This window comes from Periplaneta americana, chromosome 6 (genome assembly GCF_040183065.1).
Source record: "Periplaneta americana isolate PAMFEO1 chromosome 6, P.americana_PAMFEO1_priV1, whole genome shotgun sequence".
NCBI classification, from domain to species: Eukaryota; Metazoa; Arthropoda; class Insecta; order Blattodea; family Blattidae; genus Periplaneta; species Periplaneta americana.
The window spans coordinates 90,457,398-90,586,954 of record NC_091122.1 but is presented as its reverse complement, the minus strand read 5'-3'; the positions used below and the strand labels follow the sequence as shown (position 1 = coordinate 90,586,954).

Here is a 129,557-nt window from a genome sequence, read left to right as displayed (position 1 = left end):
CAATGGGACACACACATTCCATGAAAATATTACAATGGAACTCAAGAGGTTTCAGCCCTGACAAGAAAATTCAACTTGGAAGACTGCTATACAGAAAAAGTATAGACGTGTTTGACATAATCGAACAGTGGCGGCTCGAGTTAAGGGGCACATGGGCACGTGCCCTCCCATTCGTTTTATTTTCCCACAAAAAAATAAAGCAATTTTTGCTTAAAATTATCGGCTCAAAACTTAACGATTTAAGAGCTTCCATTCAAGTATAAACATATTATGAAATGTGAATGCTTTCAGCTACATCGAGCGAGTGAAATCATGTTAACATCTGGCTCAGGCACCGTAGTTATAGTGCCCATCCTTTGCACATGTGCACAGACAACTCAGAGTTTCAAGTGCAAGAAGAGCGGTGTGAGGTGATGGATGTGGGGTCGAGAAGATGAGAGGGGAAGCGTCGGCCAGGGTTCAATCATTCACATGGTCATCCTGTGCACATGGTTTTAAAATGTAGGACGCAATGAGGAAGGCATTAAGTATAGAAGTATGATGGTAACACTGTCATGGCCCAAAGAACCAACTGAGTTGCCAGCTTAGCTATTCTGTAGCTAGATCTAGTTTTTTTAGATGAGTTACTATAATTGCTATATTTCATATCAGAGGTAATGCTTTACTATGTTTTCCAATTAATTAAAATTAAATTAAATTAAATTACATTATTAAAATTATTATTAAAATTAAAACATTGAACACTGTTAATATAGAAGTTTAGCTATATCCAAAATTATGGTAGGCTACTTTTTTATTAAGAGTGTTGGCAACATTAACAACCATACGAAATACACGTTATTGGTTCCTGCGTTTGTATTTGTAGCGGCAATAATAAAATTCTGAGTGTTATTAATAATTTTCTTCCTTTCTATTTTAAGTGTGAAGTTGGTTACATTAGTGTTCGTTGTGTGCTTGTGTACTTGTTGATTTCAATATGAATAAAATTAGTGAACTAATTGGAAGGCAATTAGATTTCGACAGCAGAGTTCGCACCAAGAAAGACTGACAGCATTAGCAATGCTTTCAATTGAGAGTAAAATGGTACTTTTGATTCCTAACTTCAACCGGCGAGTTATCGAAGTAACTTATTTGTTCGAACTACGGACCAAAGAATGGACTTCATCTATAAATAGAAAGGTTAGTGTATAGCCTATGTTCCTGTAGTGAGGAACCTATGAGTTCAATGAATCCAATATTAGTGTTTTAATTTGTGCCCTGCCAAATAATTTGGTCATAAGCCGCCACTGTAATAGAAGCCAACATATCAGAAGATTAAAAGATATATTACAACATGAAAGATATATAACATCTACTGCCCAAAAGAAAACAAACATTAAGTGGAATTTTAATTGGAGTCAAAACAAATATAATGTCAACATTCAAAATTTAAAAATCAATTAATCAAACAGAAAAGATAGAAGTGGCAAAATTACAACTATGGAAGAAAGAACATTTCACAATATATTGCATATACAACCCTCCAAATAATGTATCCAACTTTGATTTCTTGGAAATTACAAATAAAACTATATTAATTGGAGACTATAACGGACATTTGAAATTATGGGATTATGTAGATACTAATCACACAGGCAAAATCATAGAAGACTTTCTAAATACCAACTAATTTAGAATTAATATACCAAAAAGACCAAGATTCTACCTATATGCACCACACAGACACCACTAGTAATCCAAATCTACTTATGGTGTCTTATAACTTAATAGAAAAGACAAAACAGAGAATCCTTGAAAGCTTGGGTTCTGATCACAGAGCTGTATTAGCTGAAATTCAACTAAACAAATAAACAAGAAACAAATTAAAAATTCTTGGAATTTTAAAAAAGGAAACTTGGAAGGATATAAACTGGAATTAGAACAAACATATCCAAATGAGATTGAAGGATATTTAAAAATCAGCAGATGAAAGCAACAATAAAATTTGCAAAATCTTTATTGAAACTGCAAAGAAATATATCCCATGAGGAAGAGTCAGAACATATAAACCATTTTGGTGAAAGAGCTAAATCATTAAAAATTGAATGAGAGATGTCTCGAAAAAATGCTGAAAATAAAAAAGATAAAACTAGTATATTAGAATGGAAACAAAAAGAAAAATGTAATTTCTGTGAAAGGAACAACTTCCAACACATTTGCTGAAAAATTAGATTACAGATTATATTTAGGAGTTCTCCAAGGTGCAGTGTTAAGCACAACATTGTTTAACATAAATATATTAACGATCTATCAAATAAACTAGAAAGTTTAGGGATTAAAACTGCTATCTTTACTGATGAACTAGTCATCTGGCACTCGCAACCATCACACAAAATAAAAAATTTGGAAGCAACTGCCCAGGCAGCATTGGAAAAACTTCATTCATAATGCAAATGTAATTAATGACGGTAAACACTGAAAGAACTACCTTCCAACTCTTCTCCTTGGGAAAGAAAACAACTGAGATTAATTTACACTATGGTGATATAAAATTGCAAAGAACAGAAAATGCAAAATATCTGGGTGTAGTCATTGATAAACAATTATCTTGGAAAAATCATATAGAACACATAACTGAGAAAGCAACAAAAAGATTTACACGGTTGAAGAGATGGGCAGGAACAGAATGGGAAAGCTCCAGAACAACACTAAACACAATGTACAATACATACATAAAACCTGTTGTTGTTAAGTAATGATAACAGCCTCCAAAACCAACAAAGAGTGCCTCAACACAAAATCAAGCTATGCAGTTAATAACTGGAGCAATTAAAACCACCCAGTTGATGCTCTACAAATAATTACATCCAACAAACTACTATTGTTCGAACTTGAAAAACAAGCACTGCTAACTTATGAAAAGTTAATAAGACTCCAGAACTCTAATAACAAACCAGTTGACAGCAATACAATTAATCATAACCTACATTTAAACGAAATCATTAACAAGAAAAAAGCATCTCCTGATGTAGCGACATCTATTGCATTAGAAACCCTTCACACCAAATATCTGCTTAAATGACTGGTATACAAATGGATCTCTCTTAGATAATGAAGTGATGCTGGAAAAACTTGCTAATTCTTCTCATTTTATAAAAAGTGTGGGAAGAAACACTACTAACTTTGATGGAGAGGTTGAAGCCATTTACATACTTCTCTCCAAAACATATTCTTCTGGTTACATCACTGCAAAAATATTGTCGTATTATCAGATTCTAAAGTTGCAATTCAGGCAATAGCATCCATCACTTATCCCAAAATGAAGAAAATTAAAGAAATACATTCTATTATTGAGCAAATTCAAAAGCCTGGAATATAATTAGTTATGCAATGGATTCCAGCACACTGTAATATATAAGGAAATGAAAAAGTCGATATGTTAGCTAAAGAAGGTTCCAAAACAAAAAAAAAAACATTTGCATTCCCTTATAAATCAATAAAACCAATAATAAAGACGAAAATGAATGAAAATTATCATAAGTTGACGACAGAAAATAGTGAACATAAGGAACTTTTGGAGAACCCTAATCAAATTCCTGAACTGCCTCGTAAAACTGTTGTTGCCATGTTTCGATTCTTTACTATGTTTGTCTAAGCAAACATCTCCATAGAATTGGCATATTTCCAACAACACATTGCCTTTATGCCCTAAACATGAAGAAATGGACATGAAACATCTGAAGCATTGCCCAGCAGTCCAGAATTTTCAAGATACCTCCTCCAAATATTGGAAAGCAAGAAAGAGAATAACTTCACTGTTATCTCTTCAGCATTAGATACATATATACTTCTTCTTTTCTATTCAGCATGTTTTAACATATTAAATTAATAGAACTGATTAAATAAATTGTGACAGAGTGAAGTAAATAAGAGACTTACCTCTGGGTGGAACTGAACGCCATACAGGCGGAGTTTGTCATTAGCTATGCCAGCAGGAAAAGAACTTGATGCTGCTACCACACGAAAGCTATCTGCCACTTTTTCTATACTGTCGCCATGCGTGAGCAGAACTCTTTGTACTTTGTCCAGGCCCCTGTGACAGAAAACACATGCATGCAGCTACCAGCACTACTAGCACTAACCACTAACATTTTGAGCAAATATCACTCACTTGAAAAGCAGACACTTGCAGTCCACTTCAATGCTGAATTGTCCGTCTTCTCTACCCTCCTTCCTGATCACCTGACCTCCAAATTCCTTGTTCATCATCTGCATGCCATAACAAATTCCTAAGAAATACAACAAACTGTTGTAGGTTATTCATTATCCAGACTCTAATCAAAATATGGAATTTTCTCATTTTCATCTCTTTCAATGTGCAGAGAGAAAGTCTATTTGCAGATGATGAGGTGGTAAGGTGTATGACTGGCTTTGAACATGAACAAAAACTTTTTTCATACCAAATGTGAAAAACTTGTATACTATTATGCAAAGTGTATGAAGAAGAAGGAAGATTGTGCTGACAAATAATGCATTTGCAATTAAGTGAAGTAAATAATTTGTGAAAAATAAAGTGCATAAACTTTTCAAATACATTAATACATTTTCATGATAATAAAATCATTATTTACGTAAAAATATGTACATATTTCCCAAATCCTTTTCTATTCCTCTGGTTGAGATTCTGTCTGATATGTACGTCTATTATCAGGCAGTACATCTCACTTAGCAATATGTGTCAGAGGAAAAACAATTATTTGTATACAACCTAAGTCTGATTAGTGTAATATTGGCGACTGAACAACTGATCAATATGTTCTTAATAAATTGATAAATGTCACAATTACATATAGATAGATAATCAACAACATCAGCATTAATAATTCGCCTCATAGATTGAACTATGGTTTGTTGATGCTGTGAGTAAATTAACATGACACTTCTTGATCAACCACCTGCATTAATTTGAAGCAAGTACAGTAATACCTCATTTGACACTACCCTGAATAGTGCTGATTCGTTATAAGGCTGTTTCATTATTACTATTTTTTTATTTTTATGTTATTATTTATAATGACAATGTCCAAAATGTCACAGTAACACAATTTCAAAATATAAAATATATGCATTAGCAATATCACTTTACAACAGTCGATTTTTATGTACAGAAATATCGAATTTCAATATAATCAACAGATACTCAATCATTTATATCGAACATGATCGTTATCGAATGCATAGACTTGTATATAAATTCCTGTTTATATTTTAGCACGATCGTTCTTTTTCTTGTGTAGCTTTAGTACATTTAAATAAAGAAATTACTGTGAAGATGTGAAAGAGGTCTGCAAGTAGTACTGATGGTATAAATATCGGAAAAGCATATCAATGAAAACAAAAATTAACATCATTATAAATGTAGGTAAGCAACAATCATTTAAAAACAGTGTGATAACACCATGTTAATTAAGTGTAAATCTGCATTAAAGATACAATGTTGCATACGATTACGGAATTTCTTTATTATTCAGTGTGTCTGCACTTAAATTCTTTGGTGAAATGAATGTTTTCTTACTTGACTAGGCAATTTTTAATTAATTGCGAAAAATTGTTTCTTATAAAACAGGTGAGCGACAGAGTGTTGTGACTCATAGTTTTGAATTGGCTGGTTCCACAATAAGAATAATCCTAGCAAATGCAAACATACACCTATAACTGCCACAAAAGTGGCAAAAGTGGAGCGGTCAACAAGAAGTGTTGTAATGGAGAAGGTGGAAAAATTGCTTGGTCTGTGGATTGAAGACCATAACCAGAAAAACATGCCACTCAGTCAAACAGTCATCCTTGGGGGGGGGGGGGGGGGACATTCCAGGAACTCGGGGACATTCAGGACCCAGAGTCAACAGATTCATTCAATGTTAGCCAAGGATGATTTGACAGATTCAAGTGACTGTGTTAGTATCTGTGGAGAATCTGCCAGAGCTGATAAAGAGTCTGCAGTCCAACTTAAGAATACACTGGCAGCAATGATCGAATATAAGGGTTACCGACCAGAACTTGTTTTTAATGTTGATGAGACAGGACTTTACTGGAAAAGAATGCCTTCCAAAACTTTTATATCAAGGGGAGAAAAACATACATCAGTGTTCAAGGCTGCCAAGGACTGCCTCACTATCCTATTGGGTTGTAATGCTACTGGTGATTTCGAGTTAAAACCTCTTGTTATCTACCATTCAGAGAATCCCAGAGCCTTCAAAGGATATTCAAAGAATCTACTGCCTGTGATTTGGAAGTCAAACAGAAGGGGCTGGATGGCTCTGGATATTTTCCAGCAATGGTTTAACAATAATTTTTGCTCAGCAGTGAAAAAATATTGTGATAAGGGCTTTGAACCCAGGGCACTGCTTCTCATCAATAATGCACCTGGGCACCCTCATGATCTGGAGAGAATGAAGTCATCAATCCCTATGGACCTTCTGTTTCTTCCACTCAACACCACTTCCTTGATCCAGACCATGAGCCAGGGAGTATTACTGCATTTAAGGCATACCACCTTCAATGCACTTTCAAGTAGTTGTTTCTTGCTGTTGATGAAAAGAGCAAAATGATGGATTTCTGGGAAAGCTACAACATAAAGGACACTATGGACAGCGTTGCATGCAACATCATGGAATGAAGTTACCATTTCCTGCATGAAAGAGGCCTGGAAAAAAGTGTGGTCTGATATCTCTGAAGAGTTCCATGGCTTCGACTTGGTGGAACCCGTCGTCATGGAGGAGATTGTATCCATAGCAAACAAATTTAGTTTGGAAGAAGTTCCAAGATGTAGAAGATCTGTTCAAATCCCATAGTAAAACTCTGTCTGTAGATGATCAAACCCAGATTCAAGAGGAAGATGGCAGTTCCGATGATGACCCTCCTGTCCAGAGAATCCTGACAAGAAAAATTCTGTCAGAAAATCTGGACAAAATCTCGGAGGCATTGGAAGCTCTCCAAGAAAATGACCCTCATTGGGAACGTAGCTCTGCAGTGAAAAGAAACGTTCTGAATTCCCTTTCTTGTTACAGTGACATTTTCAAAGAGAAAAAATCCCAGAAGCAGATGACAATTGATTCATTTTTTAAATATTACTGTAATTGTTTGTTTCTGAATTGGGTAATTCCATGAAAAACAGTATGACGAAAAACATTCATATCTCCAAATTTGTTAAAAATTGTACATTCAACTCTTTTATGTCGTATATATTAATTATGTACGAAATTATGTTTGCGACAGCTACCGTTTAAATGTAATAGGCAGTTAAAATATTTTTATTTGAGCACATAGCTCTATTTTAAATTTTTTTTTTTCTGACCATAAGAAGAGTTACAAAATTTTTTACACAGTCACTTTTCACTAAAATCATATTGGCCCTGTCAGTTGTAGTTCATTCCTTGTACTAAATTTCTACTAAATTTCTCTGTAACAATGACGTCAATATTTCTGATAGATACATTTATAGTTCCTTACGTTCAGGGGCATATGCTTCTTCACTTGTTGAATTTCCCGCTTCTATTTGTAAACATTGAAGCTTCTCGCTTGTTGATTTGTCGACCTTACTTTCAGTCCCAGCAACTTCACTAATTATTTCGATTTTTGAAATCTTATGGCAAAAGCGTTCTCAAATAGCATCACCTACCATTAGGTAGATTTCAACTAGTTTCGGTACTTCTGATGAAGCAGAATAGGATTTTATTGCTAACTTTCCATTAACTGGAACCACACAGTGAACACTTCATGTTCCGGGAACAGTCTTGAGGCCGGCAAGTCTTTGAGGATTTAGATTTTGTAACCACTTCATGTTTTTCAATGGATGTGAATGACACAATAATTCCCTGTATATTGCATTTTGACCAATCATACAGTCTTTTAGGAGTTGAAATTAGAGTTCCTGGCTTTTGCAGTGAGTCGCTTGATTGTACTGCTTACACTGTCACTGGGCCCTTTACCGTGACTAGTTCCAAAGAAATGCCACTCCGCAGGTATTTGAAAATAGTGTTCATGATTGAGTAGATTAACGGAATTTTTTCGTTCTTGTATTCGCTAGCTGCTCCATCACTGAAATCATATATTTTAGATATTTCGGTATGTGTTTGTTTCAGATGTTCTATCACTTTCCTTTAAAAAACATGAACTGTTGCAATGTCGTGAACTAAGCATTCCGAAATTACTGAAAAAGCAAAGATTCTCTAAATTACCACCAACTGAATTTCTGTAATATACTGTGAATGGGTGTATTGTTGCTTGAGAAGTACTCCAGTGATGACCTTGTGTAGCATCCTGAATAATGAAACTGTAATTCTCTGAAAAATCACCAATAATAATGAACTCACCAGGCTTTATTTCATTTTTCAGCTACTTTAAATAATTTGCTTGGGACTTTGAAATGAAGTTGTGTACAGTATCTTGAATATTTTAAGCCAACCAATGAAGTTATTAATGAAATTTACAGTCACTTTTCACTAAAATCATATTGGCCCTGCCAGTTGTCGTTCATTCCTTGTACTAAATTTCTACTAAATTTCTCTGTAACAATGACGTCAATATTTCTGATAGATACATTTATAGTTCCTTACATTCAGGGGCATATGCTTCTTCACTTGTTGAATTTTCCGCCTCTATTTGTAAACATTCTTCTTCGCTTGTTGATTTGTCGACCTTACTTTCAGTCCCAGCAACTTCACTAATTATTTCGATTTTTTAAATCTTATGGCAAAAGCGTTCTCAAATAGCATCACCTACCACTAAATGCGGGACCTTTTTACACATGCTACTTCTCACTTTTCTTTTACAGACTTGTGACGAATGTTTTTAAAGTCCGAAAGTGTTGCAACACCACAGATGACTCCAACTTTTCGTCTTTAATTTAGGCATATTGAACACTTACAACTTACAATGACAGAACAGATCAAAATCGCTGTCTAAACTGAATGGGAAAAGTTACAGTGACAGAACAGAACAAAATCACCCTCTAAACCGAAGGGAAAAAGTTGCGCTGAGATAACAGGAAAAAAACAAACTCTCGCGTGAAATCTATTAGCGTACCATTGAGCGGATGTCGTAACATCTGGCATTTGTCATATCGATCGCTAAGCACACGTGTGGGTGTCTGGTATTAGCGGTGACGTAATACACTGCACGTGACTTTGATCCTTAATGGCAACATTTGCAATTCTGGTTTATTTAATATTTCCCAAAGTATTAGAGATCTCATCATAAAATTCGATTTGAAAATATTAACATTTCTTTATTTTACTGTAAGTTTTAATACACTGTCGAAGTAAAAATCCATAATAACTCAGAAGTAGCCTAAGTTTAAGTATATAGAATAGTCATTGTATTGGCACAATTTTTACGTTGATATAATGAAGCATGTCATTTTAATAATATTTTTAACAATAGTCTACATATCAACTCCCTGAATATTTCACCCTTCATTACTTTTCAACCATTGGTGAGATGAAGTTCATATTAGGCCATTTAACTATTTATTATTATGACATTCATTTACTAGAATATTGAAAAAATCCAAAATTTGATGTTACAAATTTTAAAATTTTGTATGGAATGACCCAATTTAAAATGTGGTGAGTAAGTGCATTTACATCTGCGTTATCAGTGCTATTATTTCTTACATATTTCTTTACTGAATAGTAAGTTTTTCCTGAATACATGACCTACATCAGTGGAATTCAATCTTTTTTTGCTAGCGTACCCCCAAACTGCATTGTAATTATGTAAGAATTAACAAAAGACTATGTACGATTGATGTTGTACTAAAAATAAATTATTATTGCTATTATTATTATTATTATTATTATTATTATTATCATACAGTAGTTATTGATGCAATAATAATAATAATAATAATAATAATAATAATAATAATAATAATAATAATAATAACGATTTAATACGTAAAACGGTATTCAAGCAAGGAAAAACAAGAGCTGATATTGCAAAAGAAACTATAATGTAATGCAATAATTATCAACAAGTATAATGAAATAAATATGTCAGCATTTTTTACATATGTAATCTGTGGGATGCGTATCCCTTGAGACAACCCCGCATACCATAGATTGAATACCACTGACCTACGTCATTCCATTTGCCACCATTTCTTATGGAAGTAGGAATAGAGAAATAACAATCATACAAAATTTTGAAGCGACCATATTTTGATATCTTTGACAAGATATTATTTCAAATAAAGTAATATCTTTCTTCAACGACCAGGAGTATATGTCAGTTTCTGGGTTACCAAAATTGGGAGAAAATTATAACATTTCCTCCAGAGGGAGGCAAATGCTCATATTAATGAAAAATATCAATAATTGTTGTTGTTATGACATTTCCTTTCCATCTGTGCATATGCGCTCAATAAAACAGTTCCAGCAAACTTCAATAATAAAAATTTCAGAAACAAAATGCAACAATTTACTTCCAGTCGTGGGAAAAAATAGTATATATACAATCTCGGTACATTTGTGGCCCTCGAGGTAAATCCCTTAGGCTAGAATCATGTAACATCGGAAAAAATTATACATTTCTCTCCCTTAATGTATAATATATTTTTTTAAATTAATGGTGGGTACTTGTCTGTATAATGTACTATTATGTAAAAAAAAAAAAAAAAAAAATCCTCCGCACTTTTAATTTACGTTAATTTTGTACTTCATATGAACAAATTTGTGTCAGTTTGTGGGAGAAGGAAAAGATTGTACTTATGAGAGAAAGGAGACACACCAAATCTAATAAACCTCACAGTCAGTATCAAGAATGCTGAAAGCATGTCATGTCCATCAAGATCTCAATGCAGATGCTTTGTACCACCACAATGTTTTCTCTATATATATATTATATAACAAGAAAAAAATAATGTATTACTTTGTAATTAAAGTGCTTGTTTTAGTAAATTTGAATGTTTGTTAATAATATCGGTACAGTAAATGATCTATTCATTACCAAGAACAGGAATTCCTATCCGAAAGATATCTGCATCATATCGCGGGGCATCTTCAGCATATACAGAATTCGGTCCTCCAGAAATAATGATGGCTCTGGAAACAAACAAAATACAAACTGGTAAGACTCAAGAATCGCACCTATGAGGAGCAAGAATAATTCTATGTGAAGCTTCTTATTCTGTACTTAGCTAAAATACCATACAAAGGGTCAGACTGAAGTTCCATGCAACCTTGCAGATCAAAAACTCAACAGCAACAATGTGCAAGGGCTAAAAGAGGACAAAGATAGCAATCATACACGTGGTATCCGATTACAACTGCTATACTTTCTGCACTCTATGGAAATACCTCAGCCACAGTGAATAGTTTCATTAATCACTTTACTCAAATTAAAATGTAATACTTTTAGAACCTCTACTTAACGTTTTTCTGATAAATGGGTCTGACGCTAAACAGGGTTTGCTACTTTTGTTTAAAATGTTTGAATTTTGAATACTTTTGTAAAAATGTAGTTGATTTGCAAACAAGTTACAATATATAAATTATGGACAATACTGTACAAAAAATTGAAAACATGCAGGGAAGCTGAGTGCCAATCACGTCTTCTTATCCCCATCTCGGATATCTTAACATTTGGATTTCATTTTGCGAATTAAATTAACTTTTTCCATGAGAGAAAGTGTTTTCCTTTTCACGGCCATTGTTTTCTATGATATGTATAATAACTGTGAAATATTTCCCTCTTCATTGTAGTAACGCTGACACCACACATCTCAGCAAGCACAACAAAGTCAAGAATTTATCATGACATTTATTTTTTATTTCTGTGGGTTATTTTACGATGCTGTATCAACATCTCAGGTTAGTTAGCATCTGAATGAAATGGTAATAATGCCGGTGAAATGAGTCTGGGGTCCAGCACAGATGGTTACCCAGCATTTGCTCATATTAGGTTGAGAGAAAACCCCGGAAAAAACCTCAACCAGGTAACTTATCCCGATCGGGATTCGAATACGGGCCACCTGGTTTTGCAGCCAGACGTGCTAACCATTACTCCACAGGACTCTTACCAGGAATAGCTGCTACATCCATCATTGAATGTGATTGGTTCTCACAAAGGACGAGAATTAGCAGACTGTGTTCTGTTCTGTTTATTCTGCTTGTGATTGGTTCTCACAAAGGGTGGGAATTAGCAGACTCATAGGAACGCAGCTTCATGTAGATATGGTAAGGGAGAGGGAATTATGAGGTGGCGAGGCAGCAGCACTGCAAGTCATTGAGTCTTAAAAAAAATGCATTTTACGCTTTTAATTGAAATTTTATTATTGCATTAGTCCAGATTTAAAAAAAAAACATGATTTAATAACATTTTCCAAGAGAATAACGTTAAATCGAATATAAAATACATTAATCATATGTAATAATTATTGGGACTGTGAAATTGCAATATTAAATATAGAAAAACGTTAAACAGAGGTAGCCTAAAATCGGGGTTCTACTGCGGTTCTAACGAAAGATTGTCAATTAGATTTGTTATCTGAGGTTAATAAACATTTGCCCCATATATTGTCGACAGGGAATTTCTGTCCTAATGAATGCTTACTGCACTCAATATTTGACTTTTAAATGTACTCAGATTAACAAAAAAAAAATATATATATATATATATAGCAAAGAACATAGACGATACACAATACACTGTAATTACTGGAACGGTGTAAATCCTATTGTAATGAACATAGTACATACAACTGGCAGAGGGATGTTAAAGCATGTCAACATAAAGAAGTAATGGTGGAAAAAAATTTAACTTCATTGAAAATCAATTAATTTAAGTCTGCTCAAAAATGACATTCACTGTTCGAAAACTATTCTTGAACTCTACTAACGTGGAACATTTTAAAACATATATCAAAAGCAAAACTGTAACTCATCCTGATGGTAAGGAATAAAAATAATTATTAATATAGCAATTCATCTAATCAATTATGTGAAACGAAAATGAAATGAAAGTTGCATTTTTTCACCCATCAGGACCTTTTCATTCTTTTAATTAGCCTTCAATATCTGATGTGCTCTGGATACTTATTTCTACTGATGTAATTTGCAAAGTGAATCCTTCCACATCAACATGTTGCACTTACATTCTACCTGATGATGAAAAGAAGATGATTGCTGAGGTCATTAAACACTTCCTGTACTAAACAGAAGACTGATACACTTGAGTTAGCAGCAGTTTCCAACTCCAGCATATCAGACGAATAATACTATGTTAATGTTCTGGGATAAGCTGACAAAAGATAGATTTTCTTCTTGTAAATTAAAATATTTTTTTATTTAACATACACTAAAAATAGCATTTATATTAACCAATAATCATATTCTTTAGAACTGTTGGTAATAAGTTAACTAGATCTGTCTAACGCTAACTAGATATATCAGATATATGGCTACTTTTCCTTACATGTGAAACATACTCCTTGTATCACCTGATCCCATTATGATTCTAAAATAAAACTTTGCGAGGTATAAGATGATAGTATGAAATAGTTTTGTAAAGGCAAAGGGGTAGGCACTTGGGGGAACAGAGGTGAAGCCCCATACTTTCTTGACTTCGGCACTAGAATGAGGTGGTGTGATCAGCACCACTCTCAGACTTTCTTTTACCTCCAAAAAAGATCCAGTACTCAATTTGATAGGAACCTGAGTGAACCTCGGGGCTGTTCTGGAAGTTTTGCAATAGGAAAGTCCATCTGAAGTAATTGTGATTTTTTTTATTTAAAAAAAATACCATTTTCTGAGACATTTGAATTTTAAAATTTTGTTAAAGTTTTAAGAAAAATTTTTACATTGTAACCATTGTCTTGTTACACATCAAATTAAAGCTCATCAAAAGAGCTTTAAAATGAGGCATTGCCCAGGTTTGTATTTCATCTGAAGGAAATGGTAATGAACTACTTTAGGACACAGCAATTTTGTATAAAAATATAAAAATGAATAGTTAACAACTTTTGAACATAGGACAAAAAAAATTTCTTACGATTTCCATTCATAACTATGTAAGGTCACTGATTCACCAGTGACCTTTGCTATATAGCAAATTTCATCAAAATCTCAGAACACCAGTCAGAATCCGTGTGTTGATTTGACATGGAATGACTAACATGATTTAACTGAAAAAATATTATGTATGCCAAATAAGTGATACTGTTTAAAAATGTTGTTGTTCTCCAATGACACTGGGGATTACTTGATCTGCATCATTTTCCCCCTAGCTTCCCAATATAATGAAGTCAGGCCATTGCCCGTCAGTTCTTTACAATTTGTTTAAAAATGTTAATCCCTAATTATTGTATACAATTTAGCCATGTATTAAGCAATATTAAATCCTTGTTACATTTATTCAGTACCTTGAAAATCTGCTAACTCATCAGTTTGGGTGAGATACTATGATCTTTCAGAAAGTAACACATTTCTGGGCCTAGTCAATTCACTGCCACAGCTAGTTACTGTATCACACATCTCCAGGTTTTCATATCTTTGCGAAAAACTGCTTCAGTAAATATCACTTTTTTAATGCAATAGACACTGTGACACTTTTAACAAAGCAATTCATTCGGGGGGGGGGGGGGGCGAGACAGACGGAGATAAACATTAAGACGCGATTGAGATTTGTGATGATATAAAATAGGCAATTGTTTGCACGTGTTCTAAAAAAAAGAACAGAGAGAGACCATATTTTTTAAACAGACCTACCAAATGTCTTAGTACTTCACAATTCAGTTACGAAGATAACTTGTCCTGCCAAAGAGCTACTGTATAGTTTTCTGCTTACATTTTAATATGTTCGTAAGTTCATGAAATCTGAAAACAAAACTCAAATGTAAAATATGCCACAGAATTAATGTCATGGTTGTGAAACAAACTCACTTGTAGCCCTTTTCCTTGAGTGTGAAGGCTGGTGTGTCCAGAGGCAGTATCTCACTCTCCACGCACAGCTCTCGTACTTTTCTATCAATCACTTTGCCATACTGTGCACCAGCATCCAGTATCGCAACCCGCTCCTGATTGTGGGCACCATTGGCACGGTATTGCCCCTCTGGACTTGTATTGTGCATCTCACTGGAGCCCCAGCAACACTAAAACAATATAAAGGATTAAGCATTTGCACAAACCCCAATTAAGCTGAAATAGAAAAAACAGCACTAAAAGAAACTGGACTGCAGGAAGTCAAACCACCCACCCTAATTGTTAAGAGTAAATTAAAAAAAAAACAAACAAACAAAACCTTTTTGCACAGAAATATTACTCATGATAAATGATCAGCAATTTAAGTTTAAAAAAACTTGTTGTGTATGTATCATTTTTATGCCCACTGCGGTAAACCTAGATTTCGTGTCATTTTCACTTTTATATTTTTCAAGCTAAAATTTTAGCCACATTCAATGGTTCTCCCTTCTTACATAAATAGGTGGTGCTGGTTACATCCGGTAGTCATTTCTCCGCTCTGTAAAACTAGAGTTAGGATGCAGTGGCCAGCCACGCTGTCCCTGTTGAATTTCAGCACTTTGCAGTACCGAGTGGTATTGCTTCTACAAGTCAAAGGGCATCATAGTCCTCTCCCGTGTCACGAACCGGGTTGAAGTCACTAGTCATGTGACAGAGCAGAGCCTGGGCTCGAGAATAAAAGAGCGCACGAAAGCCAGGGAAGTCAGTGTGTTTCACTGTCTGGAGGCACTCACAAATCCTTCCCGATGTTAGCCCTCTACTCCCTACCTTTCATCTCCCGTAGAACAATCCTGACTTCGATTTCTCCATGTTCATCCAGGCTTGCTCGACCCATGTCCCTCCTTCGAACCCCTCTGCTGTCGAAAAGTCGCGAAGTCAGTATCGTTAATCCCTCGACAGAAGAGTTGCCCATTTCCCCGCTCATGGTGTCGAAAAGTCGCGAAGCTACGCTCGTTGGATCCATCGACACTCATGGAGCTTGTTCTCACTATCGAAAAGTCGCCAAGCTAGGCTGGTTGATCCCTCGATTTCGAGAACTAACCTCGAACCCAGTTCCATTTCTCTGTTTTCCTACCTCTACACCGTACCTCTTCGAATAAGCCTAACACTCCTACTCAGGCACTCCCATTACCCATCTCCTTTACACCCAAATTCTGCTCATTATAGTAATTCTTCACGACTCTCCCGTTTCCCCCACCCTAGAACCAGGGAAAAACATCTAATATTTTCTTCTTTTTTCAATAAACAAATATTGTTAAAACAGTCTTCTTTTCTTCACTATAATACATCATTCCTCTTGCCTCGGCACTCCCATTTACCCTCTTTCCACTCGACAAGTCAGAGAGGGACGTCAATGGAAATCAGCGCACAATTGGCGCCTAACAACGTTGCATCATCACCCCCTCACAAGCTACTGTCAATCTTGTCCCTTCCCTCCCATTACCCCCACTCTCTCCCTCGACGACACGTCAGAGAGCGACGTCAACGGAGACTGGTGCTAGACAAACTTATTGCAACTTACATTGTACAGTAGAGGAGGAAAGACCTGTCCTGTGACCTTATCATGTGCCGTGGGTATCACCAATGGGTATAGAGCGGGAAGGTAGGTTTTGGTCTGAGATGACCTTCCGTGTCGATAAATTCGTATAATATTAACCATCATGAAACAAACTTACTTTTTGACGGCTCATCCTTTCCCATCTCGCACAGCTCACATACCAGGTCTTGCCTCCTCATCTATATTATTTCTAAACAAAATTTATTTCCATCTATCATTCTCCCGAATTTTCTCTTTCAGTTGCTGCAAAAGATTTGAATATTCTGTCATTGTCTCATCTTTGCTAGATAGCTGGTCATAATTATCCCCTTAAAATTCCAAAACACGAACGCCATGACTTTCCCAGCCAATTGAAAAATTTTCGCTTTCTTTGGAGGTGGAGAATCACTGTGCTTCCATTGTTTCTACTGCCGTTTTGTCTACAGTACGTAGTAGTGGATCCAGGTTTCATCAGCGATCACAAACCACCTAAAAAAAATTGGGAGTATTTTTCTCGAATCGAAACAGACAATCCCTCAGAATTTGACATCAGACGTGCTTTTCTTCTGGTGATAAATGCGGAACCCATCTTGCGGAGACCTTGGACATCCCAAGACATTGACTATGATGTGGCACAACCATTCAGTTTAGATACACATAACCTTGCTAATTTCCCGCATTTTCAGTTGACAATCATTCAACACCATATCGTGGATCTTTTCTACGATTTTTTTACTTGTTGCTGTTACTGGACGTCCACTATGAGCGTCATCTTTCACACACTCTCGACGATGTTTAAATAGTGCCACCCATTTTCAGAGTCGAAAATGAGCAGATTCCCCTAGTGTAGCAGCCATGTCTGCTTTATTTCAGTTGGACTCATTCCCTTTTTTTAAGAAATATTTAATAACAATAACGAAAATCGATATTTTCCAGTTTTGCCAATTTGTTTCACATACTAACTTCAAAACTGAACTACATAAAATGTAATCAACAGAAAATTATGATTTTTCGTGCTTGAACTAATGTAAAATGGCCACTAACAATGGCAGCATTGTTGACACATTTTCAATCCCATTTATGTGTAGCCCACGAACTTTTCAAACACACCTCGTAGTTACCTGCTGGATGTGGTTTCATATCATCGATTTTATGAAACCTCCTATATGTGACAGTACAGAAAATAATTTTTCCAGGAAAAAGAACAAATTAATTGAATATCAATAGGCCTACACTGATTCTCGATGATATCATTTACGTTCACGACATTCATCAACGTTTTCTACCAACTAATTCCTATTCATATGTAAGCCCATTGGTTTTTAATTAATTTTTATCTTCTTCCTGAAAAATTACGTTTCACATGGGAGGCTTCATAAAATCAATTACGATATGTTACTTGTATTATACTAACACTTTCGTTTCAGCAACTTCTTTCTCTCATCTGTCAGAAAATGAAATACTGTAGAACCCAGATTATCAGTCATCCTATTAACCAATTGGCGGATTATCCGACTGTCTTTCTCTCGCTCCGTTTTTTTGCTACAGAAATATATAGTGCGACTGTACGTTATATTAGTATTACTTTTTTTCTCTAGAGAATGTTATTACAAGGCTTTACCCTCACACAGTATAGTCTACTGTTCGAGTTTCCATACTGTACGACTTCTATATAAAAAGCATTCCATGAGTGTCAAAAGAAAACGTGTTGTGCCAAGTACTGAAAAAAGTGCAAATAATTCAATGGTTGGGAGAAAGAGAAACCATGACTCATTTCGCACCAGAATACGAGATTGGTGTTACAACTGCGCGCGATTTAATACAATTCCAGGATAAAGTGAATAATGTAAATATACAACATGAGACCTCTACTATTTCTGTCTTTTCGCTGACAGCCATTGCCCCTTAAAAATCCGTTGTTGACAATCAGACGTAAATGAATGAACTCTGATTCACGACCTAGCGTGTTAAACACAAGACCACAGAGGAAATTGTTATTGTTCACTTAATTTACGAAAATATTTCATGGTACGGATTATCCGATTTTTTCGATTAACCATTCAGTCCACCCCCTTCATTACTACGAATGACAGAGGTTCCACTGTAGTTCAGTAACAACACATCTGTTATTACTGAAGGAGAGAGAATCACTACATTTAAACACTAACAGAAAGATTGTCCTAATTCCAAGTGACACTGCAGTGATTAGGTTTCACTAAAAAGTAAGTTGAATTTGACCTAAAACGAGGCTGCATCACCTCATGTACAGGTATTTTTACTTTTGTATTCCCCAACATGCTTCATATTTAGAGATGGTAGATTTTCATATTTAATGCGAAAAGTGTCCAAATGCTACGTAATCACTAGAGTCCAAAATTTTATGTAATTACATATTTTTTCCTTTGTATGTATCTGTCTGAAAACTCAAAATGTTGGCGAATTTGGTTACTAAGACCAATATATTTAATTTTAATACTACATATTTTTACATATTCCGCACAATACATATTTTAAGGTAATTACATATTGTTACATAAAAATAACATCCATGCCAAATGTCGTTTAATTAAATGCCTTGTAAAGATAATTATCAATATTCCAGCATAAACTAAAACGAAATTATAAAAATATTAATATAATTTTAAACTCAAAGTAGTCAGTATTTAATGTGATACATAATTTCAGAATTCAGGACTGAGATATAACCTGGTATTTTCCTCTTAATCCTGTCATCTTGCACTTAGTTCTTAAAAAAAATTCTAGGTGATTAATACATGGGTTGTAAATAAAGTAGTGGCAACACTGCCAGGAATGGATCATGCGCATTCGCACACGATACAAGACAACTGATGATTGTAGTTGGAGTTACTGTCGATGTTCTGAATGATAAAACCGGTTGCTATGACAACACATGTTGTTATTGTGTGTGGCTAAATTTAGAGCACTATTTTTAACTGCTCTAAAGCATATTTACTAAACTTAGCAGCGATCGTGGATAAAAATCACGAGAGCCTGTGGTAGAAATGCATGTCAATGTCATCAAGGGTTATTCATAGCGTGTGGCAACGATGCACTACCATATCAGATGGTTGCAAGATGGGTCTCTGCATTTCGTACGGGTCGGAATGAGACGGCACATGTGGCTCACACAGGTCGCCTGTCCATTTATGACAAACAAGTGGAATTGCAAGGTCTCCTTGCTGTTGAGACCATTGCTGCACTGTACGAGAATTATCCATCGAGGTAGGACTTAGTCATCAAACTATGTGGCACATCCTGACGAAAAACTTCCACGTGAGATATTGCATCAGTGCTTCATGCAGTAGAACAGTCCATCAGAGAGATCAACAGAAACAACTCACTAACGTCATTCAACGGTTACCATGGATTTGACAGAAGATACAGGAACATGCTGGTGATTATTTTGAAGGGATGTAAATGTATTTTCTATGTACGTTCAATAATATCTTCGTACTGTCTATGTTGCCACTACTTTATCTAAACCCTCGTAGGTCTCATTACACACTGACCTCATGTCACTTCACTGCCTAAGATAGATCGTCAGTGGAGAAACACGGAATCCTCCAGAAAAGATTGTTATCAGCTATATCCATTTCTTTAAATATGCACCAATAACTTCTTGCAATGTCGAGAGATCGTTTTCGAAGTACAAGAACATAATGTCCAATTGTCCATGGAACTTAACTCCTGTGGCACATTGTGCTTTATGCCTTTATTAATTTAGAATAGCAGCAAAAACTATATCCTGACATATGTTGTTTAGTCAACTGTCCGAAGACAGGTCTGAACCTCACAAGTGATACCAAGAAGGCACCACTTATGAGGCAAGTAGGCCAAGAAATAACGGTTTAGGGTGGCCAGTTCCTTTCCCCCTCCATTGCATACATCACCGACTAGCTACATATTACTTTAGTCTATCGTGACATATCATGTGTAATTTGTATAAAATTAATATTATTTACCTTTCTTTAAAATACAATTTTTTTTAAATATAACTTTTAATGCCTTGTGCAAATTTGATATTACATATTTAGTATATATATTTTAAGGTTTTTAATTACATATTTATGTACATAATTTAGGCTCAATATTACATAAAAATCCGGACTCTAGTAATCACGTAATTGTGCCTTAGAGAGGGAATTTCATACCTCATAGTGAATCTGCAAAAAAAAAAAAAAAAAAAGCGAAATCTAGGAGTTTCTGCGAATAAGTAAGAAATAACAATTTTATGATTTTTTTTTTTTTTTTTTTTTTAATTTTACATGCACTTTGACATCCTTTGTTTCCGTTCACTCTTTATACAATAAAATGTCTCTCATCATTGCCAAAGAAATTTAAATTGAACTCTATGTATTTAAAAGTAATCGTTGACTTGTTAGTTTCTGTGTCCTGTTCCATTTTTGCAAGTTGTACACGAACTGCATGAAGATGGGCCGAGACAAAATCACTATTGAACAACAAGCGGAAAGCTATAAAAGTGAGCAGTTTTATGTAAGCGATTCAAATATTTCTATGTACAAATTGTGAGAGAAAAACACAAAATCCAATCAACATATGCAAAGGAAAACTTCCTTTAAAAAAATGAAGAACAACATGGAGTTAAATAACATGCAACAATTTCAGAGCTCGAAAGCAAAGCAAAGAATGCTCGTGAAGAAAAAAAATGTATTTGTCGAAGACATGATGAAGATGTGTTTATGGGCCAACATTCCAATGAATAAACTGAATCATCCCGCCTTGCAAGAATATTTGAAAAAATAAATAAATAAGTACTGCATTAAAATAAAAATAAAATTCAGGATTTGAAAATATTTTAAACTGTTAAAATTTCACTATTTTGTTTAATATTTCTATATTTAAGCCAAGGATTTTTTTTTTACATATTTTACAGCCTTGTTTGTTTTATAGATATCAGGCCTACAAAAAATGTGTGGTATTACTATACTTCTAAATAAAACTAATTCGATTATTTCTATCTACTTCTAAATAAAACTAATCCGATTATTTCTGTCTTTCAAGGTATGTGCCAGGCTCGGGTGATCTACCTACATGTTCAAGACTGAGAAATGAGTATATGCCTGGATATAGAATGGCAATACACAACAGCTTTGGAAGGCAAACCGATCGTCACTGTCGCAGATGAGACTTCAAATAAGGAAGGCAGATGTGTCTTCACTGTACTCTTCAGAATGATGGTACCAGGTAAAAACCAGGAGGTGCATCTGGTAAATATCTGTTTTCTTGATGTGGCAAATGGTACAATCTGTAGCAGAGCTATTATCAGTGCCTTGAAAGATTACAAATTGAGTTCAATAACATCCTGGGTTTGGTTTCAGATTCAGCTAAATATATGACGTGTTTTTGGGCCTTAAGAACAATAATTGTTCTTATTATTATTAATAATTATTATTGGAGACCATTTGTTACATTTTCAATGTTTTGTGCACAAAGTAAACTTGATAGCAGTTGTCATTTTGAAAGCCATGTCAGAATTGAATACCTTTATGTCCAAGCTTAAACTTGCCTTTTTGCACTCTAGAAAAATGAAAAGTATATATTTAAATTATCTTTGGGAAAAGTGGCCAGGTCTAGCTCCTGTTCTCTTTCCTAGCCCAGTTATAACATCTGAAATTTATGACTTCAAAGCATAGTATATTTAGATAAATACTTCTTGGCTTTTAAAGATTTCTTCCTATAACTTGAGAAAAAAATGTTAAATAGTAGTTCCTCCTACATTGTAGATACTTTGAAATTCGTTCTATGACAGTAGAGATTCAATGTAAATTTGTCAATGAAGTGTCAGAGCAAATTAGTCAGTTAATAACACAACTTGAAGGATGTAACTACCCTTTTGCCCATAAATTTTGCGATGAACTTTTCATTAAATTTAGCGTTGCAGTCGGAGGCAGCAATTTTGGCAGGTGACCTCGATGACATTTCCAGTAGGTGAGCAAATATTGTTTGTGTAAGCTGCGTGAAAGAGATGTGATAACATTCTGAGTCGTTTATATTTTCATACCAGCAGCTCATATCATTATCATTATTATGAAACACACCAGGGTACAGCTTAAATACACGTAAATGACTTTCATTCCCAATGATTTTATAATATGTCTCCTACATTTTCTAAATGCATTGCGCATATATATATATATATATATATATATATATATATATATATATATATATATATATATATATATATATATATGTTGTTTTCTAATGCCAGGCATTTGACAAAGTCATTTGACCTCTTGCACTCCAATATTTTTCAAAGATATTATCATGACCAGCCAATGATGCACAGATTTTGAGGTGTTCCGAATCCATTTCTTGGTTTGAGTTGCACAATGGGCAGTTAGGGGACTGACATATTCCAATTCTATGCAGGTGTTTAGCCAAACAATCATGGCCTGTTGCCAATCTAAATGCAGCTACAGACGATTTTCGTGGTAAATCGGGAATTAACTGTGGATTTTGATGCAGAGAGTTCCATTTTTTCCCTTGGGATTGTGTTATCAAATTTTGTTTGTTGAAGTCTAAGTATGTAGATTTAATAAATCTCTTCACAGAGTAATACGTAGATTTAGTAACAGGTCTGTAAGTAGCAGTACAGGGTGATTCAAAAGTCGCGCGACATAGGGCATCTCCGTTATTAGTGTAAGTACAAAAAATAGTTTCAAATAAATGTTTTAGATATTGGTAGTGTAGTTCATGTGAAAAATTTAAACAAAATCGTAAGAGCCATTTTTGAGAAAATTGCAACAAACATGTTGGCGTTTCAAGTAAAGTGCCAGTTTGGTTAGGAAAAACGCATCCAAAACTGAGGTGTCACATCTCTGGAGCGTACGAAACGTAAATTAGAAATGTGGTTTGGGTCACGTGCCATAATTAATAAATTGTGTTTTTTGTGTAGACAGGTGAGTAAGTGCTAGTTTCACCAGTGAACTGGGTAGTAACAGACAATGTACACAATTCCTGAAATGGTTCTCATCCATGCGGGAGGCCTGAGTTTACGGGAAGCAGCAGAAGAATATCAGAGACGGCATCCAGATCAACCTACCCCACATCATGGAAGCATTGGTCATTTACTGGAATAGTTCAAGACAGCAGCCAGTAGCCACAATAAAAAACGTTCAGGGCGGTCTCGTACAGCAACAGGGGATGCAAATGCAGCTAGTGTATTAGCTAAGCTGGTGGTCAGTCCATCACGGTCAACCAGGGAAGTGGCGCAAGAATGTGGCACCAGTCAAGCGTCCGTGTCCAGGATACTATCCGTCAATCATTTCCAAATCCTATCGTATGCACTTTGTACAGGAACTGCATGGGGATGACACAGATATGCGAATGCAGTTCTGTGAGTGGTTTCTTGAATGACGAACGCACCAGCCAAACCTTGAAGCTGATATTTGTTGGAGCGATGAGGTCTGTTTCCATTTGAACGGAACAGTGAATCGACATAGCGCTGTGTACTGGGCAACCGAGAACCCCCACATAGTTGTAGAGGCTCATAATCAGTTTGACCTAAGATTAAATGTGTGGTGTGGCATACACGGGGATGTTGTCATCGGTCCCGTGTTTCTGAATAACAAGCTCACTGCTGCACTGTACAGATGGCATCTCGAAGTTACACTGCTGCCCTACTTGGATGATTTGCCCCTAGAAAGAAGACGTGGGTTTTTCTTTCAGCAGGATGGAACACTACCTCATTTCAGATTGACAGTCCGAGAATTGCTGAATGAAGTTATCCATGGGTGTTGGATCGGTAGCAGGGATCCAGTGGAATGGCCGCCTAAGTCGCCAGATTTAACGCCACTTGACTTTTTTCTCTGGGGACATTTCAAGTCTGTAGTTTACAGCAACAGGCCCCGAAAACTGGATGAACTGCAGGAAAATATCAGGAGAGAATATGCACAAATAACACCTGCAGTGTTACGTAATGTGTGGAGCAGTTACCTCAACCATGTATGGATGCGCCGTCAACCAAATGGCCACCAATTTGAACACTTACTCCATTAGTGTGCATGTGGAACAATTACACAGGTCGTGAAAGTTCAAGTGCTAAAATGTTTCAGTTTGCCATTGTGACTCTCAACTTACCTGACAACACAAAAAAACACAATTTATTAATTACAGTGCACGACCCAAACCACATTTCTAATTTAAGTTTCCTACGCTCCAGAGATGTGGCACCTAAGTTTTGGATGCATTTTCCCTTACCAAACTGTTACTTTACTTGAAACGCGAACGTTTGTTGCAATTTTCTAAAAAATGGCTCTTACGATTTTCTTAAAATTTTGCACATGAACTACACGTATTAATATCTAAAACATTTATTTGAAACTATTTTTTGTACTTACACTAATAACAGAGATGTCCTATGTCGCGCGACTTTTGAATCACCCTGTGTGTGTGTGTGTGTGTGTGTGTGTGTGTGTGTGTGTGTGTGTGTGTGTGTGTGTGTGTGTGTGTGTGTGTGTGTGTGTATAAATATCCTACCCTTACCAGATCAATATACAAGATTTGTCCAGTAATCTAGGGATCTTCTACTGGTCATGCGACAATTCAAGTTAGTAAAATTACGGTTCTTCTTATTAATCAAAATATAATTTGGTTAATTGGGTAAAATTGCATGCTGCAGAAGTTAGATTTATAGAAAGGTATAATAAATAGGACTGCAATGGACATTACAAGGGCAATAATTTCTTAACACGCACATTGTGAATAAAACAGTGAAGAAAGCATTTTAAAATATTCGAAATCATACAAAATATCGGAGAAACCAATTTTCCCTGCACAAATTGAAAAAAAAATAATTACCATTCACAATGTATATTATGGATTCTAGGAAGTTGTTTGTTAATCTAGAGGTATTGACTGGTGACTATTCTAAATTCCAGCACAAAATTCATTCAGAATATGTAGAAATTATATTTTTGGATTTTATTAAATGTATAGGCCTACTATCGAAATGTGTTACATACCCCCTTAAATACTGCACATTTGTTACCTGTGTTTATGTATATTTGCGGGATCTGATGTTTTATTTTTTTCAATTATAATTCATAGTACTGAAACTGCCATATTGAATTCGCACAAATTGTATTATTCGTAATTTTCGTCTCGAAAACCCCTAAGATATCTAATTTAATTTCTCACCCATTTTTGTCCCACTCCACCACTTTAGGGTCAAAGTCGGACAAAATAATACCTTATTCGTATTCTGTGATCGCAAAGATCCCCAGATACCGACTTTCATCGAAATCGGATGACAAGAGATTTCTCACTCCCTTCTGCCTTTTCATCAGTACCTTAAGAGATGGTATTTAAAAAATCTAAGAATGTTTAACCAATATTGCAGAGAGTAACCTACGTCTCTAGTTAAATATATTTTAGTGAATTTTTAAAATCGTCAACTCTTTTCTCTCTCCTCTCTGTTGGGAAGTAAAAAGAAAACCTGAAAAGTTATTTGAAGGGAGTACATGAAATTGAATTTTTTACATTCCTTATACATTTTAGAAACAATTCTGAGAGATGAGATGAATAGTGTAACCCAATTCTATGAGTGAATCTTTGTTTTAAATTTAAAGGCTGCACGTCTGCTGGTTAAAAAAATAAATCGGTATAATTATTTTGATCATTACTCCCTCCCATTTTCCATCTCTTAATGTTCGTTTTTCGTAAAACTCAGTCTTAACTATTGACTAATGATTAACAGAAACCTACATAGACTATAGGAAATTTAAGTTGACGAATCAGTCTATCTGTTCATTATATAATAGTTTTTTTTATTATACAGATTGTCTTTATAGTTTATAGTAACGAGGGAAAGATTATGCAGTGGCAACTGGAATTATCTCGAAAAATGTGTGCCAGGAACTGGTCCCTTTTCATATACTGTATGTACATGCACACATGATAGATTACTGTAATTCTATAGTTTAGCCATATGTGTATAGTTTTGGAAGTGACTGTCCATCTAAGTCCACTCGGATCTCGAGGCTGTATGTTTACCCTTATATCCTACCCATTCCAGCTTAAGTTTGCTTGCTGCAGAGATGTCAGGCTACCTTGCATCAGTGAGTAACTTGCTCTGGAGTTCCGATTAACAAAATTCGTCTACCAAAATCGCTGGCTCCTACTATAGGTACATATGCTACTGGGTAGTTGCTATGTGACACGAAATCTTAAAGTGTGTGCCAAGAAAACAATTACAGAAAAGTTTATTGTATGAAAAGATGTCAAGTAAAACTGTCTAATCATATGGACATGGTAGAAAATAAAACAGAAATATGCTTTTTCCAAGCTTTCAATGAGCCCTTCAATCCAGGGGTGGCTAGTTAGAGTTGTGATGTAAATCCTCAGAAAGTGCTAACTTACAAGTCAAAGATTTCTTATTTTAATAAGTTAGATGCAGATAATTTTTTATGTACTTATGAATATTTTCACAAAAACCTTAAGAGTAACTATTGAAGATAAAGGTAATTCAAAAGTAGACTGCTTTCAAATGTTATTAGCATTGAAACTGAAATTTCCACACTTCACTGAACCAGCTGTTCAGTTCATCTGGTCCCCCACAAATAGCATGGATGCAAAACGATTTTTAGCAAGTATAATTTAACTGTCACAGACAGATGAAACAGATTAAAGGACAGCAATATTTTGATTTGTTCTATGTTAAAACTTCCAGTGATTTCAGGTTAATTGCAATAGGGGATATTCAATACAAGTATGGAATATTGTTAATAACTTCTTAAATCTTAATTTAAAAAAAAAAAAGTGTTATACAAAAACTGTTGGAGATAAACCATACAATATTATGCCAGTGTTATACAAAAACTGTTGGAGATAAACCATACAATATTATGCAAGTGTTCGAAAACAGTTATTCAGACATACAGTGTGTGACAGTAAATTAATTTTTTTGTAAATGGCATCCTGTATTAAAATTTACATATTCCAAATCTCCATTAAATTTTACGTACGAATGCATAACAATTTCACCCATTCATCCACTTCATGTCTTTTAACAATTTATTAAACTTGTTTCGTGGACTTAAAACTTGACACAAATAAGTATGTAAAATCATGTTGAGTAAGCCATAAAATTAAAACAAAACACTATAACCAAACTTTAACACAGATGCTTAAAATTAGAACCATTCACAGCCAAAAAATATCCCAGTCTATCACGAAAATAGCTCATTGTCTTCCTCACAGTTATAGGACTGCTCTGTTCCATCTCATATCTGCAATGGACTGTTTTCGTGTTAGATTAGGATACTGTTTGGCTGTGAATGGTTCTCATTTTGAGTATCTGTGATAAAGTTCAATTAGTCATAGTGTTTTGTTTAGTTTTATGGCCTACTCAATCCTCCCTAAAAGGGTCCCCCTCCTCCTAGAGACAGGCAAAATGTCTATCAGGCTTGCCCATGACTGTTTACATCCGTGAGCGGGCTTACGCTTCGTATCGTTCACCCGCCTGCAACCTTCCCTCACAAGCAGGCAGGCAGGCAGTGTGGTTGCACGTGACTCCCAAACAGTCCTAAGAGTGACCCGAAAGGACTGTTGGGTTCCGCCGAGTCTTGTCTGATTTGCTGGTCCCTACCTACCCCCCCTCCCCCACATGACAAGTGACCACTGGAAAGAAGCACATTATGAACTATACAATTTATACATCTGAGTGGTTATTTATGGATTCATTTTCATACCAGCAAACAATATGTCTATCGCAACATTACTGGAACAATATCAGCATACAAGTTGTGGACAATACCACATAAGGTATCATTATTGTATATTATATTGTATTTAATAAATCTTTATGGACAGGCAATTTCAATTGTCACTTGCAACCATACAAAAACAGTCTACTCAGTTCATTCACATATCAAAGTAGTTAAAAATACAATAACATTTGTGTGTGTCATAGCTTACGGAGTTTGATATCCTATGCCAAAATGACCATCTTTGTAAAGTAATTACATGCCAATTGAATAGGTGTATCTTTATGAAACCAAAATAAATATGAAGCTGAACAAAAAATGAACAGTTTCTTCCACCTTCAAATTACATCGCCATGAACCAATGCAACTGTTATCTCTGGGTTAGATAATTATTATGAAAGCTCATTTGCTATTTTATGCAATCTGTCTAAACCATTCGATTGTATATTACATGGAACATTAATTTCAAAGCTCTATTATTACGACATTAAAGGAAAAGAGCTATATTTGTTTAGATCGTATTTATCTAATTGTACAAGTTTCAATTTAGTCAATGTTGAATGTGGAGTTCCTCAAGGTTCTGTTTTGGGACCACTTCTATTCTTGATTATGGTGAATGACCTTCCAAAAAATGTTAGTTGTGAATCTGTTATTATTTGCAGATGATACAACTCTTTATTCATCACATACTGATATAAAAGTTTTGAATTCAATAATGAAAAAATCATATAAAACTGCAGTAAATTGGTTTCGGGTGAATGATTTCAGTCTAAATTTAAATAAAACCCAAAAGATGTTTTCATTAAAAAGTACATCGAACACTGAAGCTCAGTCACAGGTAAAATTGTTAGGACATATTGGATTCTAAACTAATAAGGAATGAATATATTAATTTGTTAAGTATTAAACTATCAAGAGTAATTCACTTATTAAGACATTTAAAACCTTTAATACCAAAATTCTATCTCATAAATTCTTATTACGCCCTTTCCACAGTATATTATCATATGGTATTTATATTTGGGAAAATAGCATTAGCATATTCAAGATTATCAGTTTACAAAAAAAAAAAAAAAAAAAAAAAAAGCTTTACTGGTACGCATTTTAACAGACTCTGCATATGACACTCACTGTAGATCATTATTTATTCAAGAAAATTATATATATTCCAATGTCTAAAAAAATTAAGATCTACTGCACTACCTCTCAAACTAGGCGCATTTCCAAATCCACACCAGCTGACTACACTGTTTTGTTCAGTTTCGAGATCAGAAGAAGCTGACAGATTATCATAATCATATAGAAAACAATGACTAATCAATTTACTAGTGATAAAGTTGTACATTTTTTAGTTTCTAAATACAGTAGCATTAAATTGGGTTTCAGTTTAAATGCTTTTTTTAGGTCCCACATTCAATTTTTTCATTGTCGAGGTGACCTGGCATCTGGGATGTCTGGTGCTGCCTTAAACCTCCATACTAAACTATCATATACAGCAACAAATAACTGATGGAAAATCTGTATTTCCAAAGTACACAGTATCATAATAGAAACAGTTTTTTTTCTCCCCATCCCCAGGGAAAAGTGTAGGTATTCGTAGACAATATAAGCAGTAGTTCACCACCTAATGCACAATTAAGTCAAAACTGACCAATAACATTGCTGATGGAAGTGAGTACTTAGATTAGTGCAATTTGTTAACAAACCATTCCTATAAAAACATTATCAATGTTACTAATGAAATATCAAGCAAATTTAGAGTTGCACAATAACTGGAGTTAGGAAACACATTTTATTTTCAAAAATGTTGACAGCAAATCACTGAGGACACTAGCGAACTGCAGTTACTTTCTGAAAATGTATGACGAACTGCAAACATAAGGAAATAAGAGTTATTTTGAACACACACTAATGATGAGTTTATCATTTAACATATGAATTAGTTACTAATGTTGGAAATTTTTTTGTAAGAGAAACATGAGTGAGCTACACATACTTGTTCCTACATATGAGATGTTTGCTGGAAATTAATATGCAAGCACTTATTTAAGAGAAGACGAACAGTACTTACACTGGAAGCATACTCATAACAACAATGCTGCCACAACTTCAAGTGACAATGTATAAAACTTCGCTGCTAATAAAAATTATAGTCAATAAATGTTGTCAAACCCAACAAAACAGTAGATATGAAATCAGATGGTATTGTTTCTAGCAACTTAAACTTCCATTTATTATCATCATCACTTCACGATTTCTCACATACTACATATCCATATTGCTCATCATTAATAAATACAGTATGCTTCTATTAGGCTATGCATATAAAAAAAATCTGCAAATTTTAGCCAAAAAAAAAAAAAAAGTCGGCCACAATACTAAACAGTCACTGCATATTTACAGAGGATAAACACATTAATTTACTTTTCAGAATGCTCAAGAAGATTCCATTTGTAGACTGTGTAAACATGCAAAACATTACTACTTGAAATGTGGGTTCTTAGAACACTCCAACTCTATGGAATCCTATCATGACCCTAACATACATAGAAGTGAAAGTATGAAACTTCTCAAGAATACACAGCTAGAATTCATACATTGGGTTAAGAAATAGCACAAAGAGCTCAAGAGGCTGACGTGCAAGAGGCAAAGATTTCTCAAAATCCCCTATTTCACTACCACTGCTACTTCCAGAATGCTCACTCTGAGGTATCTGTAATGGGTGTGAAACACTGTTTAGCTACAATGTAGAAACATAAAAGTTAACACAGAACTTGATCATGCTATTATAAAGGAAAAAGGCACAGTCAAGAATTGTCATTTGAGCACTTTCAACCCTACCAGCCAACAATCCGATGACAAAATATCATAAAAAAAGTAATATTTTAAAGTTCAGCGAAAGGTTCAGTTTCAATTCTTTAATATATGCACAATGTGGTTGACATGACAATTTTTTTTCCCTTACTCCAATACTGTATCTTATTACTTTCGTCTCAAAATCCAGTGAATTGAAAAACAGAGGCCCTCAAAAGAACACAGCAAAAAAAAAGGTCCAAGAATCAATGTCAGGGAGACTCTAAGAGAATGGACTGGAGAAATCCTATTTGTGCATACACAATTGAAGAGTGTAATCCCAGAACTAGCTCAGTCCATTTGGCCATTTTTATGATTTATACATATAAATATGATTATGTTTAAGACCTCTATCATATTTTACGCTTTTCTTCCAAAACAATACTAATCCTCGTCTAAAAGTTTGTGTTACTGTGCGTGTTGCTTGAAAACTCTTACAGTCCGTAGATTGTTGGATAAAAAAAACCAGCCCAGTCCTTTCATAAAAATGGACTTAAAGCATTTTGGGATCATACTCTTCAATTATATATGCATAGAAACTTTACTTATTAAAAATATAATTCAGCAATGGTTTTAATTATGGCATAAAAGATAAGACTAGCTGTTTGACTATTTTGTCAAGAAAGGTTCAAGCTAAGAACAGGATCCCATACAAGAGGTGGAATTGTTTCTTAATGTATGGTAAAATGCCATGAATTTACATTATATTGCTACATTGCAATCTTCAACAGTGATAATACACAACACGCACTAGATAGCAACTAGAAATATACAGATCCCAAGTAATGTAAATCAATGCCAGATCCTATATTTTAAGTAAAACAAAGTTAAACTGGATTATTTCACAATTAAAATGAATTACCTTCCTATTCTCTTGTCACTCTTGTAAGGGCATTCATTATTAGGTTCACTTATGGGAGCTGTAGTCACAAACTACTGCTTTACCTATCTGTATCTTTCTGGAGTTAAGACGACAATGAAAGAAACCCCAATATCATAGCTAGATTTCGAACTTGATAATTGGTTTTACTGTACTAGCACAAAAATGTTCCCTTAAACAATTTCCATAAATCTAAAAATGTGAGAAAAACGACCTTTAATTTGTTACAATAAAAACTGATGTCATATTTTTATATAGACTATGTGTTTAAATATCACAATAATTGGGAGACACCATCGAAATCACCAAAAAATCTGACAGGTCACAAAAAGTAGGCTACATTTCACAATTTTGCTGCTACAAAAAAAAAATTCATAGAAAATTCCAATAATATAATATATGGCTTCCTCATACAAATTTCAGTGTGCTGCAAAATTGACTGACCTGCAGTAGCACAGTGATCACATGACTGTCAGCCATTCGTACCATGAACACAACATTTAAGCCCTCATACAGGACGCATCTATCTAATGCAAACTGTAATGAACTTTCTTTTTGTGTCCCTCACCTGCATCACGGCCTCCTGGCTCACTGCATGACAGTCACATCACTGAGGTCTAAAATTAACTGCATGGCAACTGACATAGTTAGACAGAGAAGCCGTGCTATTTATAACACTAGTCCACACGCCAAAATCAGCTGTTGAAATGCAATTCATTCTGTTGTCACAATCAACAGAAATAAAGTAAAATCATGTTGATAAGCTTTGGTTCATGGACACATTCTCTAGTACTGCACCACTCGTGAAGAGAGGTAGTTCTTCAACAACATACAAACTGCAAAGGCTATTCATGTAATTAGATGATGATGGGAATTGAGTCAGTTGAAATGCTGAAGTTCTTGGGGAAAACAAACTTAACAGCTGCACTATCCGCCAAAGAATTTTCCAGAGATTGAATCTCAATTCTTTCAATAATAAGCTGTCCTATAAAATGTCATCTTTGTTGTAGTGGAAAATACACTAATAAGAAAAAGTACTCAACTACAATACCCAAGAAATTACCAGCAAGTTTCCTTAAAAGTGAAGCCTTCATCATTAATGTTTATAATTGATCTGCAGCCTATATAGGTATAGCTTATAAGTAGCCTAATTGTAATTTTTTTCTTCTTATTCTTGCAGTATGTATGTCTAATGCAGTGCTGTTCACAAATAGGAACTGACACATCGCATTCAAAGCAATATTGCTGGAAAACCAGCTGTGATATAGTAACCAAATTCATATATGTATATATTACAAATGTTTAGAACATGTTTTTAATAAATTTAGTAATATATCATTAATGGTTTCTTAGTAAACTACAATTTACAAACGTGGGGTAGTAACTCTGGTATAATTAGAGCTTGACAACTAATCTTAATTTTTCGTACCTTATCATGTCACATACATTATGGACTGACAAAGGACAAATAGATATCCTAAGTGTTTTCTATCCCTGATTTCAATGAGTAATATTTCAAATTTACAATATAAATCTTATCAACAACTGACATTTTTTTATGTTGTTATGTAATTAAACTTTTGGTAATTATTTACTTCTCTGCCAAATTGATAGAATTGATTTTGTTCTTCAAAATTGCCAATTTTAGGGGTTTTACAACATGTTAAAGAAAAGAAAATCGGAAAACACGAAACATTAAGGTAATTATTTTTATCTCTTCCAAATTTATATAGGAATGGCCAAGGTATGTGATAAGGTTAGTGGGTTAGTTGGGGGTTCCTTGTCACATTAGTAGGCTAGTTACTTATACTGTTTAAAACAATATCTGTTGATTAAAACGTTTTAAACACAATGTTTAAAACTATAATAATGATCTTAATTTTAAGCCAACAGAATTCTCTGTTATGTTTATTATTTATTTCTCTGTTAATAATAAACAGTGTTCAAAACTATATAGCCTAATCAAACCATATCACTTTTTTTTTTCTTGATACAAGGTATTTCTCTCGTTTTCAGGTTGTTTTATTTTATCCTAGTTGTTTACAATATAAAATCATCAGGCCTTTATAAAATGTAGTTATGAATTTACAGTGGTGCTCTTAACTTTATAGAGCAAACTTTAACTTTTTTCCAAATAAACATTATTAATAAGGAATTTTTGTAGGATATACAGTGAATGCTGATATCTGCATATAGGTCTACCATCTGAAGCAGGTTTTGTTATAAGAAATCCACTGAAAAGGATTTTAAGATATTTAAATTATAGAATATTCTACTTCGTCTTTATTTTTCTACAAACTTAGATTAAAATTTCAAAATGAAAAACTGAGCTATAAAATAAAATTTTGAAAGTACACCACAAGGTATCAATTTTTTCTGTTGTACCACTGAGTCATTAAACCCCCAAACATCACTTCTCCTTCATGAAATGTTTTGATTGTTGAGTGCACAGAGAAGACATGCAAGTTTGGCAGCCTTCTCTGTAGCACAAAGTAATTTTTAAATCCTGATCACTTGCTCACTAATCGGTACTAAACAGTGGCACATAAGAAAGTAGAAATCCAGATATTCAGTTTGATTGGAAATGTTTTTGTGTTTCTGTTGTGTAGTCTAAGTATAAATGGTATCCAAAAAAAGTATGCTGTCTAAATATTTAGAGAAGCGAAATTCTGATGATTATTTAAAAAAATGTTTAGGCATATTTAAAGAGGTGGAAAGATGTGTACAATTGGCTTGTGCCTACGTGAAATAATCCCTCTTAGGCTCACAATGAACCACAAATTGTCAAACAGCAGGAACAGATGCCCCACTGTTTTAGAAATCAGAATTATAACTTTATATCAATTCAAAACTGGACTGCCAAGCTTTTCTTTTATAGTGTTGTAAAAATGATTTCTCACTGTTAATAGAAGATAGATCTTCAGAGAAATATAAGCAATCAAACTGGGGTAAATTTGAAAATATTATTTTTTATGAAATTCACAATTAAGTTTCATAAAATGTATTTTTTTTTTGTTAGTAGGATATTAATTTTATGAATGAATAACGTTATTTAATTGAATAAACAGCGAGATAAACTTAAAATGACTAAAATGCTAGCTTCCCGAAATTTTCTTAAAAATCTGGAATTTCGCTAATTTTTACAATACCCATCTGGCAACCCTAAGCATAAAACATGTTTCATATTTTAAAAAATGTTAACTTTATCATTTTCAACAGTTAAAAGATTAATCAACTCAAAATATCATATCATTGAAAATGGGAGAATCTCAATGTATAAAATATAATTCTTAAGTATCCAAGGAAAAGTGCAGTTGCATCCTTTTGATTACTCACAGGATATGACTATTTGTCAAAACACTTGAACAAAATTGGAATTTTTTCTTCACCATTTTGTCCATTGTGCAGTCTTCATAAAGAAATGAATCAGAATCGTATGTCCAGCTCTTTCCTCTAAACCACACTGTGTGTGAGAAATGTAGGACGAGTTAATGGCTTTATTGCCAAGAACTCAGCACTAGTTAACAATGACATCGTCAACACATTTTAAAAATGCACTATTTCACGGCACTGTTTGAAACAGCATAAAAAACAGTTTAAAACAAAAAAAAATCATGTCGATTTTTTAAAATAAAACTGTTTTTTTTTTTCCAACTCTGTAACTCACTAACCTTGTCACATACCTCGGCCACTTGGCCATTCCTATATCTATTTGGCAGAGAAGTAAACCAAACTTTACTACCTAACCTGTACATTGTATCCAAGACTACATATACTAACTTATGGTTGGGGTACTGTAACCTGAGTTTGTAAGAATTTTAAATCGTGTTTTACTTCAATAATATGCATTATACCCAAATTCCCCTTATAATTTGATATAGTTAAACTTAGGATTATTATTATTATTATTATTATTATTATTATTATTATTATTATTATTATTATAACAAGAAAAGGCCAACTTGGAAATGCAATAGAACCATTCTAGAAGGTCACAATGCTAACATAGGCTATAAAAAAAACTCACTAGAAAATTTTATATTGGTAACAAGCTGTTTCCAAAATAAAAAAGGCTGTTTTTATACCAAATTACCCGGATCCACTCTAATTAAACACAAGTCATTGTAAGCAGGTGAATGGGTGGGGAAAGTACAAGAAGCTAGTTAGAAGACAGATGTGTTTGTGCCCATATGTTCACATGTACATGTTTGCGTATGCATACATACAGGTATGCATACATACAGGTATGTATGTTTATAGTCTATGTACTTTATATCAGCAAAGAGAAAAACACTATGAGGGGATCATGGTCCTTAATAGTAGGTGACACACTGCAGTATAGAGCCCAGAAGGTTCAAATAAAAAATATACAATTTCAGCAATGCTTGAGAATCTTCCAACGCAGAATACATTAAGTCTAAGAGTATAGCTTTATTTTCTGACTCTGACCTTGCTTGTAGGTACAGTGTAAGATAAGTAATTATACCCGAGTCTCCACCTCATGTCACACTATAGGTAACTTAATTAGCCTATCATTTCTTGTTGGATTTTTCTCCTGACTGGCATACTGTATGTATGGACATATGTTTATATCTGGGTAAAGAAAGTGAATCCTGAAACATCATGTAGCTTCCAAGGAGTTGGGCCACAGATTGGCCCATTCCGGTCTAAGAGGTCGAGAAGTCTCTTCAGTGGTCTTCCAGGTCCTGAATTATAGATGCTTATATTTTTTAAATTCCAACGTTTTTATTGGACTTACAGAACTTTTGGGTGATGAGCAACCTCAAGCCTCACTACTGTAGCTACTACTTTGCTACACCAGATCATATATTTTCATAGCTCTATATAAAATTTGCTTAAATGAACCATACAAAAATAGCATCTTTTCATATAAATAGTTTCATCATATTTCTGTAGCCCTAATTCAAGGAACATAGAAATACTGCCCCTTACTGAAAAAATATAAATCCAACCACATAACTTAAATTCTTTTGTAATGAATATATTTCAAATTAGCTTTGGTACACAAAATTTTAAATAACTTAATACCACCACATATTTCGCTGACCTGGAGGTAATTAGTGCATTAACATTGTGCCCATAGACTTGACTCGTTTAATGAAATATACTTAATACATTTAGTTTGTTTCCTAAATATTAAATAGATCTAGATGTTATTTCACTCTCGAATACTGAATTTGGAAAAAATATAGGTGTAGGCCTATTAATATTGCAATGATTATGATAATAAATTTTAAGAGATCTAGGAGCTTCAATGCAATTAAGTTCCTAATTAGAAACATTTGTGTTAACTGAGATGAGTTATCACAACAAGTTTTCGTCACACAAATATGAAAAATAGTTCAGACGTGTTTAAGAACACTTTCAGCAGCATGTTTTTACATAAGTGGTTATTTCGTCTATAGCAAGTTTTTATTCATTCACAATTCCAAACTTCGTTCTTGCAATGCTGCAGGTCACACAGGTCAGCGACCTACATATCAGTTACATAACAAGCACTTGTCACTTACTTCATGAAGGACGAACAAATTGATTCTAATTGGAAACTGACAATGTTATGGGGAAGCAGTTTTCTTTCATTTATTTCCATGCCTGTAGAATTACTTAAAAACGCATGACATTTTGAAGAATGGTTACATCTTCTTCTTCTTCTTCTTCTTCTTCTTCTTCTTCTTCTTCTTCTTCTTCTTCTGGTGAGGAGAAATCTATTCGTTAGGACTGTTAAGTATGATTATTCTAATTCACTGATCATTCGATGACGAACACGTTATTCTTATTTTATTTACAACAATGACAGTAATAATTCTAAGTATGCCCCTTTGTTTAAAAACCACTACACCTAATATGTCCAATATTCCTATGAAAGCTTCATTTTCCTTGACAATCACTGATAACAGTTCCAAATGTTTTTATATGTGGCTAGGCCTATATTGTCTACAGTAGCCTTCACTGACTCCTCCTAATTTCGAGTGTAACTTCATATCACGTAATTCGTCCTAGTCTGCAGAATGAAGACATTAGAAGTAATGTAATGGTTTATATAACACACGTTTTATAGCCTAATCCACACTCAAATAATTAGAAATATCGACGAATTTAGAATTATGCTCGAAAAGCCTACATATTGTGATACCAACATTATCAGATCAAAGTTCCCGAGTAGCTCAGTGGTAGAGCGTTGGTACGTTAAACCAAAGGTCCCGGGTTCGATACCCGGCTCTGGAACAATTTTTCCCTCGAAATTATTCAAATCAACTTTACAGGGAGTTATACCTGAAATCTTGATTTGCATAATACACGTCACTGTTCGTTAACAGAAAACCACGATTTAAGTCACACAGAGTTAGTGTGCACTCGAAGTTGGTTGCTTGACGGTTGTCAGCCTACTTTGAGGTCTGTGGATATAGAGGGAAAAATTGGATCGGTGTCGGTTAGAGTTCCCGAGTAGCTCAGTGGTAGAGCGTTGGTACGTTAAACCAAAGGTCCCGGGTTCGATACCCGGCTCCGGAACAATTTTTCCCTCGAAATTATTCATTATCAGATCAGTTTAGAAAATTATTCACATGTTCATGTTTCAATTTTAACGTACGTTGTGACCATTAATGAAGTAAAGCAGCACTTGAAACACTTCCGACAGTATCTGAAGTTCTTCAGGATCTTAAAAATTAGGTCTACTGAACAATCCAAGTGATTTGACGAAGTTAATTTATTACTGAAATATGAGTCCAGTTATGACAATAATGTAGCTTGATTCCTGGAGACAGCAGTTCTTGACTTATAGCAGCTCTTAGCACACAACAGTGATTAATGGAAGGAAATCAGGGTTGGTATCATGGTATGAAGGTCTGCTATGCCAGAGGCCTACTTCAAACTAGCGTCAAAGAGAAAATAATGTGAATCAAGTAGCACTCTTACCAACAACAGACCAATACAAGTCAATGCTGCCCTAAGACTTTACGACATTTAGGCCTAAGGTTTCTTTTAACATAACATTATGGCAGCTCATTTATATTTATTCATTTTGTTTCTGTAAAATTTTCAAATGCGATGAACAAGAGCAGCAATAAAAAAAATTCATCTCATACTTATGTTACATTAGCTAATATTCTGAAGCTGTTCTCAAGCAGGAAATGCTACGAATGACGATGTTTTATTCTACGAATACGTGCATCATTTCATATATCACGACTCTAACAGTTGACGAGTTCTCAACAAGATTAAAAATCCATGGCAAACCCGTGGAGGTTTGTAGAGGGCAAAACTGCAGATTTCCTTTGAGTACTTTGGATTCTCTTACCACTCTCATTTCACCATTACTCCATTATCTCTATGTCAGCATCATCTCTTAATAATCACAGTATAGTTTGAAAGGAACGTTAAATCGAGTATTACCACTCATAACCTCACAACTGTCAATATTGATAACAATGTCACCTGCCCAAGTCACTGCCAAAAAATCGATACTTTGACAATACGTCTTAAAGGTTAGTACAAGATGTGAACAATTGAAACGTATCTCAATAGTCTTAATAAAGTTTTATTACTTTACTAATCCATCACAACAGTAGGCTAAGCCTACCTTATAATTTCCTGCACTAGTAATAAATATGAATAATTTCAAGCTTACGTAAGTTTTATCGAGCTTTGTGTGTTGTAACGACGTAACACAATTTAAAACTTTAACTAATAATGATGCACACAATTTGTCAATAAAATTAATATTAAAATGGCAGTCACTTTTAATAGAAGAAACAGATCATAATTTCGAACTTGCAGAAAATGCAATGAATCGTGGAACATAATTAAAAGTGACTAGCATTATGAATTTGAAATATTTCTACAATGACACAACTTAATATTAATGATACTAATTATTGGGCTTCCATGATAGAATTGATAATTCTTTTAAAAATTATCTAGGGCTATATAAATTGTTAAATAAAACTGTATTTAAATCGATTATAGATAGCGCCGACTTACAACCAAATAACTTATTCGAATATCGTACTATTAGGTCTACCATTAATAAGTAAACTCAATAATTATTAATGGGTTTGCCAAATTTATCTTAAAATATCTTAAGCTTTTTTATGTTCAACTACTGCAGTACTCTCCTGCCTTTAAAATGTATTTCTGCAAGTACTATGTATATCCTAAAACTCTTCCAGTTATAAAATCAATAAGTAATAATACACTATTTTAATTATTCTAGTAATAAATGTGTCTGTACACGTTCCTTGCTTAATGACCATTGGTAGTTAACATTTGGGCCAAACCGCTTTCTGACAGAATGACTCATACAACTGCCCAAGTAATATAAAAAAACCATACACCCTTCTTGTAAAAACTGTTTTCCAACATACTTACTTACCGAATGTAAAAAGATCTTATAATAAATACACAAAACTCCCTTAGACTGAAAGCAATCAACGGCACCAACACAAAATTTGCACCGAACGACATGTACCCAAAGATGGCAGTACAATCGCGCGCCGGAGCGTGTTCAACTGCTTATTCAACAAAATTTGTCATATTTACTTTCGCTTAGAGTAAGCGGTTTATAGCAGTGACGGAGTAAAGAGTAATATAAATATAGCAATATTAAGAAACCAAGAAAACTATTGTAATTCTGATTAGAATACAGTTAATATTTAACCAAAATTCAATAACAAGTATGATGATATTACCTTTTCTCTATAAAATGCATATTTAAGCGTTGAAATGCGGATGGCAAGGCTGCAGCAGGGAGGAAGTGAGAATTTAATTGCATTTTGTCAGGGCTCTGATTTTGTTTTTAAAGAAAATACGTATAAAGCAGCCATGGGCATAATTTTATTTTGTTACGTGAGGCACTGTATTACTAGAAGGGCAGAGTAGGATAGAAAATACAAACTGTGACCTGTGTCATCTTATCGTAATTGCTAGGGCGGTCAGTGATAAATTGTTAGGAGAATGCCTGGATAATGAAGACTCTCGAAAACTTTTATCTAATTTGAACAAATTAATTCGGCAGCTTTAATCATTGGCGCAAGGGACCCGCGATGCGAGGAGGCATGGGTTCAGAGGAGTCAGAACCGTTGTGTATTATACCTGAAAACATTACCGGTACCTATTTCGATTTGGAATACATTCTTATTTCATTCATCCATTCCAAAGGTACATTATTTATAGCAATCTTGCAATAGTTGTGTTTCTTTCAACAGTCACTTCTCAGTTGCAATTTTTTTTCTTTCCGATGTCGCAGTTAATCCCCACCCCGCTTCTCCAGCACGTGTTCAACTCTTTCTATCCTCGTCTCGCACGAACACTGCGCGGAACATAATTTAAATTTAGTACTGAATGAATCCGTTCGTGACATTTCAGAAATTAGGGACTTTTACGCAACTGCATAGCAACTTTTTGTTAAATTTCACTGCTTGTGTACTTTGTGACCTGGTTGAGTGTAAGAGAAGCCCTATGGCCTTAACTCTGCCAGTATAAATAAATTATTACCGGTAGTATTATTCTTATTATTACTTACTTACAAATGGCTTTTAAGGAACCCGGAGGTTCATTGCCGCTCTCACATAAGCCCGCCATTGGTTCCTATCCTAGTATCCTGTGCAAGATTAATCAGTCTCTATCATCATATCCCACCTCCCTCAAATCCATTTTAATATTATCCTCCCATCTACGTCTCGGTCTCCCCAAAGGTCTTTTTCCCTTCAACATCCCAACACTCTACAAGCATTTATGGATTCATCCATACGTGCCACACGCCCTGCCCTGCCCATCTCAAACTTCTGGATTTAATGTTCCTAATTATGTCAGGTGAAGAATACAATGCGTGCAGTTCTGCATTGTGTAACTTCTCCATTCTCCTGAACTTCATACCTCTTAGCCCCCAGATATTTTCCTAAGAACCTTATTCTCAAACACCCTTAATCTCTGTTCCTCTCTCAAAGTGAGAGTCCAAGTTTCACAACCATATAGAACACGAGTAATATAACTATTTTATAAATTCCAACTTTCAGTTCTTTTGACAGCAGACTGGATGAAAAAAGTTTCTCAACCGAATAATAACAGACATTTCCCATACAGTATTTATTCTGCGTTTAATTTCCTCTCGAGTGCCATTTATATTTGTTACTGTTGCCCCAAGATATCTGAATTTCTTCACCTCTTCAAAGGATAAATCTCCAATTTTTATATTTCGATTTCGTACAATATTCTGGCCACAAGACATAATCATATACTTTGTCTTTTCGGGATTTACTTCCAAACCTATTGCTTTATTTGCTTCAAATAAAATTTCCGTGTTTTCCCTAATCGCTTGTGGATTTTCTCCTAACATATTCATGTCATCTGCATAGACAAGAAGCTGATGTAACCCGTTCAATTCCAAACCCTCTGTGTTATCCTGAACTTCCCTAATGGCATATTCTAAAGTGAAGTTAAAAAGTAAAGGTGATAATGCATCTCCTTGCTTTAGCCCACAGATGATGATGATGATGATGATGATGACGAGTATATTATTATTATTATTATTATTATTATTATTATTATTATTATTACCAGTATACCAAGTTTGTGTGTCTTTATTTAAAGTTTACCGCGATGGCAGAAATTAAATATTGCCTTGGTAGATAGGATAACCAACACATACTAAAATTCTGTCCTATGAGATGGTCTTCGCGATTTGAGAGCTTATTCGCGTTGAAAAGTGATATGCCTTGAGAATATAATTCTGTTCTCTAACAAATTTTCCGGAAAAAATACGGCTCTTTCATTGAAAAAGGAACTGTATTTCTTTGACTTTGTAGTTCTGCTTGTGTTCCAGTGTAAATATTACAGTGCATTAATATTGTTTCAAAATATATACTGGTACAAGAAAAGTCCATTGATCTATTGACGGCCACATCAGTGTTAAAACAAACCCGAAATAACATGATGGAGTTGAGGCAGCAATTTTCGAGCATTTGTTTTAAAGGAAGCAAAGGAAATCTCAAATTCCTGGAAAATAGACCCTGTTTTCAAAACAAGAAGCTTTTCAATGAATTGGCAGTTGACGAACGATTACAGAATGCAGAAGAAAGGTTCCAAGCCTAGGCGGAGTTATGGGGGGGCACGGCCCCGCCCCTCAAACTTGTTTCAACTCTTTTTTTTTTTTCTATTAACGTTAGAAAATATTGAATTCAAAAGATCTTTTTTGCTTTTGTTTATGATTAAGTTTCTGTACTTAAATTGACGGATTAATGTCTTCAGATCATGTGTCTGGACTGTAATGAGACAAGGGCTTAGGGAAACGATGACCTTGGGTGTCTGGAGCCTTCCACAGTGCTTAATATGTAATAATATTAATACTGAACTTAAAACTTCATATTTTTCTAAGTGATACTAGGCCTGCATCTAAACACAAATTCTATTAACGGTTTTGTATCACATAAATACAATTATACAAGTAGACCTATGCTTACTTTAGGCGTTTACTAAAATTATCATTAAAATCAATTGACGTAATAAAAATAAAGTCGGAAACTCATATAAAAATTTTGGATAAATTTCAAAACACAGGTACCTTCTTTTTCCTCTTACTCCAGAATTCCAACCTTTTGTAAGCATAATGATGCACATTCGACTAACACAGACAAAGCTGCTCTTTTAGTATTCTAAGATAATTGTTCAGTGAGATATCCGTATACTGAAATTTTCCCAAAATTTCAACAAGTTCAAACATATTTACGAAGAAATATATGCTTCCTGTAACAGCTAAGAGATTATAGAAAATTATGGTTCGAATTAATGACAGTATGGTGGTAACTTCCTGCTTGTAAAATAGTAGTTTCTTCCAATCCATGGAAATGTTAAACGAACACTGACCTACTGTTTTAGTAAGTTCAGTATTGCCAGAAAGTAACTTTCCCACATATAAAAAGGCTCATTCGAAGGTAATAAATCGTGCGCTTTATTTAAAAAAAGAATCCTCTCCTCCCCCAAAAAAGAAATGCTAAGTAAAATACTGCAAACAGATAAATTTACCCCATACTTTTGGAAATATTAAGTTATAATTCAATGTGTTTTACGAGATATTGTATTCTGATCCTTTCCACTTCTTGTTGCTGCAATATCATGGATGACAGCTATGTTACACTTAAAATGACAAGAAATTAGCTTAATTAAGATCTTAATAGGAAAAACTTACACCACTGTGAATATATAATTAATATTGTTATGTTTAGGAAACCAAGTTTTATATATCCTACAAAAAATCTTGTTTAGAAAACATTAAATGTAATGTATTTTAATTCGAGTACCGTATTTCTTACTTCCAATATATCTTAAATAAAAAAATCATATAGTTAATATTCACTTACATACATTGTAATTACTTCTAAGATTTCAAATTAAAAGTTATAATTCACTCTGCATACTTAGCACACCTAATAAATGGCAGTTACTTGCTGCGCTCTAGTGTCGAAATTGGACAAAAATGCTCCACGTGAAACTCAATGTTAAGAAAGAGGAATGAGCAGGCAGTTACGCAGCCATAAGATGCGATCCAGCAGGCAGTGGCTTGACCACTCCTGTTCTGTGAATGAGTAAGTAGCCAAACGGCCATGCTTTTGTACAAGTACAGCATGCCGCACTGTGAACTTAAACCAAGCTATCTTATGGATGATGATGATGATGATATGTGAATTAATGATGGCGAAATAAGCCTGAGGTCCAACGCCGAAAGTTGCTCAGCAATTCTGCTTCAATTGGTTGAGGGAAAACCCCAACCAAGTAACCTATCCTAATCAGGATTTGAACCCGGGACCGCTCGTTTCACGATCAGACGTGCTAACCGTCCAGTTGTGGACTAATAAAGACTTACCTGAGCAGTACTATGTCGCAGATGAAACTCAGTTCATTATCTGTAACTTACTAGTCATCATTGAAAGTGAAGAAAGCAGGAATACTGACGTCAAGAAAGTCACTAGTGAGTTTATGGCATGTATAGTTGAGAAAGATACACTGCAATACAAAAAAAAAAAAAAAAAAAAAAAAGAACAACTTTGTACGTGAGTGGATACGAGAAGGAAGCCCAATAGATTTATTTTTTTTTTGCAGTGAGCCCATTCTTTCTTAGTTATGCTACTGGCTTTAATCTAAACCTCTCTATTGTTTCTCCTTCACTAAACTGATTTAAATTACAGGCGACTTCCAAAGAAATTGCACAACTAACCAACAATATTCCATCATGTTGTATGCATTTATTCTCTTGAATATTCTGGTGCTTCTTAAGGTCACTTAATGGATGTGCACATTCTGGACCTGAAAATGATGTTTTAAAATCTTGTTTAGTACGCCTTTTCTACACAAATGTTAAAAAATTTCCTTGAAAATTAATAAGTACAAACAACATTTCATTTCTCGTACCTTTTAATCCAGTGTTCCTGTTAAACTTATTAATGTGTATTAGGCAGAGTTGGAAGTTACGCGTAAAAGATTAATTTCTATTGCATAAACTGCCATAAATGTATTGGCATACAAGCGAAACTCACTAAGTTCAATTTTGATGATTTTGAGTTATTTATATCACTATACAGTATTTTTCTGCTCTATCGATTTCTTTTTTTCACCATAAGTCACAAATAACAAAATGTTTGACAGGAGAAATCCATAGTCTCCACATATGATCCATATAATATCTTAATGTCGCCTATCATCTGATATCTTCTTCTGCCCCGACCCCTTCTCCTGTTCACCATTCTTTCCAGTGCATCCTTCAGAAGGCAGTTTCTTCTCAGTCAGTAGTTCAACCAATTCCTTTTTCTCTTCCTGATCAGTTTCAGCATCATTCTTTCTTCACCCACTCTTTCCAACACAGCTTCAGTTCTTGTTCTGTCTGTTCACTTCACACGTTCCATTCTTCTCCATATCCACATTTCAAATGCTTCTATTTACTTCTCTTCACGTTGTCGTAATGTCCATGTTTCTGCCCCATACAATGCCACACTCCATACAAAGCACTTACTAGTCTCTTCCTTAGTTATTTTTCCAGAGGTCCACAGAAGATGTTCCTTTTTCTATTAAAAGCTTTCTTGGCCTTTTGACTTCCTGACAGGAGTTCATGTTACTGTTTACAGTACACTCCAAGTATATGAAACTGTCCACTTGCTCTACTGCCTCATTTCGAATTAGCAAGTTCACCTTTTTCATTTTTCTTGCTATGAGCATGGTCTTCGTTTTTTTGCATTTATCTTCATCCCATACTGCTCACAGCTGTCATTTAGCTCCAATAGCATATCCCTTAGTATCGTCTCCTCTTCTACTAACAACGTCATATCATCAGCAAATCTTATGCACTTTATTCTTCTTCCTCCTACTATCACTCCTCCCATGTTCTGAAAACAGTTCTTACTAAATCCTCCAAGTTTAGAGACTGTAGCCCTTTCATTTATTCATACTGTTCTATTCTTCTTCCTCCTACTATCACTCCTCCCATGTTCTGAAAACAGTTCTTACTAAATCCTCCAAGTTTAGAGACTGTAGCCCTTTCATTCATTCATACTGTTCTGACCAAGGGCAGGTATTTCACTGCAAACCCAGCATTCTCCAGTCTTTCCTATTTTCTGCCTTCCTCTTTGTCTCCGCATATGATCCATATATCTTAATGTTGTCTATCATCTGATATCTTCTTCTGCCATGAACACTTCTCCCATTCATCATTCGTTCCAGTGCATCCTTCAGTAGGCAGTTTCTTCTTAACCAGTGACCCAGCCAATTCCTTTTCCTCTTTCTGATGAATTTCAGCATCATTCTTTCTTCATCTACTCTTTCGTTTCTTACTCTGTCTGTCCATTTCACACACTCTATCCTTCTCCATATCCACATTTCAAATGCTTCTCTTCATTTCATCGTATTGTCCATGTTTCTGCCCCATACAATGCTGCACTCCACACAAACCACTTCACTAGTCTCTTCCTTAGTTCTTTCTCCAGAGGTTGCCAGAAGATGCTCCTTTTTCTATTAAAAGCTTCCTTTGCTATTGCTATTCTCCTTTTGACTTCTTGGCAGCAGTTCATGTTACTGCATAGTATACCCCAAGTATTTGAAGCTGTCCACTAGCTCTACTGCTTCATTTGAAATTCGCAAGTTTACCTTCTTTACTTTTCTTCCTATGACCATGGTTTTCGTCTTGTTGGCATTTATCTTCATTCCATACTGCTCACAGCTGTCATTTAGCTCCTGAACATATCCTTTAGTATAATCTCCTTTTCTGCTAATATCGCCATATCATCAGCAAATCTTACATCCTTTAATCTTCTTCCCCCTACTATCACCCCTCCCATGTTCTGAAAACAGTTCTTCACTGAATCTTCCAAGTAGATGTTGAACAGGGTAGGTGATAAAGGACATCCTTGTCATACTCCACTGTAGCTCTAATGTTTAAAAATCCTGTAACAGCATGTCTGACAGTGAAACGAGTGGACCAGGGTTCAAATCTTGATTAGACAAGTTACCTGGATGAGATTTCTTTTATGATGTTTTCCCTCAACCATTTGAAGTAGAATTGTTGGGTAATTTTCGGCGTTGGAACTCGGACTCATTTCACCATGATTAATTCAAATATCATTGTCATCCTTACCATAGCCCGGGTTAAGTTCATGGTGAAGCATGCTGTATTTGTACAAGAGCACAGCCTGCTATTCGGTGATAAAATCATTCAGTGGTAAGCATAATAAGCCTCAGGCTATAGTGCAAGCTTTCAGATTCGTCCTCTATAAAGAAAAAAAAGAGTTAACCAAAGTTTCTTTCAAACATTACTGATTATGGTACCAATACGTTACCAGCTCTACACTTGACTCGCACTACCATCAATTTTTTCAGCCACAGCCACAAAATTGACTCTACTTCTCTTCAAACCAAGACAAACACTGACATTTCTAATTAAAAAATCTAATTGTGTAGAAAATAGGCTCACCTCTATTTGTGTATTATGATTAGAGATCGGATTTTTATGTAATATCAAGGTGTGAAATATGTACATATTTATATAAGAAAAATAAGCTGAATATGAACCATGAAAATATCTAATATCAATATCTGGCAGGTATAGGATAGGGAAGACTCTCCAGTTGTGATTTCATAGCGCACCCGACTTTTTTTACCGCACACTTGACACAGTACTATTTTTCCATCGCAATCCATGATTTTATTTTTGTCGTTAGGGTTGAAGATACAGGAGCCATTTTAGTTAATTAAAAGCAATAGATAAACTCACTTGCACTTTCTACTGTAAGTACTGAAATCAGAGAACTGAGTAAAACGAATAACACAACAGTACTGCAAGCACTGTTTCGCTTTACTGGATTAGGAGAAAATAAGAGGAGATGTGGGACACATGCATTTTAGCTGTTCCCTGTAAAAAACAAAGTACTGTACCTACTAAAACCTCAAACTATAGGCATTTACAAACTCTTGTTTGAAAAGTGATATTCCTGTCTCATTCAGAAGGATAGAATTATTCCAGTCAAGAACCATACTTTCTAATTTCTCGGAAAATCCCATTTCCGTATAGGTCTACTAAATTTAAAGTAAAGAGATCATGCAATAATCTGAAAAGCTATTTATTTTAATCTTTGAACATCTTTCCAGTTTGTTCCTTTACTCCAGCTTCATTTCAAAAGTCGGTTACTTTATTACGGCTCATGTCAAACTTGACACGGGTTTTTCCTGGAAGGATTAGGAAGAGGGTGGGTAAGGTTGCAAATTGCATGGGAATGGCTTGTTAAGACGTGTGCAGAACAATTATAGTTCGAGACAAATCATGTCATCCTCGTCCCACTCCACAGCAAGAAGCAACGCTACTTTCTGAGTGTATGAGAAAGGTTGTCTTTTGTACACTCATATTTATAGTGGGCGGTATGGAGTGAGTGTCTCTATTACTTCCTGGAACTAAGGACGTTATGTTTCATCCCGAAATATATTCTTTCTTGGGTACCGGTAGGTAAAAAGACTTTTTAAATCTGTGTATTTCAAATTGTAAACTTCCCCAGCAGAAGCTTTTTTTCTTCCTTTTAGCGAAGTAAAAATGAATAAAACCCTTAAATATGTAGATTTATGTAATATCAAGCCATAATATGTAATATGAATAAATGTGTAAAAATATGTAGTGTCAAATTTTAATATATTATAATAGTAATTACAAGATTCACAAAGATTTGTTATTTATATACGGTTAGGTTGAAAGGAATATAATATGTAATTACATAAAAATCCGGTCCCTAATTATGATAATGAAAACATGACACAAGGTAAGACTTGAGTCTTGTAGTCACAATGTCTTCAGATCTTCACCTAAGACAACATTTACTGTAACATTACATTGACAATGGACAAATAAAATTACTCTGACAGGATTCGAAGTCACACGAATTTTAAGCTGAATGTCATGAATACGTGTCTGGTATTGACTTGCAGTATTTCATGTCAGAGCAGAAAATGTGTAGCAAGTATATTTACGATCAGTCTAAAAAGCTTAACGACCTTAGGCAAACCCAAATACTCTGTCACTTAGTATACAGAACATACCTCTTTGCTCATGGCTTGGTGGACCATTTAACAGAGATCATCCAACACACAACAAGAAATATACGTTCTCTCTATTTTATTTCAACACCATCTTTCAGAAAAGTAAAGAAATGCCGTAATTTATATTATACATTCATTTCCCTCAGCTGCAGAATTTTTTGAATATGTTATACAAGGCAAATGTTCAATGAAATTGAATTATCTTCTCGACTTGCATGGGTAAAGCTAGTTACTCACCATTTAACATTTCAAAGGTCTAATGCATAAACTCGAATGTTTTAAATTCAATGTTCTGGAAAACTTCCCAAGTATCTGGAAGCTAGAAATATGCTAATAGAATGTAGAAAAATGCATTGTCTGCACATAATGTATATTCATTAATAGAGTTCCACAAGAGGATAGACTGAACAGACTTCAACTCCCTTTGTCTTGCTGACGTTTCTTCATAAGACAACTCTATCTCTTTTACCTTATTACAACTTCACATGAATGTATTATTTACCATATAAGAAAAAAAAATCACAATGTAGCCTATGCATTAGAAGAAAACTTTAGGAATAAATTTAATTTTTAAGAATACTACTATATTTTAATGAAGTTCTTGAAGCAGTAAAATGATAGACTTCATATATTGGTCCACATACAAACATGATGAAATCATTCGAAACTATAACTTACTTACCTACTTATGGCTTTTAAGGTACCCGGAGGTTCATTGCCGCCCTTGCATAAGCCCGCCATTGGTCCATATCCTGAGCAATATTAATAGTCTCTACCATCATATCCCACCTCCCTCAATCCATTTTTATATTATCCTCCCATCTACATCTTGGCTTCCCCAAAGGTCTTTTCCCCTTTGGCCTCCCAACTAACACTCTGTAGGCATTTCTGGATTGGCCCATACATGCTACATGCCCTGCCCACTTCAAACGTCTGGATTTAATGTTCCTAATTATGTCAGATGAAGAATACAATGTGTGCAGTTCTGCGTTGTGTAACTTTCTCCATTCTCCTGTAACTTCATCACTCTTAGCCCTAAATATTTTCCTAAACACCTTATTCTCAAATATCCTTAACCTATGTTCCTCTCTCAAAGTGAGAGTCCAAGTTTCACAATCATATAGAACGAGTAATATATTGTTTTATAAATTCTAACTTTCAGGTTTTTTGAGATCAGACTGGATGACAAAAGCTTCTCAACCGAATAATAACACGCATTTCCCATATTTATTCTGTGTTTAATTTCCTCCTGAGCGTCATTTATATTTGTTACTGTTGCTCCAAGATATTTGCATTTTTTCACCTCTTCAAAGGATAAACTTCCAATTTTTATATTTCCATTTCGTACTATGTTCTGGTCACGAGACATAATCATATACTTTGTCTTTTCGGGATTTACTTCCAAACTTATCTCTTTACTTGCTTCGAGTAAAACTCCCGTGTTTTCCCTAATAGTTTGTGGATTTTCTCCTAACATATTCACGTCATCCACATAGACAAGCAGCTGATGTAACCTGTTCAATTCCAAACTCTCTCTGTTATCCTGGACTTTCCTAATGGCATATTCTAGAGCAAAGTTAAAAAGTAAAGGTGATAGTGCATCTCTTTGCTTTAGCCCGCAGTGAATTGGAAAAGCATCCTACAGAAACTGGCCTATATGGACTCTGTTTTATGTTTCACTGAGACACATTTTAATTACTCGAACTAGTTTCTTGGGAGTACCAAATTCAATAAGAATATCATATAAAACTTCTCTCTTAACCGAGTCATATGCTTTTTTGAAATCTATGGATAACTGATGTACTGTGTCCTTATACTCCCATTTTTTTCTTCAATATCTGTCGAATAAAAAAAATCTGATAAATAATCGATCTATTATGCTGAAAACCACACTAATGATCCCCAATAGTTTCATCTACATATGGAGTTAATCTTCTTAAAAAATATTGGACAACATTTTGTAAGATGTCAACAAAAGTAACATTCCTAGAAAATTACTACAGTTAGTCTTTTCCCCCCTTCTTAAAGATAGGTACAATTATGGACTCCTTCCATTGTTCTGGTACAATTTCCTGTTCCCAAATAGAAAATATAAACTTATAAATTTTGCTAGATAATGCGCTTCCACCCTCTTGTATTAATTCTGCTGGAATCTGATCGATACCTGGAGACATAATTTTTCAGATGGCTGCAAAAGGGTATCTGTCAGATACAGGGGGGAGAGCCATTAATCCTTTCCATTGAAGGCTTTAAGGAACCAACCTGGACAAATACCCAACGTCCCAGCCCTACCTTCCCGTGGTGCAGCTGTTAGTTAGTAAGCATAATTTTACAAGCTGAACTAAAGGGAGGGGCTACTCATCAATTAGCACTGGTCATCTTGATGAGTTAATGAATTTGGTATAATTTTCCTCTATTCAATACCTAATTCCCTCTTTACCCTTTCCTATCCAGTCCTCTGACTGAACTCTTACTTTCTTCGACCCCGACGGCATTAGAGCATTCGAGGCCTAGGGGTTCATTTCCCTTTCCTTCCTCCTCTTTCTACTTTTCTGTTCCTAGTGCTGACCTGCTATGGCACTAAAATCGTCCTCCAGTGGCTTAAGGAGGGAAAGCTGGTGATCAACAAGATCTCCCAGCTTGGTCTAATGGACCCGTCGACCAACAGCAGGTGTGGTCCTCCAGACATTCTGGGAGTTGTGTGTGAATGAAGTAGCCACCAAAACGTTAAAATATGGTGTTCACTTAAATTGGCTACAACTTGCCATTTAACAATCTGTGCTTTAGTGGCTGGCCATGATAATATCTTTGAAAAATATTGGAGTGCAAGAGGTCAAATGACTTTACTGTCAAACGCCTGGCATTAGAAAACAACAACAACATAATTTTTCAGATTTTCTATCGCAATTCGATTTCAGAAAGTGTGGGTTCAGGTATAAATGGTTCAGCAGTTTGTATTTGATTTTCGTCCCGATCATTTCTATTTGACCTATGTACATTTAGTAATTGCCCAAAATAGTTTTTCCATCTATTCAGGATGGAATGAGAGTCTACAAGCAAGCCACCATTCTCATTCTTTATCACATTTACCCTTCCCTGATATCTGTTAAATTCCTTTATGCCCTTATATGAATTTCTCATGTTTTTATTCTTGCTATTTGTTTCTACCTCATTCAGTTTTTCCTTCACCTTAACTGGATCCTGTAGGAATTTCAATTTTGCCTGTTTCCCTCTTTCTACTAGCATGGAACAATCTTCATCAAACCACGGTTTCTTTTTCTTAGTTTCATAATAATATATGCTCTGCTCGGCTGCAATTTTTTATATTATCTCTGATATTTTCCCACACGCTATTAACATCTCATTCTCCCTCAACTTTGTCGGAACTTCCTTAAGCGGTAAACCTATTTGAAAATTCGACCTGATAATGCTGCTTAGTTTCCTCGTCCTTTAATTTCGGAATATTGAATCTCCTAATATTAACTTGTTGTTCTACTCGCTTGGCTACTGATAGTCTTTCTCTTAGTTGTCCAATTACCAAATAATGGTCAGAATTACAGTCTGCCCCCCCCCCCCCCCCGAAGTTTCAAATGTCTACTATATTAGTATGTCTTCATTTATCTATCAAGATGTGATTTATTTGGTTGTGTGTCAATCCATCTGGATAAGTCCAAGTATATTTTTATGTATATTCTTATGGGGAACTGTTGTACTTTTGCAATTAAATTTTTTGACGTAGCAATGTTGACTAACCTAACTCCATTATCATAACTAGTTACATGTAGGCTCTTTTTCCAATAGTAGGTTTAAAAATATCCTCCTATCATACTTTAACATTGAAATCCCTAATAAAATTTGTATATGATATCTAGATAACTGATCAAAAGTGTGTTCCAATTCCTCATAGAAGCTAACCTTTACATGGTCGTCTTTCTTTTCTGTAGGGTGTGAGCATTTTATAACTATGATATCGCACCATCTACCCTTAAGTACTAAATTCGGTAACTTATCACTGATAAATTCTACCTTTCTCACTGATGATTTTATTCTTTTATGAATAAAGAATTCTGTTCCTAATTAGTGATTATTTCCTTCCCTATAATACAACAAGTTATCTCCTATTTGTGATATGCCATTCCCATCTAACCTAACCTCCTGTACTCCCACAAAGTCTATTCTATATCTTGCTACTGGGTAGTTCTTTTGTTACTAATGTTACCCCCTCCTGTTCTATATAGACTTGTAACATTCCAGGTACCAAATCTCATAACCTTATTCCTTTAACTTAAAATATGGGAACATTGCTTTTAAGTAGTAACAAAACACTTCACAAAAGAAGGTTACAGAACAAATATGTAGGGCCTAATATACGAGTAGGCCTACAGTATGTGGACAAGAACAGTAATGCAAGTCCCTATGTTGCTCACAGCTGCAGGCATTTCAGGTATATAATGCAAGTTGACTTGTTTTCATTAGTGTAGTAAATGAAAAGGCACAGGTTCATCAGTGACACCAGGTTCAATTTTGTAGTGGACAGGTGGTAATTGAGTATGTGTTCTGCGATATTTTCGTTTTCCCTGCCTTTTTTGTACCATGACTAAAACAAACTATTGCAGCATATTGTATACCAAGGGATTTCTAGGTAAAATATATCCCCATGGAAAAGTATCCAATGGCAATTTTTCTTATGCTTGTGGCTATGAGTAAGTCCAGGCAGGCAAATGAAGTCGATTAAAAATTCTCTATTTGTGTTCATGAACTTATTTCATAAAATCTATTATTTAAATCACATCCAGAAGTTTACTAAACATATCACTGCAAATTGTAAATTGCATGGTTCACAGAAGGTAATAACGATACAAAGATACATAGTGCAAGCAATATATTACTAATAACAGTAATAACATTTGATTTATTACCTATATACTTTTTACAAAATACAAAATATTATGGCATATAAAATAGCTATAATAAAAAAAGGTAACACAGAAGAATATTCACATAAATTTACAAATCTTTGGTTTCATAGTAACATACACTTCGAGAGTATAATTATACACAAGTCTGCAAACATTGATAAAGTGAAACAATTACTTAATTTCAATCTTCACATTAGAAGCTGAGACTTCAAAGTACAATAAAACCCGATGTAACTGAAACATGGTTTAACGGAAACAGTGGAGTAAAAATACATATCATATTTTTTTGGACAACACACACTTTTTTCTAAAGAATACTGTCTAAATTATAACTGTGCCATATGTTTCGAAAGTCTGTCTATGCATCTCAGTGAGACAGCTCCAGTCTTGTTCTTACTCCACTACAAATAAGGGTGAATTCCTTCAAGGAATGCAGTATGAAGAGAAATCTGCTTTCCACATCCTCAATTCTATTGTTTCGTGTTCACTCAATAGTAGCCAGCTGGTGTAGACTGGTTCTGTCAAGTGAAAGATATCACTGGTCAACAATGATTTTGTTAAATGTTCAATTTCTGCTGTTTATGTAATGTCATCTGCTGATTCCAAAAATGAAGTCAGAATTTTTCTACCACCCACTATTTTTTTGTAACTTTAGAAAAATTTATTTATTTTTATTGCTATATAGGCTACAGCCCGTAACATACTAATGGAAAAAAAAAATTTCATTTTATTACTTTAACAATTATTGATCTCCAACTTTAGACCATTGTTGCCTGTGTAGTCAGAATTAAAAAAAATGAATTTTATTCCTCATAAGACTGTGAGAGTTAGTATTAATTCTCAACGGAATATGTATGATAAGACTTTCTTGTGTTAAATTCTAACATATCCTGTTTACATGTTTCGACCTATTTATGGGTCATCCTCAGAACTGGTCGTTGTTGGTCTTGGCACCTCTTGTTCTGTTTCCTGTGAGGGTGCGTTCGTGTGGTATAGTATAGCGTCAAAGAGTGTTTGTGTTTTGAAATTGAGTTGTGTGTTGAGAATTTCGTTGGGGTGTGTTTTCATGTGTCTGTATATTTCATATTGTTATGTGTTTAGTTTCTGGCTTTTTGGTTGGATGTGTAGTATTTCCACGTCTGTGTTGATGTCTCTGTGGGTGTGGTTAGCATTTGTGATGTGTTCTGCATATGTGAAGGTGTTTTGTAATTTTGTTATGGCTGTAATGTGTTCTTAGTAACGTGTTTGAAATGATCTGCCTGTCTGTCCTATGTAGAAGTTGTTGCAGGTGTTACATTTGAATTTGTATAAGCCTGTGTGGTTGTATTTGTTTGTTTGTGTGTTGAGATGTTTTTTTTTGTGTTATTTGTTCTGTATGCGATGTTGTAATTTAATTTCTTGAATGAGGTTGCAATTTTGTGTGTGTTTTTGTTTTCGTATGTTAGTGTGATGTACACACTCTACACTATACCACACGAACGCACCCTCACAGGAAACAGAACAAGAGGCGCCAAGACCAACAACGACCAGTTCTGAGGATTACCCATAAATAGGTCGAAACATGTAAACAAGGTACGTTAGAATTTAACACAAGAAAGTCTTATCATACATATTCCGAAGTGATACAGTGTTAAAAGTTGTGTAATCAAGATGTATTAATTCTCAGTTGAGTTAGAACTTACAATCATGAAACAAGTTTCATAACCCGTGTTTTCTTTGAACTAATTTTAAGTATGGTAAAAGTATCTTATAAAGTGAAACATACCTCGAAATAATGTGTAAATCACAAACAATTTTTGTTACAGGGTACGTTTGTGGTTAATTAACTTTGAATACTAACTTTGAAACACAGGTGAATTTTACTACACTAGTTAAAAGAGCTTACGAGTGTTCTTTTGATTGCAAAATAGATGAGGACAGGAACTGGCCTCTGAAATCTGTTGTGCTCCACGTAATGCTATTAATCTAACTGGTTGGCTAAAAGGATTCCGTCATATGCCTTTGCCAGTTCCAATGATATGCCAGGAACCTAAGGATCATTCAACAGACTGTTACTTTCTAGGAACCACAGATCAGAAGATTACAGAGAACTAGTTAGTAAGCTGATTCAGAACTATAACGTGAGGGGGTGTCAGTCATCTCTCAAAATAACTTCTTGGATTATCTAATTTTTTTTCTTCAAAACCTTCGGGTAGTGAGCAATGAAAGTGGGAAGCAATTTCATCAGGATTTTTCTGAAATGGAAAGATGCTACCAGGAAAAATGGAGCCCAAATATTCGTCAGACTACTGCTGGACACTCAAAAGAGATGTTTCCCAAGCAAAGTATAGCCTAAAATTTATTTCACACACATTTTAGGTAAATAAATATAATTCTAAGTAAAATGTTACATGGTATCAATACTAGAAAAGTCTTACTCAAAAACTCTGGTTGATAGAAAAATTTTGAAAACAGATCTGAAATAAGCGCGAAAAATGCTATAAAAATCACTCATTCTTTATCTTTTAACAAAAAATATTTTTAATTTTGTGACCAGTGATTCTTTATGTACCTTTTGTTCCAGTTACCCACTCTCTCAAGAATTGTGGAACCAATTGCGGCTAAATGATAGATGACAACTGATTCCGCATGTATTCACCTCTGTGATGCTGTAGGTTTTAATCAGTTGTTAGAACACTATCGAAAATATTACTCATGGCTCCATTACCTTTAGCTTGGATAAACAATGTTCTACCGTATTTTAAAATTTTAAGTGATGTAAATATATATTTAATTTGCTTGGGATTTAAAACACCGAGATCTTTAAGTACCTGCTTTAATCATCATCAGACTATATCACATTGTTTTGTGTTTTAACTCAGTAAATATAAAGATGATTTGCGAACTTAATACAAAATATTAGGTCTCACTAAAACAAAATGGGAAACATTAATCCAACACTTTAACATCTGCAGAAAACTGCTTCAAGTCGATGATGCTCACCTGCACGCTGTAAGAGAACTTACAACAGAACAGAAACCAGTACTCCAAAAATTAGACTTTCCAATGATAACACTCAATGGACGGAATGAAAAATAAGAAAAATGTTAAGAGAGCATGCTTTTCATACGTGGTCAACACATTTTACGAAGCAAAGGTTCTCAATGCTTAATGAACATATCCACCAGATCCTGTCTTCCAATGAAGTGAACAACTCCAAGTATTCGGTGCATATAGTCAGAGATGCGACTTTTATGTACCATCACGTGAAAGTGTATTTTATCTTGAGTTTGGCACCGTATACAACGAGCATCATGTCCTGCAGTCTTCTCACAATGTTGTGATAAGCTTCTTGCCACACAGAACTTCCTTTCTTGTATACACATCTGTAAATTCGAATGAGAATATAAATCTGTAGGAAACAAAATAAGCAAACAATATCTCGTAATTTTTTAATGAATATGTAAAGTTTAATGTTAAAAAGAGAAACCAATTATGAAAGAGTTTTCTTTGAACTATTCCCATTGCTGAAAATTACATAAACATTTTTCGACTAAATGACTAGTCAAATGAAAGCTCTAAACAGTAGGTTCTGTCCTCATTTCCTGATGGTGTAAAATTAGAAATGTCATACTTTTCATTTATATTCACAACTTTGGAACTAGTCTGAAGGTAACCATTTCCAAATGTGCTTGAAAAAGAGAACTGTATTTTCCAATGCATTCTGTATGGAAAACTTAATTTCTATATTATAGCATTTTAGGTAATTGGTTAATTAAAATCTGAATACCCATGATTAACTGCTTAGAACACTTTCAGTCCAAAACATTTGTTGTGGCTTTTGTGCTTATTGTTCTGCTTTAGTAACAAAAACACAAACATATTTTTAGCAATAGCTGACAATAAGGGCCAATTTCACCAAACATATTTAACTTTCGTTGTTACTTAACGTGTTTTTAAATGACATTTAAAGGAACAATGCATTTAATCAACACAAATTGGGCTTTAAGTTCTAATTTAATTTAATTAGTCAATATGTGATCATTTATTAATCTTGCATTAATGGCGATAATTTTCATCATGACGAGGTCAATGATGGACTTGATATTTGAAGATGTTAATGTCTTGTATGTATGTATTTATTTACACTGCAAGTGGGCAAGCACCTGGTGGCAGTGGTATATACAATATTAACAATACACAATAAAATGATAACCAATACACAATAAAATTTACAATACACAATACAATTTTACAACACATATACAATTTTACACACAATACAATAATAATACACAATACAATTTAGCACAATAATAATAAAACATAAAATAAAATACCTAATTTTACAATACAACCTACATAATTATCTATAGGTCCTACATAAGTTTCAATAGTCTTTCACTTTACTCTCATCTCATTCCCTGTAGTGGCACTATGACGCATTTCACTGACACTTTAGCACACATTTCACTGACACTCTGTAACACATTTCACTGACACTATAGAACACATTTCATTGACGCTATAAATTATCACTGATCGGAACTGTTCACTGCACTGTAAAACCATAACTTCACTGACTCACCTCGCTTCACTGATACAACAGTTCAAATAAGTAAAATAATTACATCCTTATGCATACTTATAAACAGAACTACATTTAAACTAAACATTTCTAGTCTAAGGCCCTCTTACACGCTAGTTTTAAATAATTTACAATTCAAACCAAGGAAGTAAACTCGTCAGCCTAGATAAATACATGTCACCTTAAAAAAAAATTAAATGTTGAATGTCACCTTAATTTTAATTTTCACTTTATATACAACTTTTTAAATTATTCTTGAATCTCCTTAAGGAAGGACAGCCCTCAAAGACCGCTGCAGGTAGGTCATTCCAATAATTTATAGTTCTATTTAAAAATGAGTATTTACCTACATCCGTTTTCTGTTTCCTACATTTGATTTTAAAATCATGATCGTTTCTACCATAGTACGTTGGCTTTTCTAACCGAGCCGTTATGTCTACCCATGCTTTCTTACCAAGACAGCCGAAGATAATTTCCAAAAGAGAAGATAATTCTAATAAAATGAAGGAAAAAGATTTTCAAAGGAGGTTTAGGTTAAGCAAAACATTCAGCATTGTATATTTTGAATAATACAGAGGTGATTTAGAATTTCCAACTGATAGTTAAGTACTTCATAATTATTTAAATCATACATTTATTGAAGAAACGTTTAATCAGTTTTCAGTTGCCAAAATAATGTCAACTAAAGTAATATGAATAACAAATTTATCATGCAGGCCTAATATTACATTTGAAGGCATTGGAATAGTGCAAATCCATGAAGTCTTTCATTTTGCTTGTTGCATGATATTTCCTTACATATATTTTCATATTACCGCACTTTGTTTTCAATATTGCTGAAGAGATTGGGGATGAGGCTTTTTGCACGAGGAGGGGAAAATTACCTAAGATCTACAAAATATCGAGAATAATATGGTCATAAAATAATATCAAACAATTCATCTACTAGTCAAATCAATGTAAAATAATAAATAGCTACAAATATATACATATAATCTGAGTAATTATGAAGAATTTTGGGGCTTTTCTTTGTACTCCTGTAATCAGATCTAATGCAGGAAGCCTGACCTTGATTAATCTCAGATCATGGTGTTAAAGCTTCTTCCGTAAAAAAATTTGTATCAAAATTAATTTGTTAATTACGTACATGTATTTTACAATGTACTACTTTCAATAGACAACAAATCCAAATCATCTTCCTTGTCATCAGAGGAATCAGATACTTTTCATTATAGAAGGCATGAACCTTGGGTTTTCTATCCCTATTTTTTTCAGTACTTAGAATCTTTATGAAAAATGTTCTTGCATGGAAAAGAAGTGTCCAATTTCGTTTAATATAAGAGAAGAAATTACTCGAAGAAAATAAAATCCTAAAAATACATGCCCTTAAAATCTTAGGTGGAGAGGAAGTTGAAGGTATACCAGTTATAAATGCGAGTATATATGGTATACATGAATTTCCAGATACAAATAAATGTAAAATTGACTATTTACAAGATAGAGCATGATTTGTAAATAATGTGACAGCCATGTCGAGAATCGAAAGCACGTCCCGCAGAAGAGAGAAAGCTGCGTGATGCTGGTAGCTGTGCGCGGAGAGATAGGAAGGCCAACACTGCGGTGTGAGGCAAAGGGGGACGCAAAGCTGTAGGTGCTTCGCTGTGCGAGGTGAAGGGGAGAAGGAAACTTCCCGAACAGATGTGCGGAAACAGAAGCCGCGAGTAACAGATGGAAGACACTAGAAACAGTACTTTCTCGTAACTATGGTTTAGTGATAAATAGGAGACGCGAAGAAGGAGCCAGCCAGTTGTTAGTATTGGACAGCGAGTGAATCAGCAGCGTCCAGGAGTCTAGGGTTCGACATGTGAATGAACTTTAGCAGCATCCAGGCAGAAGCAACGCAGTTGGAAGTCTTGAGTTCGAGTGCAGTGGACTGTCCCCAGAAGTCCTGAGTTCGAGTGCAGTGGACTGTCTCTAGAAGTCTTGGGTTCGATATACTGTGAACTTGAGTGAATGAACTAGAAGAACTAGCCAAGGCAACGAACTGTGAACTGACAGTTCTGTTTTGTAAATAGTGCTTTGTGAACATTAGTTAAGATTAGCAGTACATTGTTGTTCTCAATAATCCAAGTAAATTGTCATTGTCGTCTGTGGAGTGCAATAACGAATACTGTGTTGCTGTGTGGAATGGAAATCCCATTGTTGACGGGAGTGTTTAAATTCAATTATAGAAAGTGATTATTGTTGTGAGAATAAAAAAATTACATTATTGTTTGAAATAAAAGTCACAATAATATTTATTTAATTATGTTCGCAACTAAAGGGATAGGTTTACTTCAAGCAAGTAAAGCGATAGGTTTGGAAGTAAATCCCAAAAAGACAAAGTATATGATTATGTCTCGTGACGAGAATATTGTATGAAATGGAAATATAAAAATTGGAAATTTATTCTTTGAAGAGGTGGAAAAATTCAAATACTTGGGAGCAACAGTAACAAATATAAATGATACTCGGGAAGAAATTAAACACAGAATAAATATAGGAAATGCCTGTTATTATTCGTTTGAGAAGCTTTTATCATCCAGTCTGCTGTCAAAAAATCTGAAAGTTAGAATTTATAAAACAGTTATATTACCGGTTGTTCTTCATGGTTGTGAAACTTGGACTCTCACTTTGAGAAAGGAACATAGGTTAAGGGTGTCTGAGAATAAGGTGCTTAGGAAAATATTTGGGGCTAAGAGGGATGAAGTTACAGGAGAATGGAGAAAGTTACACAACACAGAACTGCACGCATTATTAGGAACATTAAATCCAGACGTTTGAGATGGGCACGGCATGTAGCACATATGGGCAAATTCAGAAATGCGTATAGTGTGTTAGTTGGGAGGCCGGAGGGAAAAAGACCTTTGGGGAGGTGGAGACGTAGATGGGAAGATAATATTAAAATGGATTTGAGGGAGGTGGGATATGATGATAGAGAATGGATTAATCTTGCTCAGGATAGGGACCAATGGCGGGCTTATGTGAGGGCGGAAATGAACCTCCAGGTTCCTTAAAAGCCAGTAAGTAAGTAAGTAAGTACTAAAGGGATAGGGTTCTTCCAAGTGCAGTAAATTTACAATGTAAGCCTTACAGCTTTATTTTCCGTCTGGAAGTCATGCTAATGATTTTATTGCCCTTTAAAATCATTTTCCCCCCCAGTATAAACTAGCAAAGCCTGCTTGCTAGATCACAGAGCAAAAACTAGCCCAGTTATTTCATGAAAATGGACTAAAAGCGTTTTGGGATTACACTCTTCTATTAACTGAAGGGGTGAGAATGAGATAGTCAGTCCAAAGCCACACTTTTAATAATTTTTTTTGTGCAGTTCACTTCTTTACACATATGAGGAAGTTGCTAGTAAAATAATATAAAAATTACTCAACAAATGACGTAAGTATACGCCAAAGAAATTATGACACCGTACCTAACAGCACTGGACTCTAAACCTTTAATACACTCTCCTGTAAAATCTTGTCTATGTGGCTTAGGAATATATCATTCTCACCCCTTCAATTAATAGAAGAGTGTAATCCCAAAATGCGTTAAGTCCATTTTCATGAAATGACTGGGCTAGTTTTTTATCCACTGGCCTATGGATGAGTGTGTTTCCAAAGTGACATGCACAATAATAAACTTTTAGACAAGGATTGACGTTGTTTCGGAAGAAAACACGCTTAAATTGTAATGATAGAGATCTCAAACAAAATTATATACATATATCTATAAATTATGAAAATGACCAAATGGACTGAGCAATTTTTGGAACCACATTCTTCAATTGCTTCAGAAAGAACATTTGGAAATCTATCATAAAAATGCTTTTTAAAATTATTTTGTTACATTGTGCAACATTAAATTTTACCTGTAGAGACAGCGAACAACAAGACTGATGTCATCCAAGTTGTGGTTGGCAACCTGTCGTTCTAGGTAATTTGCTAGGATATTGACATCACATGGCTGTGGCAAGTTCTCACTAGACACCCACTTCGGTACCAGCATCCGCACCTCGTGTACAGTCATTGTACTGTACAGCGACACGTCTTCCTGTCATGAGTATCTTATTTCAATAACAAAGCTCATACAATATACTTCTTCAAAATTCTCCTGCTAATAACATAATAATGCCACATCGATACATTTTGTCTCATAAAGGAATCTATTTCAAATAGCCAAGAACTTTATCATTTGTCAAAGTATGATAGTAGTCAGGTATTGGCGAAGAAATGTGACCCAGATATTTTGCTTTGAAGCAAGCTATTTTTTCATTTCAGTTGATAAAAATGCCGTTTGTTCAATATTTAACTACGAGGGTTGAATGAAAAGTAATTCCTCCACCTTCGTAACTCAACAGATAGCTGCACTGACATACAAGTAGTGACGTGTTATGTAGGATCTTCTCTAGAATCGCAGTTGGTGACAAGTCATTACAATGAATGGATGACTGGTTATTTTGTGAGAAATGGAACCTTGTGCGAGACTCTTGTCAGTGCAATTTAAGCAAATCACTATCATCGAGTTCTTGATACCAGAAGGTATCACTTCAGTGGAAATCCAGTGAAGAATGTGATCTTTTATGGTGATGACTTTGTTGATATGAGCACAATGAGCCGTTGAGTTAAAATTGTTAAGATGGCGAGATGGGAACATCCGACTTTTGTGACAAAGAGTTGGACGACCTGTGTCACAAAATCACGAGTTTTACAGGAAGCAAAGTAATGAACTGATGAAGGACTATCAAAGACTTGAAATTTGCCAGCAACTTTTATCACATTATGAAACTGAAAGTAAAACTTTACTTCACAACATAGAGATGAAACATGAGTATGCCATTATAAACCAGAAATGAAACACATCAATTCATGAAATATCAACACAAATAGTCACTCCAGAAAAAATAAATTCAAATCAAAACCTTCTGCTAGAAAACTCACGGGTCAGCATTTTAGGATGCACATTATATTATCCACATTAATTTGCTGGGATATTAAATAAACATGTCAAACTTTAAAACAAGTAATCAAGGTAGGGACACACATGAGCAGGCCATGCCAGGGCCGAAGCATGGCTGTCATCTAGCCATGTCTTGAACCATTCTTCTACAAGTCACACTTGCTCAGAACCTTTCTGTGTTCCAGCCCCTCGCATGACTTGGAAGTTTTGCCAGTCTGCTTCGAAATCATGACGTGGCTGGATGGAAAAAAGTTCGTTAATTTTCGTAATAACGAATTAGAAAATATAGAATATGAGTTAGAGGCAGGTGCGTATTTTGCGGACTACCGGGGCTACCGGCGGTAGCCCATGGAAATTACAAAAGAAAAAGGTTTATAATATAACATAATGTAATAATTTTGTATTATTAGTTTTACCATAGTAATTAAAATTAAAGTAATTGTTAGATTTATATGCGCTCTCTGCTCTCGAAAAGAAACAAGTTGTCAAGGCGGCATCGCTGGAGAAACCGCTTGCTACGTGAGGTAGCCTGTGACCGTTTCGCTCACGCTGTCCTTCGCACAACTGCCCGTCCCCCCCGCTCCCTTCGTTTCCATCGTGCACTGTAGGCCGGGCAAGTTGCCGCTCTCGTGATCGGTTTCTTCGCAGGCGCGAAGCAGCAATACGCTTAATACGCTAGCAATTGAATGTGATTGTGTTCTTGCAGTGCATTATTTTAAATCTGTGATTTGTTCGAGTGTCTAAGAGTTATATTAATTGTGAATTATTAAGTTTTTAATTTCCCAATTAAGTGATATTGTGAAAAATATGGCAGAAAAAGTTTCTGGAGAGGTTTGTGTTGAAAATGACTGTGTAATAGAAGGTTTATTAAAAGTGCCTTTTAACCGTCGTACATAACAACGAGAAAGTTGAAATTGTGAAAATGGAAAGACCAACTCCTGAGTTAAATTTGTCCATGGACGTAAAAGAAAAACAGCGAGAGTACACACGCCATTTCACTTCAACATCATATGGTAAGTGGAATTGGTTGTGTGGTAGTTCTAAACTGTCTAAACTATTTTGCTGGCCATGTTTGTTATTTAGCCGCGAAACTAATGTGTGGTCAAAAGAGGGTTTTCTAATATGAACTCCCTTCGAACGGCAGTCCTAGAATATGACAAATCAAAAGCTCATATTTGTAGTAGCATGAACTTTGCAAACTTTGGGAAGACAAGAATTGATTTACAGCTAGATAAGCGAAAAGCTCTACACATCAACCAACACAATGCTCTTGTGAAAAAAAAATTGGGAGATTTTACTGCATCTTATTAACGCAGTCTGCTTCCTAGGAAAACAAGAATTGGCTTTTCGGGGTCATAACGAGAGTGTGGAATCAGACAATAGAGGAAATTATATTGAATATTTAAGTTCCTTAAGTGAATTTGACCATTTACTGGCCAATCATCTTGAGAGTTCAACAGTATTTCGTGGTACTTCTCTCGCAATTCAGAATGACTTAATATTTGCTATAAGTGGGGTTATGATAAAGAACATAAAACCTTTTGAGGCCATTGTTGTTGATGAAACAAGTTACTGCTCTAATCAGAGTCAATTGTCCACTGTTTTAAGATACGTCGACAGTACTGCCAATGTTCAAGAATGGTTTATAGGATTCACAAATGTCAGTTCGGACAAAACTGCTGCTGCTTTGTTTCAGCATGTGGAAGGTGTTATAGTAGAATACAATGTCGGCAATAAGTTAATTGCACAGACATACGATGGTGCTTCAGTTATGGCGGGAAATATTAATGGCTTAAAAACAAAAGTTCAAGAAAAGTATCCTCAAGCACTATTTGTCCATTGTTACAGCCATGTTCTCAATTTAGTTTTGCAACAAACTACTTCATCCATTCCAGAATGCCGCATTTTTTTCAAAACACTGTCGAGTTTAGCTGCATTTTTCTCATCATCTCCTAAAAGATCAGAAAAATCAAGGAATTTATAAACAAGAAACTCCCAAAAGTAGCACCAACTAGATTGAATTTTACATCTCAGCTTGTATATACAGTAAAGGAATACAGAGAAAAACGGATTGCTTTCTTTAAAAATATCATTTGTAATGACTCTGAAGAAAACTGGGATGATGCTGTAAATGTGCAGGCTCAAGGATATTTGAATTTTTTCACACAGTTTCAGAATATATTTCTTCTTGAAGTCTATGCTAGAGTGTTCGCACATACAGATGTGCTCTACAATATTCTTCAGACAAAAAGTCTAGACATAGCATACTACTTGCAAGAGGTATCAAAGTTAAAAAAAATACTATATCCGAGTTCAGACGTAGTGGGTTTCCGTCCATATGGAGTAATATGGAAAATGAAAATTCTTCAGCCAATACAATGGAACCACCATTAAAGCGAAGAAAAGGAGATGATGAATTGAAATACAGGCAGCTGTACTACAGCATACTAGATCGTATGCACATGGAAATTACTGACAGATTTTCTGATTATGGAAAGCTTCAGTTCACACATCTTCTAGATTCTCAAAAATTTTCTGCTTATAGAGAAAACTTCCCGAATGAGGCACTAAACAAATTATTTCAGTCCTATAACAGTCACTTTGATCAAGTACGTTTGAAAAATGAATTAAGTGTAATATATTCAGCAGAAGTCTTTGATTTTTCGAACAAACCCATCCATGAAATATTATCTGCCATATATGAAAACCAGCTGAACCAAGTTATTCCTGAAGTCCTTAAATTGGCAACATTAATTGTGACAATACCAGCTACGTCAGCATCGGTAGAAAGAACATTTTCTGCGTTGAAGAGAATAAAATCCTACTGTAGATCAACTCATACACAAGAACATTTATCCGGCTTGGCACTAATATCCATTGAAAAGTCATTTCTACAGAAATTTTGCAAGTGGCCCAACTGTAATTTCAAGGACGAAGTCATCAACGTATTTTCGTCCCAATCAAGACGTCTGGAATTCACATAAATATGTAAGGAATTTTATTATAGGGATTTTAAAATATATTTTGTGTAATAATAGGGTCAGTGGTAGCCCAAACCCTTTAACCAGTATACGCCACTGGTTAGAGGGGGGGAAAAAAAGGGAAAGTAGTAAGAAGGATGCAGAAAACTGTGACAAGGAAGTAGTTACACAATTATTCATACTCATATCTAAATAGCCAATAACATTTTGGTTAGTTCAAGAGCTATAATTAAAAACACACACACAAAGTAATTTCCGAATATGGCAACTTACGTGAAAACACATCTAAACTGCCAGCTGAGATCAGATTGTTACCATTAAAAAGGAAACAAGGCCATTTTCGCCTGGTTCAGACCCAGCCCTATGATGAAGCCTGAATACAGCATGGTGATGTGTGAACACACATAATTTACAGTAACTACGGAATTCATCCACTGGTATGGCCATCTTCAACTGATCTTGGCCCTGGGATGGCTGGTAATTTGTGTCCTAACCTTTAAGAAGGATTTGAAGGGAGAAAGAAAATGTTTTCTTGTAACATAACAATGCTAGGCCACACTTCATTCTTGGCAGAATTTCATTCAGTTTTCTAGTCACTATGTTCAGATATGAAAACCAGGAGCCTCTTTTTAGACTACAGTGGGTTGGAAATGAATGTATCTCAAAGAAAATTTTATACAGCACAATTGGCAGTAAGAGATGTGTAGGTAAACCAAAAAGTAGATGGATTGATGCAGTCGACGAGGATACAAAGAAGATTCTTGGCTCAAGGAACTGGAAAAGGATAGTGCAAGATAGAGGCTTGATGAAAGAGGCCAGCCTGGTCCCAAAGTCGGACTGTTATGCCATAGAAGAAGAAAATTGTGAGAGTATGGGTAATTAAAGGATACATTTATGTTTATCATATATTGGAATGTTCTATTTTAGTCACAAGTAATGCTCATGGAGGCACTACTTTTCATTCAGCCTCGTTCATATGAAATGTATGCATACTTATAACTTAAATGCGAATTCTTAGCTAATGAATTTTGTGCAGCACTCATCACTGTTTACTTCCTAGGAAAAGCAATTACAGGAAAAAAAAGAGTGCACACGCACACATACACACAGGTGATCTAATGACCAGCAATTTGTTAGAGAATCACCGAACTTTCGATCCCTATTGATTGTGAGCGATTCTCCCACCCGTCTTTAAGTTTGTAGATTAGAAGTTATGTTTATGATGAAAGTAATGCAAATAAGAACTGACAATGTGTAACTGACTGCATTATTATAATCTGTAAATAGTAAACAATGTTTAAACAATATAGTTTTACTAACAAAAAATGTCTAACCCAAAGTTTTTACTTTCAGTTAACACTTTTTTTTACTTCCATTGCCTAAGAGTTTAAATGTACCCAGAAAAACTTTCAGGTTCTTACTTCTGGCAAAGAGGAAAATTCCACCTTCCACCAGGAATTGAATTCACATACAATCAAATGCCTTGTTAAATTACTTATTCAATGAGTTACCTGTTCTACTACTGATGGTGGGTTTTCTGAAGTCACCTTTACTGGAAGCATGCTGGTTGATGACTCAGTGATTTGATATGCCTGTAGCACTTCCTGCCTGATGTCTTTTGGCAGGGCAGCTAGCACTTCTCTGTCTATATTGCCCATGTGAACAGGTTGCTCTGTCGAGCAACTAGGCTGGTCTGGATTGACTTTGCCTTTCTCTGACTCAGTAGTTTTCATACTGGTTACAATGTCATGCTTTTCTTTCTGGGAAACATTTTTCACATGTGACTTCACAGCACATCCCTGAAGGTTGGGACGGAGCAGAAAGTTGTCCAGCATCCCAGTAGCTGCACTCTCACGTTCCAGATGTGTTACCTGGATACCAATGCCGCGCATGTCATCTGGCTTGACACTTAATTGTCTTGTAAGGAACAGCACCTCCCTGCAAGTTAAGTCATCTGGCATTAGACACAAAATGCAACAAAGACTAATCCAAAGTAGTCAGTGTTCGACAAATGATTCTCCCTCCACTAACGCCGCAAATACTAACATGTAGCCATTTGCGCTTCTGCCTACTTCTTGGCGATGAGGAAAAATCTAGTTTTGAGGTTGGGGCACCCATTAGGTCGGATTTTATTCATCCTATATGATAGGATGACGTATGAGTATGCAAATAGGCAGGATGGATGAAGATGATTCTGGATTGATTGAGGGGAAAACTCCGAAAAAACCTCCACCAGACAACTTATCCCAACCAGGATTCTATCCCAGGGTTGCTCGTTTCATAGCCAGACATGCTGACCACTACTTCAGCATGGTGGACACAAATGAATGTATTAACTTTGTTTCTTCCTCTAAATAATACTAGTTGACAAAGACTAACAGCTATCCATGAATTTTCTATGCATCTATTCTCAATGTATTAGAACACTGTAGTTCAGTGGTCGGCATTTTATACCTTTCATCGTTCTACAGCAAACTTACCTAGCTCATTCAACTCGTATGTTAGATGTTAAGCAATCCTGCCGGTACAGGTGAACTAGAGGATGTGGGTTGAAAAGTGCGTTTCTGTAAGTACTTATTATTGTTCCAGGCACAGAATTTCTTTTAATAGTAGATGCACATAAGATTTTTCTGCCTAAAATCAATTTTCCTTATAAATAACCTAGTTGAGTGCGAGGTCGCAAGTGCAATGTCTAGTAATGATCATTTATCATTTTGAAGTGTTAGTATGAACAATGGTAACAGCAAAATATTAGCTGCCAATGACTGACTATATGCATAGGAGAACAACAGAAAATGAATGCACGGGAGGTGCAGAGAGCAGCCTTTTATGGAATGTATGTGTTACATTTCACAAAATGGACATCGATGTTCACAAAATGTTCAAAACAAAGTTTGCCAACTTTTTGGTTATTTTTTTACCAGTAGACACCCTGTATTGGCCCTTCTAAATTTACCTAAACAATATTTTTTATTCTCCATTCCCTCCTCCCCTTTTTGGCCTTTCCCTAAACTCAGTGATATATCTGTTAACTCTTTGTTGAACATGAGTCGAAGATGACTAGCCTACATTATCAGATCATCAAGGAGTAGAGCTGCTACTTTGGACACTTAAAAATTACATAGCCTAATATTAAAATATGAGATAAACAGAGCACTGTTTTATGAAATGAAGATGGATACCTATATCTTTTTAAGTAAAAGAGTGGCAGAATGTTTCTTTTCAATTCACCTTCCTTGTCAAATAAAATGGAACAAGTTTTCAGTCTATCATTATGCATAAATATCATAGTCTGCACCTTGCAATAGACTCTGCATCAGACACAGCTACTGCGAGGCTAGAAGAACGAGTCACTTGGTCACACACACCATGCCCCAGATACTTGGCAGTCTCCACTGGGGCTTCCTTTGCTCGCACCTGCCACAACAAAGCAGCCCATACATGTGTGACCATAAAATAGATAACAAAATGTCATATTTCCATAACTTAGGGGCCAATATCACATGTACTAAATGCATGATGCATTAAAACATTACAATACTGAAGTAAATTTTGAAGCTTATCTCGAAAGAAGAATTCTTGACACTAAAATTTTTAGCATTAAGGTGCATAATAACTTCAATACAATACTGTCAAATGATTCTTTAGGATAAATAAAATGAAGAATTGAAAAAGACATGTATAAAGACCGAGCATGAAAAAAGCTTCATGTTACTTTTGATGCAAAAGGAGCTGATGCTGCCATCTAGTGGCTTAGCAGGAACACTATCACATCCCTGAAGCACAAAATGGAAAAACGATCTGAGTCATACAAAAAGCTCCTTTGATAGCTGGCTGCTAGGAAGAAGAATGCTTCTTGTTCAGTAATACCGGGGATTAATTTAACACCACAAACCTTGACATGAAGCATTTTCTTCACTTTGTCTTCATATGGAGTGTATATTTCCACAAGTTTCAACATGAGAAGGGTATTGCCTGATAGATGTGCACATTGTCTGTTCTGTACAATATCTTTCTTCAGCCACTTTTTCGATATATCCAAATTTCATTATAATTTAAGAATGAATTTACAGAACAAGAGATTCACTTGGAATTCAGGCTATGTTTATAAGAGTTTAGAAAGTTTACTGGCTAAGATAGACTCACCAGCAGCTTGAGAGTGATGCATCGCCCCCTCATTTTGACTTCCTTGAGTCGTGAAGACACCTCTTCTGCCAGCTGGCGCAAGAAAATTGTCGCCTCCTGCTGATTGGTGAACCTAATGCCATAGTTCACCTCTGCTGACACAGACTTACGCTGATGTCCAAAATTCAAAGGGCGATTGTCTTCACCACGGCAATGCTGGTACAGTGCACTGCCAGTCTTTGCTCCAAACTCTTTCTGCAGATGTGACTGGGAATATTGTTTAAGATCTAAACAGGTATGCACGCCTAGACCACGCAGACGAAAACCCAAGGTTCGCCCTACACCTGCAAGTCATTTCAGCATCTTAGGTAGTACATAACAGATTTTTTGTTTTGGTTTGGGTTGGTGTGGTGCATTCAGCCTACGTTGTAGGCAACACAATTACACAATTAGTATCTAAAGTTCTACCACCGCACCACCACTGTCACAACAACCGATTGGAGACGTAATTCTGTAGAAAACTGTCAAACTTTTACAGAAAATGAATTCTCTTTCTTGATGTATTTTCATAATGAATGGGGTTACATTACTTTTATAAGTAAATCATTTAGTTATTTAAATACCTTATAATTTATTTTTGTCTGAAGAACTTTCAAATTGGAGGCATAATTTTGTAAGTACTTATTAATTTTTACAGAAAAAAAAATTTGTTGCATTTCTGTAATGAATAAGATGACAGCAATTTCACACATCAACTGGTATATAAACTCAAAATTTTTTCTCTACATGTGTTCTAAGAAATGGTCATCATTGGAGTGTGTTTTAGACAGAATTATTGCCATTTTTACATAAGCACCATCTTTTCATACCATGGCAGCTTCCTTGGTCTATGGATACATCAGACCTAGTTATGAGGATTCTTATAGTCCTAAAACCATTCCCTACTTGCACCACTTGTGGGATGCTATAAGCTGTAAAAGGACAGCATATAATTTAAACAGTTATACCACTGCAGGATGCACCACGAGAAGGTAAGGATGGTATTTGGATAGGAAAGATTATACATGGGTTGTAAATAAAGTAGTGGAAACACTGCCGGGAATGGGTAATCCATAGTCACATGCGATATGAGATAACTAGTGATCGTAGTTGGACATATTGCTGATGTATTGAATGATAAAACAGGTTGCTATGACAACAGATGTTGTTATTCTGCGTGGTTAAATGTAGAACACTATTTTTAACTGCTCTAAAGCATGTTTACTAAACTTGAGCAGCGATTGTGGATAAAAATCGAGGCAGCCCGTGGTAGAAATGCACGCCAATGTCATCAAGAGTTACTTGAAGCTTGTGGCAACGATGTACCACCGTATTGGATGGTTGTAAGATGGGTTCTCTGCATTTTGTATTGATCGGAATGAGATGGTACATGTGGCTTGCACAGGTCGCCTGTCCATTTGTGATGAAAAAGTGGAGTTAATGCGAGGTCTCCTTGCTGTTGACCATTGTTGGACTGTATGCAAGGTTGGACTCAGTCATCAAACTGTGTAGCACTCAGTCATCAAACTGTGTGGCACATCCTGAAGAAAAACTTCCACATGAGAAAAATTGCAGCATGCTGGGTTCCTCATAACCTGACAGAAGCACAGAAGTGGCACCGATACGCAATAGCTAAACTCCACCTACAGAGATAGCACAACGAAAGGAACATATTCCTGCAATGTATTGTTGCCATTGACGAGACGTGGACACAGGCATATGCGCCTGAACTAAAGTGTGTCTAATAAATGGCACCACAAAGGATCTCCACATCCAAAAAAAAAGTGCGATATGAACCCTCTAGGGTGAAAGTCATGCTGATAGTGGCATATGACAGTGAAGGTGTTATCATTAGTCCTGCTGTACCTCAAGACCAAAATGTTGATGCACTGTACTACCAACATTTTCTCGAACACAACCTACATCCAGCTATGTGGTGCAAACGTCCACATTTCCTGACAGACAATCCACCTTTCATCTTGCATGATAATGCTCATTTTCATGTCACAGGAGCAATGGCTGAATTGCTACAGAGATGAAATTGGGAAGTATTGGAACATCCTCGTATTCCCCTGACATGAGTCTTTGTAACTACAACTTGTTTCCACGGTTGAAAGAACCACTTACGTAGAGGCAAGATGTTTCCAGATATTGCATCAGTGCTTCACGCAGTAGGTTAGATCATCAGAGAGATCAACAGAAACAACATCGCTAATGGCATTCAACAGTTCCACAGATTTGGCAAAAGGTACAGGAACATGCTGATAATTATATTGAAGGAATGTAAATGTATTTTCCTTGTAAGTTCAATTATATGTTCGTACTGTCTATGTTGCCATTACTTTATTTACAAACCTCATATTTGTCACATCACTATCCTTTGCAACAGATGGATTCCTCAGATCACCTGAAGAAGGCGCTGCAGCTAAAGTTACATGCCCTTTTTTTTTCAGTTTACAGTAATATTGGACCATATTCATCAAATTTTGATGGAGAAATGACATAACTGCATAATTTTACAGAATCTGTTATATAGAAAAAATAAATTTCAGAAAGTTGCAATGCTATCAGATTCACCAACTGCCATGCAAGCAACAGCTGGGTCATTAACATCAACTTCACAAAGCGTCTGGAAAGATTTTTATTTTATTGGGTTATTTTACGACGCTGTATCAACATCTAGGTTATTTAGCGTCTGAATGATATGAAGGTGATAATGCTGGTGAAATGAGTCCAGGGTCCAGCACCGAAAGTTACTCAGCATTTGCTCGTATTGGGTTGAGGGAAAACCCCGGAAAAAACCTCAACCAGGTAACTTGCCCTGACCGGGATTCGAACCCGGGCCACCTGGTTTTGCGGCCAGACGCTCTGACCGTTACTCCACAGGTGTGGACATCTGGAAAGATTATAACTAGACATCGGAAGTTAAGGCACTAAAAAATGGTATTTTAGGCACCTAAAAAGCCTCTAGAAACAACAAAAAACGGGAAAAAAAAGGCATTCAAATTATATTGAATAACTCATAATAAATAAAGTAAACATCCTTAAGATTATAAGTGATTTAACAAAGTGCACTGGAAAAGTAGTTTCTCTGTTATATAGACTTGTTTCACTTGTACTTATTCATCCATTACTTCACGTCCATAATTTGAGTTATTGTGCAATAAACAACAAGCAACTTTTTAAGATTAACGCACAAACTTCTGTCACGTTTATTGGACAAAATCAGGTTATATGCTGAAAAAGATCTCTCAACATATATTGATGTGACTGGAGCATACTTAAACAGTGCCATCATTAAACCCCTCAGGAAGCTCACCGCCAGTCCCACTTAGCACATTATACACAGAATTAATTGTTTCATAGCCAGGGTTTCTTGAGAAAACATTGTTTAGTTTTCACATATTTTAGTAGCATTCTTGCCAGGAGCTTCTTGTAATCTTTTTTTTTTCCCCCAGACAAAAATAGGGACATGAATTCACACAAGGACAGACTAATAGGGACATGAATTCACACAAGAACAGACTACTAGCTTCCAGTTGTTGAATAAGCTAGCTTCCAGTTGTTGAATAATGTCTACTACAAAAGTGGAATGTGCATCGATATATGCCAAATCTTCTTTCAGTCCTTTTTTCTTTAAACATACACTGCATTGGTTTGATTGACAGAGAATCCTCCTCAGAAAATTCGTTCACAATTAGTGCTATTTATTTGTTCAAAGTTCTTGGCATAGTATTTACTGCTCTCAACCATGTCCCCCACCTCGTAATTACTGGTTCAGAGGGCAGGGGAGTGTCAGGTAACTTCTCTCTGAATACACTAATCCTTGAAGGGGAGTTAAGAAAACCTTTCTTAACTGAAGAAACAACTTACTTACTTCCTCAGAACTCGATGCAGGCTATGGACAAGACAAGTTAAGTGTGTGAAACAAACAAAACAAATGGCTTTTAAGGAACCCGAAGGTTCATTGCTGCCCTCACATAAGCCTGCCATTAGTCCCTATCCTGGGCAAGATTAATCCAGTCCCTACCATTACATCCCACCTCCCTCAAATCCATTTTTATATTATCCTCCCATCTACGTCTCAGCTCCCCAAAGGTCTTTTTCCCTCCGGCCTCCCAACTAACACTCTATATGCAGTCTGGATTCACCCATACGTGCTACATGCCCGGCCCATCTCAAGCGTCTGGATTTAATGTTCCTAATTATGTCAAGTGAAGAATATAAAATGCGTGGAATTCTACGTTGTGTAACTTTCTCGATTCTCCTGTAACTTCATCCCTCTTAGCCCTAAATATTTTCATAAGCACCTTATTCTCAAATACTCTTAACCTCTGTTCCTCTCTTAAAGTGAGAGTTCAAGTTTCACAACCATACAGAACAACCGTTAATATAACTGTTTTATAAATTCTAACTTTCAGGTTTTTTGAGACTGGAGTAAAATGGCTTCAATCATATATGCTGCTGCATCTGTTAACAATGACAGTATTCATTGGTCTTCAACACCATTTGGGTATAATGCTTTCAATTCCGAATTAACAAAATATGCAATACTTTTAAAATTTGCTTTCTGAACTTCTTTTGAACATAAAAAATGGGCCTTTCCTGAAACATTTACATTCATTTTGTATGGATATTATAACAACTGCAATTTCCTTATTTTCGAACGCAGAAATAAATGCAGTATTGTTCAGTGAGTAGTCATATAAAGAAAAGGTAAAAAAGTACATATAAAAGCGAAAAATGAGCAAAAAAGTGCTTATTAAAACAAAAAAGGCATAAACGGCAAAAAGGCAAAATCTATAAGTAAAAAAGGCATAAACGGCAAAAAGGCAAAATCTAACTTCATCAGAATGCTTCATTTCTCATGATTCGTGCATATTTACTAAAAGTCTTTAAATATGAACATTAAAATAAAATAGACATTTTCCTAAACATCTGATGTCTAACTTAATTATAACAAATTTGATCAATTAAAAAAATCATTAATATACAACTGTAATGTACATGAAAATGAAATATCAGATGCCGTGAAAAAAGAAAAGAAGTACAGTACAACAATAATACGTACAGAAACAAAGCCTTTCTCCCTCTCCTATACAACTCATTCACAACATATTTAATTTACTCTGGAAATAAGAGGTAGAGAGAGTCTCCCCATCTTCCCTCCTCTCTCTCTATTATGCTGTGTAATGAAACATGTTGGATGATAAAAAAAGCACACACTCTCACACAAAATTTTACAGAGTAATTCTTATAATCACTAAAATACCCAATATTATACATGCTTTATCCCTGGATGGGGCTTATAGATTACTTATTAAAAAAAATGTCTATAGTTCATAAGAAATCACTGTCTTAAAGACAGACAGACAGACAGACAGACAGACAAATGACATGCCAAGAATCACTTCTTCCATAACAAAAATTCTAAAAATGTGACCATGAAATATTCAAAATTGAGTAAATGCCAATTAATTAGCTTTATTAGGTTCCAATATAATTGAGATATTATTGAACTATTTTATTTTGCCAAGAACTCAAAACCACTACTAGAGGCAAAGATATTTATAATTGTGTTAATAATTGAAGAGTCCACTGCAAGATGACGACGCCATGAATGCTTGTAATTCTATTCGGCTAATAAAGATCTAATCTAATCTAATCTAATCTAATTACATTTTGCAGGAGAAGCAATTGAAAGTTTGAAATGCTTAGGGCTCAAAGCTTAACTGTGATTTTCCAATCATTACTGGACAATGACTATCAGTGTTAATGCTATATAACTCTCTATGCACATTCTATATGTTTTAAGCTATGCATTGACAGTCTTGGTTCATTTTCGACAAGAAAGTGACATCCATCATTCTTGCAGTGGACTCTTCAATTATTTTGTTGAACATATTTCCTGAAAAAAAATTGCATCTCTCTTTGCATAGACAGAGCAGCGCCATTAATGGGGAAAATTAAAGGTTTTATAAGTTTCTTGAGAGTAGTGAATCCAAGTATAATGACAACAATGTTTCTTGCACAGGGAGGCGATAATTATGAGAACTGTTGAAGGGGGACTTTTAGAATCTGTATTAAGTACGACTATTAAAATGATAAATTATGTAAAAACAAGATCAGTTAAGTCTAGAGTGTTTGAAAAGTTTTGTGAGTCTATGGGGGCCGAGCATATCAATTTATTGTTGCATACTGAAACCTGTTGGCTTTCTAGGGGTAAATCAATGATGCAAGTAATAGAGCTTCAAGACGTGCTTCTTCTTCTTTTTTGAGGACGAAACACTAGAGTATGCTAAACTTTTGGAAGATAATTTTTGGTGTGCCAGACTAGCATATCTTGCCGAAATTTTCGAGAGACTGAATTCTTTAAATGCAAACATGCAACACAAAGCAGTAACTATTATTTATGCTACAAACAAAATTCAAGGATTTTACAAAAAACTGAAGTTTTGGGAGTCTGGTTATAGCAGGTAAATTATTGCCCTTTCCTTTAGTTGAGTGTTTTGAAAATAGACTTGGTAAAAATGAAAAAGAATGCCTGAAGAAGTTAATAGCAGAACACCTAAATGCGTTACAAATTTGAGTAACAAAGTGCTTCCCTAGCTTGTCTGTTTCAGAGTTAGAATGGATAATTTCTCTTTTGGTACTTCTGGTAAGATCAACATTCAAACTGCCATAAACCTAAATGTCAACGAGAAAAATGAGTTGCTAGATTTGTCATGTGATTTTACTATGAAAACAAAATTTCTAGACGACAATTCAGTGCAGTCTTTTTGGATTTATGCGCGATGTCAGTATCCCACAATTGCAAAGAGGACGATACACATTTTGCTGCCGTTTTCAACATCATACTTCTGTGAATCAGCATTTTCTATCATGAAAATAATGAAATCTAAACCATATATCGGCATTCCGTGATTTGCGAGCCAGCCCCTGGAAAACGAAGCAAGTGAAGGGAAGTAATAGAGGCTATACACCCACAACGGACTGGCAGTTCGTTGTGCACAGTGTACACAACATAACTAATATCACTGGTGGCTTGGCTTCATAGTATCATGTCATTATCAAGACCATTAAAAATCTCACGGAAACATGAATTTTGACCAGAATATCAATTCATGTGAAAGATATATCAATTATTGTTATAATTATGCTAAAATTTATAATTTACGTTCCTGTAATTTCACAATTAAACATTGTTAATAATAAACTTTCATCCATTCTATAATTCACCAAGAGGTACTATGGAGCAAAGCAACAAAATATGAAATATGTTATGGAGTTGGTTGTTGATAGCATGACCCAAATAAAATCAAATTAAATAATTGGAAATTTCAAAAACACCTACAGAACATGGGGGAAGAATACCAGATTTTCCATATTATACAGCTGTAAGGTGACTTGGCCTTGGAAAAATGCTTCGTCGGTTTTTGGCAAACCTAAATAACTTCTTTGTTTATGAAGGAAAAGGCGCGGTAATTTTCTTTAAGTACTGGTAATTGTCTCCTATGTTTGAAATATATTATTACACTGCCCTAGGATTTCAATATGTTAATAAATAATTACTGTTATGTATGTATGTATTTATTTACACTGCAAGTGGGCATGCACCGGTGGCAATGGTATACACAATATAAACAACACACAATAAAGAAATGATAAGCAATACACAATAAATTTACAATACACAATACAATTATACAATACACAATAGGCCTACAATTTTATACACAATACAATAAGAATACACAATATAATTTAACACAATAATAATAAAATATAAATAAAATACCTAATTTTACATTACAACCTACATTATTATGTATAGGCCCTACATAAGTTTCAATAGTCTTTCACTTTATTCTCATCTCACTCACTGTAGTGGCACTATGACGCATTTCACTGACACTTTAGCACACATTTCACTGACATTATAGAACACATTTCATTGACGCTATAAATTATCACTGATCGGAACTATTCACTGCACTGTAAAACCATAACTTCACTGACTCACCTCGCTTCACTGATACAACAGTTCAAATAAGTCAAATAATTACACCCTTATGCATACTGTACTTATAAACAGAACTACATTTAAACAAAACATTTCTAGTCTAAGACCCTCTTACACGCTATTTTTAAATAATTTACAATTCAAACCAAGGAAGTAACTCGTCAGGCTAAATAAATACATGTCACCTTAAAAAATTAAATGTTAAATGTTGCCTTAATTTTAATTTGCACTTTATATACAACTTTTTAAATTATTCTTGAATCTCCTTAAGGAAGGACAGTCCTCAAAGACCGCTGCAGGTAGGTCACAGAAATTCCCAAGTTGGAGGAAAATTGGCTGCTAGATTTGACATTCCTTTCCGAAATTTTAGAACACTTCAACAATTTAAATCAATAGCTTCAAGGGAATAATAAAAAATATAATTCATATGTACGACAGCATCTATACTTTCCTTTTACTTACAGATTTATGGGATCAAAATTTTTGGAAAAGAAGACATTTAATTTCCCTTGCTTACACTCATTTGGGAATACTGTATGAGATATTAAATTACAATATTACATTGATCTCTTGAATGAACTACAAATAGATTTTCATAACAAAAGCTTCGTTCAATTGAGAGAATTGAAACTGATTTCCAATTGCATGGAAATCCCTTTGGCTTAGAAATAATAACAGCAAGACCTGAATTGCAATAGGAAGTTGTATATCTCTTAAACGACATGTTTTTTGAAAACACAGTATAAAGTATATATTATTCTAATGTACCGAAGCACATATGATATTTCCATGCAGACACTCTGCGTCATCACACGATGAAAGAGCAATGGAATGGAGAAAAATTCTTTCCGGCGCCGGGACTTGAACCTGGGTTTTCAGCTCTACGTGCTGATGCTGAGTGTCTGCATGGAAATATCATATGTGCTTCGGTACATTAGAATAATATATATGATATGCGTAAATCACTTCGTGATTTAAGACGGCGCTTATTCCGTCGGATCCCAGCCAACTAGTCACTCATAACGAGTGCACCTCAGCACATGTGTGGACTTCGGTCCTACGTTCATAGACATCTGTGACGTAGTGCAGAGGGCGGCCACTAGAGGGAACCCAAGAGTTGGAGCTTAATCTGGGACGATTCTATCCGACGCTGGGGTTGTATCCGGTGTGGCTTAGTGGATGAAGCATCAGCACGTAGAGCTGAAAACCCGGGTTCAAGTCCCGGCGCCGGAAAGAATTTTTCTCCGTTCCATTGCTCTTTCAACAGTATAAATATTCTGAAGGTGTTAATATTTTCAAATTGCTAAACAAATTAAAATATGCTAATCTGAGATCTTACGCAGCCGAAACCACATTATATTATGTCAACAATTTTTTACAAAAATGAACATTGCAAAATCAAAATGAAAGAACCCGTATTATAGATGAGCATCTCACTTCAGAGTTAAAATAAGCCATATATAATTTTACTCCTAACTGATCTCAGTTATTTAAATACCATTTCTGTTTGAATTACTATCTTGGGTTTGTTCTGTTATCTTTATCAGTCATTGTTCAACGAAATTTGTGAAAAGTGATGAAGAAAGTAAATGAAAACATATCAATAATAATCATGGTGATCAACTTTATGCTTCTAAGATTACAGTTCTGCTGATGTATGATCTAAGCAAAGGAATAGACTGCTGCATCTTGAAGATGATTTACAAGTTGGCCTATCAACCAAGAGGCCACATATAGAAAAACTCTGTGCAACTCACCAAGTGCAGACTTTACATTAATTTAAATAGGTGAGTTTTCAAAACCGATAATAAAAATCTTTTATTGGACATCTAGCATAGATTTTTGACAAATAACTTTGTTTTTTTTTAATGCCACTCAAGTTGCTGCTTGTTCTTTTAGAATTCTCAATTGCGTGTTAACAAGGACCTATCTACAACACTGGATGTCCGACACTACATAGAACAGCATTCCAATACCATCTTGTTGCATTTTCATCATGGAACCGAAATATGTGTGAATAACTATGTTTTTCATATAATTTTTCTTTGAATTCCGCTTAGACTTTGAAAGTCTTAGTTGGACGAAAAGGAGGTTAAAAAACGACAAAATTCCTGTGCAGTGAACAGTAATCATCTCCCCGTCTGCTATAAAATATTCTACACAGAGATCCACCACCTTTTTCTACAAAAGAAAAGCACTGGTTGTTGTTGTTGTTATTATTATTATTATTATTATTATTATTATTATTATTATTATTATTATTATTAAAAACAAATAAGTGTGTCGCGATATCGTGGACATTCAGTAAAGTGTATCGTCAGTCAAAAAGGTTGGGAACCACTGGAATAGGGAACACTTATTTTGTCTTGGCTTCTTGAATTCATCGAGGCTATAAGTTCAATGACTTTAGAAGGGAATTTGGTGATTTCTATTGCTTTGGAAATCCCAGAATATTGGTGGAATAGTTGGCTTGGGTTTTTCAAGCATTTCCTGGAAAACATCTCTATTGTCTCCTTATAATATATGAAAAGCCCGGTTCAGTGGTAATACAGTATAACAAGGGGAGGAAAGTCGTGTAAAGTATTAATATATATATATATATATATATATATATATATATATAAAGATTTTTACGAAATATGAAAATTTAACATTATGAAAAAAGCCTATGAAAAATTTTTTGGCATTAATTGAATATCTGCTCCAGAATAAGGGTATATGATACGTTGTTTCCCTATGTACTTAGATCCTCATTCCGGGGAGGGGGTATTCAATTACATTCTACACATAATGAATTGTGAAAGTCCTTTTTCCCCATATAGGTAGGAGGAATGGTTTAGAACAGGGCTGGACACATTACGTGATTCTGAGAAATGAGTGCTGTGTGCTTTAAAGAGCGGGTCTTGCGAGCGCTGTGACGTATGCATACTGTACGTCATTCAGTGTCGGTGCAGTGGTGACTCTGCAGTATGATGGCGAACTTTGAAAATGGAGCTTCCGCTCATACAATAAAGCGTCCCGCTATTCCCAATGCTTTTAATGTATCATGGGAGGAGGAGTTCTTTTTGGTAGAGAGCAGTGGATTAGCAAAGTGTTTAATTTGGCATAAAACACTCCAACTGATTAAGAAGTTCAATATCCAACGACATTATTCTTTACAACATGCTACTGAATATGACAAATATGTTGGTAATGAACGCCATAAATTAATACAACTTAAAGAAAATGTTTCTCAGGTACATTATATTAGAGTATCTATTTGATTGCATTATAAGTTATTATACATTTAGTAATATTTACAATGGAATGCTGGCGGTATAACATCAGCCAAGAAGACTGAACTAGCCAATATACTCTCAGATAATAATATAGATATCTTCCTTATTCAAGAAGCAAACCTTAATGCTGATCAATTAAAATATTTTAATTTTAAAGGTTTTAATATGAAACTGTTACCCAAAGGTAGACAGATCAGTAGTGGAATTCTCGCAGAAATTAATTACAAATTTCCAAATCATAAAAGAAATGGATAATCAAGACAAATTAGAACTAATTAAAATTGAAGTATGGAAAAATCAACAACATTTCAAAATCTACAGTGCCTATAACCCACCTAATAATCCCCTTGATCTAACTTTGTTTGATATACAACCTAAAACTATCATAATTGGTGACTTTAACGCCCACTCCCAACTTTGGGGCTACGATAATGTAAACCAACCTGGAAAAATGATCATGGACCTCCTAAATACTACAACCGCAGAACTTGTCTACAGAAAAGAAGATCCCCCTACTTTCATTCATTATTCTGGTTCTGGTACAAATCCAGACTTATTACTAGTAACATCAGATATCCATCACGAAACCAAGAAAGAAATAATTGAAGACCCTGGATCTGGCCATAGAGTCATCATTGCTTCTATCCATCTCCACCAAAGCCGAAGAAAAGAACCCTACAATAACAAAACAACATGGAACTTTAAGAAAGCGAATTGGAAACTATTTACAACAGAACTCGATGAACACCTCAAGATCAACACACCACTAATGGAAAATACAAACTCAGATAGATTGAACAAATATTTCTGTGAATCTCTTCTTAAAATTGCAAAAAAGCACATTCCACAAGGCAAACCAAAAAAATACACCCCATTCTGGACAGAAAACCTGAATTTATTGAAACAAGATAGAGATAAAGCAAGAACCAAAGCAGAACATAGCAAAACACCAGAAGATACTCAAGATTGGAGGAAGAAGACTGCCATTCTTAAAAAAGCAATCATAACAGCAAAAAAGAACAGTTTCAATAAATTTATTGAACATATTCATTACAGAACCGATAGCGCTAAAACATATAACTTTCAGAAGAATATTTCCAATACACAGGAAAATACTAGACAACCTATTATTCATAATAACAAAACACTAACAGATAGCAGAGATATAGCAAACGCATTTAATAAACACTACTCAAACTCTCACAGATTACATCCCAATACCAAAAAAACTGACAAATTTATCAAAAGAGAATTACATAAAAATAATAAAAACAATAATACTAGTACGAAATCTGAAATATTTCATGAAAATTTTACTTCCAAAGAATTAACTCTAGCTGTACAAAATTTAAAAACCAAGAAATCTCCTGGCCCCGATAACATTCATTCCGAATTTTTTAAACATCTGGGGGAAAAAGTCAAGTCTGTACTTTTATCCATTTTCAATTTATCATGGAACACTTCAATTCCTGCAGCTTGGAAAAAAGCAATCATTGTACCAATTCACAAAAAAGGGAAACCTGCTCATGATGTTAATAGTTATTGACCAATAGCACTATTAAGCATGATAGCAAAAACCATGGAGTCCATGATCTCCAACAGATTAACTTGATATTTAGAATCCCAAAATCTTTTATCACCAAGACAAGCCGGCTTTCAACAACTACACTCTACCAATGAACAAGTCATACGCCTCGGCCAAGAAATAAAAGACAGTTTTAACAAGAAAGAAGATACCTTGGCAATATTTATTGACTTTCAGTTAGCAAATGACTCTGTTTGGAGAAATAAATTATTACTAAAACTCCAGAAATTAGGTATCTCCAGCAATATGTTCAGATGGATATCAGAATTCCTTAGTCAACGATTCATTGCCACTAAATGCAATAACTCACTTTCTAGTTACAGACAAACATATCAAGGTCTACCTCAGGGCGCTGTCCTCAGCACAACTTTATTCAATATTTATATAAATGACTTACCCTCCCTATTAGAGGAATCAAACATGAAAACAGCACTATTTGCAGATGATATAGTTTTGTGGACTTCCAGATCTTACAGACATAGAGACAAAATTCAAAATTCTGCTCTTAAAGCTCTAAATCAACTACATGAATGGAATACATCAAATTTGATGACACTCAATTTAAGCAAAAGTAACTACCAAATATTTTCACTCGGTAAAAAAGAAAGAGAATTCAATATCCAATACAATGGCCAACACCTTCCTAGGACTTATGAATCCAAATATCTTGGAGTTATTTTCGATAGTAAGTTAACATGGAGCAACCATTTGAAATGCATTTCTGAAAAAGCTCGTAAAAGATTCTCCCTTCTAAAAAGACTAGCAGGAAAGAAATGGGGATGCTCTAGGAATACTTTGAACACTACATACAAAATGTTTATACAGCCAGTGCTGACATACTGCGAAGAAATTTTAATTACTTCACCTTTCATAAACGACATAGAGTATGTTCAAAACCAAGCTCTCAGACTCATTACTGGTGGAATCAAAACAACTCCAATAGATTCTATGAGATTCCTCACTAATATTAATAGCATCAAAATGACAATAGAAGAAAAAGCACTGATTCAATATGAAAAACTTATCAGATTACCAGGAAACAATTGGCATCCATACAATCCTCTCTGTAGATTGAAAACTCAAAAAAGTTTCATATCCATTGTTCAAGAATTAAAACAGAAAATCAATATCCCGAATTTAAAAGAAAACTTACAAATTAAACCAAACCCTTTACCTCTATTGAATATAGAATATAATCTAAATTTAACAGAAGAAATACTGAAATCAGAAGTAAACAATGAAATACTGAAACAATTGTCTTTAGACACAATTAATATTAGGTACCCTCCACAAAACTGGCTTCATTTATACACCGACGGATCCTTGATCTCCAGAGAACAAGGTGCCGGTGCAGGTGTTACGTGCTGTCTCTTCTCACTTTATAGATCTCTTGGATATGGAACAACAAGTTTTGATGGTGAAATCATTGCAATAAGTGAAAGTCTCAGGAATCTTCTATGCCGCATCAATAAATTTAGGAATGCAGTTATATTGTCAGACTCCAAAGCAGCTATTCTATCAATAGTCTTTAAACACACACCTTCATCTCAAACAGCAGAAATAACTAAAACTCTCTCTCAATTAATATCACTCAATAAAAGAATTGTATTCCAATGGATACCATCCCATTGTGGAATCCTGGGAAACGAGAATGCGGATGCTTTAGCAAAGAAGGGCAGCACTGCTACTTACAGACTTGTTACTAAATCTACATATTACTCTGTGAAAAGATTTATTAAATCTACATACTTAGACTTCAACAAACAAAATTTGATAACACAATCCCAAGGGAAAAAATGGAACTCTCTGCATCAAAATCCACAGTTAATTCCCGATTTACCACGAAAATCGTCTGTAGCTGCATTTAGATTGGCAACAGGCCATGATTGTTTGGCCAAACACCTGCATAGAATTGGAATATATCAGTCCCTTAACTGTCCATTGTGCAACTAAAACCAAGAAATGGATTCGGAACACCTCAAAATCTGTGCTTAAGTGGCTGGTCATGATAATATCTTTGAAAAATATTGGAGTGCAAGAGGTCAAATGACTTTATTGTCTTACGCCTGGCATTAAACAACAACAACAACATTTAGTAATATATAATTTTAAATAATACAAGTACAGTATATTACAGTTCATGATATATCATATATCATATTATATATCATGAACTGTAAAATGCTATACTATGATATATCATAATATTTGTATAATTTAAAATTATATATTACTAAATGTACTATAATAACTTATAATGCAATATAAATATTGAATAGATACTCTAATATAATGTACCTGAGAAACATTTGTCTTAAGTTATATTAATTTATAATCATATATCATATCATATCATATCATATCATATCATATCATATCATATCATATCATATCATATCATATCATATCATATCATATCATGTCATATCATATCATATCATATATTATATATCATATCATATCATATATCATATCATATCATATCATATCATATATTATATTATATATTATGTATTAAAAGGATGACAATAATGCACTTAGTGAATCGGCTATGAGAATTAGCTACAAAATTTGCCACGAAATTGCAAAGAAATTGAAAACATTCAACGAAGGTGAATTCATCAAGCGATGTTTAATTATTCTGGCAAATGAACTCTGTCCACAGAAATTAGGGGAAGTGGAAGCCATACGCCTGTCTCGTAGAACCGTGGTGAGGAGATTGCAGTATGTGCGTATGAGTTATGTAAATAAGCCTAATGATTTGTGTGTGTGCATAGAGCGAAGTTTATTCCATTAAATTAATAAGAGTGTTATAAATTCTGTAATGTACAATGGATTGATGTAATATCCTTATAAACTGTTATGTACTGACAGACTGAATGAATAGAACAACCGTGCCACTTGTTATATTAATGCAGGGAAGGTAGTTGTAATGCAAGTCCGCCACTGCGTGAGCGTTCTGCTCTGGCTTGGAATTGAAGTGCCTTGCGGAGCGAGAGCAGCTCTGGCCGACTAAATGGAGCCGCTCTCATGCCCGGCCCTGGTTTAGAATATGAAATGTCATATTTTACTTGTCCATAGTAATAAGTATTAAGTTAGATTATGTTTACGATTGTTGATCTTTAACAATTTTCTAGAAGTTATGTTTCAAGCTAAGCATGAATGTTTTTAAGTTAGAAATAATTTGACTTAAAAAGTATACAGTTAATACAATTTTTTCTCATACAAGTAAAATTAGTTATTTTGTTTTTAAATTACCTCTGATGGTGGTGGTGATGGGGCAGGGGTGGTGGTAACAGTGATTGCATTACCAATCACATTTCTGGTAACTTTATTCCAAATGAAGGAAAAGATTCTAGGTTCGAGATCTCATAACTAATGAATCTTAAATATCATGTTTTCTAATTTTAGGCTTATATGCTGAAAGCAAGAAGTGTCGCAAATTCTTACATCTAATCCAAGAATTGTTCCTCAATTACCACGAAAATCTGCAGTTGCAATGTACTGATTAATTATTGGCCATAACTGTCTGGCAGAATATCTATACAGGATTGAAATACTTAATTCTCCATTTTGTGTGTTTTGCAATTTTATTTCAATGAAGCCATGAACTTAGGACATTTAGGGAGATGTAGAACTCTAAAAGAAGAAGATTCTAAACGTCAAAAATACTGATGTGCAAGAGAACTAATAGCTTCATTGCCAAACATCTAGGTATTTGCACAACAAAACAACAATTTTAGGCCTACAGATGTGCTATGTAATGACTTATTAATTATTGGTAGTTTCTCTTACAACCCAACAAATTTACCGACATCTGTTTTTCTACTATCCATTCACATGCATACATTATTTCAAAAAACACAAAAACAGGCAGAATTCGATAGTTCATTATTCAGAATGTGTATTCTTGTGTTACCTGGAAGATCCTGAACAGGAATATCCAGCATGTAGCTCGCAACTGCAGATGGCTCCAAGTACAACTGTCCATTCGGCTTTGCTTTTTTTGTGGCCATGCGAGCTTGAAGTCTGTTGGATCCAAAGCCTGCTGAAGCCGTACAGCCAGTTTTATCCTTGCATAATGAAGAACACACAAGCACCATGAGCTTCTGTTCTGCTCAAGTGCAATAATCTCTAATCTACTAAATGCGTTGCTATCCTCTCTGTAACTAGCATTATGCAATCAGAATGTAAATATCCATCTTCACAGACAAATTAGGTTTTTTTATCAACAGCCATGTGTGAATTGTTCGAAATTCGAGTCTAGGTAAGTTACAAAATTTAACTGCAACGAAACAGCAAGAAGGCCAGATTTCGACATACAGACTGGAGTCTGGTACGCGAAGTGCTTCCTTTTTGCTAGACCATTGATAACTTTGATGTGTTTATATTTATACACTAATAAATGTAGGAGAATGTGATATTAGACATTAGCAGCATTACACAAATCCAAACAAATGTTAGACATCAATGAACCTCAAATTAAGTCCAAAAACATATACATACTTATTTGATACCATCTATAACAAAGAAAAATCTTGTTACAGTGTTTGAACATCAGGTGTTCCTACATATCTAGCATGCAGTCCAACAATTTACCTCTGATTGAGGTTCTGGCTGATACAGTAGAACTCCAATTATCCGGACTGATAGGGGTAGTATGATCCGGATATGCAGAAATCCGGATAATTGGGTCAGAAATAAAAAGAGTCTAGAAACAACAGTTGTAAGCTACTGCATGTATTAAAAGTGCAAAATGACTATAGGCCCACAGTTTATAATGAACAAAATTACACATATTCAAACAAAATAGAATTTTAAATGGATTAAAATTAGTGTTGTGGGAATTAATTGATTAATCGATCAATTTCTATTGTAAGATTAAACGATCAAAAATATTTAATCAAATAATCGAGTCGATTAAAATTAATGGGTTGTACTCGATATTAATTATTATTTTGTTAATGCAAACTCAGAGTAAATTCCGACAATATTCATCTGTCAGAAATTGCTTACTTCAAACATGATAATACTGTGCTTCCTTTTTGCTAGCAAGTAGCAAATCTTTGCACACACACTTCAGAAAGAGATTAAAACATGAGGACAGTGACCTGGTCTATCCCTATTGAAAGTTGAAACACAATGCAAACCTTTATTAAGTTTGTCAGATCGTCTTCTTAGCATATGAAATACATACTTTTCTGGAATTCACCCCCTCATCCCTTAGCCATGGCTACACTGTGTGCAAGTGAGAGAGTAACTATCTTCTTCTCTTTCTAAAATTTTGTAATTCGATTGCAATAGGGACCAGTATGCTGTTCTGTTGCAGTTTCTTTACCGAGTTTCTAGATGAAGCTTGTGTGTTTAGTTCGCTAAAGAAAAAAATGAGGTCAGATTTCTTTGGTCTATGAAAAAAAGTGAAAACTCCATCATGTCATAGGCCTATGTGAATTTGAGAAGTAAACTCGGTGAAATGTTTGGATTTAAATTGAACGATCATGGAGAAGTGCTTGACAGAAAAAACAATTTTCGTGTTTAGTGATGCAGGAAACATTGTTATTAAATGTAGATCAGCACTTAATTCGGAATTCGGAGCATGTGAATGCACTCGTACGTTTAAAATCATGGAAAGCAGTATTAACTAGGAGAGTCTCCATACTTTTTTTTTATTTGTGTTTGTCTCAAAAATCCCCGGAGAATTGACACAATAAATTATAAGCCTACATAATACATATGTTAATAAATAACTAAAATAGTATTGTTTTGTAAATACAATGATGCAGTATATACATATTATTTTTATTTTTACTATCTGACCTTGCAAGGCTTGCCTATAGACACATAATAACACAATTTACAATAATGGTTGTACATGAATGGGCACATGAAAAAATATATAGATAAAAATACAGATTTTCAATCACAAATATATAATTTTAACAATTATGTGGAGTGTTTACTATATAGGTGATTTTTTTTTAAGATGGCAACTGAGTATTTAATTATATTTTGGACAATTTCGTCTTGAATATCTTTGCCTAATTTATACTTCCCTTTCCACGTCACAAAAAATTTAGGGACTGTTCCTCGGGACCCCAACAGCAGACCTGTCACTGTGATACGTTGGACGTTGTATTTGTTATGGAAATAAGGTATTGTTGACTCGTATATTTATTTTTTCTCTTTATCAACATCCATAGGTTGTACTTTGGACTGTTCAAAGCATATTGTAGGGTCGATGATCTCTGCTACAGATTTTTTCCTATTGATGGTGATGATGTCAATCCTCCGTATGCCATCTTGATCAGCCAAACAATGAACTTCTTCGTAAACTTCCAAACCTATGTTTCGGAGAGCAGCAGCAAGAAAGGAACAAATAATGTTATGTCGTTTTATTCTTGAGATTTCTCCCTGAGGACACCTCCCAAGCACATGAGGTAGGGATTCAAACTTACTACAGTGTCTGCAGTGGAATGTACTTATGCTCATCACCAAACACACATTAAATTTAACAATAATTGTGTATTACAATACATTAAAACTTTTTTCAAATTGATCAAAGGTCAATTAATCATTAAAATATTTTGATCAATCGACAGCACTAATTAAAATTATAAAAACTCTTCATATTCCATACAGAAGAGAACTTCACTTATGTATGCTAGTACAGTACACGAAATAAAAAACCTAAACATATGCAAATCTCTTTGAATAAACAGTTTCAAACTGTCCTGAAACATGATCTGGATAATTGGTGATCTGGATATTTGGAGTTCGGATAATTGGAGTTCTACTGCATGTATATCTATTATCAGGCATTAGGCCTACATCTCAATTGACGATATGTGTCAGAGGAAGAACAAGTATTCGTGTACACCTGAAATCTGATTAGTATAAGTATGTTACTAGTCAGCAATGGAGGGGGAAAGGAACTGGCCACCCTACCCATTATGTCCTGTTTTAGTTGCCTCATGAGCAGGGAAAGGATTTATATGTAAATACATATTTACTTATAAAGCTAATATAATTTATATTTTGCATTATCTTTATGTTTCACAATGTGTAGGGTTGAAAAATCCTACTTTTATTTTCCATATTTTTCCATATTTTAGAGTTTAGTACATATTTTCGTTAATTTCCATATATTTTCCATATTTCATATAAAACAGTCCATATTATATTAGGTTTAACAATAAAACAAAACAAAATTCCATTAACTTTTAAAAATACATTTCAACAATAGAGATTTAAACACATGTTCAGTAATCCCTTTAACATCAGAGTTATTTGAAAATTAGCAGTCCTATCAACAATGGGAAAGTAAGTTACAAAACTGTATTAATTTAATTTAAAATTTTTAACAGACTTCAGTTGTGCAGCTCAACAGTTAAATGCCAGTCAGAGTACACATAGGTTCAGTTTTGTAAATCATACTATAAAGACGGTAAATATGCCAAAAGTACGTCATTCAGTCAATTTAAAATCAAAACTAACAAGTTACATTTCAGAATTTAAAGAAGATGGTTTATCAACTGACAATAAAATATTATTTTGTAATTTGTGTCAGTGTGCAGTATCATCTACACAAAAGTTCCTGGTGCAACAACACATTACAACTAGTAAACATCAGGCCAACAAACAACTAAATTCCAAGCAGAGACAATTGTTTTTAACACAACCAACAACATCGAATGTAAGATCTGAGTTTAACATCGACCTGTGCCGTTCTCTCATCTCTGCTGATATTCCTCTCTACAAACTAAAGAATAAGGTCTTCAGGGAATTCCTTGAAAAATATACTCAACATACAATCCCGGATGAGTCAACACTTAGGAAGACGTATGCTCCATCCATCTACGATGAGACAATACAGAAGATAAGAGATGAAATTAAAGATAGTTCAATTTGGGTTTCCATTGATGAGACTCCCGACAAAGAAGGTAGACTTGTTGGTAATGTAGTTATCGGTTTGTTAAGTGAACAATATTCTGAACGAATTCTTTTACATTGTGATGTTCTAGAAAAGTGCAATAACAAAACTATAGTTAAACTGTTCAACGAAGCTATGGGTATCCTGTGGCCAAAGGGTATTATGTACGATAATGTGTTATTCTTTATTAGCGATGCTGCCCCTTATATGGTCAAAGCTGGACAAGCATTATCTGTTGTATATCCTAAATTGACTCATTTTACTTGTGTGGCGCATGCATTTCATCGTGTGGCAGAAGTGGTCAGAGACAATTTCCCTAAAGTAGATTTGTTGATTTCATCAGTGAAAAAAGTATTTCTCAAAGCTCCCAGTAGAGTTAACGTGTTGAAAGAAATGTACCCTGAAATTCCATTGCCACCAAAGCCAATTTTAACTAGATGGGGTACATGGCTAGAAGCAGTTGAATATTATGCCGAACATATAGACTCTATTAACAATGTTCTCCTTGCATTGGACTCTGAAGATGCAGTCTCAATTGATACTGCAAAAACAGTTACCTGTGACATAAGTGTGAAGAATGACTTAGCTCACATTCAGCATACATTTTCATGCATCATAAAAACGCTCAAAAGTCTCCAAAATAGGCACCTTTCACTATCTGAAAGTTTTGAAATTATAAATAGTACTGTGGAACAACTGAATCGTGGTAGAGGTAAAGTTGCAGATGCAGTAAGAGCTAAGGTGGACACTGTACTTTCAAAAAACCCTGGATATGAAGAACTACAAAAGGTTGTTGCTGTGATGAGTGGTGAATCAACAGTGAAGATTAACTTGGACTTATCCCCAGCAGACATTGTGAAATTGAATTATGTACCAGTTACTTCTTGTGACGTCGAACGCTCTTTTAGTCAGTATAAATCTATCCTCAGAGACAATAGAAGAAGATTCACTTTTCAGCACTTGAAAGAAATGTTTGTAACCTATTGTTATGGTAACAGACAATAAAAATTGTGTTTTGTTGAAACTACATTGGAAGATAAGGTACGTCCATTATATTTTTTGTTTAGTTTGATTAAAATGTACCAATATTTAACGTACATAGTCATTTTTTTATAATTTTAAGTCCATATTTAATTCCATATTTTGGTAAAAATCCATATTTAATTCCATATTTTGGTAAAAATAACTACATATATATTTACATATTTCATATATTTTTAGTCCATATAAATCCGTTCCCTGCTCATGAGTAATACCTCATTGGTGTCACTTATGAGGTTCAAATCTGTCTTCAGACAATTGACTGAACAACAGTTCTACAATTAATTCTGAATCATTTCAGAGGTACTCTAAAAAATCTTTTGTAAGTATATGTTCCTTTACTATACTGTCAATATAAAAAACAAAATCCAAAAGTCCTAAAAAAACAAATGGATTTTCAGAGTTTTGCTTTCAGAATGTCCCCCCAAAGAAAGTTCAAATAATGTTTACACAAGAAAAATAAACAACTGAGGGAAGATCTAATACCAATATTACATCATGCATCAACAAAACTATAATTTATTTCAACTTGTCATCAAGAGAAAGACTTAAGATGGAAGCAGATATAACGGTTATGCTTCATAGGACAGTTGACAGACTTAAGAACATTTTTTTTTTTCATATTATGAGAAACCAAAAAGACAATACCGATTAGTGAATATGCAATATAACTAGCAGACCTTATAGCTGATGTTCATAATGCAATGTATGAACACAATGAGTTGCTCAAATAAAAATTAAACTAGAATTTACCTGGATCTCCTGTCGCAGATATGCTCCAAACTGCATAGGAGAGGTGGAGGTGTCACGCAGAACTGACGTGCAGTCCACGTACATCTCGTCACAACTCACTGCCTCTATTTCCAGTGTGAACCTGCATATGTTACATACCATGTATACTACAGGCATAATGATCACTATGCGTGAAATTATTCTTAAAGTGTGCTGGTTCAAGCCTTAATGAGCACAATGCTGTCCCGAATTATGTATTGGAAGTGATAGAAGTATGACTTACTCTGCAACAGTGTCATACAGGCAATAGGACACCTGCTTGTAGCCTTCGAAGTCGTATGGAATTGTCTGCAAGGAGGGACACAATTTTAGTGCATTCCCTAGAAACATTCCATTCTTGATACCACACTTCCGTGCCTCATAGCTGCAGGATGCTATCTCGGACATGGAGTCTGTCTCATTGAGCTCCAGTTCCGCAGGGGTAGAGTCATCTTGCAATTTTTGTCTGTAATAGTTTGCTTCAAATGCCCGGTTTACTCCTTTGCGCTGATGCAATGGTGTGACATTGCCTCTACCATGTGTAACAGCAACAGGCAGACCTCTCAAATGCGGTCTGTCCCTCAGTCCCACCGATACGAAAAAACAGTCCATGTCAATGTGCATTATTACCCTGTTTGCAGCAATGTGTTGGCTTCTGTCATCGTTCTTCAATTTCTGTAATCTGTAACATAACCAGTCTCAAAGACCCGATTCTTTTACCCATGATGAATTGGGACATATTCAGCTCACGAAACTGGTCATACTGAACACAAATGGACTCACATGCTCATTTTTCAACTGTTATGAATTGGAACTAATAACTAAAGTTTGTAAAACAGAGCAATTACCTGCTAAAATGGGAAGAGGGTTTGATATGTCTGATATTCAAGAAGGACAACTCCTTGGAATGCAAAAACTATCATGAAATTATTCTCCTTAATTCCACTTATAAAATATTCTCTAACATCTTGCATGAAAGGTTGGAACTCCATGTTGAAAAAGAAATAGAAAACTATCAATGCGGCTTCAGACCAGAGAAATCTACAATAAATCAGATTCATACACTAAGACAAATACTGGGGAGGGGGGGGGGGAATATATAGGATAAGTACATATCATTTGTTTGTAGATTTAGAAGCTGCATATGATAGTATTAACAGGGAAAAACTAATTCTGCCTTTGGAAGGATTTGGAATACCAACTAAGTTAATCAGTCTCACCAATGCCACACTTTGCAAAGTAATATGTCAAGTACAGTAAAACTGCCTAATGGCCGAACCACAGCATTTCTTACAAATAAAGATCTTAAAAGGTGATGCATTACCATGCACATCATTCAACACAGCTCTGGAAAAAGTGATAAAGGATGCAGAAATAGACACCAGGGGAACAATATTTTACAGATCAGTACAAATTTTAGCGTATGTTGATGACATTGATATTATCGGCAGATCACCAAAGGCAGTTAAGGAAACTTTTTTGAAACTAGAAAAAGCTGCAAGATTCATATGAAATGGCAGCTAATAAATTGCAGCAGTTTTTACATTTAGTGGATGTATGGTGTAACAAATGGAAAGTTAAAATGAACCCTAGCAAATCCAATGTTATTCAGTTACCTATAAAAGAAAAACTGAAAATCAATCGATCACTCTACAAGGTGAAGAAGTATCACATGCTGAGTCAGTGCGGTACCTAGGTCTGTACTTGGACAGAAAATTGACTTGGAATACACATATAAGCAACCTAGTGAAAAGACTTCAGATCTGTTGTTTAAAGATTAACATTTTTGTTTTATTTCACATATTGCCAGAGGACAGTCATAGGACTGCAACCTCCATACATGTTTCTTGTCTGCTTTTAAGCACAATTGTATAATAAAGTTTTCTGCAATTAAAAAAAAAAGCTGCACAAAATATTGGCCTAAAATCAATAAGAAAAAAACAAAATATATGGAAATGACAGATAAAACAAATAATAATACTTTCTTCATTATAAATGATAAATACAAGTTTGAAAAGGTCAAAGAATTTAAATACCTAGGCACTATAATAACAGACGAGAACAAGATAGACAAAGAAATTAATCACTGATAATAGGTAATAGAGGTTATTTTGGACTTAAGAAGAAACAACTTAATTCCAGACACCTTAGTCTCCAGACAAAAACTACAATATACAACACACTTTCAAGACCTGTTGTAACATATGCTCTGAAAGTAGGGCCTTAACTAAAACTCAAGAAAATAAGCTCAAAATATTTGAAAGAAAGATACTAAGGAAAATTTTTGCTATATGCGAAAATGGCAACTGGTGAATTAGATACAATGATCAATTGTATGAGGCATATGGTGAAACAGATATAATTAAAATATCTAGTATTAGGTGGCTGGGACACCTTTATAGAAAGAAGGAGTTGAATCCATGCTGGAAAGTCACCTTAACTAAAATAGAAGGCAAAAGGAAATTAGGACAATCTAATATCAGAGGGCTGGATAGTGTTGAACAGGACCTGAAGATACTGGGAGTACAAGGCTGGAAAAGGAAGGCAGAAGACAGAGACGAATGGAGGCTCATTATAGGGATGGTCAAGGCCTACAGTCCTCTGATTGAGGTTCTGGCTGATTTGTACATCTATATTATCAGGCTAGTACATCTCACTTGACGATATGTGTCAGAGGAAGAACAATTGTTTGTATGCATCTGAAGTCTGACTAGTGTATTATGTAGCTAGTCGGCGATGTATGCAATGGAGGGGGAAAGGAACTGGCCCCCTACCCCATTATCTCCTGGCCTAGCTGCCTTATAAGTGATGCCTTCTTGGCATCACTTTTGAGGTTCAGACCTGTCTTCGGACAGTTGACTAAACAACAACAAGGCCTACAATAGGCTGTAGCACTATTGATGATGATGATGATGATGATGATGATGATGATGATGATGAATTGGGACATATTCAGCTCAGATTACTCTTAGTGTTTATGTAATAAAAGAGAAGATTAAGCGTTAATAACCCTTCAAAGAAGTCAGACCACCCTACCCCTATTACCTCCTTGCTTAGTTGCCTCATGAGTGATGCCTTATTGGTGTTACTTATAAGGTTCCAACCTGTTTTTGAACAGCTACAAAACAATAACTATGACATTTGGACATATTTAATTCCCATAATGTGTATCTAACTAATTAACATCTGGTTCAATGGCTGCTTTAGAAGATCCAGACAGTTCACAAGGTCACAATAACATTCTAGTAGTTTATGAAAGGTACAGTGTCTTTTCTAGTTCAAACTCCTGATATGAATATTAATAACTAAGTTACTTTATATTACAGAAAATATAAGAAAAAAATTTAAATCATTGTGTTGTCATCACTGACTAAATTAAGCTAGGCTAGTTAACTGACATTCAGTCGAGAGTGAAAGCAGTTGCAAATTACCAGTCACTTATAGTAATGGATAATGAACAGCAAAGAGTAACCAAGTGAATGATAACGAAAATATATTGGATCAGTCACTTGCTACAGTCATTTCCGAGTCAAGAAACCCCATTTGCACGCTGCAAAAACCCAATCAAAATCTGATGATGCTGTCAATTGCCTCTTGCAAAGCAATCAGCTAGTATCAAGTGCAAGAAATGCAAATGACATTATTAGAAGTGTAGCAGGACATGAAAATCATGTCAATATTGGCGTCATCCCAAACATAAAGTGGAGCTGTCAGGTGTGATATAGAACCACAATAATGGATTATATTATTTATATTGTGTCTGTCTATATCAGTCAAACGCCATACTCCTTTTCATCTTCTATAACTATTACACAGCCTTATCTCTATATTCAAAATGCACTGTGTTTTTTCTGATACAATTAGTGACCCATCCTTGTGATCCTGTGTCCTGTATTTGGGATAACACTGGTTTTGACACGATTTGAAAGTCTTGCTCTCCTGCTCACAGTACCATCTGTGTTTCTTGCACTTACAAGTGCTGATTTTGATCATTACTTTGCAAAGAGACAACCAGCAGTGTATCAACGTCATGTTTTGGATGAGATGGTGCAGTGTACAAGTGGGGGTCTTATGGCTCTGCCTGTGTCATTCCCAGTATTATCTGCTTGGCCATTCTTTGCTGTACTTGCACCTGGTTGATTTTTGCCAAAGGGACAAGAGGCAGCACCATCAGATTTTGGATGGGATGATGCAATGTGCAAATACATTCCCAGTATTGTGTGTTCAGCTGTTCTTTGCTTTCATTCCTTCCACTTTCATATCACTGATTTTTTGCAAAGGAGCAGGAAGCAGCACAGTGAGGTTTTGGATGGATTGGTGTAGGGTTCTTATTGTTCTGCAGTGACTAGCTGGCTGAGTATATTCCCAGCAATGTCTGTTCACCTACGTTTTGCTGTTCAGTTTTTGTTGCTATTAATCACATTGGTTCCTTGCAAATGCATTCAGGTACAGCTACGTTTCAACAAGCAAGCTGTGCACTTCTCTGGCAAATTTGGCAAGATATATCATTTGAATTTACCCAATTGCAATATCCTTCCCTCTCTCTCTCTCTCTGTCTGTCTCTGTCTCTCTCTCTCTCTACAAGTGACACACTCAATTATAAATGTAAAATAATCAATGTAAAGTGAGTTCAATTTGTGTGGGAGTGGAGCACATTACAATTCTGAATTCAAGTTCTATCACGCCAAAATAGTGATGTTCTGCAGTCACATCACACAAATGTACTGCATTAGATATGTTGTACCACGCAATATAGGAAGTGTATAACACAGAATTGGTTGATGAGTAAATCCTGTTTATTGGGTATATTCTGGAAGCATTTGCAAGGGGAAGTTCAATGCTCCTTGTCATAGGTAGTAATGGCAAACAGACATTATAAGTAAAAGGTTTGAGCTCTGTGAACCAGAGACACATTTCTTTAATGCTGTAAAACTATAACAGAAGATCATTGATTTTACTTTCCTTCTGAAGGAAACTATTCTGAAAATTTTTGTCATTCTTAAAAATGTATCACTCTTAGTGGGTTTGAATTAACAAATCACTAATGAGAGCTAATTGGGTCAAATTTATAATGAAGCTTTGTTAATATAACGTGACTTTTTCACGATATAATAGCTTCATGCAACATCCTGGTAACTGTTGTGATCCAAGTATAATTTTCATAACTCACGAACCTTAGTCTGCCAGGGAAGCTACCATCATTCTTTCCCCGCAGCTGTGTCACATACTGCTTCAGCAGGGTGCCCATGGTAGAGATATGGTGCAGGCGAGAGTTATTGTAGAACTCTGACAAGAAGCCAGGCTCAGTGGCATTTCGTGCAGTAAGATGCTTTCCTTTACCATCTTCTCTTGCAGCCTGTGGCATAGGAAATGTTTCAGGACAAGACACATGCTCTCCAATCTTCTCCTCTTCTGATGGAACATCCTTCCCCTGTTCTGACAGGATATTCTTTCCTGCCTCTTCTCGTATAGATACATTGTCCTGTTCTACTGCCTCCTTTCTCTGCTTTTCAGAGCAAGTCGACACCTCACTCTGTCCAAAGTCAAGACGGGTCTGTGCTCTTGGTGTGTAGAGTAAGTACTGTCTATAGTCCAGCAGCCGCCCTTCCTTCACACTGTCCACTATCCAGTCTGGTTTCACAATCTTCAGTGTTCTTATTAATTTCATCTTACAATTAGGCAAGTTGGATGCTATAATATGCGTCGTCTTTTCTGTCTGGTAATGGTGATAGATTCCTCCATGCTGCATCATTATTCTTTTCAGCATATCTGCAGATGGCACTACAAAAGAAAAATGTTGAAAGCTTCACTTACTGTTGAACAATGTGCACACAATCTCGTAATATTCCAACTAAGATACATTGGATACTAATGATTACGATTTCTTATTAGCTACCATAATCATAAATATTTGAGGTAGAAAGAAGAGAATACATTAATGTCACACTGTCACCACTAATCACTATCAACTACCTTCATAGTTAACAGTGCACTATCTATTATTCGTTACAATGTAATTATTTATTTTTCGCCCAATGACTTTCGTTACTGTCCTTGGTCCTTAGAAGAATTATGGAATATTACCATATAAAATTATCACGACGTAACAAAGATTAGTTATTCTTTGTCTTCAGGTGAAAAAATAGGGTAAGAAAGGTATACTGCTCATTGGGATTTAGCTGTACGTAACAACCCCAATGAGTAGGGTACAATTGTCATCACATTTTTATTCTAACCTTCGAAACGTCATGAATACCTTTTTCATTACCAGCACTGAAATAAATCCAATCTAAAGAATCCACAATTACCTTCACCCTCTTTTATACCTACACTGAACTAAAGTTGTTGTATATGGTAACATGGTCTGTTAAAATGAAAGGACTTGTGTGCCATATTATCAACTTAAAACAAGAACATTAATAATAATAATAATAATAATAATATATCAACAATAATAATAAATCATAAATACAGACCCAAACATGTTATGTATTGGGACACTGACAGGAACCAGACATGCTAATAGGAAAACAATTTAGCTCGTCCAATTGTATGTTAATAAATAAATTACAAATTTCAGCTGAACTAACCCACAGAATGATATTTAATATAAGTGGAAGTGAAATAATCCTGCAGATTGAAAGAGATGATAGGGTACAATTAAATGAATAGAAAATCTATATTACGTTTTGTGATTAAATTCACGGTTAATTAAAAAACTAAGGAAGGTTCAGCAGTCTGGGAATATCATCACTAACACAGTGCTCTTTCTTCTCGTAAAACAGATGTAAGAGGTCAATGAACTCAGGTCTGTCTCCTTAGGTGGACCTCCCTTTCTGACTACAACATTGCAATCTGTTCACATACACCAAAGGGATAAATGATTCTGTATTTGATTTTATATCGATATGGACAAAAATCACGATCGTACTCGCAATAGTTACCGAATAAGAGGGTGTTAAATATTTGGGAAAAACATTTTTTTCCGAGAAAACTATGTACTTTCCACCAATATGATATTACAGTTTTTTGTTACATACAACACGAGCTATTCGCTCTGAAAATCTGCAGGGTTATTTCATTTCCATCATAAAGTTGCCCACATAAAGTGTTACAAGCTAATATCTCTTAAATGGATGAATATAACTAAATGCTGACTTTTCCTACAGTTTTCAGAGGAAGAGGCCTTCATGATTGTTTCATAGACAACATTTCAACGTGCCCCAAAATGGGGTAACTTTAGAATTTCAAATGAAATTATGATATAACTTTTAGATATTTTGATTGTCCTTAACAAATCAAGCAACTTTAGTTTAAAACATTTTTTTCTACAGTGAAATTTTGAAATGGTATACGGTGTTTGAAATGAGACATAACCGATACAGATAAATAATCATAAACCATGCTATAACTTTACATAATTTTATTAATTTCTAAAAATAATCTTAATTAACATCTAAACAGATAGTAAATCTCTTCTAAAAAATTGAGCAATTAATAAGATTATGTAAAGTTATAGCATGGTTTATTATTATTATTTATCTGTATCAGATATGTCTCGTTTCAAATATCCTATACCATTTCAGAATTTCAGTATAGAAAAAAATGCTTTAAACAAAAGTTGCTTAATTTGTTTAGGACAATCAAAATTCTAAAAGTTATACTTTCGTTCCATTTGAAATTCTGAAGTTACTCCCCTGGAATCCCATTTTGGGGTATGCTGAAATGTTGTCCATGAAACTATCATGAAGGTCCTCCTCCTCCGAAAACTGTAGGAAAAGTCAGCATAACAATTAGGAGCTATTAGCTTTTAACACTTTATGTGGGCCACTCTGTATGTGTATATATAATATATATATAATAGTTACTTGTGTAATTTGTATGAAAAATTAAACTTTTTTACACAAGTGAAAAGATCTCAGCATGAGCCGTATCATAACAAAAAAACCAAACTTTCTAAGAGAAACGTTTTCCACTCTCACCATAAAAACATATTCCACAATGCCCAAAGATAACAGATTACAATAGGTCATGGATCGATTTTTAACATGAATATAATAGCATTCTGTTACTATGGTGATGTGATATAACAGAGCAGACTGTGAAGTGAGAGATAAAAGAACTTCATTTCAGTGTTCAGAAAAGACTCTCTTTTCATATGCGAAACTTTCAGAAAACCCCTACTTTTTGTTACAGTTGCAAATAATAGTTATTTACGAGTCAAATGTTAAAAATGGAATTTTGTTTTGTGAGCAGGAATGTTTGCAAAATGAGGCCTTAGGTCGAGTGGAGCAATTCTACATACAAAATGAAATCATTTTAATATGATGTCATATGCTACTTTTTAGGCAACAGCTTTTCCATGCTGGTGTAGGGTTAATTCCTCTTTCTCCCTCATTGTAATAATGAAGTAGATGGTGGAATAGTTCAGTGGTAGAGCGTGTGACTGCAAAGTGAGAGTTCCCCGATTCAAACCCAACTGCCCCCTAATTTTTTTATAATTACATTTAATTCTTAATCGTTTGATATAGTAATGTCAATTAAATAATTGCTGAAGCAATTAATTTACTTTGTATATGTTCCCTGACCAAAATAATAATTTTTAAAAGTAGGTTTGCCATTTTTTGAACTGTTTTATTGATTGGTTGTGATTGCTGCCATATGACATCTGGTGGAAACAATTGACAACTGGCACAAACTGTTAAAAATCAGTGTTAAAATTACTTTTTGCACTAGTGTTAAAAGTACTTTTCACACGCTACCACACAGAGTGGAAGATTTTCAGAGAGAATAGCTCATGTTGTATGTAACAAAAAGTTTAATACAATATTGGTGTAAAGTCCATAGTTTTCTCAGAAAAATATGTTTTTTCTCAAATTTTTTACACCCTCTTATTCGATAACCATTGCGAGTGGGATCATGATTTTTATCTATATTGGTAGAAAATCTAACAAAGAATCATTTATCTCTCAGCATATTTCAGTAGTATGGAGGGTTTTCATGTAAATTTAATTTAAAAATCACTAATTTCAAGCCACTAACTGATGCAGCTTTGTAGCCAGAAAGAGAGATGGGAGATAATTCACTAAGGCAGAGAGACCTGAGTTCGTTGACCTCTTACAGCTGTATTATGAGAAGAAAGAGGAGACAATGTTGCCAGACTGCTGAAACTTCCAACTCAATTATCTAATTAACAGTTCATTTAATCACAAAACGTAATATAGCTTTTCTCTTCATGTAAGTGCACCCTATTGTTCCATTCAATCTGCAGGATTATTTCACTTCCACTCTGTATAATAGTCAATTTTCAACATGCTTGCCTATAGTCTACTTTAAATGCCAATTTTTTGGTATCAAGTGTACTGCCATGAGAATTTCACACTGATTTTTGCAACTCTATACAGAAATTAAAAATATAAACTTACCTGTATATCCATTTACAAAGATGGAAACACCACAAAAAATTCTGCTGTCAGATTTTTCACGTTCATGTCCCTCTCTCTCAGTATCTTCTGAAAACTGTTCCTGCAATTTGGCTACTTTTGCAGCCATGTAACCCCCCTGAAAGAAAACAATAATTAAGTACCGGTATTTCTAATCTACACCGTACAATCAGTCAATTAGCCCAGCATAAAAGGCATTTGGATATATAACCTTTGCTTCATTTGGTATTCTATGTTGACCAAAAACACTGTTTTAAATTGTAGACAGAATATTTTATTACAAAACTACAGTCCCAATATTCAGATATATGAATGGATTCACACTGAATATTGCAGTAGTTGGTGAGTCACTAAGCCAGCGGTTGGCGTTTCATGCAACAAGCGGCACTTTACATCATAGGGGCAGTTCCAAGATAGACAAGTCGTTGTAACTGGCGATCAGCATGTCTGTTTCCAAACCATTAAACGTAAAAAGTGCAGCAAAACAAATATTTGTAGAAAAATGGGAAGAGAAATTCTTTTGTTATGCACAGGAAGAAAATGTGATATGTTTGTTATGTTCTAAACTAGGCTACTTAAAGGGTTTCATATAGAGGCATAAAGAGGCATTATACAAACCTCCATTGTCACGTGTACTTTGCCATAATGTTAACACTGATTATAAAAAAGCATTGTCGAATATAATTTTTTGATATAAAATTTTTAAATTTTGCAAAGAAGCCTAAACAAGGGAAAACTGCTCAGATTTAGAAATTTTCCGAAAATTCACAATTGAAAATATCTACTCCTTAGATCATTTTGTGCTAGGCTATTTCAATATTCGGCTCGACATATATATGTGAGCAATTCTTTTAAAAAATGAAACCCATTAAACGTAAAACATACTCCCAATTGACGGACCAACATTTATTTGAGCAATTACAAATTGCAACTTATGATGGAGAACCAGATTTCACCATAATTCGGTTATTATTTCCAGACTATACAGCAAGGTTCAGACCTCTCCTCCTCCCAGCCTACTGCTTTCTACCACCCTCGTCTTGCAAGGCGGATTACATTTCATATGACGTCACCTACAGTAGCGTGCAAATTAATCTGAACAAGACATATTTTTACATTTTCTGTCATTGTTGGCCTCACAGCTGCTCATACCGCTTTAATTGACATCTGTAGTACGTGTAATTCCATTGTTGAAGGTCTGTCATTATTTTTTTATAATATGTGACATTTTGCCTGTCGTTTTGTACTTATAAGCATTTCAGTTGTGTTGAAGACTTAATACTGCAATCCTGTATACATTCTGTCGCCTTCACAAATGGATACAACTCCACGAAAACGGTCTAAAATTATAACATTAGCAGAGCATTCTTCTATGACACAGAGGCAAATTGCTGCAGAATGCCACATCGGTTTGGCTACTGTTAATTCGATCATAAAACGATACAGGGAGACTGGATCCATCACACCCCAGAAAAAAGGAAACTGTGGCCGGAAAAGGAAGACTTCACCTGCAGATGATTGTTTAATTGTCAGGAAAAGTAAATTAAATCCTAGACTAACTGCTGTCGACTTAACCCGCGAGTTAATGGCTACCACTGGGGCGAATATTCACGTCACAACAGTGCAGCGTAGGCTTTTGGAAGCTGGATGAAGGACTCGTAAGCCTATTAAGAAGCAACTGCTAACCCCTGTTATGTGTAAAAAACGCTTAATGTGGGCAAAATTACATCAATACTGGACAGTGAATGACTGGAAGAATGTACTTTTTTCCGATGAGTATCATTTCGAGGTCCATGGCCACCATGTTTCTTATGTACGGAAAGGATCCGAAAAAGTAACAGCAGCTCATCTCCAACAAGCACCCAAATACCGCCCTAAAGTAATGTTCTGGGGTTGTTTTACACATGAAGGGCCTGGAGCATTAATACCTATCAAGGGAATGATGAATTCTGACAAATATATTCACTTATTGGAAACCAGAATCGTACCCCAGCTGCAAAAATCATTTCCGGATGGCAGAGGTGTGTTCCAACAAGACCTGGCACCATGCCATACATCTCGAAAAACTACAGAATTCTTCAACAAGAAGAATATTCAGGTACTCCCCTGGCCAGGCAACTCAACCGACATCAACCCCATTGAGAACTTGTGGTCAATTTGCAAAAGAAGAATGCAAAAAATGGATTGTTCTACAAAGGAGAAGATGATTTCTGCCCTCATTGGTGTATGGTTTCGCGATGAAGAAATGAAGAATATTTGTGGGAAATTAGTGGAATCCATGCCAAATCGTCTCAGAGCTGTTATTAGGAACAAGGGAGGCCACATAGATTACTGAGGTATGTCTTAGATCCTTTTTTTTATCCCGTTTGAGTGTTTTTGCACAAGTAATTACGTTGTTCGGATTAATTTGCACGCTACTGTATGTTGACATTCTGCCAACGACTGCACTAAGCACTGACTCATGCTTTAAAGAGTACTACTTCACATGTTGGCATGCATTAAAATGTAATATGTATGACACACAGACAGAGGCAAAGATAAGGACAAGCAGGCTCCACAACTGCAGAGGGTACAGGAGGTACAGAGGGGCACTAGTTTTTAGAGGAAACAAGGAAAAGCACGTCCTTGAAAACTTAAGTACTCAATGTGATATACCAGTGGCGCAACCAGAATTTGGTCCTGGAGGGGAGGGGGGGGGTTGAAATTAAAAAAAAAAAAAAAGACTATAATATATATAGCAACAAAACTTTAATGTGTCATTACTTATAATTACAGTGTGAATGAAACAGAACTTCTCATTGGACTAAATAGCTCCCAACTAATGCAAACAGAAATCCATTCAGTACTGTTAAAAAAATTTTGATTTTATTTTTCACACCACATATCACTTACTATAAGAAATGAAGCTGCGTTGGAAAGAGTGGATGAAGAATGAATGATGCTGAAACTGATCAGAAAGAAGAAAAGGAACTGGCTGGGTTACTAGTGGAGAAGAAACTGCCTTCTGAAGCATGCACTGGAGGAGAAGAGTTCGGGGTAGAAGAAGATATCAGATGATACATGGCATTAAGATATATGGATCATATGAGGAGACAAAGAGAAAGGCAGAAAATAGGGAAGACTGGAGAATGCTGGGTTTGCAGTGAAAGACCTGTCCTTGGGCAGAACACTATGAATGAATGAATGAATATCACTTACTGTGCTGACATGTAAACATGAGATATAAATTTTTGTCGCTGCAGTTCATTTTGTTGTCGCATAAGTTTCATTTCATTGCACTTCTTTTATTATAGGCAAAGTTCAGAACTCAACATGCTTAGTATGGTAAAGCTGTATGGTGTAGGCCTACTCTACTATAGCCTCTCTTGTAGGCAAAGAGTGCCTTTGTTTTCCCTTTGTGGTGTAGCTCAATGGTGAGAGCGCTTGGTACGTAGAATCAAGGACCCGGGTTCGATCCCCGGCACCGGAGCGAATTTTTCTCCTCTAATATTAATTGTTGCCATAACAGATATATTCTGTAGGACCAAAAATAATAATCTTTACGTAGATTCTTCGAGCAACAGTGCATATTACTGTGGAATCCCAGCCATCAAGTCACTCAACTGAATGCACTCTTTGTATAATGGCAGTTGACTTAATATAAAATGTCAATATACATGCCCAACTTGGAGTCAGACCACAAAGAGAAAAACACTGGAGGAGAGGAGTTCGATCTGGTGCTGTGGATTGAACTTCGGCGTAGCTCAATAGTGAAAGCGCTTGATACGCAGAACCAAGGACCCGGTTTCGATCACCAGTGCCAGAACGAATTTTTTTCCTCTAATATTAATTGTTCACAGGATAGGGACCGATGGCGGGCTTATGTGAGGGCGGCAATGAACCTTCGGGTTCCTTAAAAGCCATTTGTAAGTAAGTAAGTAATATTGTTACCATAAGACCAAAAATAATAATCTTCACATAGATTCTTCGAGCAACAGTGCATATTACGTACAGCTTACTGTGCACATTACTGTGGAATCCTGGCCACCAAGTCACTCAACTGAGTGCGCTCCTTATATAATGGCAGTTGACTTAATATAAAATGTCAACATACATGCCCAACTTGGAGTCAGTCCACAAAGGGAAAAACACTGGAGGAGAGGGGTTTGATCCGGTGCTGTGGACTGAACTTTGATGTTGCTCAATGGTGAGAGAGCTTGGTACGTAGAACCAAGGACCCGGGTTCGATCTCCAGTGCTGGAGCGAATTTTTCTCCTCTAATAATATTAATTGTGGTTTAGATTTATTATATTTTACTTAAAGGTATCGGCCGATTAGAAGTAGCAGTCAGCCATTTTGTGTTTGATGTTTATAACAGGACAGGAACCGTTTGGCTCTGGCACATGTGCTAACCTCTCACGCAGTGCCGGCGTGATCCTTATGTGAATTTATTTTCGCGTGTACATTCCAGATTAAATCAAGCAGTTCCCTTCGTGCTCTGGTTACACAACTTGCATATACGAAAGTTAGGTTTGGTTAGTTTAGGTTTTTAATAACCAAGTCCGCGCAAGATCCTGTCATGAGCCGCACATGTATAAATCGATGTTTGATTAAGTCACATTAATTCGATATTCGATTGTTTTCATTTTATCTCTGTCACTTTGGGATTAGTTCTGATGATGGAAGAAGTGTGTAGTTCTACGTCTTGTGATGGTTTGTGTGGAGGTTGTATTTACAGATGTCGGATATTTTCCAGGGTTGATGTTTAAGTGGGCATATCCAGATCATTATGAATGCATGCATCGTTTTTTCATGGAAGTGGTAGAAATGTATCCACGTCTTCATTAATTTGAGATAAGTGATCATTGTTTGCTATTTACTGAATTGTTTCGTCATTGACTTAGGTTCGGTTAGACTATATTGGCTTAGGAATGTTAAGTTGATCGTTATTATAGACTGAAATGTAACTTTGAAGTTGTCTATATTTAAAGTGTTTTGTTTTTGCGAATTTTTTTGTTTTGAATTTATTTTCGAAAGTTGGGAGCTTTTAGATTTTTTAAACTTAGGCCTATTTCAAATTTTAATGTTTTCCGCTTATTTTTTCTTAGGATTTTCATTTTTGAGATAAAAATGGGGGGGGGGGGGTTTGGAATGTATTTTTCTCGAAAGGACAGATCCAGTACTTATAGATATTTACTCTGATATTAAGCATAACAGGAGTAAGAAGAGTACTGGTAATCCTAAAGGCAACAATAAAGACAATAAAGTAACCACACCAGATGGGACAAGGCAGAGTATCCACCAGCCACTGAACGAATATCGCACACTTCTATCACTGCCAATGTGGCGCTATAAACCAATTTTCAATACTTTTATCATAGCCACAACATATTTCAATTCTTATTGTACTATATATATATATATATATATATATATAGATAGATAGATAGAATTATCACTACATTAACACAATTAACACATACCGTATACTGAACGAACTAAATGTAATTACCGGTATTATGAAAATAGGCATATTTTCTACCTGGAATTATGATCCACTTCCACTAAATGGCTACCGTACCGACATGAGTAGCAGGGTCGGCAATACATGCAAACGAAATGATACTAAACGTGAGGAATGTTACTACAGGTTAGGTTAGATTAGGTGTGTATTATGTGACAAGTTAGGTTAGATTTGATTAGGTGTGTAGTATTAGCTGCTTGCCTATGCGGATGATGTGAATATGTTAGGAGAAAATCCACAAACGCTTAGGGAAAATACGGGAATTTTACTTGAAGCAAGTAAAGAGAAGGTTTAGAAGTAAATCCTGAAAAGACAAAGTATATGATTATGTCTCGTGACCAGAATATTGTACGAAATGGAAATATAAAAATTGAAAATCTGTCCTTTGAAGAGGTGGAAAAATTCAAATACCTGGGAGCAACAGTAACAAATATATATGACACTAGGGAGGAAATTAAATGCAGAATAAATATGAGAAATGCCTGTTATTATTTGGTTGAGAAGCTGTTATCATCCGAATTTATAAAACAGTTATATTACCGGTTGTTGTTTATGGTTGTGAAACTAGTACTCTCACTTTGAGAGAGGAACATAGGTTAAGGGTGTTTGAGAATAAGATGCTGTTAGGGGGCGGTGGTACGATCATCCACTCCTCTTGATCTTTCTTATATAGGCTGCTTTCGCCAGGTGGACGGCACATTGAAAGGATTGGGTGTGCGCAGTGGAAGACTTTTAGAAATGAATAGTGTGAATTTGTAAAACAAATATAATTAACAACAATGTAACAATGTACATAAATGAAAAATGAAATAACAATAAACATGAAATAGATGAGTGAAAATAGGACAAACTAATCTGAAATGATATCCCCAGGATATGTAAATCATGTAAGTATCACAAGGCTGAGGCCAACACACTTATAAGTGATTAAACCATCTAATATGGCCGTCTCTCGACCATCAGTGACTAACCTATTAACCATATGTTCATGAACCACTCTCTAAATATGTATATATATTAACTATCTGATTATGAATCTGAACACAACACCCAGCCAGCACATTAACTTAATACATGATCCATTCGACCATAGATACCACTCAGTCTGACTAACCAAACTAAAAATACATGTACACTCAATAAGAGACAATCTCTACCCAGCATAAGGCATTACATGACAGATCACTATACATTACCCATTGCACATATTGCTCACATAAACTGTGCAAATAGCACTAACACAAATCTCTGCACTTTACAAAATGAATACCCAACGGAGAGAGAGAGGGATGGAGACAGATGCACGTAATAAGTAACGGACAATAATTCCAATTTCAAGGATCATTTAAATAGCACATGATAAGAGAATAGCGGCGAAGGAAAGCAACAATCAAAATGGAGCAGGGAAAACACTAAAACCAAATGTGAGACCGTAATCGCTGCCTTATCACTCTAACCGTCTCGGAACATGAACTCACATTTCAAATCATATCTCCTTACATAATTCCCAACACAATTTACCTCAAACACATATATCTCACAAATATGTTACTCGAAGCAAAAACTAAAACTTGCCCCCAAGACGTATCACTAGCAAGCGATATTTCAAACTACGATCCACTAAAATCCCAAACACACACGACACAATTTAACTACTCCACTGATCTATCTCCAGCACGTACAAAGCCCGAGTCACGTTGTCTATATCTGCCGCGTACCAAAATGCTAAGTCTTGTTAAATGTTTCTGTCGCGTATGAGAGCTTGAATCTGAGCCAAGTGTTTCCGAATATCTCCCGCGTACCACAGCCTAAATCTTGTTAAGTGTATCTGCCGCGTACCGGAACCCAAGGAAGTTCCGTGTATCTCCGTTAAAACAGGTAAACTCTCTCTCCCTCTATCCACGTGAGACGTAATGACCCGGCCAATAGGGTTATTTGGAAAGAACAAATGAAGGGATTAATAGCGCTATCTATTCTGTGACGTCTGAGAGCGCTCTGACAGATGAAGTGACGTACTAGATAAACGGCCGTGGTAGTAGGCACGGCTCAATGCTTAGGAAAATATTTGGGGTCAAGAGGGATGAAGTTACAGGAGAATGGAGAAAGTTACACAACACAGAACTGCACGCATTGTATTCTTCACCTGACATAATTAGGAACATTAAATCCAGACATTTGAGATGGGCAGAACATGTAGGGGCGAATCCAGAAATGCATACAATGTTTTAGTTGGGAGGTCGGAGGGAAAAAGACCTTTGGGGAGGCCGAGATGTAGAGAAGATATTAAAATGGATTTGAGGGAGGTGGGATATGATAGAGACTGGATTAATTCTGCTCAGGATAGGGACCAATGGCGGGCTTATGTGAGGGCGGCAATGAACCTCCGTGTTCCTTAAAAGCCAGTAAGTAAGTAAGTGTAGTATTATGAGAGACGTTAGATTAGGTGTACCTATAATATTATTGCTATGTTGACGACACTGAAACTATCTATACATTAACGAAATATGGCCGTATTCTTCGTTCACGCACAACGTTTTTCGTGTACAAGGTACGTTCTTAGGGAGGATTGGGTGGGCTTATAGCTATCCCAGTGATCACATCAATTTCTACTATCAATACTATAAATCCAAGGTATTTTATCAAGTTCCTATAGTAGATTTTAATGTGTAGGTCTAAATATGTTTTGTGTTTATTATGCTATTGTAATTCATGTATTGCCATGTGGTTTTTATAGTAGGTAACTGCTTATTTTTATTGCGTATTTATACTTCTCACGCAATTTTATGTGAAAAGTTAACCATTAATTTATTACCCCCACCTTGTGAGGTGATCCGATTTTGAATCTTTAAACCTTATATTAAACTCACCGGATATATATATATATATATATATATCTGTGTGTGTGTGTGTGATGATGAAACCCTACGTAACCTTATAAATAACAGTGAGCTTAGTAGTCATGAATCTATCTCATCAAAATCTTCAATCATCTTCATATAATTTGTTTAAAAATTCGGCCACTCTTCGACATCGTCGACCTGGTTGGCGAGTTGGTATAGCGCTGGCCTTCTATGCCCAAAGTTGCGGATTCGATCCCGGGCCAGGTCGATGGCATTTAAGTGTGCTTATATGCGACGGGCTCATGTCAGTAGATTTACTGGCATGTAAAAGAACTACTGCGGGACAAAATTCCGGCACTTCCGGCGACGCTAATATAACCTCTGCAGCTGCGAGCGTCGTTAAATAAAACATAAAAAACATCTTCGATATCTCCTCATACCACACACGGTATTGACATCTGATTTGAGTTTCGTTATGGGTTAAATGAGGGGTAGCTAGGTGATATTATGAGGTATGTGACAAGGTTAGTGGGTTAGTTGTGGGGATAGCTAAGTAGCCGAGGAATGTGAAAAGGTTCCAATGATTTAGGAAAGTTTTCTCTCCCTGTGTAGTGTGGGGAGATATAGAAGTTTCACCACCAAAACTTCTTACCCATGATGCGAATCCGTTATCTTCAGATCTGTGCTTTCTACGTCGTTTATTCATTTTGGAACAATTCGTAAATTTGATCACATAAGACGGTAAGCACTAAGAATTAGAGAACTGTATCAACAACAGTTCATCTTCCATCATCATGAACAGTCTCAGTTGCAATATGGATTTTGAAAGTTTTCGAATGGAGAAAACGTACAGATAAGGTGTAACTACAATAGAGCAACATTTAAGAGGTTATACAATACAACGCTACTGCCATGATTGCAATGTTACGGCCACCTACCACACTACTATAACCTCTTTTTTTTTTTTTAATGGGACATGACGGCAGTGTGACGGGGCGACAGGAAAAACAACTGAATGTCACATACAGTGTTGCCAACACAGAATTCCATTTACAATCTTACACTAAACTCCAGATTTTTCCAAATTTGAAATACAAATTAAACAGTTTTAGGAACTGGAGAATTTTTATATAAATATAGAATAATTTATGTGTATCATTTTGTAGGCTCTATGTTCTATGCAAAATCGTCTTCATTCTTGTACAGAAGGAATGATGTACAGATCTGAAACTCATAAAATGATTCTCCTTCATTACCCGAGTTGTATGCAGCCATTTTTAATGGGTTATTTTATGACGCTGTATCAACAAATCAGATTATTTATCGTCTGAATGAAATGAAGGTGATAATGCCGGTGAAATAAGTCCGGGGTCCAGCACCGATAGTTATTCAGCATTTTTTTTCATATAGGTACAAAGTGACTATAAAGTCTCGATCCATTTTATAGAAATAATGGACATGAGGACATGAAATCGATATGTGGTTATCGTGATAGGTACATAAGAAATTCATCGTAATTCATCATTTCCGCCATCCATCTCATAGCATTGTTCCCACCTTTCACCTGTAGCCCTAAAGACCACAGATCACACACAGACATTCGTCAACATGTTGTCTGTATTCGCTGCAAATGCTTCCCGAATACGATTTCTCAGGTTCTTTAGATCTCGTACTTTCGTTTTGTACACTCTTGCCTTGATAAACCTTCAGGCGAAAAAGTCTAACGGCGTCAGGTAAGGTGAACGTGATGGCCATACTCTTGGTGAACCTCTGCGAATCCATCTGTTAGGAAAGCGCTGATTGAGGTACACCATAAAAGTTAACGCAAAATGCGGGGGTGTTGTGTCGTGATGAAAGACAACTCTGTCAACAATGCAATCCTGCTCTAACTGTGATTCCAGAAAGTCTGTCAGCATGTCTAGGTAAGTTTTACCTGTAATGGTGCCTTCTGCGAACATGAAAGGACCGTAAACAGGTTTTTGTAAGTTCACTTTTGAGGTGTCCCTTTGCCATTCGCGGTGGCTCGTTACCCCATATGCGACAATAATTGTGTTTAATCACAAATGTGGAATGTGGACTCATAACTAAACAGGATATGTTCAAATAATCTTCCACGTCTAGTTTGGGTGACACCTGGATGTGATAAGCACGCTTCTTCAATGTAAACCTTAAAATCTTCAACACAGTTGCTCTGGACACATCTAGCTCGTTGCTTAAACGACGAGTCGATGCTTGAGGACTTCTTTCGATGGCTTCTCGGATCTATGCCACAGTCTTCTTGGGCTCGGCAGGTCGACCGGAACGTGGAGCATCAGCGACATTACCTATCCTCTGAAATTTATTGACCAGAAGTCGGATGTTTGCTCGTGTTGGCGCCGGTTTGTGAAATTTATGTCAAAACTCCTCTTGCACCTGTGCATAAATTAAATGGCGCAATCGAGCACCAACAGCAGCCACTCGTTCTACATTAGTCAACATACTAGTATATTGGCCTGAAACAAAAACCAAATTTCAACGTTAACTCGAAAATGGATCGAGACTTTATAGTCATCCTGTGTTGTGTTGGAAATGTGAAGGGCTTTCACGACCGATGTAAGCTGATGGAATAAAATATATCATATCATATATTGTGTTGAAGAAAAATCCCGGGAAAACCTCAACCAGGTAACTTGTCCCGACAGGAATTCGTCGGAATTCGGGCTCGGGTTTTGTGGTCAGACGCGCTGTTACTCCACAGGTATGAACGCAGCCACCGTACCTAAACAGAAGAAATCATACTCATGTCGTGTTTCTTATGAAAATATTTTTGTGACAAGATATTTTTTAATTATATTATTATTATTATTATTATTATTATTATTATTATTATTATTATTATTATTATAAGTTACCTGTTTCCTTAAGTACATCTATGGGTAATACATAAGTGCAACAACATTTTTCAAGTTTTCTCAGTCCTACTCGAATGATCAAAATTGCATTTACCACGGAATTTTCCATCCTGTTCCTTGCCTATCTTTCACAAGATTCATCTAACTAAAGAGCCTCTCAACCTCTGCAATGGTAGGATAAGGAAAGAAAGTGCCAGTATAGCTAACTTTTTGAAGGGATGGTCATCACTAGACCTCGGACTTTTAGGTCCTAAAAATCTTAAATTAGGTACCTAAAATAGGTTCTATCACAAATCAAAATAGGTTCTAAAATTACAAAAATAGGTGAACAAAAATGACATTATTTCATTTCCCATTACAAATTAGCCGAAACATTTGACATTACTTCATTGTACACGTCCATAATTAGAGCCAGAGTAAACAACTAACACCTTTTCTAAGTTTTCCATTCAGAAACTGCATCGCTTCTCAGATAACACCATCTTATATGCCGAAAATGAGCGTTCCACATCAACTGATGACACTAGAGCATATTTAAATGTTGGTATTAGATGCAAGGGAACAGCACATTCATGTTCAGGTGTTTTGCCAGCTAAGATGTCAGCAACTGTGCGGAGAACTGTCAGTCCTGGGTTTTTTTGAAGCACTGATTTCAGTTTTCAGAAACTTTTTCACCAACATAACCAGGAACCATGTTGATTTTTTCTGTCACCTCTTCTATCAATTCCAGTTGCGTGTAGACCGGTTTGCCTGAAGACTCTAGAGCATTCATAATGGGGACCAGAGATACATAATGTGATTTGATGAATGCAATATCCCGGGCAATTGTTGGGTCCTGCAGAAGTTTTTAGCTGAAGTAATGCTCACTGCATCCTCGCCCAATTTCAAAACAAAGTGCTTAATGTCCTCCAAATGTTTGCTGTAATATTCCACGGCCTGTAACCATGTTCCCCATCGGGTAAGAATAGGTTCTGGCAGAAGTGACACATTGGGAAGTTGCTTTCGTAATAATTGAATCCTCGTAGGTGCTTTAATAAAAACCTTTTTAATTGTGGAAACCAGCTTATTCACTTGTGGATATTCACGCCATATCATCTCAGCTACGCGATTCATGGCATGGGCAAGACAAGTAATATGGAGCAAGGCAGAGTAAATTACGTTAAGTAATTTAACGGCAGCAATCATGTACAGGGCTGCATCAGTGTAGATTACTAGCTGCGATTGTTGTCAAGGCACGACTGACATACAGCATTACACAGCGTTTTCATATTACCAACTGTAGAAATTGGAAAATGTAAAATTAGGTAAAAATAGTTTCTAACGTGAAATTAGGTATTTTTAGGTTGTATAGGACCACCATTTTCGAACATATATTTCCATAATTCGTATATATATACAACTTTTCTTTTGTATATATCATGAGGAACAAAATAAGTTTTTACCTAAAATCCGAGGTCTAGTCATCACATATTTATGCATCACTGAAAATCGCAACCTAAGTCCCTATTTACACTTGCTATTTGTCGCGCAACATCAAGCGCTTTCTGTCGGCTATATGTAGCATCACCGTTTACACTTGGCAGATTTCTCGTCCACAAGTCGACGCAAGTTGTTGCGCTTTCTGTCGGCTAAATGTAGTATCACCGTTCACTCTTGGCAGATTTCTCGTCTGCTACTCGAGGCTAGTTGTCGAGCAACGTATGAATGATGTGGTGAGCCTTTTAAATGAACAGAATGGATTTCAACAATAAAAAGTAGCTGAATTAGCTTCTGCAGCTTCAAGTGTTTTGTTAACTTGCACTAATGAGAAGCAAAAAAAAAAAAAAAAAAGAGAGAGAGAGAGAGAGAGAGTGAGACTGGGAAAGGAGATGGAGGTCCAGAAGGCAGGAGAAAGGGTTATTCCATGTTCTCAGTAAAGATTTCAAATTGGAACAAAATTGTCCAATATATATTTATCATATTAAAATGAATTGAAAGTTTAATTTTTTTTCTTGCATATTGACTTCTGATGTTCTTTATTTTTGTTTTGATGTCGGAGGGAATAGTATTGGGACGAACTGACTCCAAATTTTTACAAATAAACTCCAGTGCATTTTCCCTCCGAATCCTATTGTGATAGTCCTTATTTCTGATGTCATAAAAGTATAGAAATTCCTCGTAAAGCTTGATTATTTTCATTACTTGGTTTTTGTTTCACTCTGACATGATGCTACAAAGCGCGCGGAAAGAGAGAAACAGCTGATTAAAAGTTGTCTGCTACTGCTTTTCCGAACCATGTTCGGGTCCTGTCGCGTCAATTCGGCTGGCCCACCTAGGAAATGTCGCACAGAAATAGATACAGCTTCTACTCAGCAGATGTCGAAAGGAAAGGAACGAAATCCGTACTGCGCATGCGCCCGCGCTGTAAGTCGAACGACAAATAGCAAGTGTAAATAGGGACTAAAATATGGAATGAACCACAATGAGATTTAAAATAAAAAAAAATTATAATATTTCTAATACTCTGGAAACTGAAATAACACTCACCTCTGCCCAGACGTTTGTACCGGTAGTGCTGGAAACATTTTTACACCCTACAAAGTCAATTTTCCGGCACTGTATCTGTATCTCACTCAGCAAATGTTGCCGAGCAACAGAAAAACACTCGCTACTATTTTTATGTTTATCCCTATCAACATGGGCAATTCACTGCCTGCTGGATCGCATCTTATCGATGCGTAACTGCCTGCTCATTCCTCTTTCTTAGCATTGAGTTTCGCGTGGAGCATTATTGTCCAGTTTCGACGCTAGAGCGCAGCAAGTAACTGCCGTTGGTTTGGCTGTACTAAATGTGTAGAAATAATTATAGTGTTTTATTTGTCATCTTATAAGTAATTACAGTGTTTGTAAGTGATTATTTATTAATGATATGATTTTCTTCTTTAAAATACATGGAAGGAAGGAACATTAGAGTTGAAATACATTTGATTTTGTGAGATATAAAACTTCGTTTCCTGAAATAACAATATTAATTTTATTATAATATATTTGCAATGGTGTCTTGTTGTGTCCCTTTCTGCAAAGCGCACAGAGGAAAACTGAAATTCAGAAGATTATCATTTCATGAATTTCCATCTAATAATGAGCTGCGGGAAAAGTGGTTAAATATTATATCAAGAGAAGGTGACAAAAGAGGAAGTAAGTGGATTCCTTCTGATCGTTCATGTGTGTGTAGTTTACACTTCAAACAAGACGATTTTAAAGAAGATACGAAATATAGGAAACTGAAAAATTTGTCGATACCAAGCATATTTCCTGGATATCCTTCATACAAGAAACCTTCTGACAAGAGGAAGAGAAAAGCCAGAAACTCAAGTTCATCATCCTCCGGGAAGAACAAAGTCTCAAGATTGACTACACAATGTTAGGAGGACATTGAAGCCGAATATCGTGAGAAAGACGTAGAAGCCGGAATTATAAAAGACAAGGCAGATGTAAACGTAGATTCCAGACATATTGCTGTTCAAGTAGGCTAAATACTGTAAGATTAAGTGAACTGGAATATCATAAAAAATTAAATAAAAATCTTCGAGCGAAAGTGTACAGACTTGAAAACAAAATTGTGGAAATAGAGAAGGAACTTCAAGAGGCGAAGGAAGAACTTAATAACTATACTGAGAGAAAGTCAGTAGAGAACATAAAGAAATCAGCACATGATGGCGACAAAATGGCTGTATATATACTGGATCAAATTAGAAATTAAAAAAAAAAATGTCCAAAATGGTCCGAGCCAACTATTCGGTACTGCTTATTTTGGCGAATATCGTCTCCTAAAGGCTACGACTTTGGAAGAAATTTGAAATTAATACAAGCACCGTCGCGCAGCACATTAGATAGGTATATGGGCTCAACGGAATGTGGAGTTGGTGTTTCCCCTTTAATTATACAGAGACTTAAGTTAGAAGCCACAAAATGGAATGAAATTGAGAAAGTAGTTTCTCTTATATGCGATGAGATGGCAATAAAAGAACGCTTGCTTTATAATAAAGAAGAGGATAAATTTTTTGGTTTAGTCGAAGCTGAAGGAGTTTATAATAAAGAAATAGGAATAAATCCCGTCTTAGCCAACAAACTTCTGTGTTTGGTTATTCATGGATTATCTACCAAGTACACAATACCGACAGCATATTTCATGGTACGAAATTTGCAAGGAAATGATCTGCTCTTATTAGTTCAGCAAGTGTTAAAAGCTGTAGAAGACTGTGGATTTCATGTGCTTCGGCTTGTAACTGATAACCATAGAACTAATACTGCTATGTTTAAGGGTTTAGGCGGCGGAGATCTACAGCCTTGCGTAGTACACCCATGTAACTTGCAACGTAATTTATATTTAAGTTTTGATTACTGTCACATCATCAAAAACATCCGTTCACAGTTTCTAGACCATGATATGGCAGACAAAGAAGGAACGATCAGTTCAAAATTCATCAAGGAAATATACAGGATACAAAAGGACTTAGCTGTGAAACCCATTCGATTTCTAACAAGGAAGCATGTCGAACCTAGTTCCTTTGAGAAAATGAACGTTCTTTATGCTGTACAGACATTTTCACTGGAAGTTACAAGCACTTTGGACTATATGAAGGAGAATCATTTACGTCTGACATCTCGGGTAAATTTTTCAGAAGCAGGACCAACAATACGTTTCATGAAAAATGTGTACAAATTTTTCACTGTACACGACATAAGCGATAAAACACAACATCTACGACGAAGCAATCCAGATAGTATGATGTTCTATTCTGCAGCTGACGACCGTCTCCGGTGGTTGAAAGATGATTTTTGTGACTATATTAATGAGCTACAAACTGAATCAAAAACCCGTAATTTGAAAGGATTGACAAAAGAAACTCATGGCGCCCTAATTTTGACAGCTGAATCGACAGCTTCTTGCATCGTTCATCTTCTACAGAATGGCTTTTTCTATGTATTGACACGGGCTTTTTCTGGCGATCCAGTGGAAGCAATGTTCAGTGCTATAAGAATGGGTGGAGGATGGAATGACATGACAGACTCAAGGACAGCTCAAAATGCAATAAACAGAATTTTAAAATCTGGCCTTTTGATTTCGGCACCAGATGCTAATATCGCTCATGAGGAGAGATCAGAGATGACTGGAAAGGGATTGTCTCGTGAAGAAAATAACTACTGTGATATATCTTCACAGACTACTGTTATTCTTCCCCAGCATATCTCTGTTTTACTCGAAAGCATTTACGAGCCTTGTATGCCTGTCTTCATCAATCTGGGAACAGCATCCCAAGCATTGGTATGCGGATATCTGGTGCGTGTGATAGAGGAAAAAACATCATGCAGTTCCTGCGCAAACGATGTATCGATCCCGCCAACAGCAGCGCCTTTGATGGGACTTATACATAAATTAGATAAAGGAGGTCTTCGATACCCAAAACCAGATTTTGTGAGCTTAATTATAACCTTGCAGAAGTTCGTTGAAGGTGCATTACCTTACTGCATGAAGTCTGCACACTTACTTCAGACAATAACAAACTACGTTCTTCCGACTCTGGAACAGTGCGATATCCTAAAGTGTTCTAATGAGAAGAGCCATTAGGCGCTTGTAGCACGCATTGTACTGCAGAAGTTTGTGAAACCATTCCTCAGTAACATCGGAAAGAAACACACCAACAAAGTGTTTCGATTCTCTAGTCAAGTTAAACCGTTGTCCAGGAAAGTTCTCAAATTATAAACTTACATAACATAAGTTCACTTACATAAATTTTCCTATTAAGATCTTCTCTTCTTCTTTCTTGGCGCTACAGTTTATTGTGAACCTTGGCCTCTTCCACGATTTTCCGCCAGTTGTCTCGATCCTGCGAAATTGCTTTCCAATTCCTGTATCCCATCTTACATACGTCTTCCTCAACTCCATCCAACCATCTTATTCTTGGTCGTCCACGGCTTCTTTGGCCCCCAGGATTTCCATTTAATATCCTTTTAGGAATTTCTACGTCATTCATCCGTGCCACGTGCCCAGCCCGCCTTAATCTTGCTGCTTTTACTATATTTCTAATCTTTGTAGATGGAATACAACTCATTATTATATCGCCTCCTCCATCTTCCTCTCTCGAATACTGGGCCAATTATTTTACGGAGTATCTTCCTCTCAAAAGCATCCAAATTTCCAGCGTCCTTTTTTGTTAGGGACCACGTCTCAGCAGCATATGCTAGTACAGGTCTTATAAGCATTTTATAGATAGTTATCTTTGTGGTACGAGATAAAATTCTTGAACAAGTAATTTTCTTAAGGCGAAGTAAGCTCTATTGGCAGCCATTAACCTCTGCTTAATTTCATAAGAAATATCATTAGAATGAGTAACTGTTGATCCCAGGTATTTAAATTCATCCATTCTCTCGAAGCTATATCTGCCTATTGTTCTTGACGATGGCATATTTTTGAGGTTTGCCTTTTCACAAGCCATGTATTTAGTTTTCGACTGATTAATGGTCAATCCCATATTCCTTCCTGCCAGTGGCGTATACTGGTTAAAGGGTTTGGGCTACCGCTGACCCTATTATTACACAAAATATATCTAACAATTACTTTAATTTTAATTACTATGGTAAAACTAATAATACAAAATTATTACATTATGTTATATTATAAACTTTTTCTTTTGTAATTTCCTTGGGCTACCGCCGGTAGCCCCGGTAGCCCGCAAAATACGCCCCTGCTTCCTGCCTTTTCTATATTCAAGAATGCATCTTCCATTGCCCTTCTAGATCTTGCCACTATATGTCATCGGCGTATGCGAGTATCTGCACTGATTTATAAAATATGGTCCCTCTGCTAAGTAGGTTTGCATCTCTTACCACCTTTTCCAATGCAACATTAAAAAGGAAACACACCAGCGTATCTCCTTGTCGCACACCATTCTTAATATCTAATGGATCTGATAACATTCCTCTGACCCTTATACTACTGACATCTGTCATTGTCATTCTTACCAGTCTCACCAACTTTTCAGCAATATCTAGTTCTCTTAGAGCATTATACAAATGTTCTCTATTAATGCTATCATAAGCAGCTCTAAAGTCAATAAGTAGATGGTGTGTACCAACTCCAAATTCAATAGTTTTTTCTAGAATTTGCCTTAATGTAAAAATTTGGTCTATGGTTGACTTGCCTAGAAGAAACCCACATTGATATATACCTATTTGCTTCTGAACCATTGGGAGAAGACGATCGAAAAGTATATTTGAGAATACTTTATACCCCAGATTAAGAAGAGTTATTCCTCTGTAATTTTCACACTCCACTGGATCTCATATTAAGATTTTAATAAAGGTAATTTCTTGTCATTTTAAGTGTAACTTATCTATCCTCTATTATATTACAGCAACATCAAGTGGAAAGGATCAGAATACAATATATCGTTAAGCACATTGAATTATAAATTCATATTTCCAAAAGTACGGGGTAAATTATCTGTTTGCACTATTTTACTCGGCATTTCTTTTCGGGGAGGAGGGAGAATTTTTAATGAGCGCAAAATTTATCACACGTCAAATGGGCCTTTTTATATATGGGGAAGTTACTTTCTGGCAATACTGAACTTAATAAAACAGTAGACCAAGTGTCGTATAACAATTTCATGGATTGAAAGAAACTGCAGGAAGATACCACCATACTGTCGTTAATTCAAACCGTGATTTCCAATAATCTCTAAGCTCGGTTAAAGGAAGCATATATTTTTTCGTAAATATGTTTAAACTTGTTTAAATATTTTATATAAGTTTCAGATATTATTTTTATTACGTTAATTGATTTTAACAATAATTTTAGTAACTCCTAAAGCAAGTATAGGCCTACTTGTTTGGATGTAGTATCGCTTAGAAAAAAGTTAAGTTTTAAGTTCAGTATTAATAATATTACATATTAAGCATTGCGGAAGGATTCGGAACCCTGGGCCATCGTTTCTCTAAGCAGTGGCGTATACTGGTTACAGGGTTTGGGCTACCACTGACCCTATTATTACACAAAATATGTCTAACAATTACTTTAATTTTAATTACTATGGTAAAACTAATAATACAAAATTATTACATTATGTTATATTATAAACTTTTTCTTTTGTAATTTCCTTGGGCTACCGCCGGTAGCCCGGGTAGTCCGCAAAATACGCCCCAGTCTAAGCCATTGTCTCTTCTGGTACTTAAGACTTCGTAATAATAGTTATTTTAGGGTACTTTGCCTATACTGATAATGTTAATAGTGGTGGGCACTACCTGCCACTTAGCGGCAAAATAACTTTTTTCAAGACTCCGCACATAACCGTGCGTTTTTTTTTTAAAGCAAGACGTAAAGCGCTGCAGCAAGACCGTTCTTTTATTACATTTGCTTCACCGTCGCTGCAGCAGCGCTGTAGCAAGTATGCAGCAAATCAGAACTTCGCTTTACGAGTTTGCTGCAAGATCCATCATGGCGGAATGTGTGTTTTGGTCTTTTGCAACGTTTATTATTGTCAAAATCCAGTGGCGTATACTGGTTTAAGGGTCTGGGCTACCACTGACCCTATTATTACACAAAATATATTTTAAAATCCCTATAATAAAATTCCTTACCTATTTATATGTGAATTCCAGACGTCTTGATTGGGACGAAAATACTTTGATGACTTCGTCATTGAAATTACAGTTGGGCCGCTTGCGAAGTTTCTGTAGAAATGACTTTTCAATGGACATCAGTGCCAAGCCGGATAAACGTTCTTGTGTACGAGTTGATCTACAGTAGGATTTTATTCTCTTCAACGCAGAAAATGTTCTTTCTACTGATGCTGACGTAGCTGGTATTGTCACAATTAATGTTGCCAATTTAAGGACTTCAGGAATAACTTGGTTCAGCTGGTTTTCATATATGGCAGATAATATTTCATGGATAGGTTTGTTCGAAAAATCAAAGACTTCTGCTGAATATATTACACTTAGTTCAATTTTCAAACGTACTTGATCAAAGTGACTGTTATAGGACTGAAATAATTTGTTTAGTGCCTCATTCGGGAAGTTTTCTCTATAATCAGAAATTTTTTGAGAATCTAGAAGATGTGTGAACTGAAGCTTTCCATAATCAGAAAATCTGTCAGTAATTTGCATGTGCATACGATCTAGTATGCTGTAGTACAGCTGCTTGTATTTCAATTCATCATCTCCTTTTCTTCGCTTTAATGGTGGTTCCATTGTATTGGCTGAAGAATTTTCATTTTCCATATTACTCCATATGGACGGAAACCCACTACGTCTGAACTCGGATATAGTATTTTTTAACTCTGATACCTCTTGCAAGCAGTATGCTATGTCTAGACTTTTTCTCTGAAGAATTTTGTAGAGCACATCTGTATGTGCGAACACTCTAGCATAGACTTCAAAAGAAATATATTCTGAAACTGTGTGAAAAAAATACAAATATCCTTGAGCCTGCACAATTACATCATCATCCCAGTTTTCTTCAGAGTCATTACAAATGATATTTTCAAAGAAAGCAGTCAGTTGTTCTCTGTATTTCTTTACTGTATTTACAACAAGCCGAGATGTAAAATTCCATGTAGTTGGTGCTACTTTTGGGAGTTTCTTGTTCATAAATTCCTTGAGTTTTTCTGATCTTTTAGGAGATGATGAGGAAAAATGCAGCTAAACCCGACAGTGTTTTGAAAAAAATGCGGCATTCTGGAATGGTTGAAGTAGTTTGTTGCAAAACTAAATTGAGAACATGGCTGTAACAATGGACAAATAGTGCTTGAGGATACTTTTCTTGAACTTTTGTTTTTAAGCCATTAATATTTCCCGCCATAACTGAAGCACCATCGTATGTCTGTGCAATTAACTTATTGCCGACATTGTATTCTGCTATAACACCTCCCACATGCTGAAACAAAGCAGCAGCAGCAGTTTTGTCCGAACTGACATTTGTGAATCCTATAAACCGTTCTTGAACATTGGCAGTACTGTCGACGAATCTTAAAACAGTGGACAATTGACTCTGATCACTTGTCATCAACAACAATGGCCACAAAAGGTGCTTCTTCTATTTCAGATTTTATGTTCTTTATCATAACCCCACTTATAGCAAATATTAAGTCATTCTGAATTGCGGGAGAAGTACCACGAAATACTGTTGAACTCTCAAATGATTGGCCAGTAAATAGTCAAATTCACTTAAGGAACTTAAATATTCAATATAACTTCCTCTATTGTCTGATTCCACACTCTCATTATGACCCCGAAAAGCCAATTCTTGTTTTCCTAGAAAGCAGACTGCGTTAATAAGACGCAGTAAAATCTCCCGATTTTTTTTTTTTCACAAGAGCATTGTGTTGGTTGATGTGTAGAGCTTTTTTCTTATCTAGCTGTAAATCAATTCTTGTCTTCCCAAAGTTTGCAAAGTTCATGCTTCTATAAATATGAGCTTTTGATTTGTCTTGTTTTAGGACTGCCGTTCGAAGGGAGTTCATATTAGAAAACCCCTCTTTTGACCACACATTAGTATCGCGGCTAAAGAACAAACATGGCCAGCAAAATAGTTTAGACAGTTTAGAACTACCACACAACCAATTCCACTTACCATATGATGTTGAAGTGAAATGGCGTGTGTACTCTCGCTGTTTTTCTTTTACGTCCATGGACAAATTTAACTCAGGAGTTCGTCTTTCCATTTTCACAATTTCAACTTTCTCGTTGTATGTACGACGGTTAAAAGGCACTTTTAATAAACCTTCTATTACACAGTCATTTTCAACACAAACATCTCCAGAAACTTGTTCTGCCATATTTTTCACAATATCACTTAACTGGGAAATTAAAAACTTAATAATTCACAATTAATATAACTCTTAGACACTTGAACAAATCACAAATTTAAAATACTGCACTGCAAGAACACAATCACATTCATGAGTTAGCGTACTAAGCGTAATGTTGCTTCGCGCCTGCGAAGAAACCGATCACGAGAGCGGCAACTCGCCCGGCCTACACTAGTACACTGCACGATGGAAACAGAGGGGAGCGGGGGATGGGCAGTTGTGCGAAAGGACAGCGTTAGCGGAACGGTCACAGGCTACCCCTTGTATAACTGAAAGAATTAATTGTATATAGACACAACACATAAGACAAGGCCGCTTCAGAACAGTAATTGGCAGGGCTCTGTTGTTTTAGGATTCTTATGTAGATTCAATTTCACCTGAAAGAAAAAAGTAGCATCTATAAGTAGTAGTAGTAGTAGTAGTAGTAGTAGTAGTAGTAGTAGTAGTAGTAGTAGTAGTAATGATAATAATAATAATAATAATAATAATAATAATAATAATAATAATGACTGTAAAGTATGGAAATTAATATTGCAACGTAATATCAAAAGGCGATTTCACACCATCAACTCTTATCATTTAGTACAACAAATCTATTATATTCAGTTGAAATCACCAGTAGCTGTTCTTTCCTCCATTTTGTTGTTGGCTGATTTTTCACAAGTCTGCTATGATATGCAGCACTATCCATGACAATAACGCATTGCCCTAATGTTCTCAGGTCAACAACTGTGTTTGCACCCACTTCTCAACTACAGGGCTAATCATAGCACTATGGTAGTCCTGACTTTTCTTTCAATTGCATGAAAAAATTAAATCAGCACCTGCAATAAAAATTATACCTGGGCATATAATTACGTCACATGCATGATACCAACATTTACAGCTATATGAATAGAAAATGATCAACATGTTAGGTTGGGTCTACGATAGGTTTAAGTAGGCTAATATTTAGGTAATTCTCCAGAAAAGCTACACCAAAGAAGGCATAATTTTATTTTGTTTAATTGATTTCTGTGATATTTACATAGTGATGAACACGTGGTTTTAGTGCACAGCCACAAATACTTTCAGCACAAAAATCCTTTGACACTTACCCGTATATTCTAATGCATTGTTGTAGTCCCTCCCTCAAAGTTGTTACTAATTACCAATATAACATGCGAGAAGTCCAGGACGAAGAGAAATGGTTAGTTTCCCAGTAGTGCGTCCTCGTCCTCTCGAGTGTTATATCTTAACAAGTACTTTGGGTGGGGTAGCTTTTCTGAAGAAACACCATATTTAATATTACTTAGACCAGTCATGAATAAATTATTATGCCAGAGTCAACGTTCCTATGCTTTATAGAGTATGTTATATAGTTATTATATAAAACTGAATTATTTTTAAGCACCATAACAGGCCAACATTCATGTAATATTTGCTGCAATATCAAGTTAATAATTACAATATGACTTGTATTTTCTTCGGCCGATGTGGCATGTAAATTGTGATCTGAACGGTTAATTTAATACCAAAAGAGAAAACTGGAAATTTACTTTCGTGCTGTTTGATTATTTGTTCGTCTAATTTGTAAATGTATTTAAGCTATCACCTACTGCAGTATTACAGTATCTTAAATGTATTTAGTTTGGCAATATGAAAATCACTGACTTGATTAAAGATCTAGGCCTAACCTAAAAATTTGTTTTGTTTGACCACAATCATGAAATTATTAGTGCAAACTCCTAAAACTGAATACCACTTTGAAATATATGCTTAAGAATACTTACTCCTAATAATTGTCCTATTCTGGTTGTAATTGCTGTCTCCGTTAGCATAATTCCTTCTTCATTATCTTCTTTCTTCAACTCATTATACACGTGAACTACAGATTTCTGAAGCGTACTCTGAATGCCACACATTTTCTTCCTTGGAGGAGTCACTGCAATACTATTTCATTTTTTTGACATAGTAATAAAAATCTAAACACGAAAGAAATTCATTAAAATTTGAAATAATATTTCTATCCATTACCCACGTGCATTATCACGCCCAAATATATTATATTTATTCGTACTTATCTGACTATTCTTGAATTATAACCACAACGCAACACATAAAATAACTATTATGTATTAATATTAATACTAATATTAATTAATTATTAATAAGTTCGAATTTCACTATCTTCCAGTAACCGGCTGAGAAATCTAGTACAATTTTAATTTAATGGAACTCCAGTACCGGCAAATATTGTCGATATTTGCCTCAGCTGCGAACATACCAGTTACAAAATCACTACCATTTATAGTATTTGTCAGTATCGAAATTCGAAACGAAGTTGGCAAAAGAAAATTCAACCTTCAAACTAGAAAATCACCATAATCCACTAGCATTTGTAGTAATGGGGGAAAAATGGTTAGGTTTCACCCTTGGGGTATCAAGTTACCTGGTCTTCCCTATAGCAACGGTTTCTCCAGTGATGCCACCTTGACAACTTGTTTCTTTTCGAGAGCAGAGAGCGCATATAAATCTAACAATTACTTTAATTTTAATTACTGTGGTAAAACTAATACGGTAATACAAAATTATTACATTATGTTATATTATAAACTTTTTCTTTTGTAATTTCCTTGGGCTACCGCCGGTAGCCCCGGTAGTCCGCAAAATACGCCCCTGTCAAAATCGTCTAGTAATAATAATTCCATGTCATTATCATGGAAGTCGAAATTATTTAACATGTTTGGTTCTTTTAGGGTTAAATTTATTACGGGAGAAATAGAAGCCAATATTAATTGTCCACCATTTTGCAGTCAGTTGATCTACTTACGTTTTTTTTCGACCCTCATTTTGCTGCAGCAAAGGCATGAAGCGCTTTAAAAAAAACGCACGGTAAGCGTTGATTGAGCAGGCAGTATAAACAGCCATAGGATGTGATTGTGGTGGCAGCACTGGTTACGTACTTCAGCAGCAAAAGTAAGCTCCGTATTTGTTAAACAATCGAGAGGTAAAACAGTGTTTTAATCGGAAAATATTAATATAAACTAAATATTTAACTTGTTTCCTACAGTTACATATATAAATTTCATAAATACGTAAAAACTAAAATAGTTATAATTGAATATTAGTTCCTAGACTCCCAATCAGCTGATCCGGCCGCCATATTGAAATTGAATAGTATCTGACCAGTGCTAAAACCACTCTGACTCATTGTATTTTTGCTGTAATTATTTATATTTTATAATATTTTGCTGTACATATTTATATTTTATAATATTGAACTGTTGTGAAACTACCTGTAAAGAACAAAATATATTAGGTAAGAGGTGAAGTTAAATGTAAGAATAATTTCGTGTCTTATTATAGTCTAGGCCTAATTTAGTTTAGTATAGTAAAGCTTAGAAGTGTTTGTGCTAGTGTCGTGTGCCGTGTGAATAATACAAGTGAAGTGAAGTGATATATTAAGAGGTAAGGTTAAATATAAGAATAATACAACTTCGTGTCTTGTTATAGTTTAGGCCTAATTTGGTTTAGCATTGTAAAGTCAAAAAGTGTATGTGCTAGTGTGAGTAATAGAACATTAGTGAAGTGAAGTGAGTGAAGTGAAAATGTGCATTATGTCAGATAAGTGTCGTACATGTCGAAGGAAAGTGTGTCAAGGTGTAAATTGTATACAATGTAATATATGGTTTCATTGGGACTGTGCAAATATGCTGAAAATGTAAATACTCAATGGAAATGTAAATATTGTAAACAATTAGATATTGTAAAGGAACAGGCGGAAACCATCACCCATTTACGCAGACAATTAGAGCTTGCTAATAAGGAAATTGCAGCCTTGAAATCTATAAAGCCTAAAGTTAGAAGTAAATCACCAGAGTTGAAGGTGGTCTCTAATCAGAAGCGTAAAGGGAAGAGTTCCAGTGTCCCTAGTACTGCCACTGCTACCTCTAGCACTGAAGTGGAACTGAGCAACAGATTCTCTGTTCTGGATTCTCTAGAACCTGAATCTGATGCTCCTTCCAACTCGGTATCGGAGCCCAAGCATAGGAAGAAGATACTTTTGTTAGGTAGCAGCCATGGTAGAGGAATAAGTCAACGGCTCCAGGCTTCATTGGGTGAGAAATATGCTGTTACCAGCTTTTTCAAACCCAATGCTTCTCTGTCCAATGTTGTAGGGGATCTATCTGCGCTTGCT

At 35.4% G+C, this 129,557-nt stretch overlaps 2 protein-coding genes across 4 annotated transcripts in view; both read right to left on the bottom strand.

The window, feature by feature from the left end:
- Positions 1-40,501, bottom strand: part of bur (GMP synthase burgundy) — a 70,185-nt gene extending 29,684 nt beyond the window's left edge. Inside the window, exons 1-5 of one of the 3 annotated variants that reach the window (XM_069828402.1) lie at positions 40,409-40,501; positions 14,919-15,127; positions 10,987-11,081; positions 4,151-4,268; positions 3,919-4,072 (exon numbers count right to left, since the gene is read on the bottom strand). In XM_069828402.1, coding sequence (XP_069684503.1) covers positions 3,919-4,072; positions 4,151-4,268; positions 10,987-11,081; positions 14,919-15,106 — 555 coding nt within the window. In that variant the 5' untranslated portion in view covers positions 15,107-15,127; positions 40,409-40,501. Of the gene's footprint in view, positions 1-3,918; positions 4,073-4,150; positions 4,269-10,986; positions 11,082-14,918; positions 15,128-32,460; positions 32,679-40,408 lie in introns of those variants that run through there. The other 2 variants (XM_069828401.1, XM_069828400.1) reach the window with 2 other exon arrangements.
- Positions 40,502-56,326: 15,825 nt separating this feature from the next.
- Rev1 (Rev1 DNA directed polymerase) lies at positions 56,327-112,546 on the bottom strand. Its single transcript, XM_069828398.1, has 11 exons — positions 112,286-112,546; positions 103,273-103,408; positions 99,022-99,628; positions 94,092-94,529; positions 93,830-93,950; positions 88,025-88,178; positions 71,202-71,524; positions 70,354-70,472; positions 68,567-68,993; positions 62,987-63,168; positions 56,327-57,880 (listed from the first exon to the last, which is right to left on the bottom strand). Exons 1-11 carry the CDS (start codon positions 112,337-112,339, stop codon positions 57,757-57,759), a joined length of 2,685 nt encoding a protein of 894 aa, XP_069684499.1. The 5' UTR covers positions 112,340-112,546; the 3' UTR covers positions 56,327-57,756.
- Positions 112,547-129,557: the final 17,011 nt, after the last annotated feature.

Excerpts from the sequence above, each read along its gene's own strand:
- Rev1 (XM_069828398.1), bottom strand. The coding sequence starts at position 112,339 with ATGAATAAACGACGTAGAAAGCACAGATCTGAAGATAACGGATTCGCA. Across the intron at positions 71,525-88,024 it reads TCCTGTTCAGGATCTTCCAG|GTGTAGGGCGAACCTTGGGT; the intron begins GTAACACAAGAA and ends AATGACTTGCAG. Across the intron at positions 70,473-71,201 it reads GCATCACTCTCAAGCTGCTG|GTGCGAGCAAAGGAAGCCCC; the intron begins GTGAGTCTATCT and ends TTGTTGTGGCAG.